We start from the raw sequence: 124,151 nt of genomic DNA on the forward strand, positions 1-124,151 counted from the left end.
TTTTCTATAATGTATGAAAAATAAAAGAATTAGGAAATAGGAGGAATTGATGACAGCGAAGAAAACAATTGTAATGCTCAAATAACCGTAACTCATCTTTAAATGCGAAAAATTCCTGAACTTTGTTATATATCGCATTATACGAAAATATGAAAATAGTAGTTACATGAAAATAGTAGTCGCAAAATCTCCGGCGCGATGCACAGTTGCCGATTTGGCCATTTTAGGCGGCCAAAATTAAAAACACCAATATATCGAATTTGTTCGACAAAATATGATAACATAATATAATAATAATCAGTTATAAAGTATATAATAAATGAATAAATATTAAATATTGTTAATTATATATACTTATATAAAAAAATTCATATTTACATGGAATGGGTTACATTATGTAACCCATGGGTTACATAATAAATAATAATAGCTCAATAGGTAATATTATATGATTGGAATCAATTATATGTAGGTTGGCCGAGTGTATATGCGTTGTGTGTATGAATGTGTGAGTGTGCTGTGTAACCTCGTGCCTGCTGAAGTGTTTGGGACGATGCGTCGGACGAATGTTTTAGTTTTAAGAATCGGGCGAAGAACCCTAGTACATATATATTTTACATTAAATACGTTATATGTTTGATAAGTTCTTCACGATTAACTACTGCTACTCACAGTACCCATCCTACATATATAATATACAATAGCTTAATAAATATTAATTATATGCGAGCGTACGGCCACGGCCGGGCGTTCGAGCGCTTCGTGTTGCGCTTCAGGAAAAATGCTCTAAAACCAAAAAGTACATATTTAAAGTATGTAGAAGAAAGAGAATTTTATTTGAAACAGTATAATTATTTCATAACAACTCACAATAAAATAATCCACAAATCAAACAACGCACACACTATTTATACACTCTGATGCTCTTGTCTTACTCGCACAATTTCTAGAACATTCTTTCATTGCCATGCATTAACTTCACGTATATTTGGAATATTCTAAATTAATAGAAAACGAACATTATTAACATAAAAATCAATATAGAGAAAATAAATTTAGTCTAGAATATTCCAATGCTTTGAACATTTATTCAAAACGCGCTCACACACGCACACAGTCGCATTATTCATCTATTGCACACACATTCATCACTCATCAATATATCTCTTCTCACACTCAAATACATCCATTCCCACAAACATGTATATGCAAAACTTTTTTTATGCATAATAAACATATAGTTTTACCGAATATAATAGTGCTTGAAAGAATGCCGCACCTCACAGGACAATATAATAAAATCATATATGAAGTATTACAGTTCTAAGAAATATTATTGATTATAAATCACGCTTAAATATAAATAATGACACAAAGATACATGATAAGTATACACAATGTCTTTGAAACAGACGAAAATGTTTCGAAGAATTGAAAGAGCAAATCGTGTGCAACGAAAACTCCCAACTTTCAATGAAGCACACGAGTTTATGAGTGCACGAATGAAAAAAAGACAATTGATACCTTATTCCTCGCATATTCAAGTATCTCGGGAGCAAAAAGTTTATAGCTTAGGCATTTAGAAATTTTTGAAATTGACTTTCGGCCGCCAAAAAAGGCCAAATCGGCCAATCTTCCTGTTCTTAACCGTTTCAACATTCGGGGCCAAGTCTTTTGTCTCAAAAACGCCGTTGTGACACTGATTTCAGGAGCAAAATTATTTGTATTCATAGCAATGTGTTTATAATTTATTTAGGAACGTATTTTTGTTATTGTTTCTATTGTCTTAACTTTCGGCTCCATTTTTGTGGTGGGTAACTGATAGAACCTCATTTAATCTCACAAGGAGGCGTTACAGTGAGTACCACATCGATTTTGATAAAATTTTGCTTAATGAATCCAGAACACAAATAAGCCGATCCGTATTTGGTAATTTTCATCAATATTTAATATGTAAAAAGATATTTTCCATGTAATTTTTTCGGTTTCGAGAGATACTTAAATACTTTACTACTGTACCAACAATTCAAATTCGTCCGGAATCAATTTTTTTTCGTTCTGTTTCAATAGATAAATATTTTCCTATTATTTCTATGCTTTACCATTTTTAATTAATTTTATCTGTTTTTCCTTTTTCTATTTTATTCTCAATTAGTCTTTGTCACTTCTATTATTATTTACAATGTTTGGAATGGTACATTTCGTAGAAGAATGAAAAACATGAATATGTAGGATGGAGCGTGATGAAGGGCAAGCGTGGTGAATGGCTTAGGAATTACTAAACGTTATGTTGTATTCAATTTACTGGTATTGGGAGTCTCGGGAGCACTGTTTCAGGCGATCGTTCACGAAGGCGACAAATCGGCAACCCTTTTAGTCGTGGAAAATATCGACCCTCGCGCTCTAAAACAGCGGGCCCTTTCTTCTACATTTTCCATTAAGGCTCCAACAGTTTTGCCCTTTACGCAGGCACCGTAGTTTATGACCTGGTCTTGCGTTGAAGTGCCAACGTAGGTGGTCACGCAAAGGTCGCCCAATTGACTACGCGCACTCCGCTCTTTCTCTTTTCCCCCTTTTCACAAAATGCCTTCAAATACTTTTTACGACGAAATATTTAATAAATATCATAGCTGTAAGAAAACTTGGCCTACGTGACGATGTCACGAAAGAAAACACACGCGCCGGGGTGCATGATCCGGATGTGTCGTGGTAGGCATCACCACATACCCCTTTTATCTCATTTGGGGATTGTCAAGTGGAGGTCTTTTCCGAGGTTGCATTCCAATCTTCCGCCTTTTTTCCGAACCTAAAACAACCTTCTGTCTATGCACCTATTATGTATCCTGAAAATCCCCTTTTCCTTTTAACTGTCCAGTTTTCCTTTTAGATACCAAATTTATGCATCCGGTGACAAAATTCACCTTTTCCAAAAATTCAGGGACTGCCGCGATGGAATTCCAAGATTATAAAGCCACGTTCCCAAAAAAACGCTGCAGCCCTCAGTTCTCCCAAATTCCCTTTCCCACACTCCTTTACATAATCCTTTAAATACGGAGGAAAAACGGAAAAGAGGAGGCAGTTTTTCTTTAGACGAGCAACATTACGACGTTTGTACTCAAATATTATACTCAGCTCAACTAAATAAAAACTCGTGCTCCAAAACCAGCGAGACTTCCTCCCTTGAAACACACTCTCAGAGTTACCTCGACAACAGATGTAACCTGACGCCGGAAGATCGGGTCAACTCCGATCAACGGAATAATGCGTCACAGCCCTTGAAGGCGATAAAGATGCCGTCGATGCAGGGTTGAAATCGAGTCGAGGATCACGTCCTTAAGAGCCTTGATTCCGAGCCGAGTAATCGCATGCTTCGCGCCTTTTTCAACGAGACATTTTAACGTAGCCTTTAAGCATGGTCCTAAAATCGTGCGTCTTGTAGATATATATATATATATATATATATATTATTACGGTCGATATGGTTCTGTTCGTTTTTATTTACACAGCATTACATGAATACTTTCCCTTGCCGATGCTGTCTGGAAAACATACAGTGGGACCCCGAATTACGTCCTCTAATTTTACATCGTTTTGCAGTTATGTGTGTGGTCCCACGCAATGCGATAGTCAATTGTTTTTAACGAATATTTCTCGCTCCACGTGGTTAGTTTTAACCCTCGGAGTAGCGGCGCACTGCAGACCGTGCCAGAATTATTTCCGATCCAGCACCGGTTTTCGCTAATGCATCGACTGTTGCTCGAGCTCCCCACCAAAGTAACGATCGCTCGACTCCGAAATCCTCACGGACATAACTTGTGCATGGAAGTTGATTTCGAGTTATATACATATATTTAGGATTCTTATTTTGCATGTGTTGAAGGAAAAACGCACAAACACATCAAATCGTTTAGCGAACAAAAGTTTCAGACGAAAAGAACAAAAAAAGAGATTATTGATTTCTTATAAAACACGTGTAGGGCTACTAAAATAAAAACTAAGTTCGTAGTCAGGTTAAATATATTTATTACGCGATGTGGCTGTAACGAGGAACGGCGACTAACTGCTTTTCCTCAACTGCTTTTCTAAAAAGGAAAACTCTTCAGACGAGGGCGTACGTAACCCAGGTCATGGTGGTCCCCTTGGTCATAAATTTGTCAATGAGCCTGGACTATCTCTCAGGCTCCCAAGTATCGACACGCAAAAGGGCGAACCGTTTACACACGTAAATACAATGTTCTTTTTTTATTGCAACCAATTAATCATTTGTTTACATCTTTACAAACAAATGTGTACTTTGTTTCTGAACATATTAGGCAGAATATAAAAAAAAGAAAGTGAATCTGCGTCTTCTTTCCATTGACAAAAGTTTAAGACTGTAGAATAATGTTGTAAGACCAACTCATCGACAACAGCAACATCTCATCACTCCATAAACACATAGAATCATCCGGCAACAAACATCCTAATCACACTATTCAAACGCCTGCTCATCTAGTCTCCTGTACCTACTGACTCATCCTGTCCTCTGCACTCTGCCCTTACACTAGGCTTTGTATTTCCATTACTCACCCCCTGACTCGATATATATATATAAAGATGCATCTTGCCACAAGGCATAGAGAACGACATTACTTGTACTTGCGTGCGGAACTGATCATCACATAATAAAGTCTCCGAGTTTATCTTAAAAGTGTTGTAATAATTCTCTCAACCCGGAATTCAACAATGATAGTAAAAAATAAATACAAGGAGAGAGATTTTAATGAAAATATTTAGTATTCCGTCCAAAATCTATCATTTTTTATAAACTCTGCCGAATCTTTTTGGCATGGAATCTATTCATTTTTCACGTTACTTTACTGTAATATTACGGCTTGGAAGCCGTCTCTATTGTAGAGTACGAGTCGTTCAAATTTGTTGGTTTATAATTGCGTATTGCTCTCTTTACTCCACAAGTTCTCAATGGGATTTAGATCGGGTGACTGCGCGGTGACGGTAGAAGAGTAATATTCTCTTCTTGAACAAAATTTTTCACAATATCTTTCTCACAATATATATATATATATATGTTTCGGATCGTTGTCTTATTCCGACGCGTCGAACCATTTTCGGCGTCGTTTTACGAAGTCTACCACTCCTTGGTCGATCGGAATACGTAACAAATTTTAAAAACTTATACCATGCTTGCAAGCAGTCGGACACTGAACTGTTTGATCAATTTCAGTTTTTGAAAAACACGAAAACAGGTTTAGAATGATGTGGGAACGGATGGCGATAGAGTTAAAAACTGGGGAGTAAGATGCACTATTATCATCCGACCACCTTTTTTGGGGGATACTCCCTACAATTATCAGACTGAATAAAAAAATAATCTGCATAAGATTTGAAATTGATCGGACAACAGAAAATAGTACCGCATCACGTTTGAAAATTTCTTACTTTTGCTCTTCGTTTTCCTTCATTAGAGTTCATCGTTAGCATTAAAAATTTTTTTCTCTTGGACATTATGTTTGTTGAATTATTACTAATGCTAAGCTAGCAAAAGCAAAAATGCCCAACGTTCATATATTGTATCTTTAGCCTAAACAAAGGCGATAGAAAGGCAACCAGATGTGTCTGGATTTTTTCACGCGAAGTCAAGATACTTTTCTCCTGGCAAGGCCAAACACGATCTTGTAAAGAAAAGCGAACCCCACCTTACTTTTGAGTGTTCCGTATCATTCGCATTCGGGAACTTGAAAGAGCTAGACGTGTTTTTCAAAGTCGTTATAATAAAGTCACACTGTAAAATATATATAGATATATGTATATACTGTTTCATTATTTAGTAAAAAAATTACGGACTCAAAAGATGTTTTTTCATTATTTTATCAGTCCCACAAAAATTGTTAAAATTTTCGACCGAGAAAGTGTAAGGCCCCCTTAAGCTAGATCTTGTAAATACTGAGGAAAATCTGCAATGGCGAACAGTGTTTTTAAACAAGTGATATTTACGCGACCCTTTGTCAGTTTGCGTAGCAAGTTTTGTACACTAAAGTTTAAGTGAAATCAATTCTCTGAAGTTTCTTTTCTTCGCAACGCTCGACCAGAGTCGCTTCGCCTACGATAGATACAGGCGCCAATATATGCGTCTGTCCGTGATCATTACTAAAAAGGCGTCCGCCCAATAGCACCATACACCGTATGCAGTAATCGGGTCGACCATCTCGATGAATGTCGACATTGTCCTGCACCTAAACCTCGGGTTGCATCGTGTTTTCACATGGAAATTTGTTATGACGGACTTCTCAAAATCGATTAAGGGCGTGGACTTTCCGCGGAAGTACGGTTTACTGATCGATATAAAAAATAAACGGCTCATAGATAATTCAACGGCAGTCTGAAAAATGCACTCAATCGGTATACGGCATATTGCCGGAAAAAATAATATCATAGCAGGCGGTGCCCTGTCACGCGTAGAAGATTTTCCTAACGCAACATGTGTTGACATCACAAAAATTGCGAAAGTACAGCAGACAGACCAAGAACTTCAATGTCTCTTGCTATCTAACACTTTCTTAAAATTAAAAAAGATGCACTATCCAACACCTACAACAGAAGTAGAACTGTATTGCGATACCTCCACGAATACCATTCGACTATATATATTTCAGACAAATTTAGGCGTATAGTTTTTAATAGTTAAGCAACAAAAAAACTTGTTACCGACCATTTCATTTAGCCATCTATAAACAAAGATTGTTTAAAATGATCAAAAGAATGCATCTAGTATCAAAGGAACGTTGAAGATAGAATTAACAAAAGCGATAGCAATAGAAATAATCGTGATAAATAATCGTGCAAACAACAGTAACAACGATAACAATGATAACAACGATAACAACGATAACAACGATAACAACGATAACAACGATAACAACGATAACAACGATAACAACGATAACAACGATAACAACGATAACAACGATAACAACGATAACAACGATAAAACTATGAAAGGGATAAACGGATCAAACTATTACTAATATCTCATTAACTATCAGGCTTAGGACGTATGAAGGTCGACACTTTTATACTCAGAATTTGATACTCTATCGATCTATTATATAAAAAGTAGGTCATTCCATAAAAAAAAATCAAGGTGACCCTGAAATCTTTAAAACACGTCCACCCACAAAAAAGCACGCACCTTGTAAGGTGTGCTCTCTGATGCTATTTAAGTCCCACGCTTCAACGTTTTCATAAACTGTAATTTTAAGTAATTATTCGAGGTGATCGCGATAGATGCCTCACCCTGTATACTGAACAAATTGAAGATCACGATATTACTTTCTTTTAGCAAACGAGATAAATCAACTTACACCATATGAACGTGTAGAACATCGTTGAAATTAAGAAAAGATAAATCCCATATATCGCTGCGATATGAATTTATTTTTGTAAATCTAGAATAACTGTTAAACATAGAATTAAAAAGTTGAAATTGTCCGAAATACGTTTAATAACAATAGATTATATTTTTGTATCGATATATTTTTTAACATTTGAATCATTTTAACCCGACTGTTTTAAACAGGATCTAGAGTAACGAAGTAAGCTGTAATATAATTTATAAAAGTTACAGAAGTATAACTAATACATTATAGTTTCTAGGATTTTAACGTAGTTTAAGATATTTTTAGCTGAGTGTGGTCGAAGGGCCATAAAGGAGGAAGGCAGTAACTTTCGAGGGAAATTAGCTTGCGCAATGTCGCAGGTCTAAGGTTTCCACTTGAATCTTGATGAGATGTGTTTCAGAGTTTCTTGAGAGGGCGAGTTAGAAGAATGATTCTAGGGAAAGAATGATTTATGAGTGCGAACGTTGAAAAGAGAGTTTAACAGAGTGAGTCATACGTTGGCCTTCGTTAGTTGTCTACTAAGTTGTACAGTTGTATGCTGCTTTTACCTAGTTCTTTTTATTTAAACATTACCTGTTCTAGTATTAATAAACATAGTCATTTATTAGTTTTCTTATATTCTCGGGTGTTACTCCTGATTCATATACATACACCATGATATGTTAAAATTAGAATAAACACAATAAATGATGTAGACGGATTCCTCGTAACGCCGAACAGCACCTAACATTGGACATAATAAAAAGTATTCTGGTTTTGACAAGTCTCAGTATTGAACGAATTAGTAGAGAAAAACATTCTTTGTCGCGCACAATGAAAACGCACTGCGTTACATAATTTGAAAAGTATTATAGATTAATATATATTATGTTTTTGTAATGAATATATTTATAAAATGATTTTCATATAGTTTGGTAAATGCTATTTTAAGATTGCTTCGACGGAACTATACGCATATACACAATAATTGTTCAACAATTTTAATTATTTTTGGCTTGTTCTATCCCTGAACTCTGGACACATCTGTTTTCCCCATTCCTGGACAGTGGTACATCATATGAAACACTATATGTCATAAAAAAGAGGATATGAATAAAACATTTAATTAAACTGGCAAAATGTGCAAAGTGTCAATAAACTGTTCGCCAATCTGTCACTGAAGAAATTACATGTATAATTTTGTTTAAAATGTAATCATAAGGACTGGATTCAATGTTTCAAACATTACAAATTAGTTCATGAAATTGGTTAAATATTTCTCAATATTTAGATAATTGTATTTACGAAAACTGTCAATTATTTTAAACTGTCCGACGATAGAGGCCACTTTTTGTTTTGCGAAGATATTAGGTGCAAGTTTATTGCACATTTTTTATAGTAAATATATTGATTGTGACTATTTCATTTCTTCCATTGTAATATTCAAGGTTTCTTATACACATTAATGCACAAAAATAATTTAAAAGACATGTATAATTATAAACATCTTTAAGAAAACCTTAAGTGTCCATGGCTAGGGTTATTCTTTGTACGTTTATTATGTATGTTTGATTAGCTCCGTAACACATGCCTCGTGATTTGTGGCTTTACGTATTGCACTTGTGCATTTCTCAAAGGACCACTCAAGAATTTATGAGTTAATTTAGTAATATTTGGTTTATTTACAAATAAGGCTATGTATTGTCTCATGGAATTCAAGTTAAATTTGTTTTCCCATAATTGAAGCAATGTACGTAGCAAAGTGTCAGTAAGTTAGTATAAAAAACAGCAAAAAAAGCCCTTCTTCTCATTACAGATGGACCTTACTCCCACTCCTACTTTATCTGCAACTTTTTCGCTTGGAGTGAATAATAGTGTGGCTTTCCTGTACTGACCCAACAACAACACAATTTGCCCTGGAGTTGGTGACCACTCACCAAATGGTTCAATACGTAGAGCACAAATTTCCAACCACACCAAGGAAATTTACAAAATTCATGATTCCAAGGGACAATTTTCTCTTCCACTAGAAATTTTATCAAAAGACCCTGGCTGCCAACTATGAGACAATTTAAGAATCACCTAATACGTCTGTGTAGCAAGGTAATATAGAATGTAAATTGCAGAAATTGCGAAGGGAATCATCCTGCAAGTTACAAGAGCAGTATAATAAGAAAGGAGTTACCACGAAAACTGTTTCTTACTCTGAGGGAAAGGACAGAAAAATCCTCAGCCGCAAGAAATAAAAATCACCTACCACACATTGCAGTATTCAGTTCAACACTAACTCCCTCCTATAATCACAATCAGTTTCAGTATATAAGCAACAGGTCCTATACACAGGAAACTGCTAAATGCAATACACAATAACCACATCAAACATCCGGCACTTACTCAAATACCCAGTTCAAAAAATACAGAACTCATAACCAACATGCTAACAACACAAATTCAACAAAGAATTTTCATGATGGAACTTTTCACAATAATTCAATCAAAATAGCAGTATGGAACAGCAATAGATTTCGGATACACCAAACAAAGACAATAACTACTCACTGTAGGAGGCAACGAAAAGATTAAGAAAACTAATAGTACCGACACTAGCAATAAGAAAACTTCTTTCGAACAAGCTTTAACATTTGCAGAAAACCTTCATCAAACATTCCAACCAAACAGTGTAACAATGAAAGTAACAACAATAATGACAACAAATTATAACACTGATAACGAGGGACAAAACAATACAATACTCAACACTACAAGCAGAAAAATAAAACAAATGATCTCAACAATAACAATTAATAATACTCCGGGATTTGACTTAATCAATGGAAGAATCATTAAAGAACTTAGAACATTAGAATAATAACAATAATTTACAACACCATACTCAGAGTGCAGTGCTTCCCAACGAGTCTTCCTCGTGCAGACCCATCTCTCTTCTGCTAATATTATTTAATATGTTTGAAAAAATATTTACATTACTTAAATCAGAATTATGGAAATAATCAACAGTAAATAACTAATACCAGACCACTACTTTGAGTTCAGAGAAAAGCACGCCGCAACAGAGCAGGTATACAGGCTAATTAATAAAATTATGTCTGCTCTTGACAGTCAGAAATACTGCATGTTACATTGCCACAACTTACGGAAAGGTTCTTGTCCCGATCGAAGGAAGATGACAAGGCGAGAGATAATGACTATTACTTTATTTTATACAAATTGAACTTTGTTGGTACAAATACTGATGGAATGATTGGATCTTTAACGTTTAGTCGTCTCGTAGCGTTCTGCTGGTCCTCGTCGCGTTTCAGTTTATGTAACCTCGGGTTTTTTCGTATTAGTCAGTTGCAGTTTTACGTGGAGAAAAGCTGTATTTTGTTATTGGTCATGGGTGTGTTTATTTTACTTCTTGAGGTGGGAAATTGTCGAAGTCTAGTTTCGTCTTGTCTCGTCGTTGTAGTGATTTATGATGGTAAGTCGCAAGTAGCTGTTGCGTCGCATGCGGTCACCGGGTGTTTTATGACCCAGGTATGGAGGCCGTAAAAATTAAGGAGATTTCGGGAAACGTCCCCCCCCTCTCTCTCTCACTCTCTCTCTCTGTGCTAGCTGCGTGATTGTAAATTATACTTTAGGACGCATCTTCGTCGCCTGTTTATTTACGAATACGCCCCGAGTGTAACACTGCACATGTTTTTTTTCTGGCGTAGAGAAAGCGTTCGGTAATGTTTGGCACGACAGTTATTAAAAATAATAGAATAGCAATTTCCAGACGCATTTTACCAATTATTAAAATCCTACCTTAATAATAGAACATTTTACGTAAAAATAAAAGATTAGAACTTAAATGTTCAAGCAATAAAGACTGGAGTACCACAAGAAAGTGTATTGAGTCCAGTGCTTTACACTTTATACACAGCAGATATCCCAACAATACCAAATACCACACATACATTCGCAGCAACACCAGAATATTAGCAACATGCGAAGGTCCACAAGTAGTAGTTGAAATATTAAAAGATCACATAAGCTTGATGGAAAAATGGCTGGTAGATCGAAGAATTAAGATCAACTACAACAAATACAATCACATTACTTTCACTTTTCATGAAGGAATCATCCCAAAAATCATACTCTACTGCAACAGAAGAATACGATTCAGAACGTACTGTGAAGAAAAATCAAGCAATCTTTGAAGGATTCGAAGGAGAGATGAAGTCCCAACTTCAACCCCATTGAGAATTTATGAGATTTATTAGATGTGAGGGTTTCACTGAATAAATAGAACAATAAAACAGTTTTTTCAGATGCTTACATGTAACGTTCAAAAGCGTCAATGAAAAATAGATCGAAAAATTAATATATAACTTGAACTGAACTTAATAAAATATTAATCTTACTACTTATTTAATTTCTAACAAATGTTAGTATGATTCCACGTATTTTTGTCCATCGACAAACTGTTGATTTTTGTGTTTAGTATCGTTTACTTCTACAAAAATGTAAATATTATTTTGAATTTTGCACTAAATAATCTGTGTACTATGAGTATATACATATAATAAATGAAACTTGAAGATGTTCCACTAATATGAATTTGTTTAAGTTGCATTGATACCTCTTATCATCACGTGTCCATATACAGGGTGTTTCTAAATTATTGCGCACAAATGATAGGGCGTATACAACTCACTAAACTGAGTTACAAGGTATGAAATACTACATGTCAGGAGGGGGAAGGTATAAACCGTTGTCAAGGTACTAGCATCCAAAGTTAGTTTGTCAATAGTGTAAGAAGGCAGGTGTGAACGTGGCATAATGCCAAGAATGCTAGTGCGAACGTGGTGTGAAATCAGCTGAAAAGAAGAGTAGAATTATCCTAACCACGCAACCGTCAACATCAAATTTAAACCTCTATCATGTTTTTCCACCTTCGACTCGCTATCGTCTACCTCAATACAACACAAAATTTAGACAACTTTGGTTTTCCTCTGGATCCGAAGAAGATTCCACCCTCTTTTTCGGCAGTATTCCTCCCGCGTGTTGTGACAACATAACATTATGCAACAATAAAAAATCATATTTCTTAATATATTTCGTTTTATTTATTTGATGCTACAATAAAATTTGTCTGCAATATGTTATTCCCATTCTCTTTAAACTCAAGTACATACATGATTTTTATACATTCTTAATTGAAGGTTTGGAACACTTAAAAATATAGTTGGTACTAAAACTATGCACAAACTAGAAAGATAAATATAGTATTCAGATTAAAAAATGTAAAAATGGAAACTAATGAAAGCATCAAAATATTTCTGACCGTAACCAGAACCACAGCCATATAAAAATGCATTGTTGGATCATGTTAAAAAGAAATTGGATACCATGTGGTGCACAAAATAAATTCCCGACCAGAAAAGATTATAAGTCTTAAAAAAGCAGAAAAATATATGATATGAGAAGCACAAACAAATTCTATTGGAAGGAAAAAGTAGTATAAGATAGAAAAAAAGTGACAGAACACAGAATAAGACAAATGCCTGACAAGATCGAAAAGCATGTAAAACACTACAGGGAAATAATAGGAAATGCAATAGGAATAAAATCAGCTTTATATGTCAAAGAACTAACGACTTGGTGAAACAATGCTTTTATAAGAGAAATAAACGTAATCAATTAGGATTAGGAGGATATCACCAATTACAAAGCAACTTTAAAAATGAAGAGTCATAAAGGTGGGCAGGCAAGTATGGCAATCAAAAATAAAGTTTAATATTCATTTAATGTATACCAGATAAAAGAGAAAGGCATAGAAAGTATTAGTTACATATGAATTATGAATTAATATTCGTGGACATGTCAGATGATTCATCACATCAATATTTTGATAGATGAAAAAATTTGATGGAGAATAATAGATAATTTTGATGAGAAACAAAATGTAATATCAAGTTGAAAGTCAAAATGATAGAAGAAAATAGAAATGTAGGTATTTTCAATGTTTTTTTACATACCACCTGTGTCAGCAAATTTTATCTTGGTAAAATAATTAATTAATTCTGGGATAATATTTAATATGGATGGACTAAATATAAAAATTGTATGACAGCGGTAGTGAAAGTAGAGGAACTAGGCATTAAAAAATCATTGAAAATAAAATACAGTATACACAAGGAGATAAAATGGTTGACCATAAACGGTTGGATTACATTTCCGAGGAATATATGAATATAATGAACAAATACAAAATGGTAAGCAACTTCATTTATAAACAAGAAAAACTAATTTTCAAGCATGTACGAGGTATGTTAAAAAAGTCAGAGGACCTTTTTTATAATTATTTTATTCTAAGTTTTATAAACATCTATATGGAATCCTCTTTAAAGCACTCTTTTTCAGATTGTATATAATTCTGGAATCTTTATCTTCAGTTTTCAAGCCGTCTGAAGATGTTACAATAAAATTAAGAAAGGCCAATTGTAATAAAGAACATTGGAATTCTTATTATTTAACCGTAATGTAGTAATAGAAAATTGCATATGGATAAAGGTGAATGGTTACTCTGTACATGTTTATAGAATAAAGAATTAATATTTTGTATTATAGTTTTTAGTATTTTTGTATAAAAACTAAACATTTTGGCATATGCACTTTATTAATGTGCTGTATGTGTCTAGCAAAACAACTTTTTAAATCCGTTTCGTACCATCTGCACCTTACAGTCTCTAGAGACAATAGATATAAAACAGTCGATATTTTATTTTGATTAAACAAATTGAATAGAACAATAAATAACAAGAGTGACAATGATAGAGAGTTAACAAGTAACAATTTTTAGTAGCTGTTCAAACAAAAAAGAGTAAATTGCGAAAGGCCTGTGCCATATAACTCTGAAAACAATGAAGTTACAAAGTATACCAATTACACATACTTACCAATATTTACAGGGTAGAAAGAGAACATATCCGAAAGTATGGAAATGACAACAAGAGCATACCAGTATATACAAATGCTACTTGAAATTTTCCACATAAAGCAAAGTCATGTACAAAATACAAACAACTCTTTGAGATAGGAAAATGGTGAACGGATTAAGGTTAAACGTTAAAGGTTAAACAAAAGAAATTTTAATTAAATTAGTATTATCTTTTAATATTTGTGCTACGCCATTACTACTACCAATAATAAAACCAATTTTACTTTGTTGATAAGCTTGATTTTTACTAATCATTTGTGATAATTGTTCGCTGCTTACTAATTGCCCTGATAAATCTAGTAAAAATCATTGATAATCATTATTTTTTAATATATATTCATTAATTTTATTAGTTTCAATTTTAATATTAGTAGAAATTGAACTTAATTTAGATTCCATAATATTTTTTGTTTCAATATTGGTTCGTTTTTTAATTCGTTCTAAATAATCTTTGGCGGCTAATTTTCAATATATTTGTGACAATTGACCAATACAAACAATTTTAATATTTATCATTATAATTCTGAAAAAATCATGTTATTTATTCTTTCATGAATTACCTTTTCTGGATGACGAAAATCAACATCACCCAAAGCTTTAGAAATAGTACTTGTATCAATAACAACTATTTCCTTTTTATTTTTATCAACATATAAACTAAAATTTACATCAATTTGAATATTAAAATCAATTTTAAAAATCTTATTTAACTTTGAATCCTTCATTGTAAGGAATAAATGAGTTCAACCTTTTTTAGTAATGGGTTTATTTTTATTATTTTTAAAATCAGTAATTTTTGGTGAAACAATACTAGTTTTATCATCTTTTGAAGGATTTTCCGCTTTTGTTGCTGTTTCATAGGTAATATATCAATAACCATAATATTGTTGTTTAGATATATCATTATCAGTTAAACCAAAAACTAAAAGACTTCCCCCTGCATCTTCAAAACTAAATGGTTCATTAATTACCTTGCCTGTGTTATCATTAATATTATAATTAATACTCTCATAATTACCTGATTTATATGCATCACTATTATAAAAATCCTTAGCAGCATCTGTATTTTCTAATTCATTACGATCAATTCTAATTTTATCTGACGCTAATTGCATAAATGCAGTAAGTGGTTGGTATAAAAGTTTAGTGTCATATTGATAGTATTTATTAGAAACATAATCAACTAAAGGATCACCATCTTTTTCTGATGGTTTGTTTCCAAAGTTAATTTGAATTTTTGCACCATCTCCAGTACCACAAGCCACAATAGTACTTGAAAATAAAGTTATCAATTTACGCATTTGATTGTAATTCTCCTTAAACTAAATAATAATTAAATATTCACTAAAGATTGTAACTTATTTTTTTATAAAAAGCAAAAGGAAATTTATATAAGTAGAATTACACTTTTTGAAATTAATATATTAATGTCTACTTTAATATTTTAATATTTTAATAAAAATTATTCTTTTCAAAAGAGTAATTAAAAATGATATATTTTTACCACTGATTATCGTTTTGCAAATCTACTTCTTTAAATTAGTTTGTTTTAAATTGTATTTGCTACTTCTGTTTTTGCTTCTGAAGATAATTGAGATTCTATTACATTCATATTACTTCATTTTTGTTTACTTACATCTTTTGACTCTTCTGATGAGGGCTGTTGTAACTCTGGAATTTCAGTACTTATTAATTTCCATATTTCATTTAAAACTGTTAATTTTATTTCTTCTTCATTTAATTTATTTTGAATTTTTTGTTCTTCTTTTTTTGAGTTTTTTTTATTTAAATCATCTTTTAACTTATCACAGTTTTCAATACTTTTTTTATTTTCCACTGTAAAAAAAATTTTAACATTTTCTAATACTGTAGATAAATCTTTTACTTCATCTTCATGTATTTCTTTTATTGAAATTCATTTTTTTTCTAAATCATTCATTTGAAATTCTAATTTTTCAATAGTTTTCTTTTGTTCTTCAATTTTTTGTTCTTGTCAACTAGGCTTCTCATTTTCTTGATTCATTTCTGTTTGTGTTTCTCTATTTACCAATTTTGATTGGTTAATTAGTCTTAAAGATTCTTGAAATTTTTCTTTCTTTGCTTCAATTGCGTTTTTTATTATTTCTTCCTCTTTTAATTTAAAATCATTTTCTAAAATTTTGAAATCATCTTTAAATTTATCTTCTATTTCTTTATTTCCTTCTTTTATACTTTGTAAATTATTTTCAACATTAAAATCTTTATTAAGTTTCTTAATACTATCTTTTTCTTTTTTTCAAATATTTTCAATATTTTTAATAAATTCTATATTTTCTAATTTGTTAATTTCTTTTAAAAAATTAATAAAATTTTTTTGATCTTTACTAATATTATCAATTCATTTTTTTTCTTATTTTTTTAAGTTTAGACATCATTATATATTTATTTTGTTCAAAAGATATTTTAAGTTTATTAATTTTTTCTTCTATTTTTTAAAATTTTTTATTATTAATTTTTAACTCAGTATCATCTCTTGCAATATTATCTTCTAACTCTGAAATATCATTACTCTTTTTATTAATTTCACTATTATTTTTTTTAATCATTGCGTCCATTTCATTTAAGTATTGTTTTTTTATTCCTTTATCATCTAAAGTATTTTTATTAAAAAATATTTGATTTTCAAGATTATTTTTATTTTCTTCTAAATCCTGCAAATAGGTAATTTTTTTACTTTTTATACTTTTCTTTCGTTTTTCTAAATTTGCAACTTGCTTTCTTTTTTCCTCTATTTCTTTTTGACATCTTATAATTTCTTTCTTTTGTTCTTCTAATTTATTTTTAACTAATTTTATACTTTCTTTCACTTCATCTTTAGTTTTAATGATTTTTTCTTGTTCATGTATCAACTCTTTTTCTCCATCATTATATTTTTGAAATATATCATTGTATATTTTTTCTTCGTTTTTAATAATTTTATTAATATATCTTATATATATGTCACCTATTAATGAAAAAGCTTTATCAAATTTATTTTCTGCAATTTTATCCTCTAAATTATTCATATTATATCTATTTTCATTATTTTTCATTCTGTATGCTCAAAAAGCTAAAATTAATTTAGTCATAATGTCTTCTTTAAAAAGTTTTTCAAAAATTTTCTCATTTTTATTTTCTAATTCTTCATTTTTTTGATATAGTCTGCGAATTTCTTTATCAATTTTTATTTTTAATTCTCGTGTTTCTCTTAAAAAGTTTTTTTTATTTTCAAAAATATTTAAATTTATTTTTTTAAAAAAATAATATCGTTACTTACCGTTTCACTTAAAAAATAAAAAAAAATAGAATAATCTTTGATATCAGTAACTACACTACTATTTTGATTAATTTCCTTAATTTTATTTTGTTCAATTAATGATTTATTTTTTTCCAAAGATAATAATTTTTCATTTTGTTCTCTAATTTTATTATCCATTTCTATTAAGAAGAAATTTAATTCTTTAATTAATTTTAAATTGTCGTTTTTTTCTCAAAAATCAGAAAAAAAATTATATTTTAAATCATTTACTAGATCATCAATTAATTTATCTAAATCGTTTTTTTTATTTTGTTTTAATTGAATTAGTTCTGCTGATGTGGTTGGACTTTCAAAATCAATATCTTCTGAATTAGAAAAAAAATTATCTTTTTCATCATGTTGTTTGTAATCTTTAAAAAATTTCTCAAAAGTTGCAACAACTTCATCTAAATTCTCATCATTAAGAGGGTAATCTCTAAATTTTTTTATTAATTCATTAAATCAAGGCATAAATCTTATTCTCCTAAATTTAAAAAAAAACAATGGGTTTAAAAACTTATATTTTTACTCTTTTATGTTTATAACACTAAAACAATCCTTATTCTAAAGGAATATTTTTATTATAACTAATTAATTAATATAGTATTTAAAAAAGATAAATTACTATTATATGTTTACATAATAGTAATTTATCAAAAAAAATATTTTTCAGTTCTAGGTTTCATATGCGGAAATAATAATACATCTTTAATACTATTTTGACCAGTTATTAACATAACTAGACGATCAATACCAATTCCTAATCCACCTGTTGGTGGCATACCATATTCCAACGCTTCAACAAAGTCTAAATCCATAATTGCAGCTTCATCATTACCTTCATTTTTTTCTTTTACTTGTTCTTCAAAACGGTTATATTGTTGTAAAGAATCATTTAACTCTGAATATGCATTTGCATATTCTCTACCAGCAATAAATAATTCAAAACGATCAGTAAATTCTTTACTATTTTTATTTAATTTGGCAAGTGGTGAAATTTCAATTGGATAATCCAAAATAAAAGTAGGTCGAATTAAAGTTTCTTCAACAAAAGATTCAAAAAATAAATTAATAATATGACCAGTACTATTATAATGATCTGGAATATGAAGTTTATAACTTTTTGCAAGTTTTAATATAAGTTTAAATACTTTATTTTTCTCAATATTTCTAATATTATCATCTTCAATATTATGATATTTTAAAATCATATCACTAATTTCTTGGAAAACTTTAGTAAATTCTTTATCTTTCATCATAGCTTTTTTGATTGAATCAATCATACTAATTTTTGTTCATGATTTTTCAAAATTTAATATATTTTCTTCATATTCTAATGTTAATTTATTATGCACTGTAGTAATTAAATGTTTTATACAAGATTCTGTTAACTCCATCATATATTTCATATCTTGATAGGCAACATAAATTTCAATAGTTGTAAATTCAGGATTATGCTTTTTACTCATACCTTCATTACAAAATAATCTACCAATTTCATAAACTTTTTCAAAGCCACCAACTATTAATCTTTTTAAATGTAATTCAGTAGCAATTCGTAAATATAAATCAGTTTTTAATGTATTATGATGAGTAATAAAAGGTTTAGCAGCAGCAGCACCATAGACTTCTTGTAAAATAGGTGTTTCAACCACTAAATAACCTTTATTATTTAAAAAATTTCTTAATTCATTAATAATTTGTGTATGCTGTAAAAAAGTTTTTTTAGTTTCTTGATTCATAATTAAATCTACATATCTTTGTCGATAACGTTCTTCAATGTCTGTTAAACCATGAAATTTATCTGGTAGAGGTCTAAGTGCTTTCGATAACATTACAATATCATAAACTTGAACTGTTAATTCTCCTTTATTGGTTCTCATAACTTTACCTTTAATACTAAAAAAATCTCCTAAATCTGCATATTCTACAAATAATTCAAATTTTTTTTGACTAACATATTCTGGCTTTAAGTAAATTTGAAATTTACCTGTCTGATCTTGTAAATGAGCAAAGATTGATCCCTTTCCCATTTCTCTCTTTGTCATTAATCTGCCCGCCATTTTAATTTGTTCATTAGATAAACTAACAACAAATTTTGCTAACTCTTCTTTATTTTTATTTTTAAAATCGCTATTTAAAGTTTCACAATTATAATTTCTATCTCAATTACGCCCATAAATATCATAATTTTGTTTATGTAAATCTTGTATTTTCTGATATCTTAATGCTTCTTGTTCTGTTAAAATACGCCCATTAATTTCAAGTTTAGTTTCTTTCATTGTTTTCATCCTTTGTATTTAAAATAAGTATTTAAAATAAAAAATTAAATTAAATAAAATTGTTTAGGTTTATACATAATGATATCAATTTTCAATACCAAATTCTACTGTGAACAATTAATTTTGAATTTTATAATAAAACCCTTATATTTATAAGGGTTAAAAATTAATTTAAATATTTATACTAATACACATTTAACAAAATAATAATTAATTTATTAAATATTTTTCTTTCTAAATATTACTTTTACTTATCTTTAGATGATAAAATTTTTTTCATACCTATTCATTTCATTACATTTTCTGACTTAGTATTTGATAAAAGTCAAATCCATTGTTATTTAAGTTATTTTTGCTATTAACAAGTTTGTTAATTTAGTAACTAAATTAATGATATTAACTTCAATTTATTTCATTTGGTTTCATTGGTTTTTCATTATTCTTTATACTAATAATTTTACCATTTTTAACATTAATAACAGTATTTGCAACATATTGGAAGTAGGGATTATGAGTAACCATAATAATTGATGTTTTATATTCACGATTAACATCTAACAAAATTTCTAATACCTTACGTCCCATTTCTTCATCAAGTGCTCCTGTTGGTTCATCACAAAATAAAATTGTAGGATTTTTTGCTAGTGCTCTACCAATTGAAACTCTTTGTTGTTGACCACCAGATAATTGACTTGGAAACTTATTCATATCTTCATCCATTTTAATAACTTGAAAAATATCATCAATACTCATATTTTTATTTTTATTTTTAGCAAGATTTTCACCAACTTCAGCATTTTCACGAGCAGTTAAATTAGTTAATAAATTGTATTGTTGAAAAATAAAACCAACATTATCTTGTCTAAATTTAGTTAAATGACTATCCTTTAATAAAGATAAATTATATCCTGCCACAAAAACATCACCAGTATTAGGTTTACCTAATCCTGAAATAATATTTAATAATGTTGTCTTACCACTTCCCGATGGTCCTAATATAACAACAAAATCACCTAATTTAATTTTTAAATTAACTCCTTTTAATACTTCATATTCTAAATCTCCAGTTAAATAAGATTTTTTAACATCAAATAATTCAATAACATTACTTTTAGTATCAGGTGTATTATTAGTCATTGATATAATTTTACCTGCTAAAATTTCTTTTGAATGAGTTTTTGTTAATTTTTTAATTGCTTTTTGATTTTCTTTAAAAGCTTGTAGTTTCGCCTTATTAGCTTCTATTTCTTCCTTTGATTCTGGTTTATCATGAGATTTATGAATTACTGGTGGTGTTTTTGTATTTTCACTTTTAGATACTGATTTCTTTGAAAAACTAGATTTTAATTTATTTTTGGTTACTTGTTCACTTCCAATATCTTTATCATCTTTTTTAATTTCATTATTATCTTTTTTCATAATCATTTCTCCTTTTAATTCCATACTTTTATAAATAACACATTCATTTTATCAATTACTTCACCTTATTTATACATAAATGCTTAAAAAAATATTTTAACTTCCTTGTAATAAAGCCATTACTGGTTTATATTTAATTAAATATAAACCAACACCATAACCAATAACCATTATTAAAAATACCATTCCAAAGCAAGACAAAATTGTAACTAGATTAGCAGCCACATTAAAAACAACACCCGCTTTAGTTGCAATAATTAAAGTAATAATATTTCACACAACATAAGAAATAATAGTTCCTAAAATAAAAGCAAGTAATAAAGCAACAATATAGGAGCCAATAATCAGTCTGTTAATTTCATTTACACGATAACCCAAAGATTTCATCATTGCAATAATTAATAAATTATTATCTAAAATCATATTAACAATAATTACTAATACAAAAGCTACAGCAAATAATATTAAAACTTTTGTAATATTTATAATTGTTCTAATTCCATCAAATATTTCAATTAATAATCTTTTAACTAAATCATTAATAAAAGGTATTTTATTAATAAGTTCTAAATTTTTTGCTGATATTTGTTCTTTGCTATATTCTGCAGATCGTTGTAAAATATTTATATAGTTTAATGGAAAAATATTGCTTTCCTTAGATAATCAATGATTAAAAGAATCTGATATTGGTCAATGTCTAGTTGTATCAACTAATCCAATAGATGTTCGTAAATCATCAAGATTAGTATAAACATTCGAATTATCCAAATTATTTTCAATTATTCCTTTAACTTGATAAATTACTGGAATTGTATAATTATATCAACTTGCTAACATTAAAAAGTGATCATTAATTTTATAATCATTTAAAATTGATAATGTTTTTGAAATAACTGCTGGTAAAATATAAGCTGTAGTTGTTACACTTTGACCTTGATTATCAGTATAAGTAACATTTAAACTGGACAGTTTCGTTTTATATATAGATAGGTACATGTATTATAATATCCTTTACTGTCTGAAATATTACACATATACAACTACAATAACTATTCTGACATGATTATCCAATTAAATGGAACTGCCACTTAAATAAATAATTATACCATAATTTTACACATGAATACTCAGCGAAAAATATATAACACATCCTTCTTAAATTAGTTAATGTATAAAAAAAAGTATTATTTCAATATTTTGCAGCGTTTGTTTATGTAACTGACATTAAACGTCTTGGAACAGAATAAGGGTTATACTGTAGATATATTGTTTTATACATATAACATACTTGATAGATAAAGTTACAGTCATAATAGTAAAGCAAAATACATTTTATAATATTTATTTGAATATGTATTTACAGGGAAATTTGAAAAATCAATGTAGACTATTGCATTATTTTACCTTACTTTTTGTATCGAGTAGAAACTGAATACAGCTAACGAGTGATACATATAAATCTTTTGAACCGTATTACTTATGATATAATAAATATTGTCTACATCCAATTCTTTTTAATTCTTACCTATCTTAAAGATGTAGTGAACATTGTCTTTTTTTTGACAACCAGTCAATGTATTGATATTTTATATTTCACAACACCAGCTTCTAAAATAAATAAATACAGAAAAATCAATATTTGCAGAAACAATACACTGTTTACTAATGTAGGAACGACGGTCAAATAAAATAAAGAATTATTAAGTAAATAATAAGACATAAAATCATTGTCGTAAGGTTAGGTCAAAAATTGAAAGAAGTAAACCGTATAACACACGTTTTGTTTACTGTTACATCAATCATTTACAGAAGGTGCACTTTTTATTTGGTTAAAAATGAAATTATTAAACACACGATGAATGTCTCGTACAATACGGTTAGTGTACGGCCGCCATTCGTCAAGGCTACCGACCACATTGCTGCCATACTGTGACCGCCAGATGTCCAAATCGAAAGCGGTTTTCTCGCTAGTCAATTTTATACACTGAATCGTTATAAAGCGTTTAGATTTTAACAACACCATCGCTTCTCGGCCTTATGGCTAAGATCAAAGTGTAGTATCTGTTCTTATCAGCTTAATATCTGATACACTCCGCATCGCGGAGTCAGAATATTAACCTGATTTTTGGAGTCAGGCGGATCGCTGGGGCTCGCTCCACTTCCGCCGCGAGTCGGTCCGGCACTGCAGTGCCGCCGGAAACGGCTCAATTTGCGCTGCAATTGAGCTCCCTACCTTTTCTAATAGCCGGATCGGCTCGCTGTTAACCGGACGGTCGAGGGCATCGACGGGGATCTGGGGGCTCTTAGGCCTGACATTGTTGTTAGGCACGAGCCCTCAAGGAGTATCGTCATCGTCGATGTTACCGTGCCCTTCGAGAACGAATATATTTCGTTCGAGGAGGCCAGGGTGCGAAAGATACATAAGTATAAGCCCCTGGCCGACGTTCTCGGAGGGCGCGGTTATCGGGTGGCGGTCTCCGCGATCGTCGTCGGTGCTCTCGGCTCGTGGGATCCGGCCAATGAGTCGGTGCTGAAGATTTTGCGTATCGGTAATCGATACGCATCACTGATGCGCCGGCTCATTGTGTCGGAGACGGTCCGGTGGAGCCGGGATATCTACGTGGAGCACGTATCGGGAGTTCGCCAGTATCGCGAGGCACTCGCCGAGGATGTACCGGCCCCTGATCCAGGCCGACCTATCGATAACCTGCGGGGGTCAACTCCCCCGACATAAGCGGCAGTACGTACAGGTAGGCGATGCAGCAAAGTAAGTACAATCAATTTTAACCAAGTGACCCAACCCTGCTTTATTCTAGTCATGTAACTAATATAAGACAGCCAAATACGACATAGCTTTAATAACTGCCTGTGATTTTATTTTATTTCTTATGTAGTTGCATGCCTTTTATTTAATTAACTTATTCAATTTTTCTAAATTTTTTTATTTTTATTTATTTATTTGTTTATTTATTTATTTATTTATTTATTTATTTATTTATTTATTTATCTATTTATTTATTTATTTATTTATTTATTTTAGCTATCTTGACTTTCTGTACTTCTTTTTTCTATTTTATCTTATTTTATTTTATTCTATTTTACTCGCTCTTTAATCTATATATTAACTATGTTTTATTATTGACTAGAACTTCAACTATTATCTATCTTAACGGGACACTGGTTTTAATTCATTAACATATCTATTACTATTCTATTTACATTTTTATTTACATTTTTATTTACATTTTTATTTACATTTTTATTTACATTTTTATTTACATTCCATTTCCTTGTTTTTACATTTTATTTCTTCTTTTTCTTTTTTTTTAACCACTATGTACTTACATGCTAACGCTAAGCTCATGACATCATGCCTGCTCTAGTCCTACGCCTGCCGCTTTAAGCACCCGCGCACGCAAACGCCCTTGTAACATTCTCTTGCCTCTAACCTAGCTACTATACTTAATATTTATATGTCTATTTATTTATTTAATTAAGTATTTATTTTATCATGTATTATTATTTTGTATTTATTTAGTATTTATTTTCTTTTGTCTTATTAATTTACATGGCGAAGGTCTGGGTACTAAATGTCCCGGTATTAACTATTACAACTATAACATACAACTGTCCACAACTATCTGTTGATCTATTTATTTATTTATTTATCGATTTTATTTCCGTCTGGTTATTTATTATCTATCTATTTGTGTGTTAATCTTTTTGCTCGTTAATTTATTTAATCATTCATTTATTTGTTTATTTATTTATTTATATATTATTTATTAACTTCTTTCTTTCTTTATTTATTTATTTATGTATTTAGTCTATTTATTTTAATCTTTAACACATCTATGTATTTAAATAGCCATGCTTGTATAACTAGTAATCGTAGAATTAACCTACATAGTAAGATAACTTATTTGGATGTCTACCTTCGCCAATAGGCGTAATGTTGCTGTATCTACCCCCGACCAAACATTGTAAGGCCGGGGGAACATTTATTGAAAAATAAACGCCTTTATCTGTTCTTATCAGCTTAATATCTGATACACTCCGCATCGCGGAGTCAGAATATTAACCTGATTTTTGGAGTCAGGCGGATCGCTGGGGCTCGCTCCACTTCCGCCGCGAGTCGGTCCGGCACTGCAGTGCCGCCGGAAACGGCTCAATTTGCGCTGCAATTGAGCTCCCTACCTTTTCTAATAGCCGGATCGGCTCGCTGGACTCCAAAAATAGTCCCTGTTACTATTCTGACTCCGCGAAGTACCCGAAATCGCGGTAAAATCACCCGCCGCGGTACTGCGCAACAGTGCGGGCCGAGTTGCGATCGGGCGTGTGCGCGGCAAGGTCTGTACACGATCAGTGCTCGAGGTGTTGTGCGGTGAAGTGTGTAAAAGTGCCTTCGCCGCGGGACCGGATCGAGCCTGCGCGGGAGTACACCTGCGCCGCCCACCTGCGCGGGAGGACCACCGGCGCACCTCCACCTGCGCCATCCACGCATCCTGCTTCCGAGGACAGCCGAGGGAGAGGACGACCAGGGTCTACCGAGGGTCCAGGACTTCACCCAGGACCAACCACCATCCCTGGCCTGCCTGGACACCCTGGTCTTCCTCTACGTGGGTCACCCAACACCGCAACGACCCACCAGGACTTGGCCATCGGCAACCCCGACGGGAAGGACGGCTCGCCTGATCCACCTCTACCACCGCTGGATCAGGAATCAGGAGCGAGGTGTTATTCCCCTCGGAGAGCGCTCCTGCATCGCTGGACTCCTGCGCCGAGTGAGTCTCTCTTTTCTTTCTATCCCCCCGGCAGTGAGGAGGGTAACGCAGCCGGTCTCCAGCCGTCTGCGGTGCTCGAATCATCGTCGGTAGTCCTCTACCTTACCCCTACGCGTCCACCCGCTCCTCCGATCGCTCCCATCCGTTGAGGTGTGTCAACGGACAGGGACGCGTGAGGTCCGAGTCGAGTGGCGCCTCCAACTCCTTCTTCTCCCTTCAGTCACCGCCCGCGTGGAGGCTGACTCCACTCACCCGTTAGTGAGTGGACGTCAGGTCGGCCCGCCTGCGGTGCAACCCCCGTGCAGTCCTCGGTGGAGTGGGCGATTCCGTCGCTCTTCCTCCATCGAGATCGCTGCACTCCTCCGCAACCGTCATCCGTTAGTCTCCCTACCGACTGCCACGTCGGAGGCTGTCATTTTTCCAGGCAGTCTTCGACACCGGACTTAGCGCCGGCGGAGTCAGTAGGGTGTTAGCGCGTGGCGGTATTCCTTCTGTCGCTTTTAACTTAGTTTTCTCTTCTCATCCTCTGTCATTCCCACTTAGTCTATCTTCCCCGTTTCGCCTCGCTGTGGCACTTAGAAATACTTGCCACAGCCACTCTGTCTCTTTCTTCTTTCGACTCACTCGTAGCGTAGGACTTAGTCTTAAGAGCGATGCAGGACCGCGGTGATAGTGCGACGATCACCTCCTGCACTACCGAGGGGAGTAACAATCTTGCCCTGGTGATAGAGTTTCCCTTCCCGGCGGAGTTCCGATGCCCTGCCTGCTTCGGTGTCCCCGGGATCAGGATCAGTGGCGTGTACAGGTCCCACTCGGACTTGACGAAGCACGCCCGGAAGTATCATCCGGGCGTTGTAGTGACATACAAGTGCCGTGAGTGCAGCTTCACCGGTGACGGGAAGTACCCTCTCAAGGTGGTGAAGCTGCACCACGGCCATATACATAGTTCCGCCCACCAGAACAGTCCGAGTGGGACTTGTGCACCTCCCGTGACAGGTGCGACCGGTCCAAGCAACACCTCGCGTCGGGGGAGTTCCGCGACATCCGCCCCCGCAGAACCGCGCGCTGCTGCGTTAGCTGCTGCCAATTTGGCGGCCCAGTCCCCGCCCCCGCAAACGACGTGCGCCGCGACGTCGCCGCCCCCGCCCCCGCCCACCCACACCCCTTCATCGGCGAGGGATTCTACGGGGACGGCCATCACCACCTGCGCGATGCGGCGCACAAGGGCGGCAGCGGCAATAACAGCAGCAACAACAACGGGGACAACAACGAGGACGACGACGAAGACGACGACCACGAGACCGGTGGCGCCGGGGGGCAAGGCGCGGGCCCCTAAACAAACTACGTTGCGTGGGGTGCTGGTAACGGCGGCGGCGACGGCTATGACGACGTCGTATCGCACGCCGCCGTCCGGCACTCCCACGTTAACAATAACGATTGGGCCCACCACCAGCGCCCGGCCCGCGCCCCCGCCCCCCCACCAACCAACCTACCCCAGACCTAAGGGGACGCCACCGGTCCAGAAGAGCGGCAGCCCGCCGCGGCGATCGGGGTCGGCTGCCCCAAGGACATCGCCGCCGGCTGCAAGGGCGCCTGCTACGAGAAGAGGCTCCGGTCCCTTAGCCGCTACCGCAACGAGGCCCACCCCACCGGGCAGAAGAGCGGCCCCCGCTACCAGGGGGTCGACTGGCACCCCTCCCGCAAGAACCCCGCCCGTTAGGACCCCGCCCACCACCACCCAAAGGCGGGTGACACGGGGCATGAGGGGTGCCAAAGTCCCGGTGGAGGTGGGCAGAAGAACTGCCACCACCACCACCCGGAGGACGGTAGCGGCTCCGACCGGAGCCAGAAGAACGCCCCCGAGAGTAGGAGGGACTCCCACCGCCCACACACCATCACCAAGGGCGGTGGTACAGGGAAAGAGTCCCTCCAGCGGCCCCACACCACCTCGGGCCGCCCAACGGAAACCCTCGGGGGTAAGGACGGCGGCCTCACCATCCTACGCCGCCGTCACAGCAGGCGCCCCGTCATTTACGTCACCTCCCTCGCCGATTGACGTCGTACCGGAAAGGGGGCTGCGTCCAGCATCCCGGGCCACCACTTCACCACCCGGGCCTACACCACCAAGACGCAGCCCCCCACCGAGGAAGCACCGGAGCCCCAGGACGCCGCCGACCATCCGCGGCGAGCAGGGGGCTCCGTCTCCGGTAACATCGGCGAGCATGGTGACGTTATGCACTTCCACCGTTACCACCACCTGCAGCGGGGGGCCGATAATGACCCCCCTGCCTATTGTGGGAGGAGCGATGGTGGCCAGGCCGCTACCACCACCTCCAGCGGCCCCGCTCCTCCCACCCATCGAAGAGGTGGAGGTGCCGCAGCCGGCCGGGGCAGCCGTTAGCCCCGATTCTTCACCGGAGCCGTGGCGAATCGCCGCTGGATCCCGCCGACGCCACCACCGCGGGATCCCGTCGTCCAGCTCGTCGTCCGACGAGGAGGCGCAGCCGCTGCCGCCAGCGAAGAGGACGACGCCTCCGCCCGCCCAACCACCGCGGGAAAAGTCCCCCGCCCGGCCGCCACCGGGCAGCAGCAGCAGCAGCAACAATAACAACAGCGTTGCGCACAACAGTGCGCATCGGCCTGGAGCAGGGTGCTCCGGGGAAGCCTCGGTGAGTAGCGTAACACCTGCTAGCCCCACGCGACTCCCGAGCGTCCCCCGTAGTGCCCCCGGCTCCATTTCTACCTTGCGGGAAGGGGTAGTTTTGAATCGCGCGGGGAGGGATAATCGGAGGCCCGTCCCCGTGGATGCAACCGTGAGGGGTGCTCCTGCCTCCGCGACGGAGGCGACCGCACCTGCGAGAAGTCGCAGACCGACCGCACCCTCGCGTGCCTCGGTACCTCGTGAGCCCAGGCGTCCTGCGGCATCCGGGCAGCCCTCTCGAAGAAGGGACGCCATCCGGCCTTTGGTCGGGGAAGCGTTTCCTTCGGAGAGAGAGTTGTTGATCGGAATGGCGCAGAACGCTGGCTCCCTGGAGCAGCTGGAGGATGTTGCGAGGGAAATCGCAGCATACCTTCAGGGCTTCAGAGTCGAGGGACCGACCACGAGAGGGGGCGGGACGGATAGGCCCCAACAGCGTGCGAGAGCTAGGGAAGTGTCGGGCGGCCAAGCGGCTCGCGGTTCGAACGGTCACCGCGATCGTCCTGTGTTGGCAGGTGGACCAACGCGGGGGGACCAGGTGAGGGAGGCTACGCGTATACAACGGCTCTTCAGGCAGAACCGTCGGCGTGCTGTTCAGGAGGTGCTCATGGGCCCGTCCTTGCACTGCAAAGTGCCAAAGGACAGGGTACACGAGTACTTCCTCAACATGTACTCACCGGCGGGGAACCTGGGAGCTAGGCCTCCCCCGCCTTCCATCGAGGCTCCAGACGAGGCCAGCAATGTGGCCTTGGTGAAGCTCTTCGAAGTGAGTGAGGTAGATCGTCGGATCAGGCGTATGACAAACTCTGCGCCCGGTCCCGACGGTCTAACTTACAATGATCTGAAAAGGGCAGATCCGGGGTCACATCTGCTGACCTCTTTGTTTAATCTATGTCTTCGTCTGGAGTCGGTCCCCTCGTGTTGGAAAACTTCCAACACTGTGCTCGTGCACAAAAAGGGCGATCGGGATGACCTGTCGAACTGGCGACCGCTGGCCATGTCCGATACGACCCCGAAGCTCTTCGCCGCTGTTCTGGCTGACCGTCTCGTCGCGTGGTCGGTCAAAAATAAGCGCCTAAGTCCCGCGCAAAAGGGCTTCCTGCCGTACGAGGGGTGTTACGAACATAACTTCGTGCTGCAGGGAGCCCTTACAGACGCTCGCAGGTGGGGGCGTCAGGTGGTGGTGGCGTGGCTGGACCTGTCGAACGCGTTCGGCTCGGTCCCCCACACTTCCATCTACCAATCCTTCGTGGAGGCCGGGGTTCCCTCTACTCTTCAGAATATTCTGAAGAGTATGTACCACGGTTGCACCACGCGGGTGCGGACCGCCGACGGGTTTACCGACCCCGTTCCCATCCTCTCCGGGGTGCGCCAGGGCTGTCCGATGAGCCCTGTGGCGTTTAACCTCGCCCTGGAACCGGTGCTGCGCGCAGCTACCGGAACCTCGGCGGGTTACACGCTGCACGGCCATCGGCACAGTGTCCTGGCGTACGCGGACGATCTCGCGTTGATCGCCGACACCCCGGAGGGCATGGAAACGCTGCTAAAGGCAGTGGATGCTGCGGCGAGTGGCATCGGATTGCGGTTTAATCCCGCAAAATGCGCGACCCTCCACCATCGTGGCAGGGGGCCGCGCGGGATCCGTGCCACTCGCTTCACCATCCAGGGTCAGCAAATGCGCGCCCTGATAGCCGGTGAGCCCTATGAACACCTGGGCGTTCCCACCGGGTTTCAGGTCCGTCAAACCCCACTGCTGACGATCGACGAGCTGGTTCAGGACCTGCAGGCCGTCGACCGTTCCCTCTTGGCCCCGTGGCAGAAGGCCGAGACCGTGGCAGCTTTTATACTGCCACGCCTCGACTTCTACCTGCGGGGAGCCCACGTGGAGAAACGTCCCTTAGTCGAAGTCGACAAGCGAGTGCGACGTATGGCCAAATCCTGGCTCAACCTCCCGCAGCGGGCCAGCGCGGAGGTAGTCTACCTCCCACCCAGTAGGGGGGGATGTGGACTGCTTCCGCTTGCTGACATGGCCGACGTCCTGACCATCGCTCATGCGTTCCGTCTTTTGACGACGGATGATGCGGTGGTCAGGGAGTTGGCCTGGAACTCGCTGCGCGAGGCTGTAGCCAGGAAAATCGGCCATACCAACCCGTCGAACAATGACCTGGCCGAGTACCTCTCTGGTTCGCTGGAGGGGTACTTCGCCAGGGACGGGGGGGACGTTTCCTCACTGTGGTCGAGGGCACGGAACGCGGCACGCAGGAGTCGGGACCTGCTCGGATTGCGTTGGCAGTGGAGCGAGGCGAGATCTGAGCTCTCGGTTACGCTCAGGGGTTCTCGCGATCGGGAGACCATAGTTCCGCCCGTGGCGAGGGGCCAGATTATCCGCCGATTGCGGATGGCGGTGGTAGAATACTACCATCAACGCCTTCAGCGTAAGAAGGACCAGGGGAAGGTATTCGGGGTGTCGTCGCGGAGTGGTGCTTCAAACCACTTCCTCCGCGGCGGCAACTTCACCCGCTTCGCCGATTGGCGCTTCATACACCGAGCTCGCCTCGACGTCTTGCCTCTTAATGGGGCAAGACGCTGGGGTGAGGGTGATAAGCGTTGCCGGCGATGCGGGGCGGAGCTCGAATCCCTTCCCCACGTCCTTTGCCACTGCCGTCCGCACTCGGCGGCCTGGCAACTTCGCCACGATGCGGTGGTTTCCCGCATCGCTAAGGCCTGCCGACTCCCAGGGGAGTTAAGGGTTAACCGGACGGTCGAGGGCATCGACGGGGATCTGGGGGCTCTTAGGCCTGACATTGTTGTTAGGCACGAGCCCTCAAGGAGTATCGTCATCGTCGATGTTACCGTGCCCTTCGAGAACGAATATATTTCGTTCGAGGAGGCCAGGGCGCGAAAGATATATAAGTATAAGCCCCTGGCCGACGTTCTTGGAGGGCGCGGATATCGGGTGGCGGTCTCCGCGATCGTCGTCGGTGCCCTCGGCTCGTGGGATCCGGCCAATGAGTCGGTGCTGAAGATTCTGCGTATTGGTAATCGATACGCTTCTCTGATGCGCCGGCTCATTGTGTCGGAGACTGTCCGGTGGAGCCGGGATATCTACGTGGAGCACGTATCGGGAGTTCGCCAGTATCGCGAGGCACTCGCCGAGGATGTCCCGGCCCCTGATTCAGGCCGACCCATCTAGAAACTGCGGGGGTCAACTCCCCCGACATAGGTAGAGAAGCAGCAGACGGAGGCAGCGACAGGGTAAGTACAAAAGTTGATACCTAGCCATTAACCAAGTGCCTGTGCGCTATATTCTATTATTTTAACAACTATGGAATTTTAACTAACAACCTTTGCTTATGCACTTTTTAATGTCTTCAACTATCCCTCTTAATCTTTTAACTATCTATTTTAATTCTTGCCTCGCTCTTTTTTTTTTTTTTTTTTTTTTTTTTTTTTTTTTTTTTTTTTTTTTTTTTTTTTTTATGCTATCTATTATTATTTGTTTTAATTAAATTACCACTTTTCTTTTGTTTTATTTATGGACTTCTGACGTTACTTAATCGCTTTTTATCAATCTTTAGTTTTCTTATTTTAATAGTGATGGGACACTGGTTCTTTTTAATCTATCAACTTTCGTACTCTTTCCATTCATTTCATACTATGGCACAGTTATCTTTTCACAGCCGTAGCAGCCAGGTGTTTGCCAATTTATTTATCCATTTATTATTATTTATCTATTTATTGTTTTAACTACGTACATATTTATTTATCCACCTATTTGTCCATTGTTTTAACTATTTATATATTTCTTTATTTATGTATTCATTTGTCTATTTATTTAACTATCTATTTATCTATTTATTTATTTATTTATTTATTTATTTACTTAATTATTTATCTATTTATTTGCTCATCTATTTATTTATTTATGTAATACTTATATATTTTGGTTTTAAACCTGGCTCACTCCTATCGCCTGCTGCAACACGCTGCTTACCATCTACCTGAACCTGCACTAACGCGCATGCGCCCCAATTTAACTATAATATTGCCACTAATAGTTAGCGAATTGTATATATTTATTTGCGTTTTATAATTTATTTTGCGACTATTTAATTTATGTATTAATTCTTTTATTCTTATTTCTGTCTCGTTTTTATATTATTTCTTTAAGTTATATTACTCTGCTTTGCGTTAGTTTCTACGGCGAAGGCTCGGGCATCCTAATGACCCGAAAGCGACTAAGCAATTATGATTTAGGTACATACTCAACCATAATTGTATATACCTATCCCTCGATTTTATCTATTTATCATTATTTGTTGTTCTTTTTATTTATTTATTTATTTATTTATTTATTTATTTATTTATTTATTTATGTTATTTCTATTGCATTCGCTAATCTTAATCTAAATGTATCTATTTATTTATTTATCATTTTAACGTACTCCTTTATTTTTATATTTATTTGCCTATTTATCTATATACGCTATAGCCAAGGCCGCAACTAGGCGGTTCTAGATAACCCTTATTATAACTAAAATTAATATTTTAATTAGCCTTCGCCATAAAGGCGTAATGTTATTGTATCTACCCCCGGCCGAACTTTGTAAGGTCGGGGGAACATGTTTTGAAATAAACGCCTTTTTATCTGTTCTTATCAGCTTAATATCTGATACACTCCGCATCGCGGAGTCAGAATATTAACCTGATTTTTGGAGTCAGGCGGATCGCTGGGGCTCGCTCCACTTCCGCCGCGAGTCGGTCCGGCACTGCAGTGCCGCCGGAAACGGCTCAATTTGCGCTGCAATTGAGCTCCCTACCTTTTCTAATAGCCGGATCGGCTCGCTGGACTCCAAAAATAGTCCCTGTTGGTATTCTGACTCCGCGATAAGTACCCGACGCCGCGGTAGTTTTATAACTTCACGGGTCGCGATACTGCGCAACAGTGCGGGCCGAGTTGCGATCGGGCGTGTGCGCGGCAAGGTCTGTACACGATCAGTGCTCGAGGTGTTGTGCGGTGAAGTGTAATAAGTGCCTTCGCCGCGGGACCGGATCGAGCCTGCGCGGGAGTACACCTGCGCCACCCACCTGCGCGGGAGGACCACCGGCGCACCACCACCTGCGCACCACCACGCATCCTGCTTCCGAGGACAGCCGAGGGAGAGGACGACCAGGGTCTACCGAGGGTCCAGGACTTCACCCAGGACCAACCACCATCCCTGGCCTGCCTGGACAACCCTGGTCTTCCTCTACGTGGGTCACCCAACACCGCAACGACCCACCAGGCTTGGCCATCGGCAACCCCGACGGGAAGGACGGCTCGCCTGATCCACCTCTACCACCGCTGGATCAGGAATCAGGAGCGAGGTGTTATTCCCCTCGGAGAGCGCTCCTGCATCGCTGGACTCCTGCGCCGAGTGAGTCTCTCTTTTCTTTCTATCCCCCCGGCAGTGAGGAGGGTAACGCAGCCGGTCTCCAGCCGTCTGCGGTGCTCGAATCATCGTCGGTAGTCCTCTACCTTACCCCTACGCGTCCACCCGCTCCTCCGATCGCTCCCATCCGTTGAGGTGTGTCAACGGACAGGGACGCGTGAGGTCCGAGTCGAGTGGCGCCTCCAACTCCTTCTTCTCCCTTCAGTCACCGCCCGCGTGGAGGCTGACTCCACTCACCCGTTAGTGAGTGGACGTCAGGTCGGCCCGCCTGCGGTGCAACACCCGTGCAGTCCTCGGTGGAGTGGGCGATTCCGTCGCTCTTCCTCCATCGAGATCGCTGCACTCCTCCGCAACCGTCATCCGTTAGTCTCCCTACCGACTGCCACGTCGGAGGCTGTCATTTTTCCAGGCAGTCTTCGACACCGGACTTAGCGCCGGCGGAGTCAGTAGGGTGTTAGCGCGTGGCGGTATTCCTTCTGTCGCTTTTAACTTAGTTTTCTCTTCTCTTCCTCTGTCATTCCCACTTAGTCTATCTTCCCCGTTTCGCCTCGCTGTGGCACTTAGAAATATTTGCCACAGCCACTCTGTCTCTCTTTCTTCTTTCGACTCACTCGTAGCGTAGGACTTAGTCTTAAGAGCGATGCAGGACCGCGGTGATAGTGCGACGATCACCTCCTGCACTACCGAGGGGAGTAATAATCTCGCCCTGACAATCGAGTTTCCCTTCCCGGCGGAGTTCCGATGCCCTGCCTGCTTCGGTGTCCCCGGGATCAGGATCAGTGGCGTGTACAAGTCCCACTCGGACTTGACGAAGCACGCCCGGAAGTATCATCCGGGCGTTGTAGTGACATACAAGTGCCGTGAGTGCAGCTTCACCGGTGACGGGAAGTACCCTCTCAAGGTGGTGAAGCTGCACCACGGCCATATACATAGTTCCGCTCAACAGAACAGTCCGAGTGGGACTTGTGCACCTCCTGTGACAGGTACGACCGGTCCAAGCAACACCTCGCGTCGGGGGAGTTCCGCGACATCCGCCCCCGCAGAACCGCGCGCTGCTGCGTTAGCTGCTGCCAATTTGGCGGCCCAGTCCCCGCCCCCGCATTCGACGTGCGCCGCGACGTCGCCGCCCCCGCCCCCGCCCACCCACACCCTTACAACGGCGAGGGATTCTACGGGGACGGCCACCACCACCTGCGCGATGCGGCGCACAAGGGCGGCAGCGGCAACAACAACAACAACAACAACGGGGACAACAACGAGGACGACGACGAAGACGACGACAACGAGACCGGTGGCGACGGGGGGCAAGGCGCGGGTCACGAAACAAACATCGTTGCGTGGGGTGCTGGTAACGGCGGCGGCGACGGCTATGACGACGTCGTATCGCACGCCGCCGTCCGGCACTCCCACGCTAACGATCACGATCGGGCCCACCACCAGTGCCCGGCCCGCGCCCCCGCCCCCCAATCAACCAACCTACCCCAGACCTAAGGGGACGCCACCGGTCCAGAAGAGCGGCAGCCCGCCGCGGCGATCGGGGTCGGCTGCCCCAAGGACATCGCCGCCGGCTGCGAGGGCGCCAGCTACGAGGAGAGGCTCCGGTCCCTTAGCCGCTACCGCAACGAGGCCCACCCCACCGGGCAGAAGAGCGGCCCCCGCTACCAGGGGGTCGACTGGCACCCCCCCCGCAAGAACCCCGCCCGTCAGGAGCCCGCCTGCCACCACCCAAAGGCGGGTGACACGGAGTATGAGGGGTGCCAAAGTCTCGGTGGAGGTGGGCAGAAGAACTGTCACCACCACCACCCGGAGGACGGTAGCGGCTCCGACCGGAGCCAGAAGAACGCCCCCGAGAGTAGGAGGGACTCCCACCGCCCACACACCATCACCAAGGGCGGTGGTACAGGGAAAGAGTCCCTCCAGCGGCCCCACACCACCTCGGGCCGCCTTACGGAAACCCTCGGGGGTAAGGACGGCGGCCTCACCATCCTACGCCGCCGTCACAGCAGGCGCCCCGTCATTGACGTCACCTCCCTCGCCGATTGACGTCGCACCGGAAAGGGGGCTGCGTACAGCAACCCGGGCCATCCCTACAACGCCCGGGCCCACACCACCAAAACGCAGCCCCCCACCGAGGAAGCACCGGAGCCCCAGGACGCCGCCGACCATCCGCGGCGAGCAGGGGGCTCCGTCTCCGGTAACATCGGCGAGCATGGTGACGTTATGCACCTCCACCGTCACCACCACCTGCAGCGGGGGGCCGATTATGACCCCCCTGCCTATTGTGGGAGGAGCGATGGTGGCCAGGCCGCTACCACCATCTCCAGCGGCCCCGCTCCTCCCACCCATCGAAGAGGTGGAGGTGCCGCAGCCGGCCGGGGCAGCCGTTAGCCCCGATTCTTCACCGGAGCCGTGGCGAATCGCCGCTGGATCCCGCCGACGCCACCACCGCGGGATCCCGTCGTCCAGCTCGTCGTCCGACGAGGAGGCGCAGCCGCTGCCGCCAGTGAAGAGGACGACGCCTCCGCCCGCCCAACCACCGCGGGCAAAGTCCCCCGCCCGGCCGCCACCGGGCAGCAGCAGCAGCAGCAACAATAACAACAGCGTTGCGCACAACAGTGCGCATCGGCCTGGAGCAGGGTGCTCCGGAGAATCCTCGGTGAGTAGCGTAACACCTGCTAGCCCCACGCGACTCCCGAGCGTCCCCCGTAGTGCCCCCGGCTCCATTTCTACCTTGCGGGAAGGGGTAGTTCTGAATCGCGCGGGGAGGGATAATCGGAGGCCCGTCCCCGTGGATGCAACCGTGAGGGGTGCTCCTGCCTCCGCGACGGAGGCGACCGCACCTGCGAGAAGTCGCAGACCGACCACACCCTCGCGTGCCTCGGGACCTCGTGAGCCCAGGCGTCCTGCGGCATCCGGGCAGCCCTCTCGAAGAAGGGGCGCCATCCGGCCTTTGGTCGGGGAAGCGTTTCCTTCGGAGAGAGAGTTGTTGATCGGAATGGCGCAGAACGCTGGCTCCCTGGAGCAGCTGGAGGATGTTGCGAGGGAAATCGCAGCATACCTTCAGGGCTTCAGAGTCGAGGGACCGACCACGAGAGGGGGCGGGACGGATAGGCCCCAACAGCGTGCGGGGGCTGGGGTCGTGTTGGGCGACCAAGCGGCTCGCGGTTCGAACGGTCACCGCGATCGTCCTGTGTTGCCAGGTGGACCAACGCGGGGGGACCAGGTAAGGGAGGCTACGCGTATACAACGGCTCTTCAGGCAGAACCGTCGGCGTGCTGTTCAGGAGGTGCTCATGGGCCCGTCCTTGCACTGCAAAGTGCCAAAGGACAGGGTACACGAGTACTTCCTCAACATGTACTCACCGGCGGGGAACCTGGGAGCTAGGCCTCCCCCGCCTTCCATCGAGGCTCCAGACGAGGCCAGCAATGTGGCCTTGGTGAAGCTCTTCGAAGTGAGTGAGGTAGATCGTCGGATCAGGCGTATGACAAACTCTGCGCCCGGTCCCGACGGTCTAACTTACAATGATCTAAAAAGGGCAGATCCGGGGTCACGTCTGCTGACCTCTTTGTTTAATCTATGTCTTCGTCTGGAGTCGGTCCCCTCGTGTTGGAAAACTTCCAACACTGTGCTCGTGCACAAAAAGGGCGATCGCGACGACCTGTCGAACTGGCGACCGCTGGCCATGTCTGATACGACCCCGAAGCTCTTCGCCGCTGTTCTGGCTGACCGTCTCGTCGCGTGGTCGGTCAAAAATAAGCGCCTAAGTCCCGCGCAAAAGGGCTTCCTGCCGTACGAGGGGTGTTACGAACATAACTTCGTGCTGCAGGGAGCCCTTACAGACGCTCGCAGGTGGGGGCGTCAGGTGGTGGTGGCGTGGCTGGACCTGTCGAACGCGTTCGGCTCGGTCCCCCACGCTTCCATCTACCAATCCTTCGTGGAGGCCGGGGTTCCCTCTACTCTTCAGAATATTCTGAAGAGTATGTACCACGGTTGCACCACGCGGGTGCGGACCGCCGATGGGTTTACCGACCCCGTTCCCATCCTCTCCGGGGTGCGCCAGGGCTGTCCGATGAGCCCTGTGGCGTTTAACCTCGCCCTGGAACCGGTGCTGCGCGCAGCTACCGGAACCTCGGCGGGTTACACGTTGCACGGCCATCGGCACAGTGTCCTGGCGTACGCGGACGATCTCGCGTTGATCGCTGACACCCCGGAGGGCATGGAAACGCTGCTAAAGGCAGTGGATGCTGCGGCGAGTGGCATCGGATTGCGGTTTAATCCCGCAAAATGCGCGACCCTCCACCATCGTGGCAGGGGGCCGCGCGGGATCCGTGCCACTCGCTTCACCATCCAGGGTCAGCAAATGCGCGCCCTGGCAGCCAGTGAGCCCTATGAACACCTGGGCGTTCCCACCGGGTTTCAGGTCCGTCAAACCCCACTGCTGACGATCGACGAGCTGGTCCAGGACCTGCAGGCCGTCGACCGTTCCCTCTTGGCCCCGTGGCAGAAGGCCGAGACCGTGGCAGCTTTTATACTGCCACGCCTCGACTTCTACCTGCGGGGAGCCCACGTGGAGAAACGTCCCTTAATCGAAGTCGACAAACAAGTGCGACGTATGGCCAAATCCTGGCTCAACCTCCCGCAGCGGGCCAGCGCGGAGGTAGTCTACCTCCCACCCAGTAGGGGGGGATGTGGACTGCTTCCGCTTGCTGACATGGCCGACGTCCTGACCATCGCTCATGCGTTCCGTCTTTTGACGGCGGATGATGCGGTGGTCAGGGAGTTGGCCTGGAACTCGCTGCGCGAGGCTGTAGCCAGGAAAATCGGCCATACCAACCCGTCGAACAATGACCTGGCCGAGTACCTCTCTGGTTCGCTGGAGGGGTACTTCGCCAGGGACGGGGGGGACGTTTCTTCGCTGTGGTCGAGGGCACGGAACGCGGCACGCAGGAGTCGGGACCTGCTCGGATTGCGTTGGCAGTGGAGCGAGGCGAGATCTGAGCTCTCGGTTACGCTCAGGGGTTCTCGCGATCGGGAGACCATAGTTCCGCCCGTGGCGAGGGGCCAGATCATCCGCCGATTGCGGATGGCGGTGGTAGAATATTACCATCAACGCCTTCAGCGTAAGAAGGACCAGGGGAAGGTATTCGGGGTGTCGTCGCGGAGTGGTGCTTCAAACCACTTCCTCCGTGGCGGCAACTTCACCCGCTTCGCCGATTGGCGCTTCATACACCGAGCTCGCCTCGACGTCTTGCCTCTTAACGGGGCAAGACGCTGGAGTGAGGGTGACAAGCGTTGCCGGCGATGTGGGGCGGAGCTCGAATCCCTTCCCCACGTCCTATGCCACTGCCGTCCGCACTCGGCGGCCTGGCAACTCCGCCACGATGCGGTGGTTTCCCGCATCGCTAAGGCCTGCCGGCTCCCGGGGGAATTAAGGGTTAACCGGACAGTCGAGGGCATCGACGGGGATCTGGGGGCTCTTAGGCCTGACATCGTCGTCAGGCACGAGCCCTCAAGGAGCATCGTCATCGTTGATGTTACCGTGCCCTTCGAGAACGAATATATTTCGTTCGAGGAGGCCAGGGCGCGAAAAATACAAAAGTATAAGCCCCTGGCCGACGTTCTCGGAGGGCGCGGTTATCGGGTGGCGGTCTCCGCGATCGTCGTCGGTGCTCTCGGCTCGTGGGATCCGGCCAACGAGTCGGTGCTGAAGATTTTGCGTATCGGTAATCGATACGCATCTCTGATGCGCCGGCTCATTGTGTCGGAGACTGTCCGGTGGAGCCGGGATATCTACGTGGAGCACGTATCGGGAGTTCGCCAGTATCGCGAGGCACTCGCCGAGGATGTCCCGGCCCCTGATCCGGGCCGACGTATTGAAAATCTGCGGGGGCTAACTCCCCCGACTTAAGCGGCAGAAACACCAGGGGTCAGCGGCTGTGTAAGTACGAATATAATCTTTTATTAAAAACTAAGTGACCCTAGTCAATTAATCTAGTCTATTTATATACCTTTTCTCTTTCGCTCCTTCTCTTAGTTAGTTACGAGCCATAGCGTATTTTATTTTATTTTATTTTATTTTATTTATTTAATTTACTGACATATTTATTTAATTATTTAACTACTTATTCATCTAGTCACCTAATTAGCTGTTCTTCTTTCTCTCTTTTACTTATTTATATATTTTACTTATTTATTTTTCTTTTCTTTTATCTGTTTACCCCGTCTTGTAACATTTTAACTATTAACTACATTTTAACTATTAACATCTTTATCTTTATTCACCTCCACATTGACTAGATTTTAACCGTACTAACTAATATTATAATAATGACTAGATACATGACTAATACAGTACGCAAAGATACACTGGTTTTACCTATCAACATCTTTTATCACAGACTTTTATTGATTATACCTTATTTTAGCTTAATTTGTATTATATTAACTAAATTGACTAGCTTCTAATTTACCATTATGATTTTTATTTTTCTTATACTTTTAACTTACTTTATTTTACTCTACTATATTTTTCTTTCTTTCTTTTTATGTTATCTTAATATTCTCTATGAGTACTTACACTATTTTCCACTAACCCAACTTCTGCCTATGCCGCCCCCCCCTGCCTCTCGCATGCTGCTTCACTGTACCTGACCACGCGCACGCGCCCATTTTATGCAATATTAACCTCTCTACCTATCGCTATATTCATAACATATTTATTTATTTATTTGTTTGTAATTTATTTGTACTTATATATTTATTTATTCATTTATTTATTATTTATTTATATATTTATTTATTATTTATTTACTTATATATTTATTTATTCATTTATTTATTATTTATTTATATATTTATTCATTATTTATTTATTTATTTATTTATTTATTATTCATTTATTATTTGTTTTAATCCAAATAGTTATTTATTTATTTATCTATCTACATGTTCTATCTAGTCTATTGTTTTTTCTTCTTTTGTTATTTATTTTATTATAATGGCGAAGGCCTAGGAATCAAAATCCGGGTTCCAGCCACGATTAATTATGTATCGGCTTGCCCACCTTCTAACACGCATTGTTATTTGTATATTACTTAACACTACAAAACAGCCACAAACGAATAACTAGTTGATACGTATACGAGCTATATGATAAACTATAAGATATTGCCCTCGCCATAAAAGGCGCTCCTGTACACTTACCCCCAGCCAAACCATGTAAGGCTGGGGGAACATTTGTTGAAAAATAAAGCGCTTTTATCTGTTCTTATCAGCTTAATATCTGATACACTCCGCATCGCGGAGTCAGAATATTAACCTGATTTTTGGAGTCAGGCGGATCGCTGGGGCTCGCTCCACTTCCGCCGCGAGTCGGTCCGGCACTGCAGTGCCGCCGGAAACGGCTCAATTTGCGCTGCAATTGAGCTCCCTACCTTTTCTAATAGCCGGATCGGCTCGCTGGACTCCAAAAATAGTCCCTGTTACTATTCTGACTCCGCGATACGTACCCGACGCCGCGGTAAATTCACCCGCCGCGGTACTACGCAACAGTGCGGGCCGAGTTGCGATCGGGCGTGTGCGCGGCAAGGTCTGTACACGATCAGTGCTCGAGGTGTTGTGCGGTGAAGTGTGTAAAAGTGCCTTCGCCGCGGACCGGATCGAGCCTGCGCGGGAGTACACCTGCGCCGCCCACCTGCGCGGGAGGACCACCGGCGCACCACTACCTGCGCACCACCACGCATCCTGCTTCCGTGGACAGCCGAGGGAGAGGACGACCAGGGTCTACCGAGGGTCCAGGACTTCATCTAGGACCAACCACCATCCCTGGCCTGCCTGGACAACCACCCTGGTCTTCCTCTACGTGGGTCACCCAACACCGCAACGACCCACCAGGACTTGGCCATCGGCAACCCCGACGGGAAGGACGGCTCGCCTGATCCACCTCTACCACCGCTGGATCAGGAATCAGGAGCGAGGTGTTATTCCCCTCGGAGAGCGCTCCTGCATCGCTGGACTCCTGCGCCGAGTGAGTCTCTCTTTTCTTTCTATCCCCCCGGCAGTGAGGAGGGTAACGCAGCCGGTCTCCAGCCGTCTGCGGTGCTCGAATCATCGTCGGTAGTCCTCTACCTTACCCCTACGCGTCCACCCGCTCCTCCGATCGCTCCCATCCGTTGAGGTGTGTCAACGGACCGGGACGCGTGAGGTCCGAGTCGAGTGGCGCCTCCACCTCCTTCTTCTCCCTTCAGTCACCGCCCGCGTGGAGGCTGACTCCACTCACCCGTTAGTGAGTGGACGTCAGGTCGGCCCGCCTGCGGTGCAACCCCCGTGCAGTCCTCGGTGGAGTGGGCGATTCCGTCGCTCTTCCTCCATCGAGATCGCTGCACTCCTCCGCAACCGTCATCCGTTAGTCTCCCTACCGACTGCCACGTCGGAGGCTGTCATTTTTCCAGGCAGTCTTCGACACCGGACTTAGCGCCGGCGGAGTCAGTAGGGTGTTAGCGCGTGGCGGTATTCCTTCTGTCGCTTTTAACTTAGTTTTCTCTTCTCTTCCTCTGTCATTCCCACTTAGTCTATCTTCCCCGTTTCGCCTCGCTGTGGCACTTAGAAATATTTGCCACAGCCACTCTGTCTCTCTTTCTTCTTTCGACTCACTCGTAGCGTAGGACTTAGTCTTAAGAGCGATGCAGGACCGCGGTGATAGTGCGACGATCACCTCCTGCACTACCGAGGGGAGTAATAATCTCGCCCTGACAATCGAGTTTCCCTTCCCGGCGGAGTTCCGATGCCCTGCCTGCTTCGGTGTCCCCGGGATCAGGATCAGTGGCGTGTACAAGTCCCACTCGGACTTGACGAAGCACGCCCGGAAGTATCATCCGGGCGTTGTAGTGACATACAAGTGCCGTGAGTGCAGCTTCACCGGTGACGGGAAGTACCCTCTCAAGGTGGTGAAGCTGCACCACGGCCATATACATAGTTCCGCCCACCAGAACAGTCCGAGTGGGACTTGTGCACCTCCCTTGACAGGTGCGACCGGTCCATGCAACACCTCGCGTCGGGGGAGTTCCGCGACATCCGCCCCCGCAGAACCGCGCGCTGCTGCGTTAGCTGCTGCCAATTTGGCGGCCCAGTCCCCGCTCCCGCAAACGACGTGCGCCGCGACGTCGCCGCCCCCGCCCCCGCCCACCCACACCCCTTCATCGGCGCGGGATCCAACGGGGACGGCCACCACCACCTGCGCGATGCGGCGCACAAGGGCGGCAGCGGCAATAACAGCAGCAACAACAACGGGGACAACAACGAGGACGACGACGAAGACGACGACCACGAGACCGGTGGCGACGGGGGGCAAGGCGCGGGCCCCTAAACAAACTACGTTGCGTGGGGTGCTGGTAACGGCGGCGGCGACGGCTATGACGACGTCGTATCGCACGCCGCCGTCCGGCACTCCCACGTTAACAATAACGATTGGGCCCACCACCAGCGCCCGGCCCGCGCCCCCGCCCCCCCACCAACCAACCTACCCCAGACCTAAGGGGACGCCACCGGTCCAGAAGAGCGGCAGCCCGCCGCGGCGATCGGGGTCGGCTGCCCCAAGGACATCGCCGCCGGCTGCAAGGGCGCCTGCTACGAGAAGAGGCTCCGGTCCCTTAGCCGCTACCGCAACGAGGCCCACCCCACCGGGCAGAAGAGCGGCCCCCGCTACCAGGGGGTCGACTGGCACCCCTCCCGCAAGAACCCCGCCCGTCAGGAGCCCGCCTGCCACCACCCAAAGGCGGGTGACACGGAGTATGAGGGGTGCCAAAGTCTCGGTGGAGGTGGGCAGAAGAACTGTCACCACCACCACCCGGAGGACGGTAGCGGCTCCGACCGGAGCCAGAAGAACGCCCCCGAGAGTAGGAGGGACTCCCACCGCCCACACACCATCACCAAGGGCGGTGGTACAGGGAAAGAGTCCCTCCAGCGGCCCCACACCACCTCGGGCCGCCTTACGGAAACCCTCGGGGGTAAGGACGGCGGCCTCGCCATCCTACGCCGCCGTCACAGCAGGCGCCCCGTCATTAACGTCACCTCCCTCGCCGATTGACGTCGCACCGGAAAGGGGGCTGCGTACAGCAACCCGGGCCATCCCTACAACGCCCGGGCCCACACCACCAAAACGCAGCCCCCCACCGAGGAAGCTCCGGAGCCCCAGGACGCCGCCGACCATCCGCGGCGAGCAGGGGGCTCCGTCTCCGGTAACTTCGGCGAGCATGGTGACGTTATGCACTTCCACCGTTACCACCACCTGCAGCGGGGGGCCGATAATGACCCCCCTGCCTATTGTGGGAGGAGCGATGGTGGCCAGGCCGCTACCACCATCTCCAGCGGCCCCGCTCCTCCCACCCATCGAAGAGGTGGAGGTGCCGCAGCCGGCCGGGGCAGCCGTTAGCCCCGATTCTTCACCGGAGCCGTGGCGAATCGCCGCTGGATCCCGCCGACGCCACCACCGCGGGATCCCGTCGTCCAGCTCGTCGTCCGACGAGGAGGCGCAGCCGCTGCCGCCAGCGAAGAGGACGACGCCTCCGCCCGCCCAACCACCGCGGGAAAAGTCCCCCGCCCGGCCGCCACCGGGCAGCAGCAGCAGCAGCAACAATAACAACAGCGTTGCGCACAACAGTGCGCATCGGCCTGGAGCAGGGTGCTCCGGAGAATCCTCGGTGAGTAGCGTAACACCTGCTAGCCCCACGCGACTCCCGAGCGTCCCCCGTAGTGCCCCCGGCTCCATTTCTACCTTGTGGGAAGGGGTAGTTTTAAATCGCGCGGGGAGGGATAATCGGAGGCCCGTCCCCGTTGATGCAACCGTGAGGGGTGCTCCTGCCTCCGCGACGGAGGCGGCCGCACCTGCGAGAAGTCGCAGACCGACCGCACCCTCGCGTGCCTCGGGACCTCGTGAGCCCAGGCGTCCTGCGGCATCCGGGCAGTCCTCTCGAAGAAGGGGCGCCATCCGGCCTTTGGTCGGGGAAGCGTTTCCTTCGGAGAGAGAGTTGTTGATCGGAATGGCGCAGAACGCTGGCTCCCTGGAGCAGCTGGAGGATGTTGCGAGGGAAATCGCAGCATACCTTCAGGGCTTCAGAGTCGAGGGACCGACCACGAGAGGGGGCGGGACGGATAGGCCCCAACGGCGTGCGAGAGCTGGGGACGTGTCGGGCGACCAAGCGGCTCGCGGTTCGAACGGTCACCGCGATCGTCCTGTGTTGGCAGGTGGACCAACGCGGGGGGACCAGGTAAGGGAGGCTACGCGTATACAACGGCTCTTCAGGCAGAACCGTCGGCGTGCTGTTCAGGAGGTGCTCATGGGCCCGTCCTTGCACTGCAAAGTGCCAAAGGACAGGGTACATGAGTACTTCCTCAACATGTACTCACCGGCGGGGAACCTGGGAGCTAGGCCTCCCCCGCCTTCCATCGAGGCTCCAGACGAGGCCAGCAATGTGGCCTTGGTGAAGCTCTTCGAAGTGAGTGAGGTAGATCGTCGGATCAGGCGTATGACAAACTCTGCGCCCGGTCCCGACGGTCTAACTTACAATGATCTAAAAAGGGCAGATCCGGGGTCACATCTGCTGACCTCTTTGTTTAATCTATGTCTTCGTCTGGAGTCGGTCCCCTCGTGTTGGAAAACTTCCAACACTGTGCTCGTGCACAAAAAGGGCGATCGCGACGACCTGTCGAACTGGCGACCGCTGGCCATGTCCGATACGACCCCGAAGCTCTTCGCCGCTGTTCTGGCTGACCGTCTCGTCGCGTGGTCGGTCAAAAATAAGCGCCTAAGTCCCGCGCAAAAGGGCTTCCTGCCGTACGAGGGGTGCTACGAACATAACTTCGTGCTGCAGGGAGCCCTTACAGACGCTCGCAGGTGGGGGCGTCAGGTGGTGGTGGCGTGGCTGGACCTGTCGAACGCGTTCGGCTCGGTCCCCCACGCTTCCATCTACCAATCCTTCGTGGAGGCCGGGGTTCCCTCTACTCTTCAGAATATTCTGAAGAGTATGTACCACGGTTGCACCACACGGGTGCGGACCGCCGATGGGTTTACCGACCCCGTTCCCATCCTCTCCGGGGTGCGCCAGGGCTGTCCGATGAGCCCTGTGGCGTTTAACCTCGCCCTGGAACCGGTGCTGCGCGCAGCTACCGGAACCTCGGCGGGCTACACGTTGCACGGCCTTCGGCACAGTGTCCTGGCGTACGCGGACGATCTCGCGTTGATCGCCGACACCCCGGAGGGCATGGAAACGCTGCTAAAGGCAGTGGATGCTGCGGCGAGTGGCATCGGATTGCGGTTTAATCCCGCAAAATGCGCGACCCTCCACCATCGTGGCAGGGGGCCGCGCGGGATCCGTGCCACTCGCTTCACCATCCAGGGTCAGCAAATGCGCGCCCTGGCAGCCGGTGAGCCCTATGAACACCTGGGCGTTCCCACCGGGTTTCAGGTCCGTCAAACCCCACTGCTGACGATCGACGAGCTGGTCCGGGACCTGCAGGCCGTCGACCGTTCCCTCTTGGCCCCGTGGCAGAAGGCCGAGACCGTGGCAGCTTTTATACTGCCACGCCTCGACTTCTACCTGCGGGGAGCCCACGTGGAGAAACGTCCCTTAGTCGAAGTCGACAAACAAGTGCGACGTATGGCCAAATCCTGGCTCAACCTCCCGCAGCGGGCCAGCGCGGAGGTAGTCTACCTCCCACCCAGTAGGGGGGGATGTGGACTGCTTCCGCTTGCTGACATGGCTGACGTCCTGACCATCGCTCATGCGTTCCGTCTTTTGACGGCGGATGATGCGGTGGTCAGGGAGTTGGCCTGGAACTCGCTGCGCGAGGCTGTAGCCAGGAAAATTGGCCATAACCCGTCGAACAATGACCTGGCCGAGTACCTCTCTGGTTCGCTGGAGGGGTACTTCGCCAGGGACGGGGGGGACGTTTCTTCGCTGTGGTCGAGGGCACGGAACGCGGCACGCAGAAGTCGGGACCTGCTCGGATTGCGTTGGCAGTGGAGCGAGGCGAGATCTGAGCTCTCGGTTACGCTCAGGGGTTCTCGCGATCGGGAGACCATAGTTCCGCCCGTGGCGAGGGGCCAGATCATCCGCCGATTGCGGATGGCAGTGGTAGAATACTATCACCAGCGCCTTCAGCGCAAGAAGGACCAGGGGAAGGTATTCGGGGTGTCGTCGCGGAGTGGTGCTTCAAACCACTTCCTCCGTGGCGGCAGCTTCACCCGCTTCGCCGATTGGCGCTTCATTCACCGAGCTCGCCTCGACGTCTTGCCTCTCAACGGGGCAAGGCGCTGGGGTGAGGGTGATAAGCGTTGCCGGCGATGCGGGGCGGAGCTCGAATCCCTTCCCCACGTCCTTTGCCACTGTCGTCCGCACTCGGCGGCCTGGCAACTTCGCCACGATGCGGTGGTTTCCCGCATCGCTAAGGCCTGCCGGCTCCCAGGGGAATTAAGGGTAAACCGGACGGTCGAGGGCGTCGACGGGGATCTGGGGGCTCTTAGGCCTGACATTGTTGTTAGGCACGAGCCCTCAAGGAGTATCGTCATCGTCGATGTTACCGTGCCCTTCGAGAACGAGTATATTTCGTTCGAGGAGGCCAGGGCGCGAAAGATACATAAGTATAAGCCCCTGGCCGACGTTCTCGGAGGGCGCGGTTATCGGGTGGCGGTCTCCGCGATCGTCGTCGGTGCTCTCGGCTCGTGGGATCCGGCCAATGAGTCGGTGTTGAAGATCTTGCGTATCGGTAACCGATATGCATCTCTGATGCGCCGGCTCATTGTGTCGGAGACTGTCCGGTGGAGCCGGGATATCTACGTGGAGCACGTATCGGGAGTTCGCCAGTATCGCGAGGCACTCGCCGAGGATGTCCCGGCCCCTGATCCAGGCCGACCTACAGAAAATCTGCGGGGGTAAGCTCCCTCGACTTAGGCAGGAATTGCAGCGAGAGGGCAGCAGCAGAAAAGAAGCCAGGTAAGTGGATAGGCTTGGTATTGTGCAGCCACGCATCTTAATTATTAACATCGAATTACCAACATAACTAGAACACTCTTAATTTTAACTATTTAACTACTTATGATCTATTTTATATATGTATTCTAGTTATAAATCTATTCTATTCTTCCTTTTTACTTATTTATTTTACCTGTGGACTTCATTTATCTATCTATTTAATTTATTAACCGTATGTACATATTTATTTTATCTATTTAATCTATTAACCTTATTTGCCTATTTATTTTATTTATTTTATTTATGGATTCTATTTATCTATGGATTTTATTTATTTCTTCTTTATTTACTACATTATTTATTTACTACATGGGCACTATATACTAAGCAATCCGCTTCTTTTAACCGATATCTTTTAATTTTAAAACTGACTATCCCTGCTCTTTTCTGCTTACTAATATGCCTCTATCTTCATTCTTTCTTTTTATTCCATCTCTATGCCCCCCTATGCCTGCATGCCCTGCCTTACTGACCTTGCTATGCGCCCACGCCCTACTGATAATATGCGATATCTAATCATATACATGAATTGTCTTTCTTTTATCTCTTTTTGTATATATTATTTATTTAACCACCTTTCTGCTCTATAATTAACCTTAAGTATTCATCTTCTTTTCTTTTAATGGCGGATTAACTAATTTGTATATCTATTTATTTATTTATCATTTTATTTGCGGCTTATTTATTTATTTACTCATTTATTTATATAGTTGTCTGATCTGTCTATGCTGTCATTTATTATTTATTCCTCTGTCTATTTATTGATCTATCTATGTATTTATTTATTTCGATGATCTACTTGCTACGCCATATACGTATACTGCATAGCCACTGATGCATACTTAGCTGTGCACATGGATACATATAATAAACATATATAAGACTCTGCCTCCGCCATAAAGGCGCTATTCTGTATATACCCCTTGCCGAGCTTTGTAAGGCAGGGGAACATTATTTGGAAAATAAAGCGCTTTTATCTGTTCTTATCAGCTTAATATCTGATACACTCCGCATCGCGGAGTCAGAATATTAACCTGATTTTTGGAGTCAGGCGGATCGCTGGGGCTCGCTCCACTTCCGCCGCGAGTCGGTCCGGCACTGCAGTGCCGCCGGAAACGGCTCAATTTGCGCTGCAATTGAGCTCCCTACCTTTTCTAATAGCCGGATCGGCTCGCTGGACTCCAAAAATAGTCCCTGTTGGTATTCTGACTCCGCGATAAGTATACCCGACGCCGCGGTAGTTTTATAACTTCACGGGTCGCGATACTGCGCAACAGTGCGGGCCGAGTTGCGATCGGGCGTGTGCGCGGCAAGGTCTGTACACGATCAGTGCTCGAGGTGTTGTGCGGTGAAGTGTGTAAAAGTGCCTTCGCCGCGGGACCGGATCGAGCCAGCGCGGGAGTACACCTGCGCCACCCACCTGCGCGGGAGGACCACCGGCGCACCTCCACCTGCGCACCACCACGCATCCTGCTCCCGAGGACAGCCGAGGGAGAGGACGACCAGGGTCTACCGAGGGTCCAGGACTTCATCGAGGACCAACCACCATCCCTGGCCTGCCTGGACAACCCTGGTCTTCCTCTACGTGGGTCACCCAACACCGCAAAGACCCACCAGGACTTGGCCATCGGCAACCCCGACGGGAAGGACGGCTCGCCTGATCCACGTCAACCACCGCTGGATCAGGAATCAGGAGCGAGGTGTTATTCCCCTCGGAGAGCGCTCCTGCATCGCTGGACTCCTGCGCCGAGTGAGTCTCTCTTTTCTCTCTATCCCCCCGGCAGTGAGGAGGGTAACGCAGCCGGTCTCCAGCCGTCTGCGGTGCTCGAATCATCGTCGGTAGTCCTCTACCTTACCCCTACGCGTCCACCCGCTCCTCCGATCGCTCTCATCCGTTGAGGTGTGTCAACGGACCGGGACGCGTGAGGTCCGAGTCGAGTGGCGCCTCCACCTCCTTCTTCTCCCTTCAGTCACCGCCCGCGTGGAGGCTGACTCCACTCACCCGTTAGTGAGTGGACGTCAGGTCGGCCCGCCTGCGGTGCAACCCCCGTGCAGTCCTCGGTGGAGTGGGCGACTCCGTCGCTCTTCCTCCATCGAGATCGCTGCACTCCTCCGCAACCGTCATCCGTTAGTCTCCCTACCGACTGCCACGTCGGAGGCTGTCATTTTTCCAGGCAGTCTTCGACACCGGACTTAGCGCCGGCGGAGTCAGTAGGGTGTTAGCGCGTGGCGGTATTCCTACTATCGCTTTCGGACTTAGTTTTCTCTTCTCTTCCTCTGTCATTCCCACTTAGTCTATCTTCCCCGTTTCGCCTCGCTGTGGCACTTAGAAATATTTGCCACAGCAACTCTGTCTCTCTTTCTTCTTTCGACTCACTCGTAGCGTAGGACTTAGTCTTAAGAGCGATGCAGGACCGCGGTGATAGTGCGACAGTCACCTCCTGCACTACCGAGGGGAGTAACAATCTTGCCCTGGTGATAGAGTTTCCCTTCCCGGCGGAGTTCCGATGCCCTGCCTGCTTCGGCGTCCCCGGGATCAGGATCAGTGGCGTGTACAGGTCCCACTCGGACTTGACGAAGCACGCCCGGAAGTATCATCCGGGCGTTATAGTAACCTATAAGTGCCGTGAGTGCAGCTTCACCGGCGATGGGAAGTACCCTCTCAAGGTGGTGAAGCTGCACCACGGCCATATACATAGTTCCGCTCAACAGAACAGTCCGAGTGGGACTTGTGCACCTCCCGTGACAGGTGCGACCGGTCCAAGCAACACCTCGCGTCGGGGGAGTTCCGCGACATCCGCCCCCGCAGAACCGCGCGCTGCTGCGTTCGCTGCTGCCAATTTGGCGGCCCAGTCCCCGCCCCCGCATCCGACGTGCGCCGCGACGTCGCCGCCCCCGCCCCTGCCCACCCACACCCCTTCATCGGCGAGGGATTCTACGGGGACGGCCATCACCACCTGCGCGATGCGGCGCACAAGGGCGGCAGCGGCAATAACAGCAGCAACAACAACGGGGACAACAACGAGGACGACGACGAAGACGACGACCACGAGACCGGTGGCGACGGGGGGCAAGGCGCGGGCCCCTAAACAAACTACGTTGCGTGGGGTGCTGGTAACGGCGGCGGCGACGGCTATGACGACGTCGTATCGCACGCCGCCGTCCGGCACTCCCACGTTAACAATAACGATTGGGCCCACCACCAGCGCCCGGCCCGCGCCCCCGCCCCCCCACCAACCAACCTACCCCAGACCTAAGGGGACGCCACCGGTCCAGAAGAGCGGCAGCCCGCCGCGGCGATCGGGGTCGGCTGCCCCAAGGACATCGCCGCCGGCTGCAAGGGCGCCTGCTACGAGGAGAGGCTCCGGTCCCTTAGCCGCTACCGCAACGAGGCCCACCCCACCGGGCAGAAGAGCGGCCCCCGCTACCAGGGGGTCGACTGGCACCCCTCCCGCAAGAACCCCGCCCGTCAGGAGCCCGCCTGCCACCACCCAAAGGCGGGTGACACGGGGTATGAGGGGTGCCAAAGCCCCGGTGGAGGTGGGCAGAAGAACTGTCACCACCACCACCCGGAGGACGGTAGCGGCTCCGACCGGAGCCAGAAGAACGCCCCCGAGAGTAGGAGGGACTCCCACCGCCCACACACCATCACCAAGGGCGGTGGTACAGGGAAAGAGTCCCTCCAGCGGCCCCACACCACCTCGGGCCGCCTTACGGAAACCCTCGGGGGTAAGGACGGCGGCCTCACCATCCTACGCCGCCGTCACAGCAGGCGCCCCGTCATTAACGTCACCTCCCTCGCCGATTGACGTCGCACCGGAAAGGGGGCTGCGTACAGCAACCCGGGCCATCCCTACAACGCCCGGGCCCACACCACCAAAACGCAGCCCCCCACCGAGGAAGCACCGGAGCCCCAGGACGCCGCCGACCATCCGCGGCGAGCAGGGGGCTCCGTCTCCGGTAACATCGGCGAGTATGGTGACGTTATGCACCTCCACCGTCACCACCACCTGCAGCGGGGGGCCGATTATGACCCCCCTGCCTATTGTGGGAGGAGCGATGGTGGCCAGGCCGCTACCACCATCTCCAGCGGCCCCGCTCCTCCCACCCATCGAAGAGGTGGAGGTGCCGCAGCCGGCCGGGGCAGCCGTAACCCCGGAATCATCACCGGAGCCGTGGCGTATCGCCGCTGGATCCCGCCGACGCCACCACCGCGGGATCCCGTCGTCCAGCTCGTCGTCCGACGAGGAGGCGCAGCCGCTGCCGCCAGCGAAGAGGACGACGCCTCCGCCCGCCCAACCACCGCGGGAAAAGTCCCCCGCCCGGCCGCCACCGGGCAGCAGCAGCAGCAGCAACAATAACAACAGCGTTGCGCACAACAGTGCGCATCGGCCTGGAGCAGGGTGCTCCGGAGGATCCTCGGTGAGTAGCGTAACACCTGCTAGCCCCACGCGACTCCCGAGCGTCCCCCGTAGTGCCCCCGGCTCCATTTCTACCTTGCGGGAAGGGGTAGTTTTGAATCGCGCGGGGAGGGATAATCGGAGGCCCGTCCCCGTGGATGCAACCGTGAGGGGTGCTCCTGCCTCCGCGACGGAGGCGACCGCACCTGTGAGAAGTCGCAGACCGACCGCACCCTCGCGTGCCTCGGGACCTCGTGAGCCCAGGCGTCCTGCGGCATCCGGGCAGCCCTCTCGAAGAAGGGACGCCATCCGGCCTTTGGTCGGGGAAGCGTTTCCTTCGGAGAGAGAGTTGTTGATCGGAATGGCGCAGAACGCTGGCTCCCTGGAGCAGCTGGAGGATGTTGCGAGGGAAATCGCAGCATACCTTCAGGGCTTCAGAGTCGAGGGACCGACCACGAGAGGTGGCGGGACGGATAGGCCCCAACAGCGTGCGAGAGCTAGGGACGTGTCGGGCGGCCAAGCGGCTCGCGGTTCGAACGGTCACCGCGATCGTCCTGTGTTGGCAGGTGGACCAACGCGGGGGGACCAGGTGAGGGAGGCTACGCGTATACAACGGCTCTTCAGGCAGAACCGTCGGCGTGCTGTTCAGGAGGTGCTCATGGGCCCGTCCTTGCACTGCAAAGTGCCAAAGGACAGGGTACACGAGTACTTCCTCAACATGTACTCACCGGCGGGGAACCTGGGAGCTAGGCCTCCCCCGCCTTCCATCGAGGCTCCAGACGAGGCCAGCAATGTGGCCTTGGTGAAGCTCTTCGAAGTGAGTGAGGTAGATCGTCGGATCAGGCGTATGACAAACTCTGCGCCCGGTCCCGACGGTCTAACTTACAATGATCTGAAAAGGGCAGATCCGGGGTCGCATTTGCTGACCTCTTTGTTTAATCTATGTCTTCGTCTGGAGTCGGTCCCCTCGTGTTGGAAAACTTCCAACACTGTGCTCGTGCACAAAAAGGGCGATCGCGACGACCTGTCGAACTGGCGGCCGCTGGCCATGTCCGACACGACCCCGAAACTCTTCGCCGCTGTTCTGGCTGACCGTCTTGTCGCGTGGTCGGTCAAAAATAAGCGCCTAAGTCCCGCGCAAAAGGGCTTCCTGCCGTACGAGGGGTGTTACGAACATAACTTCGTGCTGCAGGGAGCCCTTACAGACGCTCGCAGGTGGGGGCGTCAGGTGGTGGTGGCGTGGCTGGACCTGTCGAACGCGTTCGGCTCGGTCCCCCACGCTTCCATCTACCAATCCTTCGTGGAGGCCGGGGTTCCCTCTACTCTTCAGAATATTCTGAAGAGTATGTACCACGGTTGCACCACGCGGGTGCGGACCGCCGACGGGTTTACCGACCCCGTTCCCATCCTCTCCGGGGTGCGCCAGGGCTGTCCGATGAGCCCTGTGGCGTTTAACCTCGCCCTGGAACCGGTGCTGCGCGCAGCTACCGGAACCTCGGCGGGTTACACGCTGCACGGCCATCGGCACAGTGTCCTGGCGTACGCGGACGATCTCGCGTTGATCGCCGACACCCCGGAGGGCATGGAAACGCTGCTAAAGGCAGTGGATGCTGCGGCGAGTGGCATCGGATTGCGGTTTAATCCCGCAAAATGCGCGACCCTCCACCATCGTGGCAGGGGGCCGCGCGGGATCCGTGCCACTCGCTTCACCATCCAGGGTCAGCAAATGCGCGCCCTGATAGCCGGTGAGCCCTATGAACACCTGGGCGTTCCCACCGGGTTTCAGGTCCGTCAAACCCCACTGCTGACGATCGACGAGCTGGTTCAGGACCTGCAGGCCGTCGACCGTTCCCTCTTGGCCCCGTGGCAGAAGGCCGAGACCGTGGCAGCTTTTATACTGCCACGCCTCGACTTCTACCTGCGGGGAGCCCACGTGGAGAAACGTCCCTTAGTCGAAGTCGACAAGCGAGTGCGACGTATGGCCAAGTCCTGGCTCAACCTCCCGCAGCGGGCCAGCGCGGAGGTAGTCTACCTCCCACCCAGTAGGGGGGGATGTGGACTGCTTCCGCTTGCTGACATGGCCGACGTCCTGACCATCGCCCATGCGTTCCGTCTTTTGACGGCGGATGATGCGGTGGTCAGGGAGTTGGCCTGGAACTCGCTGCGCGAGGCTGTAGCCAGGAAAATCGGCCATACCAACCCGTCGAACAATGACCTGGCCGAGTACCTCTCTGGTTCGCTGGAGGGGTACTTCGCCAGGGACGGGGGGGACGTTTCCTCACTGTGGTCGAGGGCACGGAACGCGGCACGCAGGAGTCGGGACCTGCTCGGATTGCGTTGGCAGTGGAGCGAGGCGAGATCTGAGCTCTCGGTTACGCTCAGGGGTTCTCGCGATCGGGAGACCATAGTTCCGCCCGTGGCGAGGGGCCAGATTATCCGCCGATTGCGGATGGCAGTGGTAGAATACTATCATCAACGCCTTCAGCGTAAGAGGGACCAGGGGAAGGTATTTGGGGTGTCGTCGCGGAGTGGTGCTTCAAACCACTTCCTCCGCGGCGGCAGCTTCACCCGCTTCGCCGATTGGCGCTTTATTCACCGAGCTCGCCTCGACGTCTTGCCTCTCAACGGGGCAAGGCGCTGGGGTGAGGGTGATAAGCGTTGCCGGCGATGCGGGGCGGAGCTCGAATCCCTTCCCCACGTCCTTTGCCACTGTCGTCCGCACTCGGCGGCCTGGCAACTTCGCCACGATGCGGTGGTTTCCCGCATCCGTAAGGCCTGCCGGCTCCCAGGGGAATTAAGGGTAAACCGGACAGTCGAGGGCGTCGACGGGGATCTGGGGGCTCTTAGGCCTGACATTGTTGTTAGGCACGAGCCCTCAAGGAGCATCGTCATCGTCGATGTTACCGTGCCCTTCGAGAACGAGTATATTTCGTTCGAGGAGGCCAGGGCGCGAAAGATACAAAAGTATAAGCCCCTGGCCGACGTTCTCGGAGGGCGCGGTTATCGGGTGGCGGTCTCCGCGATCGTCGTTGGTGCTCTCGGCTCGTGGGATCCGGCCAATGAGTCGGTGCTGAAGATCTTGCGTATCGGTAATCGGTACGCATCTCTGATGCGCCGGCTCATTGTGTCGGAGACTGTCCGGTGGAGCCGGGATATCTACGTGGAGCACGTCTCGGGAGTTCGCCAGTATCGCGAGGCACTCACCGAGGATGCCCCGGCCCCTGATCCAGGCCGACCCAGTGAAAATCTGCGGGGGTTCACTCTCCCGATGTAGGCAGGAGAGCAGCAAGCGGGGAACAGCAGTGAGCCAGGTAAGTGGATAGGATTAGTAGTATGTAGCCAGTAATTTTATTAATTAACATCTATTATTGTAGAGTGGCTAATCCAATTAGAAGATTTTTCTTTTTCATTACTTCTTTTCTCTTCTTTTTCCTTTTTTTTTTTTTCTTTTTCTTTTCTTTTCTTTTCTTTTCTTTTCTTTTCTTTTCTTTTCTTTTCTTTTCTTAATTCATTAATTATTTTTACTCTCTCTCTTTATTTCTATAATTGGTTATTTAGTATTTATTATTTATATATTTAGTTATTTATCTAGTCAAATTATTTTCATTGTATTTATCTTCCCTAGTCATATGACTTGTGATATTTACCTTTCTTTTATTTATTTTTATACGTATTCTAATTGCTTTAGCTAACTAACTTAATATAGATGTTTTGTTGGACTAATTGACTGACTTATTCTACCTACTTTCTTATTTTACTTATTTAATTATTATTTTAAATATCTATTATTTTAAACACTTATTTTATTCATCTATATTAACAATTAATTTATACATTTTATCTGTTTGTTATTTATTTATCTATTTTATTTATTAATCTTCTTTTTATCTATTCATTATTTATCTATTTATTTTACCTATTTATTACTAATTTTATTTCTTCTATTTATTTCGTGATAATGGCTGTACATACTAACCTATCTGCTTTTCTTTCTTTGTTTTAATCACTGACCTATTTTAATTTTAATCTTACTTTTACTCTAACCACGTTACTCACTTTCTTCTCTATTATTTTACTACCTGTTTCTCCGTATCTGAATGCCCCCCCCCCAGCTTGCATGCCACTGCCCCACCGACCTTGTTTCCGCGCGGACGCCCTATCAGCATATTCTATTAAACGTATACAGTGCTATGCGATTAACTATATTTATTCACCTGCCCATCTATCTATCTTTATTCATTTATTTAGCTATTTATTGACTATTTATTGTTTGTGATAATTATTTAGTTATTTATTTATTTTATTTACTTTATCTATCTTATTTATTCATTTATTTATTTTATTTATTTTGTCTATTTTATTTATTTCGTTCATTTTATTTATTGTATTTATCCTCTTTATTCTATCTATTTTATTTATTTATCTATTGTACTCCGTTTGATACTTTTGTTATCTATTATGTTATAATTTTATTGTATTAATATGGCGAAGGGCCGGGCACTCAAAGTCCCGAAGCCGGCGATATTAGACATAAACTACACCCCGTACTATTCACCTAACTTTGTATGCGCATGTATCCATGTATTAACGTCGTCTCATTTTAGTATTATTTTATCTTTATTTATATTTTCTTTTAGCTATTTATTTATTTATTTATTTCCTTATTTATTTATGTTATTCGTCTATATGTATTAATTACCTATTTATTTATTCGCTCGCTATTTATCTAGTACTTAGTATATGGATTCGCCTATGTATATAAGAATAGCTGCGCTTATGAAAATAGCAATAATGCAAGTAGTATTTGAAACATAATATAATTATTAAAAATGAGTCAGCCACCTTCGCCGTAAAGGCGTAATATTGTACCTACCCCCGGCCGAACATTGTAAGACCGGGGGAACATGTTTTGGAAATAAACGCCTTTTATCTGTTCTTATCAGCTTAATATCTGATACACTCCGCATCGCGGAGTCAGAATATTAACCTGATTTTTGGAGTCAGGCGGATCGCTGGGGCTCGCTCCACTTCCGCCGCGAGTCGGTCCGGCACTGCAGTGCCGCCGGAAACGGCTCAATTTGCGCTGCAATTGAGCTCCCTACCTTTTCTAATAGCCGGATCGGCTCGCTGGACTCCAAAAATAGTCCCTGTTGGTATTCTGACTCCGCGATAAGTATACCCGACGCCGCGGTAGTTTTATAACTTCACGGGTCGCGATACTGCGCAACAGTGCGGGCCGAGTTGCGATCGGGCGTGTGCGCGGCAAGGTCTGTACACGATCAGTGCTCGAGGTGTTGTGCGGTGAAGTGTGTAAAAGTGCCTTCGCCGCGGGACCGGATCGAGCCAGCGCGGGAGTACACCTGCGCCACCCACCTGCGCGGGAGGACCACCGGCGCACCTCCACCTGCGCACCACCACGCATCCTGCTCCCGAGGACAGCCGAGGGAGAGGACGACCAGGGTCTACCGAGGGTCCAGGACTTCATCGAGGACCAACCACCATCCCTGGCCTGCCTGGACAACCCTGGTCTTCCTCTACGTGGGTCACCCAACACCGCAAAGACCCACCAGGACTTGGCCATCGGCAACCCCGACGGGAAGGACGGCTCGCCTGATCCACGTCAACCACCGCTGGATCAGGAATCAGGAGCGAGGTGTTATTCCCCTCGGAGAGCGCTCCTGCATCGCTGGACTCCTGCGCCGAGTGAGTCTCTCTTTTCTCTCTATCCCCCCGGCAGTGAGGAGGGTAACGCAGCCGGTCTCCAGCCGTCTGCGGTGCTCGAATCATCGTCGGTAGTCCTCTACCTTACCCCTACGCGTCCACCCGCTCCTCCGATCGCTCTCATCCGTTGAGGTGTGTCAACGGACCGGGACGCGTGAGGTCCGAGTCGAGTGGCGCCTCCACCTCCTTCTTCTCCCTTCAGTCACCGCCCGCGTGGAGGCTGACTCCACTCACCCGTTAGTGAGTGGACGTCAGGTCGGCCCGCCTGCGGTGCAACCCCCGTGCAGTCCTCGGTGGAGTGGGCGACTCCGTCGCTCTTCCTCCATCGAGATCGCTGCACTCCTCCGCAACCGTCATCCGTTAGTCTCCCTACCGACTGCCACGTCGGAGGCTGTCATTTTTCCAGGCAGTCTTCGACACCGGACTTAGCGCCGGCGGAGTCAGTAGGGTGTTAGCGCGTGGCGGTATTCCTACTATCGCTTTCGGACTTAGTTTTCTCTTCTCTTCCTCTGTCATTCCCACTTAGTCTATCTTCCCCGTTTCGCCTCGCTGTGGCACTTAGAAATATTTGCCACAGCAACTCTGTCTCTCTTTCTTCTTTCGACTCACTCGTAGCGTAGGACTTAGTCTTAAGAGCGATGCAGGACCGCGGTGATAGTGCGACAGTCACCTCCTGCACTACCGAGGGGAGTAACAATCTTGCCCTGGTGATAGAGTTTCCCTTCCCGGCGGAGTTCCGATGCCCTGCCTGCTTCGGCGTCCCCGGGATCAGGATCAGTGGCGTGTACAAGTCCCACTCGGACTTGACGAAGCACGCCCGGAAGTATCATCCGGGCGTTATAGTAACCTATAAGTGCCGTGAGTGCAGCTTCACCGGCGATGGGAAGTACCCTCTCAAGGTGGTGAAGCTGCACCACGGCCATATACATAGTTCCGCTCAACAGAACAGTCCGAGTGGGACTTGTGCACCTCCCGTGACAGGTGCGACCGGTCCAAGCAACACCTCGCGTCGGGGGAGTTCCGCGACATCCGCCCCCGCAGAACCGCGCGCTGCTGCGTTCGCTGCTGCCAATTTGGCGGCCCAGTCCCCGCCCCCGCAAACGACGTGCGCCGCGACGTCGCCGCCCCCGCCCCCGCCCACCCACACCCCTTCATCGGCGAGGGATTCTACGGGGACGGCCATCACCACCTGCGCGATGCGGCGCACAAGGGCGGCAGCGGCAACAACAACAGCAACAATCACGACGGGGACCAGGACTATGAGGACGACGACGAAGACGACGACAACGAGACCGGTGGCACCGGGGGGCAAGGCGCGGGCCACGAAGCAAACGACGTTGCGTGGGGTGCTGGTAACGGCGGCTGCGACGGCTATGACGACGTCGTATCGCACGCCGCCGTCCGGCACTCCCACGCTAACGATCACGATCGGGCCCACCACCAGTGCCCGGCCCGCGCCCCCGCCCCCCACCCAACCAACCTACCCCAGACCTAAGGGGACGCCACCGGTCCAGAAGAGCGGCAGCCCGCCGCGGCGATCGGGGTCGGCTGCCCCAAGGACATCGCCGCTGGCTGCAAGGGCGCCTGCTACGAGGAGAGGCTCCGGTCCCTTAGCCGCTACCGCAACGAGGCCCACCCCACCGGGCAGAAGAGCGGCCCCTGCTACCAGGGGGTCGACTGGCACCCCTCCCGCAAGAACCCCGCCCGTTAGGACCCCGCCCACCACCACCCAAGGGCGGGTGAAACGGGGTATGAGGGGTGCCAAAGTCCCGGTGGAGGTGGGCAGAAGAACTGCCACCACCACCACCCGGAGGACGGTAGCGGCTCCGACCGGAGCCAGAAGAACGCCCCCGAGAGTAGGAGGGACTCCCACCGCCCACACACCATCACCAAGGGCGGTGGTACAGGGAAAGAGTCCCTCCAGCGGCCCCACACCACCTCGGGCCGCCCAACGGATACCCTCGGGGGTAAGGACGGCGGCCTCACCATCCTACGCCGCCGTCACAGCAGGCGCCCCGTCATCTACGTCACCTCCCTCGCCGATTGACGTCGTACCGGAAAGGGGGTTGCGTCCAGCATCCCGGGCCACCACTTCACCACCCGGGCCTACACCACCAAGACGCAGCCCCCCACCGAGGAAGCACCGGAGCCCCAGGACGCCGCCGACCATCCGCGGCGAGCAGGGGGCTCCGTCTCCGGTAACATCGGCGAGCATGGTGACGTTATGCACCTCCACCGTTACCACCACCTGCAGCGGGGGGCCGATTATGACCCCCCTGCCTATTGTGGGAGGAGCGATGGTGGCCAGGCCGCTACCACCATCTCCAGCGGCCCCGCTCCTCCCACTCATCGAAGAGGTGGAGGTGCCGCAGCCGGCCGGGGCAGCCGTTAGCCCCGATTCCTCACCGGAGCCGTGGCGAATCGCCGCTGGATCCCGCCGACGCCACCACCGCGGGATCCCGTCGTCCAGCTCGTCGTCCGACGAGGAGGCGCAGCCGCTGCCGCCAGCGAAGAGGACGACGCCTCCGCCCGCCCAACCACCGCGGGAAAAGTCCCCCGCCCGGCCGCCACCGGGCAGCAGCAGCAGCAGCAACAATAACAACAGCGTTGCGCACAACAGTGCGCATCGGCCTGGAGCAGGGTGCTCCGGAGAATCCTCGGTGAGTAGCGTAACACCTGCTAGCCCCACGCGACTCCCGAGCGTCCCCCGTAGTGCCCCCGGCTCCATTTCTACCTTGCGGGAAGGGGTAGTTTTAAATCGCGCGGGGAGGGATAATCGGAGGCCCGTCCCCGTTGATGCAACCGTGAGGGGTGTTCCTGCCTCCGCGACGGAGGCGACCGCACCTGCGAGAAGTCGCAGACTGACCGCACCCTCGCGTGCCTCGAGACCTCGTGAGCCCAGGCGTCCTGCGGCATCCGGGCAGCCCTCTCGAAGAAGGGGCGCCATCCGGCCTCTGGTCGGGGAAGCGTTTCCTTCGGAGAGAGAGTTGTTGATCGGAATGGCGCAGAACGCTGGCTCCCTGGAGCAGCTGGAGGATGTTGCGAGGGAAATCGCAGCATACCTTCAGGGCTTCAGAGTCGAGGGACCGACCACGAGAGGGGGCGGGACGGATAGGCCCCAACAGCGTGCGAGGGCGAGGGGCGTGTCGGGCGACCAAGCGGCTCGCGGTTCGAACGGTCACCGCGATCGTCCTGCGTTGGCAGGTGGACCAACGCGGGGGGACCAGGTAAGGGAGGCTACGCGTATACAACGGCTCTTCAGGCAGAACCGTCGGCGTGCTGTTCAGGAGGTGCTCATGGGCCCGTCCTTGCACTGCAAAGTGCCAAAGGACAGGGTACATGAGTACTTCCTCAACATGTACTCACCGGCGGGGAACCTGGGAGCTAGGCCTCCCCCGCCTTCCATCGAGGCTCCAGACGAGGCCAGCAATGTGGCCTTGGTGAAGCTCTTCGAAGTGAGTGAGGTGGATCGTCGGATCAGGCGTATGACAAACTCTGCGCCCGGTCCCGACGGTCTAACTTACAATGATCTGAAAAGGGCAGATCCGGGGTCGCATTTGCTGACCTCTTTGTTTAACGTATGTCTTCGTCTGGAGTCGGTCCCCTCGTGTTGGAAAACTTCCAACACTGTGCTCGTGCACAAAAAGGGCGATCGCGACGACCTGTCGAACTGGCGACCGCTGGCCATGTCCGATACGACCCCGAAGCTCTTCGCCGCTGTTCTGGCTGACCGTCTCGTCGCGTGGTCGGTCAAAAATAAGCGCCTAAGTCCCGCGCAAAAGGGCTTCCTGCCGTACGAGGGGTGCTACGAACATAACTTCGTGCTGCAGGGAGCCCTTACAGACGCTCGCAGGTGGGGGCGTCAGGTGGTGGTGGCGTGGCTGGACCTGTCGAACGCGTTCGGCTCGGTCCCCCACGCTTCCATCTACCAATCCTTCGTGGAGGCCGGGGTTCCCTCTACTCTTCAGAATATTCTGAAGAGTATGTACCACGGTTGCACCACACGGGTGCGGACCGCCGATGGGTTTACCGACCCCGTTCCCATCCTCTCCGGGGTGCGCCAGGGCTGTCCGATGAGCCCTGTGGCGTTTAACCTCGCCCTGGAACCGGTGCTGCGCGCAGCTACCGGAACCTCGGCGGGTTACACGTTGCACGGCCATCGGCACAGTGTCCTGGCGTACGCGGACGATCTCGCGTTGATCGCCGACACCCCGGAGGGCATGGAAACGCTGCTAAAGGCAGTGGATGCTGCGGCGAGTGGCATCGGATTGCGGTTTAATCCCGCAAAATGCGCGACCCTCCACCATCGTGGCAGGGGGCCGCGCGGGATCCGTGCCACTCGCTTCACCATCCAGGGTCAGCAAATGCGCGCCCTGGCAGCCGGTGAGCCCTATGAACACCTGGGCGTTCCCACCGGGTTTCAGGTCCGTCAAACCCCACTGCTGACGATCGACGAGCTGGTCCAGGACCTGCAGGCCGTCGACCGTTCCCTCTTGGCCCCGTGGCAGAAGGCCGAGACCGCGGCAGCTTTTATACTGCCACGCCTCGACTTCTACCTGCGGGGAGCCCACGTGGAGAAACGTCCCTTAGTCGAAGTCGACAAACAGGTACGACGTATGGCCAAATCCTGGCTCAACCTCCCGCAGCGGGCCAGCGCGGAGGTAGTCTACCTCCCACCCAGTAGGGGGGGATGTGGACTGCTTCCGCTTGCTGACATGGCCGACGTCCTGACCATCGCTCATGCCTTCCGTCTTTTGACGGCGGATGATGCGGTGGTCAGGGAGTTGGCCTGGAACTCGCTGCGCGAGGCTGTAGCCAGGAAAATCGGCCATACCAACCCGTCGAACAATGACCTGGCCGAGTACCTCTCTGGTTCGCTGGAGGGGTACTTCGCCAGGGACGGGGGGGACGTTTCTTCGCTGTGGTCGAGGGCACGGAACGCGGCACGCAGAAGTCGGGACCTGCTCGGATTGCGTTGGCAGTGGAGCGAGGCGAGATCTGAGCTCTCGGTTACGCTCAGGGGTTCTCGCGATCGGGAGACCATAGTTCCGCCCGTGGCGAGGGGCCAGATCATCCGCCGATTGCGGATGGCAGTGGTAGAATACTATCACCAGCGCCTTCAGCGCAAGAAGGACCAGGGGAAGGTATTCGGGGTGTCGTCGCGGAGTGGTGCTTCAAACCACTTCCTCCGCGGCGGCAGCTTCACCCGCTTCGCCGATTGGCGCTTCATTCACCGAGCTCGCCTCGACGTCTTGCCTCTTAACGGGGCAAGGCGCTGGGGTGAGGGTGATAAGCGTTGCCGGCGATGCGGGGCGGAGCTCGAATCCCTTCCCCACGTCCTTTGCCACTGTCGTCCGCACTCGGCGGCCTGGCAACTTCGCCACGATGCGGTGGTTTCCCGCATCGCTAAGGCCTGCCGACTCCCAGGGGAATTAAGGGTTAACCGGACGGTCGAGGGCATCGACGGGGATCTGGGGGCTCTTAGGCCTGACATTGTTGTTAGGCACGAGCCCTCAAGGAGCATCGTCATCGTCGATGTTACCGTGCCCTTCGAGAACGAGTATATTTCGTTCGAGGAGGCCAGGGCGCGAAAAATACAAAAGTATAAGCCCCTGGCCGACGTTCTCGGAGGGCGCGGTTATCGGGTGGCGGTCTCCGCGATCGTCGTCGGTGCTCTCGGCTCGTGGGATCCGGCCAATGAGTCGGTGCTGAAGATTTTGCGTATCGGTAATCGATACGCATCTCTGATGCGCCGGCTCATTGTGTCGGAGACTGTCCGGTGGAGCCGGGATATCTACGTGGAGCACGTATCGGGAGTTCGCCAGTATCGCGAGGCACTCACCGGGGATGTCCCGGCCCCTGATCCAGGCCGACCCATAGAAAATCTGCGGGGGCCAACTCCCCTGATGTAGGCAGGAATAACAGCGTGAGGGCAGCAGCAGGAAATTAAAAAACCAGGTAAGTGGATAGGCTTAGTACTGTACAGCCATCTATTTTAAACACTAACATCTAACATCTATTTATCTATTCATTTATCTATGCATCTATTCATTCTTTTATTTATCCGATTTTGTTTATTTAGTTATTCTATCTATGGATTCTACTTACTTATCTATTTCTATCATTTTACTTATGGATTTTATTTATTTATTTATTTATTTTATTTATTTATTTATTTATTTTATTTATTTATTTATTTATTTATTTTATTTACTTATTTATCTTATTTATCTATTATATGTATGGTTTCTATTTAATTATCTAGCCTATTCTTGAATTTTATTTACCTACTTATCTTATTGAAGGATTTTATTTATTTATTTATTTATTCATTATATTTATTTATTACATTGGCTCTATACACTAAGCTATCCGCTTCTTTTAATTACTGACACACTAATTTCTGACAACTTTTCTTTTCTTTTACCTATTAACATACTTTTATTTTTTTTTTTTACTCTCTTTCTTCTTCCCCATCTTTTTGCCCTATCTGACTGCCCCCCCCATGCTTGCATGCCCTGCCTCACTGGCCTTGATTCTGCGCCCACGCCCTACTAGTAACATGTAATATCCACGTAATTAACTAATTGTATATATTAATTGTCTTCTTTTCTATTTTTTTTTTACTATTTATTTTTTTTTATTTACTAGTTATTTATTCACTCCTTGCTTTGCTATTTATTCTATTCATTTTGTTATTTATTTTATTTATTTGTTCTCAATGGCGAAGGCCCGGGGATGGCGAAATCCCGGCATTGGCTATTACAATTAACTATGTACTAAGGTATGCACTACAATAATGCACTAACCTATTTATTAACTACTCTATTTATGTATTTATTTATTTATTATTTTATTTAATTTATTTATTTTTCTATTTATTTATTATGTGATCTACGTACCTGCGATTTATTTATTTATTTATTTATTTACCTTGTTTACTTCGTCATTTATGAATTATTTTGCTATTTATTATTTATCTATTTCTTTTATTCCTATTACTCAATTTACTTATTTTATTTCTCTGGTTTACTTATTAATCTACCGATGTGTATACATTGTATAGCCACCGATACACGATCAGTCATGTATATATGTATATGTATATTTATAAATATTTACAATATTCCGCCTCCGCCATAAAGGCGCTTCTGTATAACTACCCCCAGCCAAACCATGTAAGGCTGGGGGAACATTTGTTGAAAAATAAAGCGCTTTTATCTGTTCTTATCAGCTTAATATCTGATACACTCCGCATCGCGGAGTCAGAATATTAACCTGATTTTTGGAGTCAGGCGGATCGCTGGGGCTCGCTCCACTTCCGCCGCGAGTCGGTCCGGCACTGCAGTGCCGCCGGAAACGGCTCAATTTGCGCTGCAATTGAGCTCCCTACCTTTTCTAATAGCCGGATCGGCTCGCTGGACTCCAAAAATAGTCCCTGTTGGTATTCTGACTCCGCGATAAGTATACCCGACGCCGCGGTAGTTTTATAACTTCACGGGTCGCGATACTGCGCAACAGTGCGGGCCGAGTTGCGATCGGGCGTGTGCGCGGCAAGGTCTGTACACGATCAGTGCTCGAGGTGTTGTGCGGTGAAGTGTGTAAAAGTGCCTTCGCCGCGGGACCGGATCGAGCCAGCGCGGGAGTACACCTGCGCCACCCACCTGCGCGGGAGGACCACCGGCGCACCTCCACCTGCGCACCACCACGCATCCTGCTCCCGAGGACAGCCGAGGGAGAGGACGACCAGGGTCTACCGAGGGTCCAGGACTTCATCGAGGACCAACCACCATCCCTGGCCTGCCTGGACAACCCTGGTCTTCCTCTACGTGGGTCACCCAACACCGCAAAGACCCACCAGGACTTGGCCATCGGCAACCCCGACGGGAAGGACGGCTCGCCTGATCCACGTCAACCACCGCTGGATCAGGAATCAGGAGCGAGGTGTTATTCCCCTCGGAGAGCGCTCCTGCATCGCTGGACTCCTGCGCCGAGTGAGTCTCTCTTTTCTCTCTATCCCCCCGGCAGTGAGGAGGGTAACGCAGCCGGTCTCCAGCCGTCTGCGGTGCTCGAATCATCGTCGGTAGTCCTCTACCTTACCCCTACGCGTCCACCCGCTCCTCCGATCGCTCTCATCCGTTGAGGTGTGTCAACGGACCGGGACGCGTGAGGTCCGAGTCGAGTGGCGCCTCCACCTCCTTCTTCTCCCTTCAGTCACCGCCCGCGTGGAGGCTGACTCCACTCACCCGTTAGTGAGTGGACGTCAGGTCGGCCCGCCTGCGGTGCAACCCCCGTGCAGTCCTCGGTGGAGTGGGCGACTCCGTCGCTCTTCCTCCATCGAGATCGCTGCACTCCTCCGCAACCGTCATCCGTTAGTCTCCCTACCGACTGCCACGTCGGAGGCTGTCATTTTTCCAGGCAGTCTTCGACACCGGACTTAGCGCCGGCGGAGTCAGTAGGGTGTTAGCGCGTGGCGGTATTCCTACTATCGCTTTTAACTTAGTTTTCTCTTCTCTTCCTCTGTCACTCCCACTTAGTCTATCTTCCCCGTTTCGCCTCGCTGTGGCACTTAGAAATATTTGCCACAGCCACTCTGTCTCTCTTTCTTCTTTCGACTCACTCGTAGCGTAGGACTTAGTCTTAAGAGCGATGCAGGACCGCGGTGATAGTGCGACGATCACCTCCTGCACTACCGAGGGGAGTAACAATCTTGCCCTGGTGATAGAGTTTCCCTTCCCGGCGGAGTTCCGATGCCCTGCCTGCTTCGGTGTCCCCGGGATCAGGATCAGTGGCGTGTACAGGTCCCACTCGGACTTGACGAAGCACGCCCGGAAGTATCATCCGGGCGTTGTAGTGACATACAAGTGCCGTGAGTGCAGCTTCACCGGTGACGGGAAGTACCCTCTCAAGGTGGTGAAGCTGCACCACGGCCATATACATAGTTCCGCCCACCAGAACAGTCCGAGTGGGACTTGTGCACCTCCCGTGACAGGTGCGACCGGTCCAAGCAACACCTCGCGTCGGGGGAGTTCCGCGACATCCGCCCCCGCAGAACCGCGCGCTGCTGCGTTAGCTGCTGCCAATTTGGCGGCCCAGTCCCCGCCCCCGCAAACGACGTGCGCCGCGACGTCGCCGCCCCCGCCCCCGCCCACCCACACCCCTTCATCGGCGAGGGATTCTACGGGGACGGCCATCACCACCTGCGCGATGCGGCGCACAAGGGCGGCAGCGGCAACAACAACAGCAACAACCACGACGGGGACCAGGACTACGAGGATGACGACGAAGACGACGACAACGAGACCGGTGGCACCGGGGGGCAAGGCGCGGGTCACGAAACAAACATCGTTGCGTGGGGTGCTGGTAACGGCGGCGGCGACGGCTATGACGACGTCGTATCGCACGCCGCCGTCCGGCACTCCCACGTTAACAATAACGATTGGGCCCACCACCAGCGCCCGGCCCGCGCCCCCGCCCCCCACCCAACCAACCTACCCCAGACCTAAGGGGACGCCACCGGTCCAGAAGAGCGGCAGCCCGCCGCGGCGATCGGGGTCGGCTGCCCCAAGGACATCGCCGCCGGCTGCAAGGGCGCCTGCTACGAGAAGAGGCTCCGGTCCCTTAGCCGCTACCGCAACGAGGCCCACCCCACCGGGCAGAAGAGCGGCCCCCGCTACCAGGGGGTCGACTGGCACCCCTCCCGCAAGAACCCCGCCCGTCAGGAGCCCGCCTGCCACCACCCAAAGGCGGGTGACACGGAGTATGAGGGGTGCCAAAGTCTCGGTGGAGGTGGGCAGAAGAACTGTCACCACCACCACCCGGAGGACGGTAGCGGCTCCGACTGGAGCCAGAAGAACGCCCCCGAGAGTAGGAGGGACTCCCACCGCCCACACACCATCACCAAGGGCGGTGGTACAGGGAAAGAGTCCCTCCAGCGGCCCCACACCACCTCGGGCCGCCTTACGGAAACCCTCGGGGGTAAGGACGGCGGCCTCACCATCCTACGCCGCCGTCACAGCAGGCGCCCCGTCATTGACGTCACCTCCCTCGCCGATTGACGTCGCACCGGAAAGGGGGCTGCGTACAGCAACCCGGGCCATCCCTACAACGCCCGGGCCCACACCACCAAAACGCAGCCCCCCACCGAGGAAGCACCGGAGCCCCAGGACGCCGCCGACCATCAGCGGCGAGCAGGGGGCTCCGTCTCCGGTAACATCGGCGAGTATGGTGACGTTATGCACCTCCACCGTCACCACCACCTGCAGCGGGGGGCCGATTATGACCCCCCTGCCTATTGTGGGAGGAGCGATGGTGGCCAGGCCGCTACCACCATCTCCAGCGGCCCCGCTCCTCCCACCCATCGAAGAGGTGGAGGTGCCGCAGCCGGCCGGGGCAGTCGTTAGCCCCGATTCATCACCGGAGCCGTGGCGAATCGCCGCTGGATCCCGCCGACGCCACCACCGCGGGATCCCGTCGTCCAGCTCGTCGTCCGACGAGGAGGCGCAGCCGCTGCCGCCAGTGAAGAGGACGACGCCTCCGCCCGCCCAACCACCGCGGGAAAAGTCCCCCGCCCGGCCGCCACCGGGCAGCAGCAGCAGCAGCAACAATAACAACAGCGTTGCGCACAACAGTGCGCATCGGCCTGGAGCAGGGTGCTCCGGGGCGTCTTCGGTGAGTAGCGTAACACCGCTTAGCCCTTCGCGACTCCCGAGCGTCCCACGTAATGCCCCCGGCTCCGTTTTTAATTTGCGGGAAGGGGTAGTTTTGAATCGCGCGGGGAGGGATAATCGGAGGCCCGTCCCCGCTGATGCAACCGTGAGGGGTGCTCCTGCCTCCGCGACGGAGGCGACCGCACCTGCGAGAAGTCGCAGACCGACCGCACCCTCGCGTGCCTCGGGACCTCGTGAGCCCAGGCGTCCTGCGGCATCCGGGCAGCCCTCTCGAAGAAGGGGCGCCATCCGGCCTTTGGTCGGGGAAGCGCTTCCTTCGGAGAGAGAGTTGTTGATCGGAATGGCGCAGAACGCTGGCTCCCTGGAGCAGCTGGAGGATGTTGCGAGGGAAATCGCAGCATACCTTCAGGGCTTCAGAGTCGAGGGACCGACCACGAGAGGGGGCGGGACGGATAGGCCCCAACAGCGTGCGAGGGCTGGGGTCGTGTCGGGCGACCAAGCGGCTCGCGGTTCGAACGGTCACCGCGATCGTCCTGTGTTGGCAGGTGGACCAACGCGGGGGGACCAGGTAAGGGAGGCTACGCGTATACAACGGCTCTTCAGGCAGAACCGTCGGCGTGCTGTTCAGGGGGTGCTCATGGGCCCGTCCTTGCACTGCAAAGTGCCAAAGGACAGGGTACATGAGTACTTCCTCAACATGTACTCACCGGCGGGGAACCTGGGAGCTAGGCCTCCCCCGCCTTCCATTGAGGCTCCAGACGAGGCCAGCAATGTGGCCTTGGTGAAGCTCTTCGAAGTGAGTGAGGTGGATCGTCGGATCAGGCGTATGACAAACTCTGCGCCCGGTCCCGACGGTTTAACTTACAATGATCTGAAAAGGGCAGATCCGGGGTCACATCTGCTGACCTCTTTGTTTAATCTATGTCTTCGTCTGGAGTCGGTCCCCTCGTGTTGGAAAACTTCCAACACTGTGCTCGTGCACAAAAAGGGCGATCGCGACGACCTGTCGAACTGGCGGCCGCTGGCCATGTCCGATACGACCCCGAAGCTCTTCGCCGCTGTTCTGGCTGACCGTCTCGTCGCGTGGTCGGTCAAAAATAAGCGCCTAAGTCCCGCGCAAAAGGGCTTCCTGCCGTACGAGGGGTGCTACGAACATAACTTCGTGCTGCAGGGAGCCCTTACAGACGCTCGCAGGTGGGGGCGTCAGGTGGTGGTGGCGTGGCTGGACCTGTCGAACGCGTTCGGCTCGGTCCCCCACGCTTCCATCTACCAATCCTTCGTGGAGGCCGGGGTTCCCTCTACTCTTCAGAATATTCTGAAGAGTATGTACCACGGTTGCACCACACGGGTGCGGACCGCCGATGGGTTTACCGACCCCGTTCCCATCCTCTCCGGGGTGCGCCAGGGCTGCCCGATGAGCCCTGTGGCGTTTAACCTCGCCCTGGAACCGGTGCTGCGCGCAGCTACCGGAACCTCGGCGGGTTACACGTTGCACGGCCATCGGCACAGTGTCCTGGCGTACGCGGACGATCTCGCGTTGATCGCCGACACCCCGGAGGGCATGGAAACGCTGCTAAAGGCAGTGGATGCTGCGGCGAGTGGCATCGGATTGCGGTTTAATCCCGCAAAATGCGCGACCCTCCACCATCGTGGCAGGGGGCCGCGCGGGATCCGTGCCACTCGCTTCACCATCCAGGGTCAGCAAATGCGCGCCCTGGCAGCCGGTGAGCCCTATGAACACCTGGGCGTTCCCACCGGGTTTCAGGTCCGTCAAACCCCACTGCTGACGATCGACGAGCTGGTCCAGGACCTGCAGGCCGTCGACCGTTCCCTCTTGGCCCCGTGGCAGAAGGCCGAGACCGTGGCAGCTTTTATACTGCCACGCCTCGACTTCTACCTGCGGGGAGCCCACGTGGAGAAACGTCCCTTAGTCGAAGTCGACAAACAAGTGCGACGTATGGCCAAATCATGGCTCAACCTCCCGCAGCGGGCCAGCGCGGAGGTAGTCTACCTCCCACCCAGTAGGGGGGGATGTGGACTGCTTCCGCTTGCTGACATGGCTGACGTCCTGACCATCGCTCATGCGTTCCGTCTTTTGACGGCGGATGATGCGGTGGTCAGGGAGTTGGCCTGGAACTCGCTGCGCGAGGCTGTAGCCAGGAAAATTGGCCATACCAACCCGTCGAACAATGACCTGGCCGAGTACCTCTCTGGTTCGCTGGAGGGGTACTTCGCCAGGGACGGGGGGGACATTTCCTCGCTGTGGTCAAGGGCACGGAACGCGGCACGCAGGAGTCGGGACCTGCTCGGATTGCGTTGGCAGTGGAGCGAGGCGAGATCTGAGCTCTCGGTTACGCTCAGGAGTTCTTGCGATCGGGAGACCATAGTTCCGCCCGTGGCGAGGGGCCAGATCATCCGCCGATTGCGGATGGCAGTGGTAGAATACTATCATCAGCGCCTTCAGCGCAAGAAGGACCAGGGGAAGGTATTCGGGGTGTCGTCGCGGAGTGGTGCTTCAAACCACTTCCTCCGCGGCGGCAACTTCACCCGCTTCGCCGATTGGCGCTTCATTCACCGAGCCCGCCTCGACGTCTTGCCTCTTAACGGGGCAAGACGCTGGGGTGAGGGTGATAAGCGTTGCCGGCGATGCGGGGCGGAGCTCGAATCCCTTCCCCACGTCCTTTGCCACTGCCGCCCGCACTCGGCGGCCTGGCAACTCCGCCACGATGCGGTGGTTTCCCGCATCGCTAAGGCCTGCCGGCTCCCAGGGGAATTAAGGGTTAACCGGACGGTCGAGGGCATCGACGGGGATCTGGGGGCTCTTAGGCCTGATATCGTCGTCAGGCACGAGCCCTCAAGGAGCATCGTCATCGTCGATGTTACCGTGCCCTTCGAGAACGAGCATATTTCGTTCGAGGAGGCCAGGGCGCGAAAGATACAAAAGTACAAGCCCCTGGCCGACGTTCTCGGAGGGCGCGGTTATCGGGTGGCGGTCTCCGCGATCGTCGTCGGTGCCCTCGGCTCGTGGGATCCGGCCAATGAGTCGGTGTTGAAGATCTTGCGCATCGGTAATCGGTACGCATCTCTGATGCGCCGGCTCATTGTGTCGGAGACTGTCCGGTGGAGCCGGGATATCTACGTGGAGCACGTATCGGGAGTTCGCCAGTATCGCGAGGCACTCGCCGAGGATGCCCCGGCCCCTGATCCGGGCCGACCTATCGAGAACCTGCGGGGGTCAACTCCCCTGACCTAGGCAGGAGAGCAGCAAGTGGGGAGCAGCAATAACTCAGGTAAGTGGATAGGAATGGTAATATGCAGCCACTTATTTTAATTAATCAACATCTATTTTAAGCGACTAATTCAATTGGAATACATTGTACTGAATTTTGATATTTATAGTTTTATTTATTCATCTGTCTATTTATCTATTTATTTATCTATTTCTTTATTTGTGTATTCACCTATTTATTTCTTTCCTTACTTATTTATTTATTCTCGTATTTATTTATTGACTCAATTATTTTCGTATTTATTTATGGACTCATTTTCGTATTTATTTATTTATTTATTTATTTATTTATTTATTTATTTATCTATTCGCAAGACTGAATATTATTTTCCCACCTACTCCAATTGTTTTAGTTAATTAACTTTACATAGATGTTTTAATTCAACTAACCTACTTATTCATTTTATCTTTTCCAACTCTATTGATTTTACTATTCTAAATATTTAGTTTATTTATTTTAATTTACACATCTACATACTCACTTTATTTACTTATTTTATATGTCTGACACTAATTCTATCTGGCTCTATATTCTAACCTATCTACTTAGTTTAACGACTGACTCACTAAAGCACTGACCCCTTCCTCTCTTAGGTTTTAAATCTACTTTTACTTTTTTCTTTTCTTTCTTAACAATTTGCCTATCATTATTCTATTTATTAACCATAACTGGGTGCTATTTCTATGTATTCTTATGTTTCATTATTCTATTTATTTTCTCTTTTTCTTACTTTCTTCTCCGCTCCTGACTCCCCTCATGCGTGCATGCCCCTGCCATACCGACCTTGCCCTCGCGCTCACGCCCTAATAGCACTATATGTATATAGCCTTATGCAAGAATTGTATATACCGACTGGCGATTTATCTATTTTATTTTATTTTGTGTTTATCTCGTTATATATTTATGATTTAACTATTTACTTACTTATTTATTTGTTTTCATTTATGTATTTATTTACTTTTGGTTATTTATGTTCGCTATTAATTTTATCTATGTTCAATGGCGAAGGCCTGAGTGCAACGACACTGTGATATCGGTTACCATAATTAGTTGACCAACTGAAACTAACAACAATTATGCCTTCATATTTATTATTTATGTATTATCTATTTTTTTTATTATTTATTTTTATTTCTCTTTTCTTTTTATATATTATCTGGTTAACTATTTATAATTTCGCTGGTGTAATGTCACTTTCGGTACGCTTACTTCTTTGGTCTCACCTTGTATGTCTCATCTACCCATCTATTTATTTTCTTCCTATGTTTATTTATATATCTATCCATTTATTTACATTTTTAAGTATCCATAATTTATAATTTACTATTTATTTATTTATGTATTTATTTAGATATCTATTTATTTCATTATTTATTCTATTTATGTATGTATTCATTATTTATCTACTTATTCTGCGTACCCTATATATAGCATAGCCGCAAATACCAAGCTGAACTTTTTAGCACATATGTACATTCAATGTACCATAAATGATGAGTGATTTGCCTTCGCCATAAAGGCGTTTCTGTATACCTACCCCCAGCCAAACTATGTAAGGCTGGGGGAACATTTGTTGGAAAATAAAGCGCTTTTATCTGTTCTTATCAGCTTAATATCTGATACACTCCGCATCGCGGAGTCAGAATATTAACCTGATTTTTGGAGTCAGGCGGATCGCTGGGGCTCGCTCCACTTCCGCCGCGAGTCGGTCCGGCACTGCAGTGCCGCCGGAAACGGCTCAATTTGCGCTGCAATTGAGCTCCCTACCTTTTCTAATAGCCGGATCGGCTCGCTGGACTCCAAAAATAGTCCCTGTTACTATTCTGACTCCGCGATACGTACCCGACGCCGCGGTAAATTCACCCGCCGCGGTACTACGCAACAGTGCGGGCCGAGTTGCGATCGGGCGTGTGCGCGGCAAGGTCTGTACACGATCAGTGCTCGAGGTGTTGTGCGGTGAAGTGTGTAATAAGTGCCTTCGCCGCGGGACCGGATCGAGCCTGCGCGGGAGTACACCTGCGCCGCCCACCTGCGCGGGAGGACACCTGCGCCAACCACCTGCGCCATCCCCGCATCCTGCTATCGAGGACAGCCGAGGGAGAGGACGACCAGGGTCTACCGAGGGTCCAGGACTTCACCCAGGACCAACCACCATCCCTGGCCTGCCTGGACAACCCTGGTCTTCCTCTACGTGGGTCACCCAACACCGCAACGACCCACCAGGACTTGGCCATCGGCAACCCCGACGGGAAGGACGGCTCGCCTGATCCACCTCTACCACCGCTGGATCAGGAATCAGGAGCGAGGTGTTATTCCCCTCGGAGAGCGCTCCTGCATCGCTGGACTCCTGCGCCGAGTGAGTCTCTCTTTTCTTTCTATCCCCCGGCAGTGAGGAGGGTAACGCAGCCGGTCTCCAGCCGTCTGCGGTGCTCGAATCATCGTCGGTAGTCCTCTACCTTACCCCTACGCGTCCACCCGCTCCTCCGATCGCTCCCATCCGTTGAGGTGTGTCAACGGACCGGGACGCGTGAGGTCCGAGTCGAGTGGCGCCTCCACCTCCTTCTTCTCCCATCAGTCACCGCCCGCGTGGAGGCTGACTCCACTCACCCGTTAGTGAGTGGACGTCAGGTCGGCCCGCCTGCGGTGCAACCCCCGTGCAGTCCTCGGTGGAGTGGGCGATTCCGTCGCTCTTCCTCCATCGAGATCGCTGCACTCCTCCGCAACCGTCATCCGTTAGTCTCCCTACCGACTGCCACGTCGGAGGCTGTCATTTTTCCAGGCAGTCTTCGACACCGGACTTAGCGCCGGCGGAGTCAGTAGGGTGTTAGCGCGTGGCGGTATTCCTTCTGTCGCTTTTAACTTAGTTTTCTCTTCTCTTCCTCTGTCATTCCCACTTAGTCTATCTTCCCCGTTTCGCCTCGCTGTGGCACTTAGAAATATTTGCCACAGCCACTCTGTCTCTCTTCTTTCGACTCACTCGTAGCGTAGGACTTAGTCTTAAGAGCGATGCAGGACCGCGGTGATAGTGCGACAGTCACCTCCTGCACTACCGAGGGGAGTAACAATCTCGCCCTGACAATTGAGTTTCCCTTCCCGGCGGAGTTTCGATGCCCTGCCTGCTTCGGTGTCCCCGGGATCAGGATCAGTGGCGTGTACAAGTCCCACTCGGACTTGACGAAGCACGCCCGGAAGTATCATCCGGGCGTTGCAGTAACGTATAAGTGCCGTGAGTGCAGCTTCACCGGCGATGGGAAGTACCCTCTCAAGGTGGTGAAGCTGCACCACGGCCATATACATAGTTCCGCTCAACAGAACAGTCCGAGGGGGACTTGTGCACCTCCCGTGACGGGTGCGACCGGTCCAAGCAACACCTCGCGTCGGGGGAGTTCCGCGACATCCGCCCCCGCAGAACCGCGCGCTGCTGCGTTAGCTGCTGCCAATTTGGCGGCCCAGTCCCCGCCCCCGCAAACGACGTGCGCCGCGACGTCGCCGCCCCCGCCCCCGCCCACCCACACCCCTTCATCGGCGAGGGATTCCACGGGGACGGCCACCACCACCTGCACGACGCGGCGTGCAATGGCGGCAGCGGCAACAACAACAGCAACAACAACGAGGACTACGAGGACGACGACGAAGACGACGACCACGAGGCCGGTGGCGACGGGGAGCAAGGCGCGGGCCATGAAACAAACATCGTTGCGTGGGGTGCTGGTAACGGCGGCTGCGACGGCTATGACGACGTCGTATCGCATGCCGCCGTCCGGCACCCCCACGTTAACAATAACGATTGGGCCCACCACCAGCGCCCGGCCCGCGCCCCCGCCCCCCATCCAACCAACCTACCCCAGACCTAAGGGGACGCCACCGGTCCATAAGAGCGGCAGCCCGCCGCGGCGATCGGGGTCGGCTGCCCCAAGGACATCGCCGCCGGCTGCAAGGGCGCCTGCTCCGAGAAGAGGCTCCGGTCCCTTAGCCGCTACCGCAACGAGGCCCACCCCACCGGGCAGAAGAGCGGCCCCCGCTACCAGGGGGTCGACTGGCACCCCTCCCGCAAGAACCCCGCCCGTTAGGACCCCGCCTGCCACCACCCAAAGGCGGGTGACACGGGGTATGAGGGGTGCCAAAGTCCCGGTGGAGGTGGGCAGAAGAACTGCCACCACCACCACCCGGAGGACGGTAGCGGCTCCGACCGGAGCCAGAAGAACGCCCCCGAGAGTAGGAGGGACTCCCACCGCCCACACACCATCACCAAGGGCGGTGGTACAGGGAAAGAGTCCCTCCAGCGGCCCCACACCACCTCGGGCCGCCCAACGGAAACCCTCGGGGGTAAGGACGGCGGCCTCACCATCCTACGCCGCCGTCACAGCAGGCGCCCCGTCATTTACGTCACCTCCCTCGCCGATTGACGTCGTACCGGAAAGGGGGCTGCGTCCAGCATCCCGGGCCACCACTTCACCACCCGGGCCTACACCACCAAGACGCAGCCCCCCACCGAGGAAGCACCGGAGCCCCAGGACGCCGCCGACCATCCGCGGCGAGCAGGGGGCTCCGTCTCCGGTAACATCGGCGAGCATGGTGACGTTATGCACCTCCACCGTTACCACCACCTGCAGCGGGGGGCCGATTATGACCCCCCTGCCTATTGTGGGAGGAGCGATGGTGGCCAGGCCGCTACCACCATCTCCAGCGGCCCCGCTCCTCCCACCCATCGAAGAGGTGGAGGTGCCGCAGCCGGCCGGGGCAGTCGTTAGCCCCGATTCATCACCGGAGCCGTGGCGAATCGCCGCTGGATCCCGCCGACGCCACCACCGCGGGATCCCGTCGTCCAGCTCGTCGTCCGACGAGGAGGCGCAGCCGCTGCCGCCAGCGAAGAGGACGACGCCTCCGCCCGCCCAACCACCGCGGGAAAAGTCCCCCGCCCGGCCGCCACCGGGCAGCAGCAGCAGCAGCAACAATAACAACAGCGTTGCGCACAACAGTGCGCATCGGCCTGGAGCAGGGTGCTCCGGAGAAGCCTCGGTGAGTAGCGTAACACCTGCTAGCCCCACGCGACTCCCGAGCGTCCCCCGTAGTGCCCCCGGCTCCATTTCTACTTTGCGGGAAGGGGTAGTTTTGAATCGCGCGGGGAGGGATAATCGGAGGCCCGTCCCCGTGGATGCAACCGTGAGGGGTGCTCCTGCCTCCGCGACGGAGGCGACCGCACCTGCGAGAAGTCGCAGACCGACCGCACCCTCGCGTGCCTCGGGACCTCGTGAGCCCAGGCGTCCTGCGGCACCCGGGCAGCCCTCTCGAAGAAGGGACGCCATCCGGCCTCTGGTCGGGGAAGCGTTTCCTTCGGAGAGAGAGTTGTTGATCGGAATGGCGCAGAACGCTGGCTCCCTGGAGCAGCTGGAGGATGTTGCGAGGGAAATCGCAGCATACCTTCAGGGCTTCAGAGTCGAGGGACCGACCACGAGAGGGGGCGGGACGGATAGGCCCCAACAGCGTGCGAGAGCTAGGGACGTGTCGGGCGACCAAGCGGCTTGCGGTTCGAACGGTCACCGCGGTCGTCCTGTGTTGGCAGGTGGACCAACGCGGGGGGACCAGGTAAGGGAGGCTGCGCGTATACAACGGCTCTTCAGGCAGAACCGTCGGCGTGCTGTTCAGGAGGTGCTCATGGGCCCGTCCTTGCACTGCAAAGTGCCAAAGGACAGGGTACACGAGTACTTCCTCAACATGTACTCACCGGCGGGGAACCTGGGAGCTAGGCCTCCCCCGCCTTCCATCGAGGCTCCAGACGAGGCCAGCAATGTGGCCTTGGTGAAGCTCTTCGAAGTGAGTGAGGTGGATCGTCGGATCAGGCGTATGACAAACTCTGCGCCCGGTCCCGACGGTCTAACTTACAATGATCTGAAAAGGGCAGATCCGGGGTCACATCTGCTGACCTCTTTGTTTAATCTATGTCTTCGTTTGGAGTCGGTCCCCTCGTGTTGGAAAACTTCCAACACTGTGCTCGTGCACAAAAAGGGCGATCGCGACGACCTGTCGAACTGGCGACCGCTGGCCATGTCCGATACGACCCCGAAGCTCTTCGCCGCTGTTCTGGCTGACCGTCTCGTTGCGTGGTCGGTCAAGAATAAGCGCCTAAGTCCCGCGCAAAAGGGCTTCCTGCCGTACGAGGGGTGTTACGAACATAACTTCGTGCTGCAGGGAGCCCTTACAGACGCTCGCAGGTGGGGGCGTCAGGTGGTGGTGGCGTGGCTGGACCTGTCGAACGCGTTCGGCTCGGTCCCCCACGCTTCCATCTACCAATCCTTCGTGGAGGCCGGGGTTCCCTCTACTCTTCAGAATATCCTGAAGAGTATGTACCACGGTTGTACCACACGGGTGCGGACCGCCGATGGGTTTACCGACCCCGTTCCCATCCTCTCCGGGGTGCGCCAGGGCTGTCCGATGAGCCCTGTGGCGTTTAACCTCGCCCTGGAACCGGTGCTGCGCGCAGCTACCGGATCCTCGGCGGGTTACACGTTGCACGGCCATCGGCACAGTGTCCTGGCGTACGCGGACGATCTCGCGTTGATCGCCGACACCCCGGAGGGCATGGAAACGTTGCTAAAGGCAGTGGATGCTGCGGCGAGTGGCATCGGATTGCGGTTTAATCCCGCAAAATGCGCGACCCTCCACCATCGTGGCAGGGGGCCGCGCGGGATCCGTGCCACTCGCTTCACCATCCAGGGTCAGCAAATGCGCGCCCTGGTGGCCGGTGAGCCCTATGAACACCTGGGCGTTCCCACCGGGTTTCAGGTCCGTCAAACCCCACTACTGACGATCGACGAGCTGGTCCAGGACCTGCAGGCCGTCGACCGTTCCCTCTTGGCCCCGTGGCAGAAGGCCGAGACCGTGGCAGCTTTTATACTGCCACGCCTCGACTTCTACCTGCGGGGAGCCCACGTGGAGAAACGTCCCTTAGTCGAAGTCGACAAACAAGTGCGACGTATGGCCAAATCCTGGCTCAACCTCCCGCAGCGGGCCAGCGCGGAGGTAGTCTACCTCCCACCCAGTAGGGGGGGATGTGGACTGCTTCCGCTTGCTGACATGGCCGACGTCCTGACCATCGCTCATGCGTTCCGTCTTTTGACGGCGGATGATGCGGTGGTCAGGGAGTTGGCCTGGAACTCGCTGCGCGAGGCTGTAGCCAGGAAAATCGGCCATACCAACCCGTCGAACAATGACCTGGCCGAGTACCTCTCTGGTTCGCTGGAGGGGTACTTCGCCAGGGACGGGGGGGACGTTTCTTCGCTGTGGTCGAGGGCACGGAACGCGGCACGCAGGAGTCGGGACCTGCTCGGATTGCGTTGGCAGTGGAGCGAGGCGAGATCTGAGCTCTCGGTTACGCTCAGGGGTTCTCGCGATCGGGAGACCATAGTTCCGCCCGTGGCGAGGGGCCAGATCATCCGCCGATTGCGGATGGCGGTGGTAGAATTCTACCATCAGCGCCTTCAGCGCAAGAAGGACCAGGGGAAGGTATTCGGGGTGTCGTCGCGGAGTGGTGCTTCAAACCACTTCCTCCGCGGCGGCAACTTCACCCGCTTCGCCGATTGGCGCTTCATTCACCGAGCTCGCCTCGACGTCCTGCCTCTTAACGGGGCAAGACGCTGGGGTGAGGGTGATAAGCGTTGCCGGCGATGCGGGGCGGAGCTCGAATCCCTTCCCCATGTCCTTTGCCACTGCCGTCCGCACTCGGCGGCCTGGCAACTTCGCCACGATGCGGTGGTTTCCCGCATCGCTAAGGCCTGCCGGCTCCCAGGGGAATTAAGGGTAAACCGGACGGTCGAGGGCGTCGACGGGGATCTGGGGGCTCTTAGGCCTGACATTGTTGTTAGGCACGAGCCCTCAAGGAGCATCGTCATCGTCGATGTTACCGTGCCCTTCGAGAACGAGTATATTTCGTTCGAGGAGGCCAGGGCGCGAAAGATACATAAGTATAAGCCCCTGGCCGACGTTCTCGGAGGGCGCGGTTATCGGGTGGCGGTCTCCGCGATCGTCGTCGGTGCTCTCGGCTCGTGGGATCCGGCCAATGAGTCGGTGTTGAAGATCTTGCGTATCGGTAACCGATATGCATCTCTGATGCGCCGGCTCATTGTGTCGGAGACTGTCCGGTGGAGCCGGGATATCTACGTGGAGCACGTATCGGGAGTTCGCCAGTATCGCGAGGCACTCGCCGAGGATGTCCCGGCCCCTGATCCAGGCCGACCCACTTGGAACCTGCGGGGGTCAACTCCCCCGACTTAGGTAGAGGAGCAGCAGACGGAGGCAGCGACAGGGTAAGTACAAAAGTTGATACCTAGCCATTAACCAAGTGTCTGTGCGCTATATTTTATTATTTTAACAACTATGGAATTTTAACTAACAACCTATACTTATGCACTTTTTAATGTCTTCAACTATCCCTCTTAATCTTTTAACTATCTATTTTCATTCTTGCCTCTCTCTTTGTATGCTACCTATTATTATTTGTTTTAATTAAACTACCACTTTTCTTCTGTTTTATTTATCGACTTTTGACGTTACTTAACCGCTTTTTATCAATCTTTAGTTTTCTTATTTTAATAGTGATGGGACACTGGTTCTTTTTAATCCATCAACTTTTGTACTCTTTCCATTCATTTCACACTACGGCACAGTTATCTTTCCACAGCCGTAGCAGCCAGGTGTTTGCCAATTTATTTATCTATTTATTATTATTTATTTATTTATTGTTTTAACTATGTACATATTTATTTATCCACCTATTTGTCCATTGTTTTAGCTATTTATATATTTCTTTATTTATGTATTTATTTGTCTATTTATTTAACTATCTATTTATTTATTTATTCATTTATTTATTTATCTATTTAATTATTTATCTATTTATTTATCTTTATATCTATTCATTTTTATTTATTTACTTACTTATTAATTTTCTTATCTGCTTATTTATTTATTTGCTCATCTATTTATTTATTTATTTGTGTAATACCTATGTATTTTGGTTTTAAACCTGGCTCACTCCTATCGCCTGCTGCAACACGCTGCTTACCATCTACCTGAACCTGCACTAACGCGCATGCGCCCCAATTTAACTAAAATATTGCCACTAATAGTTAGCGAATTGTATATATTTATTTGCGTTTTATAATTTATTTTGTGACTATTTAATTTATGTATTAATTATTCTATTCTTATTTCTGTCTTGTTTTTATATTATTTCTTTAAGTTATATTACTCTGCTTTGTGTTAGTTTCTACGGCGAAGGCTCGGGCATCCTAATGACCCGAAACTGGCTAAGGAATTATGATTTATGTACACACTCAACCCTAATTGTATATACCTATCCCTTGATTTTATCTATTTAACATTATTTATCGTTCTTTTTATTTTTTTTTATTTATTTACTTATTTATTTATGCTATTGCTATTGCATTCGCTAATCTTAATCTATATGTACCTATTTATTTATTTATCATTTTAACGTACTCTTTTATTTTCATATTTATTTGCCTATGTATCTACATACGCTATAGCCGAGGCCGCAACTAGGCGGTTCTAGATAACTTTTATTATAACTAAAATTAATATTTTAATTAGCCTTCGCCATAAAGGCGCTGCTATGTATCCACCCCCGGCCGAACTATGTAAGGCCGGGGGAACATGTCTTGGAAATAAACGCCTTTTATCTGTTCTTATCAGCTTAATATCTGATACACTCCGCATCGCGGAGTCAGAATATTAACCTGATTTTTGGAGTCAGGCGGATCGCTGGGGCTCGCTCCACTTCCGCCGCGAGTCGGTCCGGCACTGCAGTGCCGCCGGAAACGGCTCAATTTGCGCTGCAATTGAGCTCCCTACCTTTTCTAATAGCCGGATCGGCTCGCTGGACTCCAAAAATAGTCCCTGTTACTATTCTGACTCCGCGATACGTACCCGACGCCGCGGTAAATTCACCCGCCGCGGTACTACGCAACAGTGCGGGCCGAGTTGCGATCGGGCGTGTGCGCGGCAAGGTCTGTACACGATCAGTGCTCGAGGTGTTGTGCGGTGAAGTGTGTAATAAGTGCCTTCGCCGCGGGACCGGATCGAGCCTGCGCGGGAGTACACCTGCGCCGCCCACCTGCGCGGGAGGACCACCGGCGCACCTCCACCTGCGCCCCACCACGCATCCTGCTTCCGAGGACAGCCGAGGGAGAGGACGACCAGGGTCTACCGAGGGTCCAGGACTTCACCCAGGACCAACCACCATCCCTGGCCTGCCTGGACAACCCTGGTCTTCCTCTACGTGGGTCACCCAACACCGCAACGACCCACCAGGACTTGGCCATCGGCAACCCCGACAGGAAGGACGGCTCGCCTGATCCACCTCTACCACCGCTGGATCAGGAATCAGGAGCGAGGTGTTATTCCCCTCGGAGAGCGCTCCTGCATCGCTGGACTCCTGCGCCGAGTGAGTCTCTCTTTTCTCTCTATCCCCCCGGCAGTGAGGAGGGTAACGCAGCCGGTCTCCAGCCGTCTGCGGTGCTCGAATCATCGTCGGTAGTCCTCTACCTTACCCCTACGCGTCCACCCGCTCCTCCGATCGCTCCCATCCGTTGAGGTGTGTCAACGGACCGGGACGCGTGAGGTCTGAGTCGAGTGGCGCCTCCACCTCCTTCTTCTCCCTTCAGTCACCGCCCGCGTGGAGGCTGACTCCACTCACCCGTTAGTGAGTGGACGTCAGGTCGGCCCGCCTGCGGTGCAACCCCCGTGCAGTCCTCGGTGGAGTGGGCGATTCCGTCGCTCTTCCTCCATCGAGATCGCTGCACTCCTCCGCAACCGTCATCCGTTAGTCTCCCTACCGACTGCCACGTCGGAGGCTGTCATTTTTCCAGGCAGTCTTCGACACCGGACTTAGCGCCGGCGGAGTCAGTAGGGTGTTAGCGCGTGGCGGTATTCCTACTATCGCTTTTAACTTAGTTTTCTCTTCTCTTCCTCTGTCATTCCCACTTAGTCTATCTTCCCCGTTTCGCCTCGCTGTGGCACTTAGAAATATTTGCCACAGCAACTCTGTCTCTCTTTCTTCTTTCGACTCACTCGTAGCGTAGGACTTAGTCTTAAGAGCGATGCAGGACCGCGGTGATAGTGCGACGATCACCTCCTGCACTACCGAGGGGAGTAACAATCTCGCCCTGACAATCGAGTTTCCCTTCCCGGCGGAGTTCCGATGCCCTGCCTGCTTCGGTGTCCCCGGGATCAGGATCAGTGGCGTGTACAAGTCCCACTCGGACTTGACGAAGCACGCCCGGAAGTATCATCCGGGCGTTGTAGTGACATACAAGTGCCGTGAGTGCAGCTTCACCGGTGACGGGAAGTACCCTCTCAAGGTGGTGAAGCTGCACCACGGCCATATACATAGTTCCGCTCAACAGAACAGTCCGAGTGGGACTTGTGCACCTCCTGTGACAGGTACGACCGGTCCAAGCAACACCTCGCGTCGGGGGAGTTCCGCGACATCCGCCCCCGCAGAACCGCGCGCTGCTGCGTTAGCTGCTGCCAATTTGGCGGCCCAGTCCCCGCCCCCGCAAACGACGTGCGCCGCGACGTCGCCGCCCCCGCCCCCGCCCACCCACACCCCTTCATCGGCGCGGGATCCAACGGGGACGGCCACCACCACCTGCGCGATGCGGCGCACAAGGGCGGCAGCGGCAACAACAACAGCAACAACAACGGGGACAACAACGAGGACGACGACGAAGACGACGACCACGAGACCGGGGGCGACGGGGGGCAAGGCGCGGGCCACGAAGCAAACAACGTTGCGTGGGGTGCTGGTAACGGCGGCGGCGACGGCTATGACGACGTCGTATCGCACGCCGCCGTCCGGCACCCCAACGATAACAATAACGATTGGGCCCACCACCAGTGCCCGGCCCGCGCCCCCGCCCCCCAACCAACCAACCTACCCCAGACCTAAGGGGACGCCACCGGTCCATAAGAGCGGCAGCCCGCCGCGGCGATCGGGGTCGGCTGCCCCAAGGACATCGCCGCCGGCTGCAAGGGCGCCTGCTACGAGGAGAGGCTCCGGTCCCTTAGCCGCTACCGCAACGAGGCCCACCCCACCGGGCAGAAGAGCGGCCCCTGCTACCAGGGGGTCGACTGGCACCCCTCCCGCAAGTACCCCGCCCGTTAGGACCCCGCCTATCACCACCCAAAGGCGGGAGACACGGAGTATGAGGGGTGCCAAAGTCTCGGTGGAGGTGGGCAGAAGAACTGTCACCACCACCACCCGGAGGACGGTAGCGGCTCCGACTGGAGCCAGAAGAACGCCCCCGAGAGTAGGAGGGACTCCCACCGCCCACACACCATCACCAAGGGCGGTGGTACAGGGAAAGAGTCCCTCCAGCGGCCCCACACCACCTCGGGCCGCCTTACGGAAACCCTCGGGGGTAAGGACGGCGGCCTCACCATCCTACGCCGCCGTCACAGCAGGCGCCCCGTCATTAACGTCACCTCCCTCGCCGATTGACGTCGCACCGGAAAGGGGGCTGCGTACAGCAACCCGGGCCATCCCTACAACGCCCGGGCCCACACCACCAAAACGCAGCCCCCCACCGAGGAAGCACCGGAGCCCCAGGACGCCGCCGACCATCCGCGGCGAGCAGGGGGCTCCGTCTCCGGTAACATCGGCGAGTATGGTGACGTTATGCACCTCCACCGTCACCACCACCTGCAGCGGGGGGCCGATTATGACCCCCCTGCCTATTGTGGGAGGAGCGATGGTGGCCAGGCCGCTACCACCATCTCCAGCGGCCCCGCTCCTCCCACCCATCGAAGAGGTGGAGGTGCCGCAGCCGGCCGGGGCAGTCGTTAGCCCCGATTCATCACCGGAGCCGTGGCGAATCGCCGCTGGATCCCGCCGACGCCACCACCGCGGGATCCCGTCGTCCAGCTCGTCGTCCGACGAGGAGGCGCAGCCGCTGCCGCCAGTGAAGAGGACGACGCCTCCGCCCGCCCAACCACCGCGGGAAAAGTCCCCCGCCCGGCCGCCACCGGGCAGCAGCAGCAGCAGCAACAATAACAACAGCGTTGCGCACAACAGTGCGCATCGGCCTGGAGCAGGGTGCTCCGGGGCGTCCTCGGTGAGTAGTGTAACACCGCTTAGCCCTTCGCGACTCCCGAGCGTCCCACGTAGTGCCCCCGGCTCCTTTTTTAATTTGCGGGAGGGGGTAGTTTTGAATCGCGCGGGGAGGGATAATCGGAGGCCCGTCCCCGTTGATGCAACCGTGAGGGGTGCTCCTGCCTCCGCGACGGAGGCGACCGCACCTGCGAGAAGTCGCAGACCGACCACACCCTCGCGTGCCTCGGGACCTCGTGAGCCCAGGCGTCCTGCGGCATCCGGGCAGCCCTCTCGAAGAAGGGGCGCCATCCGGCCTTTGGTCGGGGAAGCGTTTCCTTCGGAGAGAGAGTTGTTGATCGGAATGGCGCAGAACGCTGGCTCCCTGGAGCAGCTGGAGGATGTTGCGAGGGAAATCGCAGCATACCTTCAGGGCTTCAGAGTCGAGGGACCGACCACGAGAGGGGGCGGGACGGATAGGCCCCAACAGCGTGCGAGAGCGAGGGGCGTGTCGGGCGACCAAGCGGCTCGCGGTTCGAACGGTCACCGCGATCGTCCTGCGTTGGCAGGTGGACCAACGCGGGGGGACCAGGTAAGGGAGGCTACGCGTATACAACGGCTCTTCAGGCAGAACCGTCGGCGTGCTGTTCAGGAGGTGCTCATGGGCCCGTCCTTGCACTGCAAAGTGCCAAAGGACAGGGTACATGAGTACTTCCTCAACATGTACTCACCGGCGGGGAACCTGGGAGCTAGGCCTCCCCCGCCTTCCATCGAGGCTCCAGACGAGGCCAGCAATGTGGCCTTGGTGAAGCTCTTCGAAGTGAGTGAGGTGGATCGTCGGATCAGGCGTATGACAAACTCTGCGCCCGGTCCCGACGGTCTAACTTACAATGATCTGAAAAGGGCAGATCCGGGGTCACACCTGCTGACCTCTTTGTTTAATCTATGTCTGCGTCTGGAGTCGGTCCCCTCGTGTTGGAAAACTTCCAACACTGTGCTCGTGCACAAAAAGGGCGATCGCGACGACCTGTCGAACTGGCGACCGCTGGCCATGTCCGATACGACCCCGAAGCTCTTCGCCGCTGTTCTGGCTGACCGTCTCGTCGCGTGGTCGGTCAAAAATAAGCGCCTAAGTCCCGCGCAAAAGGGCTTCCTGCCGTACGAGGGGTGTTACGAACATAACTTCGTGCTGCAGGGAGCCCTTACAGACGCTCGCAGGTGGGGTCGTCAGGTGGTGGTGGCGTGGCTGGACCTGTCGAACGCGTTCGGCTCGGTCCCCCACGCTTCCATCTACCAATCCTTCGTGGAGGCCGGGGTTCCCTCTACTCTTCAGAATATTCTGAAGAGTATGTACCACGGTTGCACCACACGGGTGCGGACCGCCGATGGGTTTACCGACCCCGTTCCCATCCTCTCCGGGGTGCGCCAGGGCTGTCCGATGAGCCCTGTGGCGTTTAACCTCGCCCTGGAACCGGTGCTGCGCGCAGCTACCGGAACCTCGGCGGGTTACACTTTGCACGGCCATCGGCACAGTGTCCTGGCGTACGCGGACGATCTCGCGTTGATCGCCGACACCCCGGAGGGCATGGAAACGCTGCTAAAGGCAGTGGATGCTGCGGCGAGTGGCATCGGATTGCGGTTTAATCCCGCAAAATGCGCGACCCTCCACCATCGTGGCAGGGGGCCGCGCGGGATCCGTGCCACTCGCTTCACCATCCAGGGTCAGCAAATGCGCGCCCTGGTAGCCGGTGAGCCCTATGAACACCTGGGCGTTCCCACCGGGTTTCAGGTCCGCCAAACCCCACTGCTGACGATCGACGAGCTGGTCCAGGACCTGCAGGCCGTCGACCGTTCCCTCTTGGCCCCGTGGCAGAAGGCCGAGACCGTGGCAGCTTTTATACTGCCACGCCTCGACTTCTACCTGCGGGGAGCCCACGTGGAGAAGCGTCCCTTAGTCGAAGTCGACAAACAAGTGCGACGTATGGCCAAATCCTGGCTCAACCTCCCGCAGCGGGCCAGCGCGGAGGTAGTCTACCTCCCACCCAGTAGGGGGGGATGTGGACTGCTTCCGCTTGCTGACATGGCCGACGTCCTGACCATCGCTCATGCGTTCCGTCTTTTGACGGCGGATGATGCGGTGGTCAGGGAGTTGGCCTGGAACTCGCTGCGCGAGGCTGTAGCCAGGAAAATCGGCCATACCAACCCGTCGAACAATGACCTGGCCGAGTACCTCTCTGGTTCGCTGGAGGGGTACTTCGCCAGGGACGGGGGGGACGTTTCTTCGCTGTGGTCGAGGGCACGGAACGCGGCACGCAGGAGTCGGGACCTGCTCGGATTGCGTTGGCAGTGGAGCGAGGCGAGATCTGAGCTCTCGGTTACGCTCAGGGGTTCTCGCGATCGGGAGACCATAGTTCCGCCCGTGGCGAGGGGCCAGATCATCCGCCGATTGCGGATGGCGGTGGTAGAATTCTACCATCAGCGCCTTCAGCGCAAGAAGGACCAGGGGAAGGTATTCGGGGTGTCGTCGCGGAGTGGTGCTTCAAACCACTTCCTCCGCGGCGGCAACTTCACCCGCTTCGCCGATTGGCGCTTTATTCACCGAGCTCGCCTCGACGTCCTGCCTCTTAACGGGGCAAGACGCTGGGGTGAGGGTGATAAGCGTTGCCGGCGATGCGGGGCGGAGCTCGAATCCCTTCCCCATGTCCTTTGCCACTGCCGTCCGCACTCGGCGGCCTGGCAACTTCGCCACGATGCGGTGGTTTCCCGCATCGCTAAGGCCTGCCGACTCCCAGGGGAATTAAGGGTTAACCGGACGGTCGAGGGCATCGACGGGGATCTGGGGGCTCTTAGGCCTGACATTGTTGTTAGGCACGAGCCCTCAAGGAGCATCGTCATCGTCGATGTTACCGTGCCCTTCGAGAACGAGTATATTTCGTTCGAGGAGGCCAGGGCGCGAAAGATACATAAGTATAAGCCCCTGGCCGACGTTCTCGGAGGGCGCGGTTATCGGGTGGCGGTCTCCGCGATCGTCGTTGGTGCTCTCGGCTCGTGGGATCCGGCCAATGAGTCGGTGCTGAAGATCTTGCGTATCGGTAATCGGTACGCATCTCTGATGCGCCGGCTCATTGTGTCGGAGACTGTCCGGTGGAGCCGGGATATCTACGTGGAGCACGTATCGGGAGTTCGCCAATATCGCGAGGCACTCGCCGAGGATGTCCCGGCCCCCGATCCAGGCCGATTGATCGAGAACCTGCGGGGATCAACTCCCCTGACGTAGGCGGTGAAAATACCAGGGGTATGCGGCGGCAGTGTAAGTACAAATCACTAAACTTGGTAGAACCTAGGTACCACATTGTACCTCAATCTAGTCATTTAAACCATTTCATGCAGCCATAAATTCTATATTTTATTTTATCAATTAACTACCCTCCTATTTATTAACATATTTATTTATTAATTTAACGATCCATTTTATTTACTTTACTTATTTATTTACATATTTATTTATTAACTTAACGAGCCATTTTATTTATTTTACCTATTTATTTACATATCTATTTATTATTTATTTAACTAATTAACTATTCATTTTATTTATTTTACCTATTTATTTACATATCTATTTATTATTTATTTAACTAATTAACTATTCATTTTATTTATTTTATTTATTCAATATGTGCATACTTATTTACTTATTCTATTTATTTATGTACACATCTATTTATTACCTACCTAACTACCCACTTACTTATCTTATTATTTATTTATATACATATTTATTATTCAACTGTACATGATTATATATCTACTTACCTACTTAGCTGATCTGTTTAATTACTATATTTACTTCGGACCATCACTTTGGATCCTATTCTATCTATTATTTTACTATTGACTAACACAGGGAACAATGGGACACTGGTTCTATCTGCCAAGTATTCTATTTTTCTACTTTTCTATTTTTCTATTTTTCTATAACACACTCTCTAGTCATTAACCATTAACTTTTAATTTAACTGACTTCATTTAATTTCTGTTTTTATTTTACAACACTGGACTAACCGCTATTTATTTACAATTTCAAGCATCTAATGTACTTACACTATATACAAGACTTACTATTCTAACCCCTGCTTACGCCGTCCCCCCTCCGACACTATGCTTACCGCCTCTATGCACTCTAACACGCGCACACGCCCTGCTCACTCTATTAACCACTCTTGCTGCTATCTGCGTATTAATTTATTCTTTATATTTATTGTCATATAGGCATGTATCTATTTACTTCTGTGATATGTATTTATTTATTTATTATTATTTATTTAGTTATTGCTATTTAATTATTTATTATTTATTTATTTATTGCTACTTATTTATTATTATTTATTTATTTATTGCTATTTATTTATTTATTATTTATTTATTTATTGCCATTTGTTTATTTATTATTATTTATTTATTTATTGCTATTCATTTATTTATTATTATTTATTTATTTATCATTATTTATCTACTATTACTTGTTTATTTTTGCGTTACCTACTTATTACTTACTCTTGTGATACTCATCTAGTATTGTCTATCTATTTATTTTCGCTATGTTTATTTATCTACATGCCTTGTTATGTTTATTTATATTATTTTATGTTATTCTTCTCATTATCTATGTATCTATTTTATTTACTTATTTTTGTTTTATCAATGTAAATGGCGAAGACCCGGAAACTATCCCCCTGGGAACTGGCTATGTAACATATTCTACACGTTTGTTTGTCCACTATTTATTCAATCATATTTATTTATTTAACACTACTCTAAAATTAAAATAGCCACAATTGTAAATACCCTACTAATTTAAGATATATTTATATATGAAACTATTATTTAAAAAAAAAAAGCCTTCGCCATAAAGGCGCTATTGTATATTTACCCTCGGCCGAGCACTGTAAGGCCGGGGGAACATTTGTTGAAAATAAAGCGCTTTTATCTGTTCTTATCAGCTTAATATCTGATACACTCCGCATCGCGGAGTCAGAATATTAACCTGATTTTTGGAGTCAGGCGGATCGCTGGGGCTCGCTCCACTTCCGCCGCGAGTCGGTCCGGCACTGCAGTGCCGCCGGAAACGGCTCAATTTGCGCTGCAATTGAGCTCCCTACCTCTTTCTAATAGCCGGATCGGCTCGCAGGACTCCAAAAATAGTCCCTGTTACTATTCTGACTCCGCGATAAGTACCCGACGCCGCGGTAAATTCACCCGCCGCGGTACTACGCAACAGTGCGGGCCGAGTTGCGATCGGGCGTGTGCGCGGCAAGGTCTGTACACGATCAGTGCTCGAGGTGTTGTGCGGTGAAGTGTGTAGTAAGTGCCTTCGCCGCGGGACCGGATCGAGCCTGCGCGGGAGTACACCTGCGCCGCCCACCTGCGCGGGAGGACCACCGGCGCACCTCCACCTGCGCCATCCACGCATCCTGCTTCCGAGGACAGCCGAGGGAGAGGACGACCAGGGTCTACCGAGGGTCCAGGACTTCATCTAGGACCAACCACCATCCCTGGCCTGCCTGGACAACCACCCTGGTCTTCCTCTACGTGGGTCACCCAACACCGCAACGACCCACCAGGACTTGGCCATCGGCAACCCCGACGGGAAGGACGGCTCGCCTGATCCACCTCTACCACCGCTGGATCAGGAATCAGGAGCGAGGTGTTATTCCCCTCGGAGAGCGCTCCTGCATCGCTGGACTCCTGCGCCGAGTGAGTCTCTCTTTTCTTTCTATCCCCCCGGCAGTGAGGAGGGTAACGCAGCCGGTCTCCAGCCGTCTGCGGTGCTCGAATCATCGTCGGTAGTCCTCTACCTTACCCCTACGCGTCCACCCGCTCCACCGATCGCTCCCATCCGTTGAGGTGTGTCAACGGACCGGGACGCGTGAGGTCCGAGTCGAGTGGCGCCTCCACCTCCTTCTTCTCTCTTCAGTCACCGCCCGCGTGGAGGCTGACTCCACTCACCCGTTAGTGAGTGGACGTCAGGTCGGCCCGCCTGCGGTGCAACCCCCGTGCAGTCCTCGGTGGAGTGGGCGATTCCGTCGCTCTTCCTCCATCGAGATCGCTGCACTCCTCCGCAACCGTCATCCGTTAGTCTCCCTACCGACTGCCACGTCGGAGGCTGTCATTTTTCCAGGCAGTCTTCGACACCGGACTTAGCGCCGGCGGAGTCAGTAGGGTGTTAGCGCGTGGCGGTATTCCTTCTGTCGCTTTTAACTTAGTTTTCTCTTCTCTTCCTCTGTTATTCCCACTTAGTCTATCTTCCCCGTTTCGCCTCGCTGTGGCACTTAGAAATATTTGCCACAGCCACTCTGTCTCTCTTTCTTCTTTCGACTCACTCGTAGCGTAGGACTTAGTCTTAAGAGCGATGCAGGACCGCGGTGATAGTGCGACGATCACCTCCTGCACTACCGAGGGGAGTAACAATCTTGCCCTGGTGATAGAGTTTCCCTTCCCGGCGGAGTTCCGATGCCCTGCCTGCTTCGGTGTCCCCGGGATCAGGATCAGTGGCGTGTACAAGTCCCACTCGGACTTGACGAAGCACGCCCGGAAGTATCATCCGGGCGTTGCAGTGACATATAAGTGCCGTGAGTGCAGCTTCACCGGCGACGGGAGGTATCCACTCAAGGCGGTGAAGCTGCACCACGGCCATATTCATAGTTCCGCCCATCAGAACAGTCCGAGTGGGACTTGTGCACCTCCCGTGACAGGCGCGACCGGTTCGAGCAACACCTCGCGTCGGGGGAGTTCCGCGACATCCGCCCCCGCAGAACCGCGCGCTGCTGCGTTAGCTGCTGCCAATTTGGCGGCCCAGTCCCCGCCCCCGCAAACGACACGCGCCGTGACGTCGCCGCCCCCGCCCCCGCCCACCCACACCCTTACAACGGCGAGGGATTCCACGGGGACGGCCACCACCACCTGCACGACGCGGCGTGCAATGGCGGCAGCGGCAACAACAACAGCAACAACAACGAGGACTACGAGGACGACGACGAAGACGACGACCACGAGGCCGGTGGCGACGGGGAGCAAGGCGCGGGCCATGAAACAAACATCGTTGCGTGGGGTGCTGGTAACGGCGGCTGCGACGGCTATGACGACGTCGTATCGCATGCCGCCGTCCGGCACCCCCACGTTAACAATAACGATTGGGCCCACCACCAGCGCCCGGCCCGCGCCCCCGCCCCCCAACCAACCAACCTACCCCAGACCTAAGGGGACGCCACCGGTCCAGAAGAGCGGCAGCCCGCCGCGGCGATCGGGGTCGGCTGCCCCAAGGACATCGCCGCCGGCTGCAAGGGCGCCTGCTACGAGGAGAGGCTCCGGTCCCTTAGCCGCTACCGCAACGAGGCCCACCCCACCGGGCAGAAGAGCGGCCCCCGCTACCAGGGGGTCGACTGGCACCCCTCCCGCAAGAACCCCGCCTGTTAGGAGCCCGCCTATCACCACCCAAAGGCGGGTGACACGGAGTATGAGGGGTGCCAAAGTCTCGGTGGAGGTGGGCAGAAGAACTGTCACCACCACCACCCGGAGGACGGTAGCGGCTCCGACTGGAGCCAGAAGAACGCCCCCGAGAGTAGGAGGGACTCCCACCGCCCACACACCATCACCAAGGGCGGTGGTACAGGGAAAGAGTCCCTCCAGCGGCCCCACACCACCTCGGGCTGCCTTACGGAAACCCTCGGGGGTAAGGACGGCGGCCTCACCATCCTACGCCGCCGTCACAGCAGGCGCCCCGTCATTAACGTCACCTCCCTCGCCGATTGACGTCGCACCGGAAAGGGGGCTGCGTACAGCAACCCGGGCCATCCCGACAACGCCCGGGCCCACACCACCAAAACGCAGCCCCCCACCGAGGAAGCACCGGAGCCCCAGGACGCCGCCGACCATCCGCGGCGAGCAGGGGGCTCCGTCTCCGGTAACATCGGCGAGTATGGTGACGTTATGCACCTCCACCGTCACCACCACCTGCAGCGGGGGGCCGATTATGACCCCCCTGCCTATTGTGGGAGGAGCGATGGTGGCCAGGCCGCTACCACCATCTCCAGCGGCCCCGCTCCTCCCACCCATCGAAGAGGTGGAGGTGCCGCAGCCGGCCGGGGCAGTCGTTAGCCCCGATTCATCACCGGAGCCGTGGCGAATCGCCGCTGGATCCCGCCGACGCCACCACCGCGGGATCCCGTCGTCCAGCTCGTCGTCCGACGAGGAGGCGCAGCCGCTGCCGCCAGTGAAGAGGACGACGCCTCCGCCCGCCCAACCACCGCGGGAAAAGTCCCCCGCCCGGCCGCCACCGGGCAGCAGCAGCAGCAGCAACAATAACAACAGCGTTGCGCACAACAGTGCGCATCGGCCTGGAGCAGGGTGCTCCGGAGAATCCTCGGTGAGTAGCGTAACACCTGCTAGCCCCACGCGACTCCCGAGCGTCCCCCGTAGTGCCCCCGGCTCCATTTCTACCTTGCGGGAAGGGGTAGTTTTGAATCGCGCGGGGAGGGATAATCGGAGGCCCGTCCCCGTGGATGCAACCGTGAGGGGTGCTCCTGCCTCCGCGACGGAGGCGACCACACCTGCGAGAAGTCGCAGACCGACCACACCCTCGCGTGCCTCGGGACCTCGTGAGCCCAGGCGTCCTGCGGCATCCGGGCAGCCCTCTCGAAGAAGGGACGCCATCCGGCCTTTGGTCGGGGAAGCGTTTCCTTCGGAGAGAGAGTTGTTGATCGGAATGGCGCAGAACGCTGGCTCCCTGGAGCAGCTGGAGGATGTTGCGAGGGAAATCGCAGCATACCTTCAAGGCTTCAGAGTCGAGGGACCGACCACGAGAGGGGGCGGGACGGATAGGCCCCAACAGCGTGCGAGAGCTAGGGACGTGTCGGGCGACCAAGCGGCTCGCGGTTCGAACGGTCACCGCGATCGTCCTGTGTTGGCAGGTGGACCAACGCGGGGGGACCAGGTAAGGGAGGCTACGCGTATACAACGGCTCTTCAGGCAGAACCGTCGGCGTGCTGTTCAGGAGGTGCTCATGGGCCCGTCCTTGCACTGCAAAGTGCCAAAGGACAGGGTACACGAGTACTTCCTCAACATGTACTCACCGGCGGGGAACCTGGGAGCTAGGCCTCCCCCGCCTTCCATCGAGGCTCCAGACGAGGCCAGCAATGTGGCCTTGGTGAAGCTCTTCGAAGTGAGTGAGGTAGATCGTCGGATCAGGCGTATGACAAACTCTGCGCCCGGTCCCGACGGTCTAACTTACAATGATCTAAAAAGGGCAGATCCGGGGTCACATCTGCTGACCTCTTTGTTTAATCTATGTCTTCGTCTGGAGTCGGTCCCCTCGTGTTGGAAAACTTCCAACACTGTGCTCGTGCACAAAAAGGGCGATCGCGACGACCTGTCGAACTGGCGGCCGCTGGCCATGTCTGATACGACCCCGAAGCTCTTCGCCGCTGTTCTGGCTGACCGTCTCGTCGCGTGGTCGGTCAAAAATAAGCGCCTAAGTCCCGCGCAAAAGGGCTTCCTGCCGTACGAGGGGTGTTACGAACATAACTTCGTGCTGCAGGGAGCCCTTACAGACGCTCGCAGGTGGGGGCGTCAGGTGGTGGTGGCGTGGCTGGACCTGTCGAACGCGTTCGGCTCGGTCCCCCACGCTTCCATCTACCAATCCTTCGTGGAGGCCGGGGTTCCCTCTACTCTTCAGAATATTCTGAAGAGTATGTACCACGGTTGCACCACACGGGTGCGGACCGCCGATGGGTTTACCGACCCCGTCCCCATCCTCTCCGGGGTGCGCCAGGGCTGTCCGATGAGCCCTGTGGCGTTTAACCTCGCCCTGGAACCGGTGCTGCGCGCAGCTACCGGAACCTCGGCGGGTTACACGTTGCACGGCCATCGGCACAGTGTCCTGGCGTACGCGGACGATCTCGCGTTGATCGCCGACACCCCGGAGGGCATGGAAACGCTGCTAAAGGCAGTGGATGCTGCGACGAGTGGCATCGGATTGCGGTTTAATCCCGCAAAATGCGCGACCCTCCACCATCGTGGCAGGGGGCCGCGCGGGATCCGTGCCACTCGCTTCACCATCCAGGGTCAGCAAATGCGCGCCCTGGCAGCCGGTGAGCCCTATGAACACCTGGGCGTTCCCACCGGGTTTCAGGTCCGTCAAACCCCACTGCTGACGATCGACGAGCTGGTCCAGGACCTGCAGGCCGTCGACCGTTCCCTCTTGGCCCCGTGGCAGAAGGCCGAGACCGCGGCAGCTTTTATACTGCCACGCCTCGACTTCTACCTGCGGGGAGCCCACGTGGAGAAACGTCCCTTAGTCGAAGTCGACAAACAGGTACGACGTATGGTCAAATCCTGGCTCAACCTCCCGCAGCGGGCCAGCGCGGAGGTAGTCTACCTCCCACCCAGTAGGGGGGGATGTGGACTGCTTCCGCTTGCTGACATGGCCGACGTCCTGACCATCGCTCATGCCTTCCGTCTTTTGACGGCGGATGATGCGGTGGTCAGGGAGTTGGCCTGGAACTCGCTGCGCGAGGCTGTAGCCAGGAAAATCGGCCATACCAACCCGTCGAACAATGACCTGGCCGAGTACCTCTCTGGTTCGCTGGAGGGGTACTTCGCCAGGGACGGGGGGGACGTTTCTTCGCTGTGGTCGAGGGCACGGAACACGGCACGCAGAAGTCGGGACCTGCTCGGATTGCGTTGGCAGTGGAGCGAGGCGAGATCTGAGCTCTCGGTTACGCTCAGGGGTTCTCGCGATCGGGAGACCATAGTTCCGCCCGTGGCGAGGGGCCAGATCATCCGCCGATTGCGGATGGCAGTGGTAGAATACTATCACCAGCGCCTTCAGCGCAAGAAGGACCAGGGGAAGGTATTCGGGGTGTCGTCGCGGAGTGGTGCTTCAAACCACTTCCTCCGCGGCGGCAGCTTCACCCGCTTCGCCGATTGGCGCTTCATTCACCGAGCTCGCCTCGACGTCTTGCCTCTTAACGGGGCAAGGCGCTGGGGTGAGGGTGATAAGCGTTGCCGGCGATGCGGGGCGGAGCTCGAATCCCTTCCCCACGTCCTTTGCCACTGTCGTCCGCACTCGGCGGCCTGGCAACTTCGCCACGATGCGGTGGTTTCCCGCATCGCTAAGGCCTGCCGACTCCCAGGGGAATTAAGGGTTAACCGGACGGTCGAGGGCATCGACGGGGATCTGGGGGCTCTTAGGCCTGACATTGTTGTTAGGCACGAGCCCTCAAGGAGCATCGTCATCGTCGATGTTACCGTGCCCTTCGAGAACGAGTATATTTCGTTCGGGGAGGCCAGGGCGCGAAAAATACAAAAGTATAAGCCCCTGGCCGACGTTCTCGGAGGGCGCGGTTATCGGGTGGCGGTCTCCGCGATCGTCGTCGGTGCTCTCGGCTCGTGGGATCCGGCCAATGAGTCGGTGCTGAAGATTTTGCGTATCGGTAATCGATACGCATCTCTGATGCGCCGGCTCATTGTGTCGGAGACTGTCCGGTGGAGCCGGGATATCTACGTGGAGCACGTATCGGGAGTTCGCCAGTATCGCGAGGCACTCACCGGGGATGTCCCGGCCCCTGATCCAGGCCGACCCATAGAAAATCTGCGGGGGCCAACTCCCCTGATGTAGGCAGGAATAACAGCGTGAGGGCAGCAGCAGGAAATTAAAAAACCAGGTAAGTGGATAGGCTTAGTACTGTACAGCCATCTATTTTAAACACTAACATCTAACATCTATTTATCTATTCATTTATCTATGCATCTATTCATTCTTTTATTTATCCGATTTTGTTTATTTAGTTATTCTATCTATGGATTCTACTTACTTATCTATTTCTATCATTTTACTTATGGATTTTATTTATTTATTTATTTATTTTATTTATTTATTTATTTATTTTATTTATTTATTTATTTATTTATTTTATTTACTTATTTATCTTATTTATCTATTATATGTATGGTTTCTATTTAATTATCTAGCCTATTCTTGAATTTTATTTACCTACTTATCTTATTGAAGGATTTTATTTATTTATTTATTTATTCATTATATTTATTTATTACATTGGCTCTATACACTAAGCTATCCGCTTCTTTTAATTACTGACACACTAATTTCTGACAACTTTTCTTTTCTTTTACCTATTAACATACTTTTATTTTTTTTTTACTCTCTTTCTTCTTCCCCATCTTTTTGCCCTATCTGACTGCCCCCCCCCCATGCTTGCATGCCCTGCCTCACTGGCCTTGATTCTGCGCCCACGCCCTACTAGTAACATGTAATATCCACGTAATTAACTAATTGTATATATTAATTGTCTTCTTTTCTATTTTTTTTTACTATTTATTTTTTTTTATTTACTAGTTATTTATTCACTCCTTGCTTTGCTATTTATTCTATTCATTTTGTTATTTATTTTATTTATTTGTTCTCAATGGCGAAGGCCCGGGGATGGCGAAATCCCGGCATTGGCTATTACAATTAACTATGTACTAAGGTATGCACTACAATAATGCACTAACCTATTTATTAACTACTCTATTTATGTATTTATTTATTTATTATTTTATTTAATTTATTTATTTTTCTATTTATTTATTATGTGATCTACGTACCTGCGATTTATTTATTTATTTATTTATTTACCTTGTTTACTTCGTCATTTATGAATTATTTTGCTATTTATTATTTATCTATTTCTTTTATTCCTATTACTCAATTTACTTATTTTATTTCTCTGGTTTACTTATTAATCTACCGATGTGTATATATTGTATAGCCACCGATACACGATCAGTCATGTATATATGTATATGTATATTTATAAATATTTACAATATTCCGCCTCCGCCATAAAGGCGCTTCTGTATAACTACCCCCAGCCAAACCATGTAAGGCTGGGGGAACATTTGTTGAAAAATAAAGCGCTTTTATCTGTTCTTATCAGCTTAATATCTGATACACTCCGCATCGCGGAGTCAGAATATTAACCTGATTTTTGGAGTCAGGCGGATCGCTGGGGCTCGCTCCACTTCCGCCGCGAGTCGGTCCGGCACTGCAGTGCCGCCGGAAACGTGGGGAAGGTATTCGGGGTGTCGTCGCGGAGTGGTGCTTCAAACCACTTCCTCCGCGGCGGCAACTTCACCCGCTTCGCCGATTGGCGCTTCATTCACCGAGCTCGCCTCGACGTCTTGCCTCTTAACGGGGCAAGACGCTGGGGTGAGGGCGATAAGCGTTGCCGGCGATGCGGGGCGGAGCTCGAATCCCTTCCCCACGTCCTTTGCCACTGCCGTCCGCACTCGGCGGCCTGGCAACTTCGCCACGATGCGGTGGTTTCCCGCATCGCTAAGGCCTGCCGGCTCCCAGGGGAGTTAAGGGTTAACCGGACGGTCGAGGGCATCGACGGGGATCTGGGGGCTCTTAGGCCTGACATTGTTGTTAGGCACGAGCCCTCAAGGAGCATCGTCATCGTCGATGTTACCGTGCCCTTCGAGAACGAGTATATTTCGTTCGAGGAGGCCAGGGCGCGAAAAATACAAAAGTATAAGCCCCTGGCCGACGTTCTCGGAGGGCGCGGTTATCGGGTGGCGGTCTCCGCGATCGTCGTTGGTGCTCTTGGCTCGTGGGATCCGGCCAATGAGTCGGTGTTGAAGATCTTGCGTACCGGTAACCGATATGCATCTCTGATGCGCCGGCTCATTGTGTCGGAGACTGTCCGGTGGAGCCGGGATATCTACGTGGAGCACGTATCGGGAGTTCGCCAGTATCGCGAGGCACTCGCCGAGGATGTCCCGGCCCCTGATCCAGGCCGACCCATCATGAACCTGCGTGGGGTAACTCCCCCGACATAAGTGGGAATAGGACAGAGAGGAGCAGCAAAAGGGATAAGTAGATAGGATTAATATCCACAGCTAGATATTTTACCAATCGACTAATCATTATTGTATTATATCAACTAACTTATCTGTATTTTAACCATTTAACCACTAACAAGTACTTCTTTTCAACTACCTATATAACTATTTAACTAATTATCTATTTTAATTATTTATTTAGTTACATTATTTATTTTATATTAACCACATGTTAATTTATTTTATTTTATTTATTTTAACAATTCATCTATATACTCAGTTTTTATCTACTTATTTATTCAGTTTTTATATATTTATTTGACTATTTTGTTTGATGCTATTTTATTTTATTTTATGCTATATTTTATTTTATTGTATTTATATGTCTAGTCTATTTATTTAACTATTTATTCCTGCTTTTCTAGTCATCATTTATTTATTTATGTAGTATTTAGCTAGTGGTTTCTTTCTAGTCATGCTAAAATACCGTCCATTTTTATCTATTTATTTATTTTTAACATCTCTTTCTTTCTATAAGTTGCTGTGATATTAACGTACTTACCTACCTACTTCTATTTATTTATCTATCTATTTATTGATTTATTTTTCTATATATTTATTTATCTTCATTTTAATCTTGACAGCTCCATTTAACACCTGCTGACTACCTCCCCTGCCTATACGACCTTCCCACTATGCACCCTTGCGCGCGCGCACGCCTAACATATTCCCTATAGCTATTTATTTATATAAAATCTTTTTATGTTTATATGTTATTTATTAGTTAATTCTCATTTACGTATTATTTTTTATTTATTTATGATTTACTATTTAGTTATGATTTACTTATTATTTATTGATTACTTATTTATCTGTCTGTTTGCTATATTTATTTAATTTATTTAATTCTTACTGGCGAAGGCTCGGGCAAATTAGACCTGAAGCGGGTCCACTGATTTTAATATTTATATTTATCGAATTGATTATCTGTCTTTTCGTTTCTTAATTTATTTGTTTATTTGCAATTATTTAGCTATTTATTTAATTATTTATTTATTTATTTATATATTTATTTAGTTTTTTTTTATCTATTTACATAATTAGCCGCCCACAATAATATGTAAATACTAGTCATAGATACTAGTTAATTTTATATTATATTTATCAGCCACCTTCGCCGTAAAGGCGTAATGTTATTGTATCTACCCCCGGCCGAACTTTGTAAGGTCGGGGGAACATGTTTTGGAAATAAACGCCTTTTTATCTGTTCTTATCAGCTTAATATCTGATACACTCCGCATCGCGGAGTCAGAATATTAACCTGATTTTTGGAGTCAGGCGGATCGCTGGGGCTCGCTCCACTTCCGCCGCGAGTCGGTCCGGCACTGCAGTGCCGCCGGAAACGGCTCAATTTGCGCTGCAATTGAGCTCCCTACCTTTTCTAATAGCCGGATCGGCTCGCTGGACTCCAAAAATAGTCCCTGTTGGTATTCTGACTCCGCGAAGTACCCGAAATCGCGGTAAATTCACCCGCCGCGGTACTACGCAACAGTGCGGGCCGAGTTGCGATCGGGCGTGTGCGCGGCAAGGTCTGTACACGATCAGTGCTCGAGGTGTTGTGCGGTGAAGTGTGTAATAAGTGCCTTCGCCGCGGGACCGGATCGAGCCTGCGCGGGAGTACACCTGCGCCGCCCACCTGCGCGGGAGGACCACCGGCGCACCTCCACCTGCGCCATCCACGCATCCTGCTTCCGAGGACAGCCGAGGGAGAGGACGACCAGGGTCTACCGAGGGTCCAGGACTACTTCAATTAGGACCAACCACCATCCCTGGCCTGCCTGGACAACCCTGGTCTTCCTCTACGTGGGTCACCCAACATCGCAACGACCCACCAGGACTTGGCCATCGGCAACCCCGACGGGAAGGACGGCTCGCCTGATCCACGTCAACCACCGCTGGATCAGGAATCAGGAGCGAGGTGTTATTCCCCTCGGAGAGCGCTCCTGCATCGCTGGACTCCTGCGCCGAGTGAGTCTCTCTTTTCTTTCTATCCCCCCGGCAGTGAGGAGGGTAACGCAGCCGGTCTCCAGCCGTCTGCGGTGCTCGAATCATCGTCGGTAGTCCTCTACCTTACCCCTACGCGTCCACCCGCTCCTCCGATCGCTCCCATCCGTTGAGGTGTGTCAACGGACCGGGACGCGTGAGGTCCGAGTCGAGTGGCGCCTCCACCTCCTTCTTCTCCCTTCAGTCACCGCCCGCGTGGAGGCTGACTCCACTCACCCGTTAGTGAGTGGACGTCAGGTCGGCCCGCCTGCGGTGCAACCCCCGTGCAGTCCTCGGTGGAGTGGGCGATTCCGTCGCTCTTCCTCCATCGAGATCGCTGCACTCCTCCGCAACCGTCATCCGTTAGTCTCCCTACCGACTGCCACGTCGGAGGCTGTCATTTTTCCAGGCAGTCTTCGACACCGGACTTAGCGCCGGCGGAGTCAGTAGGGTGTTAGCGCGTGGCGGTATTCCTTCTGTCGCTTTTAACTTAGTTTTCTCTTCTCTTCCTCTGTCATTCCCACTTAGTCTATCTTCCCCGTTTCGCCTCGCTGTGGCACTTAGAAATATTTGCCACAGCCACTCTGTCTCTCTTTCTTCTTTCGACTCACTCGTAGCGTAGGACTTAGTCTTAAGAGCGATGCAGGACCGCGGTGATAGTGCGACAGTCACCTCCTGCACTACCGAGGGGAGTAACAATCTCGCCCTGACAATCGAGTTTCCCTTCCCGGCGGAGTTCCGATGCCCTGCCTGCTTCGGTGTCCCCGGGATCAGGATCAGTGGCGTGTACAAGTCCCACTCGGACTTGACGAAGCACGCCCGGAAGTATCATCCGGGCGTTGCAGTAACGTATAAGTGCCGTGAGTGCAGCTTCACCGGCGATGGGAAGTACCCTCTCAAGGTGGTGAAGCTGCACCACGGCCATATACATAGTTCCGCTCAACAGAACAGTCCGAGTGGGACTTGTGCACCTCCCGTGACAGGTGCGACCGGTCCAAGCAACACCTCGCGTCGGGGGAGTTCCGCGACATCCGCCCCCGCAGAACCGCGCGCTGCTGCGTTAGCTGCTGCCAATTTGGCGGCCCAGTCCCCGCCCCCGCAACCGACGTGCGCCGCGACGTCGCCGCCCCCGCCCCCGCCCACCCACACCCCTTCATCGGCGAGGGATTCTACGGGGACGGCCATCACCACCTGCGCGATGCGGCGCACAAGGGCGGCAGCGGCAACAACAACAGCAACAACCACGACGGGGACCAGGACAACGAGGACGACGACGAAGACGACGACAACGAGACCGGTGGCACCGGGGGGCAAGGCGCGGGTCACGAAACAAACATCGTTGCGTGGGGTGCTGGTAACGGCGGCGGCGACGGCTATGACGACGTCGTATCGCACGCCGCCGTCCGGCACTCCCACACTAACGATCACGATCGGGCCCACCACCAGTGCCCGGCCCGCGCCCCCGCCCCCCACTCAACCAACCTACCCCAGACCTAAGGGGACGCCACCGGTCCAGAAGAGCGGCAGCCCGCCGCGGCGATCGGGGTCGGCTGCCCCAAGGACATCGCCGCCGGCTGCAAGGGCGCCTGCTACGAGGAGAGGCTCCGGTCCCTTAGCCGCTACCGCAACGAGGCCCACCCCACCGGGCAGAAGAGCGGCCCCCGCTACCAGGGGGTCGACTGGCACCCCTCCCGCAAGAACCCCGCCTGTTAGGAGCCCGCCTATCACCACCCAAAGGCGGGTGACACGGAGTATGAGGGGTGCCAAAGCCCCGGTGGAGGTGGGCAGAAGAACTGCCACCACCACCACCCGGAGGACGGTAGCGGCTCCGACCGGAGCCAGAAGAACGCCCCCGAGAGTAGGAGGGACTCCCACCGCCCACACACCATCACCCAGGGCGGTGGAGGGAAGGAAGAGTCCCTCCAGCGGCCCCACACCACCTCGGGCCGCACAGCGAAAACCCTCGGGGGTAAGGACGGCGGCCTCACCATCCTACGCCGCCGTCACAGCAGGCGCCCCTTCCCACACGTCACCTCCCTCGCCGATTGACGTCATACCGGAAAGGGGGCTGCGTCCAGGAACCCGGGCCACCACTTCACCACCCGGGCCTACACCACCAAGACGCAGCCCCCCACCGAGGAAGCACCGGAGCCCCAGGACGCCGCCGACCATCCGCGGCGAGCAGGGGGCTCCGTCTCCGGTAACACCGGCGAGTATGGTGACGTTATGCACCTCCACCGTTACCACCACCTGCAGCGGGGGGCCGATAATGACCCCCCTGCCTATTGTGGGAGGAGCGATGGTGGCCAGGCCGCTACCACCATCTCCAGCGGCCCCGCTCCTCCCACCCATCGAAGAGGTGGAGGTGCCGCAGCCGGCCGGGGCAGCCGTTAGCCCCGATTCTTCACCGGAGCCGTGGCGAATCGCCGCTGGATCCCGCCGACGCCACCACCGCGGGATCCCGTCGTCCAGCTCGTCGTCCGACGAGGAGGCGCAGCCGCTGCCGCCAGCGAAGAGGACGACGCCTCCGCCCGCCCAACCACCGCGGGAAAAGTCCCCCGCCCGGCCGCCACCGGGCAGCAGCAGCAGCAGCAACAGTAACAACAGCGTTGCGCACAACAGTGCGCATCGGCCTGGAGCAGGGTGCTCCGGGGCGTCCTCGGTGAGTAGCGTAACACCGCTTAGCCCTTCGCGACTCCCGAGCGTCCCACGTAGTGCTCCCGGCTTTTTTTTTAATTTGCGGGAGGGGGTAGTTTTGAATCGCGCGGGGAGGGATAATCGGAGGCCCGTCCCCGTTGATGCAACCGTGAGGGGTGCTCCTGCCTCCGCGACGGAGGCGACCGCACCTGCGAGAAGTCGCAGACCGACCACACCCTCGCGTGCCTCGGGACCTCGTGAGCCCAGGCGTCCTGCGGCATCCGGGCAGCCCTCTCGAAGAAGGGGCGCCATCCGGCCTTTGGTCGGGGAAGCGTTTCCTTCGGAGAGAGAGTTGTTGATCGGAATGGCGCAGAACGCTGGCTCCCTGGAGCAGCTGGAGGATGTTGCGAGGGAAATCGCAGCATACCTTCAGGGCTTCAGAGTCGAGGGACCGACCACGAGAGGGGGCGGGACGGATAGGCCCCAACAGCGTGCGAGAGCAAGGGGCGTGTCGGGCGACCAAGCGGCTCGCGGTTCGAACGGTCACCGCGATCGTCCTGCGTTGGCAGGTGGACCAACGCGGGGGGACCAGGTAAGGGAGGCTACGCGTATACAACGGCTCTTCAGGCAGAACCGTCGGCGTGCTGTTCAGGAGGTGCTCATGGGCCCGTCCTTGCACTGCAAAGTGCCAAAGGACAGGGTACATGAGTACTTCCTCAACATGTACTCACCGGCGGGGAACCTGGGAGCTAGGCCTCCCCCGCCTTCCATCGAGGCTCCAGACGAGGCCAGCAATGTGGCCTTGGTGAAGCTCCTCGAAGTGAGTGAGGTGGATCGTCGGATCAGGCGTATGACAAACTCTGCGCCCGGTCCCGACGGTCTAACTTACAATGATCTGAAAAGGGCAGATCCGGGGTCGCATTTGCTGACCTCTTTGTTTAATCTATGTCTTCGTCTGGAGTCGGTCCCCTCGTGTTGGAAAACTTCCAACACTGTGCTCGTGCACAAAAAGGGCGATCGCGACGACCTGTCGAACTGGCGGCCGCTGGCCATGTCCGACACGACCCCGAAACTCTTCGCCGCTGTTCTGGCTGACCGTCTTGTCGCGTGGTCGGTCAAAAATAAGCGCCTAAGTCCCGCGCAAAAGGGCTTCCTGCCGTACGAGGGGTGTTACGAACATAACTTCGTGCTGCAGGGAGCCCTTACAGACGCTCGCAGGTGGGGGCGTCAGGTGGTGGTGGCGTGGCTGGACCTGTCGAACGCGTTCGGCTCGGTCCCCCACGCTTCCATCTACCAATCCTTCGTGGAGGCCGGGGTTCCCTCTACTCTTCAGAATATTCTGAAGAGTATGTACCACGGTTGCACCACACGGGTGCGGACCGCCGATGGGTTTACCGACCCCGTTCCCATCCTCTCCGGGGTGCGCCAGGGCTGTCCGATGAGCCCTGTGGCGTTTAACCTCGCCCTGGAACCGGTGCTGCGCGCAGCTACTGGAACCTCGGCGGGTTACACGTTGCACGGCCATCGGCACAGTGTCCTGGCGTACGCGGACGATCTCGCGTTGATCGCCGACACCCCGGAGGGCATGGAAACGCTGCTAAAGGCAGTGGATGCTGCGGCGAGTGGCATCGGATTGCGGTTTAATCCCGCAAAATGTGCGACCCTCCACCATCGTGGCAGGGGGCCGCGCGGGATCCGTGCCACTCGCTTCACCATCCAGGGTCAGCAAATGCGCGCCCTGGTAGCCGGTGAGCCCTATGAACACCTGGGCGTTCCCACCGGGTTTCAGGTCCGTCAAACCCCACTGCTGACGATCGACGAGCTGGTCCAGGACCTGCAGGCCGTCGACTGTTCCCTCTTGGCCCCGTGGCAGAAGGCCGAGACCGTGGCAGCTTTTATACTGCCACGCCTCGACTTCTACCTGCGGGGAGCCCACGTGGAGAAACGTCCCTTAGTCGAAGTCGACAAGCAAGTGCGACGTATGGCCAAATCCTGGCTCAACCTCCCGCAGCGGGCCAGCGCGGAGGTAGTCTACCTCCCACCCAGTAGGGGGGGATGTGGACTGCTTCCGCTTGCTGACATGGCCGACGTCCTGACCATCGCTCATGCGTTCCGTCTTCTGACGGCGGATGATGCGGTGGTCAGGGAGTTGGCCTGGAACTCGCTGCGCGAGGCTGTAGCCAGGAAAATCGGCCATACCAACCCGTCGAACAATGACCTGGCCGAGTACCTCTCTGGTTCGCTGGAGGGGTACTTCGCCAGGGACGGGGGGGACATTTCTTCGCTGTGGTCGAGGGCACGGAACGCGGCACGCAGGAGTCGGGACCTGCTCGGATTGCGTTGGCGGTGGAGCGAGGCGAGATCTGAGCTCTCGGTTACGCTCAGGGGTTCTCGCGATCGGGAGACCATAGTTCCGCCCGTGGCGAGGGGCCAGATCATCCGCCGATTGCGGATGGCAGTGGTAGAATACTACCATCAACGCCTTCAGCGTAAGAAGGACCAGGGGAAGGTATTTGGGGTGTCGTCGCGGAGTGGTGCTTCAAACCACTTCCTCCGTGGCGGCAACTTCACCCGCTTCGCCGATTGGCGCTTCATACACCGAGCTCGCCTCGACGTCTTGCCTCTTAATGGGGCAAGACGCTGGGGTGAGGGTGATAAGCGTTGCCGGCGATGCGGGGCGGAGCTCGAATCCCTTCCCCACGTCCTTTGCCACTGTCGTCCGCACTCGGCGGCCTGGCAACTCCGCCACGATGCGGTGGTTTCCCGCATCGCTAAGGCCTGCCGGCTCCCAGGGGAATTAAGGGTTAACCGGACGGTCGAGGGCATCGACGGGGATCTGGGGGCTCTGAGGCCTGATATCGTCGTCAGGCACGAGCCCTCAAGGAGCATCGTCATCGTCGATGTTACCGTGCCCTTCGAGAACGAGTATATTTCGTTCGAGGAGGCCAGGGCGCGAAAGATACAAAAGTATAAGCCCCTGGCCGACGTTCTCGGAGGGCGCGGTTATCGGGTGGCGGTCTCCGCGATCGTCGTCGGTGCCCTCGGCTCGTGGGATCCGGACAATGAGTCGGTGCTGAAGATTCTGCGTATCGGTAATCGATACGCATCTCTGATGCGCCGGCTCATTGTGTCGGAGACTGTCCGGTGGAGCCGGGATATCTACGTGGAGCACGTATCGGGAGTTCGCCAATATCGCGAGGCACTCGCCGAGGATGTCCCGGCCCCTGATTCAGGCCGACCTATCTAGAAACTGCGGGGGTGAACTCCCCTGACCTAAGCGGTGGATGACCCTGGGAAGTGCAGCGGGAATGTAAGTACAAATAATTTTAAACCGTGCGACTTTAGCCTAAACTAGCCTAGTCAATTTAACTACTTTTAATGGCATGTCTGGCAATGAACCTGCCAAATTGGCAGATTTATCTATTTATTTATTTATTTAATTGTGTATTTATTTATTTATTTATTTCATTATTCTTCTTTTTTTTTTTTTTCTTTTTCTTTTCTTTTCTTCGTTCATGCATTTTTTTTTTTTTTTTTTCTTTTTTTTTTTTTTTTTTTATTTAGTTAGCTCTATATTCTCCTTTTATTAATCTATTTTTAACTTATCTAACCTACCTGACTATTTTACTCTTGCCAACTATTTTTCCCTCATTCTTTTTAAATACTCAATTAGCTATCTTAACTTTTAATATTTTATTTACTAATGACTAGACTATACACTAATAAGACTAACGGAGCGCAGGTTTTACAAATACATAGACATAGAACTCCTAACTTTCTTTCTTATTATTTTATCTATTAAATCTATTTTACCAGGCTTAAGTATATATTGATTTATTAATTCTCGGGCTTCTCTTTTCTTTTAAACACTTTTAACAATTGACTAGTAGATACCACTTCGTTTTCTTTTTATTTCTTTTAGCCAGCCAAGTACTTACATTACCCTACCTTACACACTAACACCGCTTACACTGCCTGCCCCCCCCGCCTGTCTACCGCTTCTAAGCACTTGTTGCCGCGCATGCGCCCCGGCTACTATAAATACCTATCTTCGCTATCTATTTATTATATCTACTTAACTCTCTATATTTATTTATTTATTGTATTTATTTACATTTATCTATTTATTTATTTACCGTATTTATTTATTTATCCATTGTATTCATTTATTTATCCATTGTATTCATTTATTTATTTATTGTCCCTATTTATTTATTTATTGTACTTACTATTTATTGTTTCTATTTATTTATTTACTGTATTTATTTATTTATTTATTTATTTTTTCTATCTATTTATTTATTGTATGTATTTATTTATTTATTGTTTCTATTTATTCATTTATTGTTTCTATTTATTCATTCACTGTATTTATTTATTTCTCTATTCATGCATTTATTTGTCTGTCTATCATTTATTGTATTTTGTTAATTCCTTAGTTCTAATGGCGAAGGACCGGGTATATTAAGACCCCGGTAGTGGCCGTGACAATAATAATCATGCAATCGAGCACCACGTCCACTCATAATATCTATATCTATATGTACATGCATCACCACCACTCTTCCTATCTCTTTTCTTATTATTTCTTTCCCTATTATTTATTTACTCATCTATCTATCTATTCTATTTATTTATTTACGTTTAAATTATTTATATTTATTTATTCATGTGCATGTACCTACAAAATTTATAAATATAAGCCACAATTGTATATAATTAATTAACCTAAGATGTATATATGTATATGTATATCAAAGTAACATTGGATATAGCCTTCGCCATAAAGGCGCTTATGTATACCCACCCCCAGCCAAACAATGTAAGGCTGGGGGAACATTCTTTGTGAATAAAGCGCTTTTATCTGTTCTTATCAGCTTAATATCTGATACACTCCGCATCGCGGAGTCAGAATATTAACCTGATTTTTGGAGTCAGGCGGATCGCTGGGGCTCGCTCCACTTCCGCCGCGAGTCGGTCCGGCACTGCAGTGCCGCCGGAAACGGCTCAATTTGCGCTGCAATTGAGCTCCCTACCTTTTCTAATAGCCGGATCGGCTCGCTGGACTCCAAAAATAGTCCCTGTTGGTATTCTGACTCCGCGAAGTACCCGAAATCGCGGTAAATTCACCCGCCGCGGTACTACGCAACAGTGCGGGCCGAGTTGCGATCGGGCGTGTGCGCGGCAAGGTCTGTACGCGATCAGTGCTCGAGGTGTTGTGCGGTGAAGTGTAATAAGTGCCTTCGCCGCGGGACCGGTTCGAGCCTGCGCGGGAGAACACCTGCGCCGCCCACCTGCGCGGGAGGACCACCGGCGCACCTCCACCTGCGCACCACCACGCATCCTGCTTCCGAGGACAGTCGAGGGAGAGGACGACCAGGGTCTACCGAGGGTCCAGGACTTCACCCAGGACCAACCACCATCCCTGGCCTGCCTGGACACCCTGGTCTTCCTCTACGTGGGTCACCCAACACCGCAACGACCCACCAGGCCTTGGCCATCGGCAACCCCGACGGGAAGGACGGCTCGCCTGATCCACCTCTACCACCGCTGGATCAGGAATCAGGAGCGAGGTGTTATTCCCCTCGGAGAGCGCTCCTGCATCGCTGGACTCCTGCGCCGAGTGAGTCTCTCTTTTCTTTCTATCCCCCCGGCAGTGAGGAGGGTAACGCAGCCGGTCTCCAGCCGTCTGCGGTGCTCGAATCATCGTCGGTAGTCCTCTACCTTACCCCTACGCGTCCACCCGCTCCACCGATCGCTCCCATCCGTTGAGGTGTGTCAACGGACCGGGACGCGTGAGGTCCGAGTCGAGTGGCGCCTCCACCTCCTTCTTCTCCCTTCAGTCACCGCCCGCGTGGAGGCTGACTCCACTCACCCGTTAGTGAGTGGACGTCAGGTCGGCCCGCCTGCGGTGCAACCCCCGTGCAGTCCTCGGTGGAGTGGGCGATTCCGTCGCTCTTCCTCCATCGAGATCGCTGCACTCCTCCGCAACCGTCATCCGTTAGTCTCCCTACCGACTGCCACGTCGGAGGCTGTCATTTTTCCAGGCAGTCTTCGACACCGGACTTAGCGCCGGCGGAGTCAGTAGGGTGTTAGCGCGTGGCGGTATTCCTTCTGTCGCTTTTAACTTAGTTTTCTCTTCTCTTCCTCTGTCATTCCCACTTAGTCTATCTTCCCCGTTTCGCCTCGCTGTGGCACTTAGAAATATTTGCCACAGCCACTCTGTCACTTTCTTCTTCTGACTCACTCGTAGCGTAGGACTTAGTCTTAAGAGCGATGCAGGACCGCGGTGATAGTGCGACGATCACCTCCTGCACTACCGAGGGGAGTAATAATCTCGCCCTGGTGATAGAGTTTCCCTTCCCGGCGGAGTTCCGATGCCCTGCCTGCTTCGGTGTCCCCGGGATCAGGATCAGTGGCGTGTACAAGTCCCACTCGGACTTGACGAAGCACGCCCGGAAGTATCATCCGGGCGTTGCAGTAACATACAAGTGCCGTGAGTGCAGCTTCACCGGCGACGGGAGGTATCCACTCAAGGTGGTGAAGCTGCACCACGGCCATATACATAGTTCCGCTCAACAGAACAGTCCGAGTGGGACTTGTGCACCTCCCGTGACAGGTGCGACCGGTCCAAGCAACACCTCGCGTCGGGGGAGTTCCGCGACATCCGCCCCCGCAGAACCGCGCGCTGCTGCGTTAGCTGCTGCCAATTTGGCGGCCCAGTCCCCGCCCCCGCAACCGACGTGCGCCGCGATGTCGCCGCCCCCGCCCCCGCCCACCCACACCCCTTCATCGGCGAGGGATTCTACGGGGACGGCCATCACCACCTGCGCGATGCGGCGCACAAGGGCGGCAGCGGCAATAACAGCAGCAACAACAACGGGGACAACAACGAGGACGACGACGAAGACGACGACCACGAGACCGGTGGCGACGGGGGGCAAGGCGCGGGCCCCTAAACAAACTACGTTGCGTGGGGTGCTGGTAACGGCGGCGGCGACGGCTATGACGACGTCGTATCGCACGCCGCCGTCCGGCACTCCCACGCTAACGATCACGATCGGGCCCACCACCAGTGCCCGGCCCGCGCCCCCGCCCCCCACCCAACCAACCTACCCCAGACCTAAGGGGACGCCACCGGTCCAGAAGAGCGGCAGCCCGCCGCGGCGATCGGGGTCGGCTGCCCCAAGGACATCGCCGCCGGCTGCAAGGGCGCCTGCTACGAGGAGAGGCTCCGGTCCCTTAGCCGCTACCGCAACGAGGCCCACCCCACCGGGCAGAAGAGCGGCCCCCGCTACCAGGGGGTCGACTGGCACCCCTCCCGCAAGAACCCCGCCCGTCAGGAGCCCGCCTGCCACCACCCAAAGGCGGGTGACACGGGGTATGAGGGGTGCCAAAGCCCCGGTGGAGGTGGGCAGAAGAACTGCCACCACCACCACCCGGAGGACGGTAGCGGCTCCGACCGGAGCCAGAAGAACGCCCCCGAGAATTGGAGGGACTCCCACCGCCCACACACCATCACCCAGGGCGGTGGAGGGAAGGAAGAGTCGCTCCAGCGGCCCCACACCACCTCGGGCCGCACAGCGAAAACCCTCGGGGGTAAGGACGGCGGCCTCACCATCCTATGCCGCCGTCACAGCGGGCGCCCCTTCCCACACGTCACCTCCCTCGCCGATTGACGCCATACCGGAAAGGGGGCTGCGTCCAGGAACCCGGGCCATCCCTACAACGCCCGGGCCCACACCACCCAAGCGCAGCCCCCCACCGAGGAAGCACCGGAGCCCCAGGACGCCGCCGACCATCCGCGGCGAGCAGGGGGCTCCGTCTCCGGTAACATCGGCGAGTATGGTGACGTTATGCACCTCCACCGTTACCACCACCTGCAGCGGGGGGCCGATTATGACCCCCCTGCCTATCGTGGGAGGAGCGATGGTGGCCAGGCCGCTACCACCATCTCCAGCGGCCCCGCTCCTCCCACCCATCGAAGAGGTGGAGGTGCCGCAGCCGGCCGGGGCAGCCGTAACCCCGGAATCATCACCGGAGCCGTGGCGTATCGCCGCTGGATCCCGCCGACGCCACCACCGCGGGATCCCGTCGTCCAGCTCGTCGTCCAACGAGGAGGCGCAGCCGCTGCCGCCAGTGAAGAGGACGACGCCTCCGCCCGCCCAACCACCGCGGGAAAAGTCCCCCGCCCGGCCGCCACCGGGCAGCAGCAGCAGCAGCAACAATAACAACAGCGTTGCGCACAACAGTGCGCATCGGCCTGGAGCAGGGTGCTCCGGAGAATCCTCGGTGAGTAGCGTAACACCTGCTAGCCCCACGCGACTCCCGAGCGTCCCCCGTAGTGCCCCCGGCTCCATTTCTACCTTGCGGGAAGGGGTAGTTTTGAATCGCGCGGGGAGGGATAATCGGAGGCCCGTCCCCGTGGATGCAACCGTGAGGGGTGCTCCTGCCTCCGCGACGGAGGCGACCGCACCTGCGAGAAGTCGCAGACCGACCGCACCCTCGCGTGCCTCGGGACCTCGTGAGCCCAGGCTACCTGCGGCATCCGGGCAGCCCTCTCGAAGAAGGGACGCCATCCGGCCTTTGGTCGGGGAAGCGTTTCCTTCGGAGAGAGAGTTGTTGATCGGAATGGCGCAGAACGCTGGCTCCCTGGAGCAGCTGGAGGATGTTGCGAGGGAAATCGCAGCATACCTTCAGGGCTTCAGAGTCGAGGGACCGACCACGAGAGGGGGCGGGACGGATAGGCCCCAACAGCGTGCGAGAGCTAGGGACGTGTCGGGCGACCAAGCGGCTCGCGGTTCGAACGGTCACCGCGATCGTCCTGTGTTGGCAGGTGGACCAACGCGGGGGGACCAGGTGAGGGAGGCTACGCGTATACAACGGCTCTTCAGGCAGAACCGTCGGCGTGCTGTTCAGGAGGTGCTCATGGGCCCGTCCTTGCACTGCAAAGTGCCAAAGGACAGGGTACACGAGTACTTCCTCAACATGTACTCACCGGCGGGGAACCTGGGAGCTAGGCCTCCCCCGCCTTCCATCGAGGCTCCAGACGAGGCCAGCAATGTGGCCTTGGTGAAGCTCTTCGAAGTGAGTGAGGTAGATCGTCGGATCAGGCGTATGACAAACTCTGCGCCCGGTCCCGACGGTCTAACTTACAATGATCTGAAAAGGGCAGATCCGGGGTCGCATTTGCTGACCTCTTTGTTTAATCTATGTCTTCGTCTGGAGTCGGTCCCCTCGTGTTGGAAAACTTCCAACGCTGTGCTCGTGCACAAAAAGGGCGATCGCGACGACCTGTCGAACTGGCGACCGCTGGCCATGTCCGATACGACCCCGAAGCTCTTCGCCGCTGTTCTGGCTGACCGTCTCGTCGCGTGGTCGGTCAAAAATAAGCGCCTAAGTCCCGCGCAAAAGGGCTTCCTGCCGTACGAGGGGTGTTACGAACATAACTTCGTGCTGCAGGGAGCCCTTACAGACGCTCGCAGGTGGGGGCGTCAGGTGGTGGTGGCGTGGCTGGACCTGTCGAACGCGTTCGGCTCGGTCCCCCACGCTTCCATCTACCAATCCTTCGTGGAGGCCGGGGTTCCCTCTACTCTTCAGAATATTCTGAAGAGTATGTACCACGGTTGCACCACACGGGTGCCGACCGCCGATGGGTTTACCGACACCGTTCCCATCCTCTCCGGGGTGCGCCAGGGCTGTCCGATGAGCCCTGTGGCGTTTAACCTCGCCCTGGAACCGGTGCTGCGCGCAGCTACCGGAACCTCGGCGGGTTACACGTTGCACGGCCATCGGCACTGTGTCCTGGCGTACGCGGACGATCTCGCGTTGATCGCCGACACCCCGGAGGGCATGGAAACGCTGCTAAAGGCAGTGGATGCTGCGGCGAGTGGCATCGGATTGCGGTTTAATCCCGCAAAATGCGCGACCCTCCACCATCGTGGCAGGGGGCCGCGCGGGATCCGTGCCACTCGCTTCACCATCCAGGGTCAGCAAATGCGCGCCCTGGTGGCCGGTGAGCCCTATGAACACCTGGGTGTTCCCACCGGGTTTCAGGTCCGTCAAACCCCACTGCTGACGATCGACGAGCTGGTCCAGGACCTGCAGGCCGTCGACCGTTCCCTCTTGGCCCCGTGGCAGAAGGCCGAGACCGTGGCAGCTTTTATACTGCCACGCCTCGACTTCTACCTGCGGGGAGCCCACGTGGAGAAACGTCCCTTAGTCGAAGTCGACAAACAAGTGCGACGTATGGCCAAATCCTGGCTCAACCTCCCGCAGCGGGCCAGCGCGGAGGTAGTCTACCTCCCACCCAGTAGGGGGGGATGTGGACTGCTTCCGCTTGCTGACATGGCCGACGTCCTGACCATCGCTCATGCGTTCCGTCTTTTGACGGCGGATGATGCGGTGGTCAGGGAGTTGGCCTGGAACTCGCTGCGCGAGGCTGTAGCCAGGAAAATCGGCCATACCAACCCGTCGAACAATGACCTGGCCGAGTACCTCTCTGGTTCGCTGGAGGGGTACTTCGCCAGGGACGGGGGGGACGTTTCTTCGCTGTGGTCGAGGGCACGGAACGCGGCACGCAGGAGTCGGGACCTGCTCGGATTGCGTTGGCAGTGGAGCGAGGCGAGATCTGAGCTCGCGATTAGGCTCAGGGGTTCTCGCGATCGGGAGACCATAGTTCCGCCGGTGGCGAGGGGCCAGATTATCTGCCGATTGCGGATGGCAGTGGTAGAATTCTACCATCAGCGCCTTCAGCGCAAGAAGGACCTGGGGAAGGTATTCGGGGTGTCGTCGCGGAGTGGTGCCTCAAACCACTTCCTCCGTGGCGGCAACTTCACCCGCTTCGCCGATTGGCGCTTCATACACCGAGCTCGCCTCGACGTCTTGCCTCTCAACGGGGCAAGACGCTGGGGTGAGGGTGATAAGCGTTGCCGGCGATGCGGGGCGGAGCTCGAATCCCTTCCCCACGTCCTTTGCCACTGCCGTCCGCACTCGGCGGCCTGGCAAGTCCGCCACGATGCGGTGGTTTCCCGCATCGCTAAGGCCTGCCGGCTCCCAGGGGAAGTAAGGGTAAACCGGACGGTCGAGTGCATCGACGGGGATCTGGGGGCTCTGAGGCCTGATATCGTCGTCAGGCACGAGCCCTCAAGGAGCATCGTCATCGTCGTTGTTACCGTGCCCTTCGAGAACGAATATATTTCGTTCGACTAGGCCAGGGCGCGAAAGATACAAAAGTATAAGCCCCTGGCCAACGTTCTCGGAGGGCGCGGTTATCGGGTGGCTGTCTCCGCGATCGTCGTTGGTGCTCTCGGCTCGTGGGATCCGGCCAATGAGTCGGTGCTGAATATTTTGCGTATCGGTAACCGATATGCATCTCTGATGCGCCGGCTCATTGTGTCGGAGACTGTCCGGTGGAGCCGGGATATCTACGTGGAGCACGTATCGGGAGTTCGCCAGTATCGCGAGGCACTCGCCGAGGATGTCCCAGCCCCTGATCCGGGCCGACCTAGTAGGAACCTGCGGGGGTCAACTCCTCCGACGTAAGTAGCGGAACCACCAGGGGACTGCGGAAGTGTAAGTACACATTTTAATATTTTAAACCTACGTGACCCTATTCTACTAATCTAGTCTAGTTAAACAGCCTATCTTATTTAGTTATGGAACTCATTTTATTTATTTATTTAGTTACGTATTTACCTATTTATTTATTGGTTATTCATTTATTTATTTTATTTTACTATTAATTTATTCACCTAAGTAGTCATTTATTTATTTATTTTCTTCTCTACTTACCCATCTATCTATTTATTTATTTTATTTGTTTCTTTTTTCTTTTTTTTTGTATATACAGCTGTTCTACTCTATTTTATCTATTGACTACATTTCGCGAGCTCGTGTACATATTTATTATTTTTGTTTTATGCTCTATTTTATCCGTACTAACTATACTATTATCTATGACTGGAGTTTTGACTAGGAAAAAGTAATTATAGGGACACTGGTTTTAAACATTTACACTGACATATTCTTTCTTTCTTTTTACTCCTGAACTATCTTGATTTTACTATAACACATTTTAATTTCATTTACTGTATTCTACCTATTTTAATTTAATTGACTAACTTCTTTTCTTTCTTTCTGTATTTTTATCTGTCATAATTCTACTTTTACTCTCTCCACGTACTTACACTAAACGCCTTTTTAACTTAATCTATGCTTGAGCAGCTTCCCCTGTCCTGCTTTCCGCTTCTTCGCACTTGACTACGCGCGCACGTCCTATTTGTTTATTTATCCTGCTTGTCTACCTATTGGTCTATATACATATTCATTTATTTATCTATTGTACCCTATTTTATTAATTTATTTATTGGTCTATGTACATATTTATCTATATATTGTATTCTATTTATTTATTTATTTATTTATATATTTGCCTATTTATTTACTTATTTATTTATTTTATTTCTGTTTGCTATATATATCTATGTATTTTAGCTACGCTACTTATTTTTATTTACATTTATTTTTGTTTACATTTATTAATTTATCTAGTTGATATGGCGAAGGATCGGGCACTTGATGACCCGAAACCGGCTATACTAGCTACAAACTATTACTATAATTATCTACCAAATTTTGCCTACGCATGTATCTATTTGATTATGTTTTTTTTTGTTTTGTTGCTTACTTATGTATTTATTTATATATTTATGTTTATGTTTATTTATTTATTTATTTATTTAAAAAATTTATATAGATACATTAATAGTCGAGTATAGCCGTGCTCAAATAGTTAGCGAAACTGAAAAACTCGCATATGTTAAAACCAAGTATATATATATAAGTCACCTTCGCCGTAAAGGCGTAATACTGTACCTACCCCTGACCGCTCAATGTAAGGTCGGGGGAACATTTCCTGAAAATAAACGTCTTTATCTGTTCTTATCAGCTTAATATCTGATACACTCCGCATCGCGGAGTCAGAATATTAACCTGATTTTTGGAGTCAGGCGGATCGCTGGGGCTCGCTCCACTTCCGCCGCGAGTCGGTCCGGCACTGCAGTGTCGCCGGAAACGGCTCAATTTGCGCTGCAATTGAGCTCCTACCCTTTCTAATAGCCGGATCGGCTCGCTGGACTCCAAAAACTAGTCTGTTTTGGTATTCTGACTCCGCGATAAGAACCCGAAATCGCGGTAAATTCACCCGCCGCGGTACTACGCAACGTGCGCGCCGAGTTGCGATCGGGCGTGTGCGCGGCAAGGTCCTTACTCGATCAGTCGGCCCGGTGACTGGACTCTTATATCTAAGCACCACGATGCTGAGTTGGTTAGGTCGATGAGGAATTTGTTGTGGCTTTTACCTGGTGAAATTAATAAGCTGGCCTGGTGGAATGAACTGTACAATGTCTTATCTAGCAAGAAAGGCGTAAGTTACGGTTCAAATAAAAGAATAGTGTCACAAAGTATGGGTAGGAAACTCGATCTGGTCAAGGACTGCATTTTGCTCTTAGCCATAAGACCGAGAAGCGATTTTTGATCATAAGCCCAGTTTGGACAGGAAGACCGATCTACGTAACTTGGCTTACGGGATGAATCACATCTTCTATAGCCCTGAGAATAGTCCAATACCTTGGGAGGCTGCTGAAGGGTTCATATTGTGTGAGGCTCATAGTTCACCTGGAGTCAACATCGTATCAATTAACGGAGGATACTTGTCATGGGAGTGGCACGAGGGCAGACTGTGTCTGTATGTCGTGGCTTATGTAGTTCACCCGAGACCGGGACTAAAAAGGGTGTACAATGATGTTTATGTAGCGACCTTTCGGCTGCCCCAGACTAAGGTTTTGGATGATAGTTCTTGTTCCGCGGACTCTTCGATTCGTTCTGCCGGTGGCAGATTGGTGAAAGATGGACGCGCTATTGAGATAATTGGCTATAGCGGCTCGGTTTTAGTGGTGCGGAAAGGCAAGTATTGCGTTGTTCATGCTAAAGATAACAATGATAAGTTACTTGACGTCGAAGTGGAAGGGAGCGCTGCTAAACCCATCGAGACTACTGTCAATTGCCCCGCATGCATGGATGAAAGTTCTAATGCACCAAGTGTTTCGGGCAGATCAGAAATGGAAGGAGTTGACGATAATACGGTGGAAGGAGAAGCAGCAATTGTGACACCAGAAGAACCGACTTATCGGGGAGGGCTTCAAATAAGCGAGTGGAGCGATTATTGGGGCACGAAATATCATAAGTACACTTACACTAGTAGTTATTATCTCATCTGTAAGGATGTGCCGGTATTTGCTTCTCACACTAGACCTGTTGGAGCAGTTAGGGCTATCTATCCTGATGTCTGTACTACGTCTAACACCATTAAATTGGCTTGTTCCTCAAAACAGAGCGATTGTTTTTACACTCATAGTGATACGAGCAGATGTTTTAGGCCCGCGGGTAGGCAGTTGTTTTTTGTTGTAAGATCTATGACATTGACGGTTACAGATTGTCTTGTGATAAGGACTAGTGAAAGATTGATTAGTGGCCAGTGTATCTATCATTGAGCTGATGGTTGGAGCCCGTATTATAAGAGCAATGTACGAGTAGCTGGCGTAGTCACAATGGAGAGGAAGATTGGTGATTACTGGTATAATGCAATAATCAATGGAAGTTCTGACATCTTCAAGTTCAAGATACATAGCTCTGATTTCAACGCAATACAATATCATAGGCATAGACTTTGGGATAGATCAGACGTAGCAATTAGATACTGTGAAAGTAATAATTTCAAAAACAATAGAATGATGCGATTGTTGGGAAGTGATGGCAAGATAATATCTTCTTGGACTTGCGAAAACTCCATGGAATATGAACCATGAGATTATGAATATTGTGCTGTTACTACGATCAAGTATAGTCCGATAGTTTCCGGAGCTCCTGATGCCTTGGCCACAACGATATCTAAGGCTGGTGGAGTAGTTATGTGGATGAGAAATGTTGAATCACAACTCCTGGATAGCGATCACTGCGTGCCGAGCATCGTAGCGCCGATGATTTGTTTTTCGGGTACTAATTTGCTCAGACACAATATTTGCCGTGTTAAAATTGAGGTAGGCCATCAATTACTGATCAGGGAGGCTTCTGATGAGTTTTTGGTGAGAGCGCCTCAAACGTCGATTCTTGAGATACTTTCAAAAATTAACATGAGACATTGGGCTACTGGATTCCAAATTATCTCTTATGTTGGAGATCTACAGGCTATTACCAGGGACCTATGTCAGGAGGTCGCACTGTTATTTGCTGGTTGTCAAGCAGCAAATACTCCCTGTTTATTGTTCATAAGCGATAATCATGGCGAATTGTCGGAGTTGAAAACATGGATGGTGGTACAGGAGTCGGAACTCGAAAATGCTATCGTCAATGGCACTGAGATTGTGGTGCACCCAGACTGGAGAGCAGGTGTTGCCCGCCTGGCGGCTTCAATAGACACTGACTTAACCATGAAATCTTTAACTTGTTGGAGACACGTATCGGCGATTGAAGTTGCTGACTTGTTATTCGATCGGGAACGGGTGGCTTGCGAAGTGCAATCTATCGAAGAAATTTGCGAGGTCCAAGCTGGAAACTATTGGCTGGGAGAAGTTATATCTGCGTTGGACGCTGGGTGCTGTTTTGGTGACTCAAATAGTTTGGTGTCTTCCTACCATGTCACTTATGCAAACGATGTGACGTTGACACGAGCTGGCATGACATATACGTGGGACACCGAATGATCAAAATGTCAAGGGCGGAGAAAGGAGAGATACTGTGCGTCGTTTGTCCCACTAGGAAAATTGGATAATACCTCTTAGTGGAGAACGTGCAATGCTCCTTTAACAGCAGAGAAGATGCTATGTTTTACGAACTTAGGCCTATAATAATCGATCCTACTTACAATTTCATTAAAGCGAGTAACTGGAAGGGAGTCCAGGGAATGAGCGGATGTCCCATTTTTAATTCAAAAGGAGAGATCGTGTCTATATACGGACTTGGAAAAGTTGAGACGAGAAAAATCACTAGTAGTCAGTACGTCGCTGAGTTAGGAGAAACCGTAGCTCTCACGACTTTGGCACCGGACATATCTGTTGATGCTGTTCCTGAAAATTTTTTTAAAACGGCAGTGGCAGATTTGATTGGCAACAGTTTGAAGCCACCAAACCTTTATTTTCTTTTGGAAGCTCCTACTGGCAGTGGTAAAACGGTGTCATTTACTGTCAACTTGATGAAGGCTGTTAAAGGAAATTCTTGTGTTTTCTTGCTACAGCCCACCGTGGCAGCTGTTAAGTCTGCCTATGCTAGAATAAGTGAGCTATTGAACATGGATGGCGAGGGATTAACTTCCTATACAGTAGAATATATAGTAGGACAAAGGCATGAAGACTCAACCGACAGCGTCGGATACGGCACAAGAAAATTAGTTATATTGTCTTATGGGGCCGCGATGCGTAGAGTAACCCAAATTGAAAATAATGCTGATTTTGTTTTGTTGGATGAAATACATTGTAGGTCTGATCCGACTGTGATAGCCCGAGACTTGCAGTTTACGAAATCCAATGTTAGATACAAATGCGTGCATCTCACAGCTCCTGTACTAACTAGACACAAGTCTCAAAAGCTGGCAGAGGGATTGGATATCTCAGGTACTCGGTTTGAAATACGAGAGAACATCAAAATTGAGCCTTGTAGTGCTGGTGATACTTGTAGCGCTGATTGGTTCGTAGTCCCGCAAGGAACAATTGGTACTAAATTAGATGGCTACTCTAAAGGATTCAGAATCCCCATGAAAATACTAGAGAAAGGTAGAGTCATATTCTTTCTGGCTACTCGCAATGATTGCGAAAAATTAGTCACATATGCGTCAAGAAGATGTGGGGACAATAGACAATATATAGCTATCCACGGCGGCACGACATTTAATCTTAAGGAGATGGGTTCTGACTGCTGGTGTTTCTGTACAGACGTAGTTGGTCAAGCGGTGACCGTTCCCGGATGTAGAGTTGTAGTCGACTTATTGGATGAAATGAAACCTAGTACTATTCTACTTGCTAGCGACAATGGCTTGATCTACAAGCACTCGTTGATAAGGAGGAGGATAGGAGAGTCAACTGCGAAGCAGAGGAAAGGCAGAACTGGTAGGACCAATGCAGGTTGGTATGTAACACCCAGAGGGTTGAGACCAGTATTGGATTATCCCATAGACCACAGAACAGCTACTATAGCTATGCTACAGTTAGAAGCTGAAAGAAGATTCGTCTGGACTCTTATATCTAAGCACCACGATGCTGAGTTGGTTAAGTCGATGAGGAATTTGTTGTGGCTTTTACCTGGTGAAATTAATAAGCTGGCCTGGTGGAATGAACTGTACAATGTCTTACTTAGCAAGAAAGGCGTAAGTTACGGTCCAAATGAAAGAATAGTGTCACAAAGTATGGGTAGGAAACTCGATCTGGTCAAGGACGCCAATGGGGACCCTCTTTATCTGTACCTGTCGCCTATTATAAGTGAAGAATTGATCATGGTCACTAGCACTCAGCATGATAGGTGCCGAACTGGAGACAGGCGCGAAGATAATCAGTGGTATAATAGATACTTTGATTTTACATACAAATGTAACACTGAGAGCGAAAGAAGGAATGCCTTGTCCGACATGGACATTCAGATTGAGAGTTTCTTAGAAGCTACAGACTTAGATGAAGAGCTAGGCTTTGAGCTGTATAACCGAATCGTTAGCAATCCAGCGCCGGAAGAATTCGTGCATCATAGTGCTGTAGGCGTTCTTGGGGAAACGCTAGTCGCATTGGGGGCCACAGCCGTGATTTTGGGATCGGCTTATCATTTTGCCATTAAGAACATATCTAGACATGTGTCTCGTGTTTTTCCATTTCGCAAAACTTTTTGTGCTAGTCATTGCAAGTATTATGTAGACTTGGGGGACCTGATTTTGAAAACACACATATAGCTAGAACATTCGCAGAGAGAGCTTTGAGAGCTGCGTTAGCCCGTAAGGACAAGTTTAGGAGTTGGATTAAAGGAAGTCAGATGCCAATTGAAGAAACTAGACATTCAGTCGGATTACCAATGATAGGTGGTATATACGAGAGTGTTAAGGCCTTCCTAGCGAGCAAATGGTTACTTGTACCCATAAGAACAGATAAAAGGCATTTATTTCCAAAACATGTTCCCTCGGCCTTACAAAGTTCGGCCGGGGGTGGGTATACAATAGCGCCTTTATGGCGGAGGCAGATAATAGCGTTAATATTTAAGTAAATAGATAGATTTAACAATAGTATGAATTAGTATATAAAAATGTAGATAGGTAGCTAAGTATACATAAATGTACATAAATAGGTATATAGAATAGATAACCATACAAAAATAGGCAAGAATAAATTATATAAATAAATAAATAATAACATAAACAATTAAATAGACAACTATACATAGCATAAATAGATATAAGCGAGAAAGAAAAAGGTAAATTTATAAATATACATAAATAAATAAATAAAACGGATAACCAAACAAAAAATAAGCAAGAATAAATAATTATGTAGATAAATAAATAATAACATAGAGAGATTAAATAAATAAATATACATAACATATATAACTAAAAATAGTTTGCAATATATACAATTCAGCGGTTAATTATGTACATAATATATAATTTCTAGTCGATTCCGGGCTCTATTGTGCCTAGACCTTCGCCATAGAAAACAACACAAAATTTAATTTAGTAATAAGGACTGTGCGATAGGCTAACGAATAAATAAGTAGATATGTAAATATAAATACAATTAAAAGCATTACAGTAAGGGCTATTTGGCATTTCTGTTAGGGCGCATGCGCGGCAGTGCAACTTTAGAGAAGCGGTTAGTATAGCATTAGAGTAGGCGGTTGAGGCAGAGAATGATAAAAATGAGTAGGTCAGATATGTAACATAATCAATTAAATTAATAAATAATAAATAAATAAACAAACAAACGAACGAACAAACAAACGAACGAACAAACAAACGAACGAACAAACAAACGAACGAACAAACAAACAAATAAATAAATAAACAAACAAATAAATAAACAAACAAATAAATAAACAAACAAATGAATAAATAAATAAATAAATAAATAAACAAATAAATAATAAATAATAAAAAATAAGTAAATAAATAAATAAATAGAGAAATAAAATGAAATAATAAATTGAATAGGTTAAAATAGAATGAGATAAAACAAAATAGAGTGAATAGATAAAAGGAAAGAAGAACCATAGTCATTTTAATAATAGGGTGAGAAAAAGTGCGCGGTTTAGTTGTTTGAGTACCCAATTGATGAATAATTAGAACCAGTGTCACATCGCTAATTAAGAAACCGTTCCGAAATCTCGTAGTTAGTTCGGAAAAATAAATAAATAAATATGTAAATAAATAGATATGTAAATAAATAAATATGTAAATAAATAAAAATATATAAATAAATAAGTATGTAAATAAAAAAAAAGATATGTATCGTTAGTCAGTATGGTTAAAATGGTTAAGTAAATAAATAAATAAAAACAATGAAAAGAATACAATTAAATAAATTGATAGATAAATAAGTAAGCAGATAGATAAATAGAGTAAGATAGCTAAAATAGTGATAGTTATGTACAATTTAAGAGATTGGTTAAAACGCGTACGGTTAGATAGGTTAAAATAGGGTAAAGTAAAGTTATATAGATAAAATAGTTTGTTGACAGCTGGTTGGATAGAGATCATCAATTTTCGCACTTACCTCACCGCCGCCTTCTCCTGATGCTCCTCTATTTCGGTCGGGGGAGTTGACCCCGCAGTTTCTAAGTGGGTCGGCCTGGATCAGGGGCCGGGACATCCTCGGTGAGTGCCTCGCGATATTGGCGAACTCCCGATACGTGCTCCACGTAGATATCCCGGCTCCACCGGACAGTCTCCGACACAATGAGCCGGCGCATCAGAGACGCGTATCGATTACCGATACGAAGAATCTTCAGCACCGACTCATTGGCCGGGTCCCA

The 124,151-nt window shown here is 50.3% G+C and overlaps 3 protein-coding genes, 1 long non-coding RNA gene, 2 other non-coding genes and 12 pseudogenes across 12 annotated transcripts; 15 read left to right on the top strand and 3 right to left on the bottom strand.

The window, feature by feature from the left end:
* Positions 1 to 12,034: 12,034 nt before the first annotated feature.
* LOC143174760 (uncharacterized) lies at positions 12,035 to 14,642 on the top strand. 7 transcript variants are annotated; one of them, XR_012999064.1, is made up of 4 exons: positions 12,035 to 12,140; positions 12,584 to 13,128; positions 13,277 to 13,636; positions 13,785 to 13,990. It is a non-coding gene; the product is annotated as an uncharacterized LOC143174760 (long non-coding RNA). The 7 variants fall into 7 exon arrangements; XR_012999068.1 differs by having other exon boundaries at positions 12,077 to 12,091; XR_012999062.1 differs by lacking the exon at positions 12,035 to 12,140 and adding an exon at positions 14,333 to 14,642 and having other exon boundaries at positions 12,150 to 13,128; positions 13,785 to 13,934.
* Positions 14,643 to 18,330: 3,688 nt separating this feature from the next.
* Positions 18,331 to 18,969, bottom strand: LOC143174759 (lysine--tRNA ligase-like). The gene has a single exon (XM_076369627.1). The coding sequence runs from the start codon at positions 18,958 to 18,960 to the stop codon at positions 18,331 to 18,333; it is 630 nt and encodes a 209-aa protein (XP_076225742.1). The 5' UTR covers positions 18,961 to 18,969.
* On the bottom strand, positions 18,969 to 20,341 carry LOC143174757 (lysine--tRNA ligase-like). The gene has a single exon (XM_076369622.1). It carries the CDS (start codon positions 19,738 to 19,740, stop codon positions 18,973 to 18,975), a length of 768 nt encoding a protein of 255 aa, XP_076225737.1. The 5' UTR covers positions 19,741 to 20,341; the 3' UTR covers positions 18,969 to 18,972.
* LOC143175189 (putative ABC transporter ATP-binding protein MT1014) lies at positions 20,301 to 23,628 on the bottom strand. Its single transcript, XM_076373019.1, has 3 exons — positions 23,249 to 23,628; positions 20,421 to 22,986; positions 20,301 to 20,314 (listed from the first exon to the last, which is right to left on the bottom strand). Exons 2-3 carry the CDS (start codon positions 21,400 to 21,402, stop codon positions 20,301 to 20,303), a joined length of 996 nt encoding a protein of 331 aa, XP_076229134.1. The 5' UTR covers positions 21,403 to 22,986; positions 23,249 to 23,628.
* LOC143176009 (U2 spliceosomal RNA) lies at positions 23,400 to 23,591 on the top strand. The gene has a single exon (XR_013000629.1). It is a non-coding gene; the product is annotated as a U2 spliceosomal RNA (small nuclear RNA).
* A 1,747-nt stretch (positions 23,629 to 25,375) lies between the features above and the next one.
* Positions 25,376 to 25,555, top strand: LOC143176038 (U2 spliceosomal RNA; annotated as a pseudogene).
* Positions 25,556 to 33,480: 7,925 nt separating this feature from the next.
* Positions 33,481 to 33,660, top strand: LOC143176048 (U2 spliceosomal RNA; annotated as a pseudogene).
* A 7,864-nt stretch (positions 33,661 to 41,524) lies between these two features.
* On the top strand, positions 41,525 to 41,705 carry LOC116434614 (U2 spliceosomal RNA; annotated as a pseudogene).
* Positions 41,706 to 49,267: 7,562 nt separating this feature from the next.
* On the top strand, positions 49,268 to 49,448 carry LOC143176001 (U2 spliceosomal RNA; annotated as a pseudogene).
* Positions 49,449 to 57,621: 8,173 nt separating this feature from the next.
* LOC116434507 (U2 spliceosomal RNA) lies at positions 57,622 to 57,801 on the top strand (annotated as a pseudogene).
* A 7,831-nt stretch (positions 57,802 to 65,632) lies between these two features.
* LOC143175952 (U2 spliceosomal RNA) lies at positions 65,633 to 65,813 on the top strand (annotated as a pseudogene).
* Positions 65,814 to 73,966: 8,153 nt separating this feature from the next.
* Positions 73,967 to 74,147, top strand: LOC143176020 (U2 spliceosomal RNA; annotated as a pseudogene).
* Positions 74,148 to 82,072: 7,925 nt separating this feature from the next.
* LOC143175923 (U2 spliceosomal RNA) lies at positions 82,073 to 82,250 on the top strand (annotated as a pseudogene).
* Positions 82,251 to 90,470: 8,220 nt separating this feature from the next.
* LOC143175944 (U2 spliceosomal RNA) lies at positions 90,471 to 90,650 on the top strand (annotated as a pseudogene).
* A 7,814-nt stretch (positions 90,651 to 98,464) lies between these two features.
* LOC116434208 (U2 spliceosomal RNA) lies at positions 98,465 to 98,647 on the top strand. The gene has a single exon (XR_013000686.1). It is a non-coding gene; the product is annotated as a U2 spliceosomal RNA (small nuclear RNA).
* A 2,001-nt stretch (positions 98,648 to 100,648) lies between these two features.
* On the top strand, positions 100,649 to 100,829 carry LOC116434496 (U2 spliceosomal RNA; annotated as a pseudogene).
* Positions 100,830 to 108,929: 8,100 nt separating this feature from the next.
* Positions 108,930 to 109,109, top strand: LOC143175914 (U2 spliceosomal RNA; annotated as a pseudogene).
* Positions 109,110 to 117,002: 7,893 nt separating this feature from the next.
* On the top strand, positions 117,003 to 117,181 carry LOC116434413 (U2 spliceosomal RNA; annotated as a pseudogene).
* The last annotated feature ends 6,970 nt before the right edge of the window (positions 117,182 to 124,151 follow it).

Source organism: Nomia melanderi, chromosome 1, assembly GCF_051020985.1.
Source record: "Nomia melanderi isolate GNS246 chromosome 1, iyNomMela1, whole genome shotgun sequence".
Classification (NCBI taxonomy): domain Eukaryota; kingdom Metazoa; phylum Arthropoda; class Insecta; order Hymenoptera; family Halictidae; genus Nomia; species Nomia melanderi.

Excerpts from the sequence above, each read along its gene's own strand:
- LOC143175189 (XM_076373019.1), bottom strand. The coding sequence starts at position 21,402 with ATGGAATTAAAAGGAGAAATGATTATGAAAAAAGATAATAATGAAATT.
- LOC143174759 (XM_076369627.1), bottom strand. The coding sequence starts at position 18,960 with ATGATTGATTCAATCAAAAAAGCTATGATGAAAGATAAAGAATTTACT.
- LOC143174757 (XM_076369622.1), bottom strand. The coding sequence starts at position 19,740 with ATGGCGGGCAGATTAATGACAAAGAGAGAAATGGGAAAGGGATCAATC.